Below are 144,179 nucleotides of genomic sequence, written 5' to 3' on the forward strand. Positions count from 1 at the left end.
TCCTTGTTCAGTTTCTGTTTTCATGATCTGTCCATTGATGAGAGTGGGGTGTTGACGTCTCCCACTGTTATTGTGTGGGGTACTATGTATTTTTTGAGCTTTAGTAGGGTTTCTTTTATGACTATAGGTGCTCCTGCATTTGTAGCATATATGTTAAGGATTGAGAGCTCCTCCTGACAAATTTTCCCAGTAATGAGTAAAAAATGTTCTTCCTTATCTTTTTTGATAACTTTTGGTTGAAAATCTACTTTACTCAATATTAAAATGGCCACTACAGCTTGTTTCTTGGGGCTGTTTGCTTGGAAGTTATGTTCCCAACCTTTTTCTCTGAGATAGTGTCTGTCTTTGTCTCTGAGATGAGTTTCTTTTAAGCAGCAAAATTCTGAATTCTGTTTATGTATCCAGTCTGATAGCCTTTATCTTTTTATTGGGGAATTGAGTCCATTTCTGTTTAAAAATATTAAGGAATAGTGGTTGCTGTTTCCTGCTATTTTTGCTTTTAGAGGTAGAATTGTGCCTGTGTCTTTCTTCTTTTGATTTTCTTGCTTAGGTATTTTCTAGCTTTTTCTAGGTTGTAGTTTCTCTCCTTGTGTTGGGTTTTCCACCTATAATTTGTTGTAGTGCTGGGTTTGTGGTCAGATATCGTGTAAATTTAGTTTTGTCTTGGAACATCTTGGTCTCTCCATTTATGGTGATTGAGAGTTTTGCTTGTATAGCAGCTTGGGCTGACACTTGTGTTCTCTTAGGGTCTGCATGATGTCTGTCCAGCCTCTTCTAGCTTTCATAGTCTCTGTTGAGAATTCGGGTGTGATTCTGATTGGTCTGTCTTTATATGTTATATGACCTTTTCCCCTTACTGCTTTTAGTATTCTTTCTTTGCTTTGGGCACTTGGTGTTTTGACTATTATATGTCTGGAGGAATTTCTTTTCTGGTCCACTCTATTTGGAGTTCGGTAGGCTTCCTTTATGCTCATGGTCATCTCGTTTTTAAGGGTAGGGAAGTTTTCTTCTGCGATTTTGCTAAAGATATTTACTGTGCCTCTTAGTTGATATTCTTCGCCCTCTTCTATGCCTAGTATCCTTAGGTTCGGTCTTCTCATAGTGTCCTGGATTTCGTGGACATTTTGGGTTAGGAGCTTTTTGTTTTATGCATCTTATCTGGCTGTTTTGTCTATGTTTACAATGTTGTCTTCTGCCCCCGAGATTCTCTCTTCCATCTCTTGTAGTCTATTGGAATTGCTTGTTTCTATGACTCCTGATTTCTTTTTTAGGTGTTCTACCTCTAGGGTTATCTCTTTTAGTGTTTTCTTTATTGTGTCAATTTCCGTTTTAAATTCCCTCTTCCATTCCTTCATCTCTTTGCTTCTGTTTTCCTCTAGTTCTTTGAGTTCTTTGAGTGTTTTTCTTGTTTCCTCTTTAAAAGCTTCTTTTCCTTTATTTAAGCTTTCCCTCCTGTTCTTGTTTAAGGATCTCTATCATCATCTTGAGGTATGATTTCAGGTCTGAGTTTTCTTATTCTGGAGTGTTTGGCATTCCACTGTTTGCTGTGATGGGAGAGCTGGGTTCTTGTGTTGCTAGGTTGCCTTGGTTTCCCTGGGGTAAGTTCTTTCACTTTCCTCTTGCCATCTTGTTGTCTGTGATTATACGTGGTCTTGTTGTCAGTGCTTGGTTCTCATCTCTCCCTTGTACTTGTCCTGTGTCCCTGGATCTCTGCTGCTCTTGGTGGCAGATGGCCTGAGTTCCTGTTGTGCATGCATGGGCCACTGGGTGGAAACATGGACCCTAAGGCAGGGTTCCATCTCTCCTGAACCAATGGGGCAAGGGGGCACTTACGGATTGCTGGGCACAGAGTTCTTTGTTCCCCCACTACTCACAGCACATTCTCACCAGGCCTGTGTCCCTGGATCTCTGCTGTTCCTCTGTTTATTGCTTTTACTATGTAAATATGAGCATTGAATTTCTGACATTTCCAAGACATTTGAAATGAAGGGGTGTTGAATTTTTTCAAATATTTTCTCAGCATCTAAAGTGATGATTGTATGTGTTTTTTTTTTTCCTTTTAGTTTGTTTATATAGTGGATGAAATTGGTAGATTTCCTTATATTGAACCATCCTTGCATCCCTGGGATGAAGCTTACTCGATCATGGTGAATAACCGTTTTGATGTGTTCCTGGATCCAGTTTGCAAGAATTTTATTATTTTTGCATCAGTGTTCATGAGGGAAATTGTTCTAAAGTTTTTCTTTGTAGGGTCTCTGTGTGGTTTAGGAATGAGTGATATTTTGACTTCAAAAATGAGTTGGGTAGTATTTCCTCTGTTTCTATTTTGTGGAATATTTTGGAGAGTATTGATATTATGTCTTCTATGAGGGTCTGATAGAATTCTGCAGTAAACCCATCCGGTCCTGGGCTTTATTGGTTGTGAGATTTTTGATGACTGCTTTTATTTCTTTAGGGCTGTTTAGATGTTTTATCTGATCCTGATTTAACTTTGGTGCCTGTATCTGTCTATAAAATTGTCTATTTCTTTTAGATTTCTAGTACTGTTGAGTATAGGCTTTTGTAGTAGGATCTGATGATTTTTTGAATTTCCTCAATTTCTGTTGTTATGTCTCCCCTTTCATTTCTGATGTTGTAAATTAGGATACTCTCTCTGTTCCCTCTATTTAGTCTGGCTAGGGGCTTTTCAATCTTGTTAATTTTTTCTAAGAACCGGCTCTTAGGTTTTTTTTTCTTTTTATTCTTTGTATAATATGTTTTGTTTCTATTTGGTTAATTTCACCTCTGATTTTGATTATTTCCTGGCTTCTACTCTTCTTGGGTGTATCTACTTCTTTTTCTTTCAGCTTTCATGTTTGTTGTCAAGCTGTTAGTGAATGCTCTCTTCAGTTTCTTTTTGGAGGCACTCAGAGCTTGATTTTTCCTCTCAGCACAAGTTTCATTGTATCCCATAATTTTGTGTATTTTGTGCCTTCATTTTTGCTAAATTCTAAAAAATCTTTGATTTCTTTCTTTATTTCTTCCTTGATCAAGTTAACATTGAGTAGAGCATTGTTTAGCTTCCATCTATTGGTAGGCTTTTTGTTTTTGCTGTTAAAGGCAAGCCTTAGTCCATGTTGATCTGATATAATGTATGGGAATATTTCAATTATCTTGTATCTGTTGAGGCCTGTTTTGTGACTGACTATATGGTCAATTTTGGAGAAGGTGACCAGAGGTGCTGAGAAAAAGTTATATTCTTTTGTTTTAGAATTAAATATTCTACAGGTGTCTTTTAAATCCATTTGGTTCATAGCTTCTGTTAGTTTTACTGTGTCTCTGTTCAGTTTATGATTCCATGATTTTATCCATTGATGAGAGTGGGGTGTTGAAGTATCCCACTATTATTGTGTGTGGTACAATATATGCTTTCAACTTTAGTAGGATTTCTTTTATGAATGTGGGTGCTCTTATATTTGGAGCACATATGTGCAGGATTGAGAGTTCCTCTTGATAGATTTTCCTTTGATGTGTAAAAAGTGTCCTTTCTTTCTTTTCTTTTCTTTCATTTTTTTTTTTTTTTTTTTGATGGCTCTGGTTGAAAATCTATTTTATTTGATATTAGGATGGCTACTCCAGCCTGTTTCTTGGTACCATTTGCTTGGAAAGATTTTCCCCAACCTTTGACTCTGAGATTCTACCTGTCTTTGTTTCTGAAATGAGTTTCCTGTATGCAGCAAAATGCTGGATCCTCTTTATTTGTATCGTTTGATAGCGTATGTCTTTTTATTGCATAATAGAGTCCAGTTTTAAGAGATATTATGCAATAGTGATTGTTGGTTCCTCCTATTTTTGTTGTTATAGGTAGAATTCTGTTTGTGTACTTTTCTTCTTTTGGGTTTATTGAAACAAGATTATTTTCTTGGGTGAAATTTTCCTCTTCATGGTAGAATTTTCTATTATCCTTTGTACACCTGGATTTGTTGAAAGATATTGTATAAATTTGATTTTGTCCTGGAATATCTTGGTTTCTCCATCTATGTTAATTTTGCTAGATATAGTAACCTGGACTGAAAGTTGTGTTCTTTTGGGGTCTGTATGACATCTGTCCAGCATCTTCAGAACTTTCATAGACTCTGTTGAAAAGTTTATTGGTCTGCCTTTATATGTTACCTGTCCTTTTTCTCTTACTGCTTTTAGTATCCTTTCTTTTCTTTGAACATTTGTTGTTTTAACTATTATATGTTGGCAAAGATTTCTTTTCTGGTCCAGTCTATTTGAGGTTCTGTGCCCTTCTTGTATGTTCATGGTCATCTCTTTCTTTAGGTTATGGAAGCTTTCTTCCATAATTTTGTTGAAGACACTTACTAGGCCTTTTAGTTGGGACTCTTTGCTCTTTTCTACTTCTATTATTCTTGGGTTTGATCTTCTCATTGTGTCCTGGATTTCCTGGATTTTTTTTTTTTTTTTTTTTTTTTTTTTTTTTTTTTTGCATTAGAAGCCTTTTGATTTTTGCATTTTCTTTCACTGTTGTGTCAATGTTTTCTATGGTATCTTCTACCCCTGAGATTCTCTCTTCCATTTCTTGTATTCTGTTGGTTTTCTATCATTTTTTTAGGTTTTCTATCTCCAGGGTTATCTCTTTTAGTGATTTATTCATTGTTTCTATTTCCATTTTCAATTCCTTCATGTTTGTTTGTATTTTTCTGAAGCCCTTTAAGTGATTTTTGTGTTTCCTCTTTAGGGGCTTATACTTGTATCTCTGTATTTTTTAAAGGGAGTTATCCAGGTGCTTCTTTCTGGTGTGTTAGGATATCCACTACATGTTATGGCAAAAGAACTGGTTCCTTATGTTGCCAGGTTGTCTCTGCTTCTGTTGCTTAGATTTTCACTTGCCATCTTTTTATATCTGTGATGCTAGTTGATCTTGTCTCTGACTGGAGCTTGTCTCTCCTGTGGGCCTCTTGGCCGGTGGGCTCAGGAGGGATATTGCCCCTGGGTGTTCTGCTTTCTGTGTGTAGGCTGTGAGTCCTGATGGCAGTTAGCTGTCACTGGCTCTGGACACAGATAAAGGCAGGAACAGTCCATTTTCGAGCAGCAATACAATACCTGCATCCCAAGAGCTCTGGATGGTTTTTCCAGGGATAGTCAATGGAGAAAAAGTGGGGATTCACCCAGGGGCTCAGGAGAGAGAGCACTCTTGAGGCTCCTCTGGGTGTTCAGCTTTCTGCAAGCAGGCCATCACTCCTCACTTCTGTTTTTCTTTAACAGCTGAACCAACTTCTCTACTGTTCCTTACTTCTGAAAAATATAGAATTCTACAACTCTATTGTTTTGTCATTTCAAATTATGTTTTATTAATATATTCATACAATGTAAAAACTTTTGTAATTGAATTTTGCTTTCAGCACAATTTTATGGAAATTAATTACAATTGTATATATCTTTTCACCTCTTTTCATTGCTATGTAGTATTCTATGATATGAATGCATACTGGTTTAACAGCTCACTTGCTGAATGACATCAAGTTTGTTTCTGACTATCCAACAACTGTTAAAGAGGGCACTGTAAGTTTTTCTGTACAGAAATGTTTCTATATGTTTTCAAGTCAGTGAATTAGATCCCCAGTAATATAATAATGAGATCAAGTAGTAGTTATTTTTTAGATTTATGAATCTACAAAGTACTTATGAGTGCCTTGCAATTTTACATTTCTACCAGCAATGTATTTGTAACAGTTTGTTTACACACCATCATTGTTATGGCTATACTTACAGGTATGTGCAGTGCTATGTCTTTGGGACTCCAACTTGCATTTCCCTGATGGTTAATGATGATGGATACTTTTTTTATCCTTTTTTCAGTTTCTTATTGGATATTTTATGTATTTACATTTCAAATGTTATACAATTTCCCCACATCCCAGCCCCCTCACTCCCCCTGCTTCTATGAAGATGATCCTACTCCCATTCTCCCACTTCCACTTCCCTGCCCTGATATTCCCCTACACCGGGGCATCAAGCCTTAACAGGACCAAGGTCCTCTCATTCCAATGGTGTCCAACACTGTCATCCTCTGCTACATGTGCAGCTGGAGCCAGAGGTCCCACATGTATACTCTTCATCCATCTCTATGTATCCACTTCAGTGAAATGTTTCCTCATTGCTTTTTCCTGTTTGTTGTTGTTTTAGAATAAATTGGTTGTATTTTGAAAATTCTTTACATATTTTGGGCATTAGATCTTGTCTAGATATGTGGCTTAATGACTTGATAAAACATGTAATTTTGATTTCCATCCTTTTGACAAAGTCTAGTGCAAAAATTATTTTAATATTTTTTCAAGTTAATTTTCTTCAATAATGTTATATACATGTGATCCTTTGCCATATTTATTTCTTTTTTGTTTTGTGACACACCAAATTGAACCAAGGCCATCTGTGTGACCATGGGTTTGGAACAATCCCTTAACACTTGGTGGCTTAAGCAGTGGGTTTCCACTGTTTACACTGATTCTAGATCTGTCTGAATTAATCAATAACCAATAATCCAGAATTGAGGGGTAGTATTCCCTAAACCTCTACCCTATATCTTCCATACTTAACTGCTGACAGATTCACTCTGTACATTTGCAGCACCAGCAAACATGACTGTCGTGAGTTCATGATTGTGTATCCATGTCTTTTTTTAAAGATCTATTTATTTATTTTATGTACAAGAGTACAGTTGCTGTCTTCAGACACACAAGAAGAAGGCATTAGATCTCATTACAGATGGTTGTGAGATGGAACTTGAACTCAGGACATCTGGAAGAACAGTCAGTTTTCTTAACCCCTGAGCTATCTCTCTAGCCCTCCATGTCATGTCTTACCCAGAGCACCATTTCCCAACCATTTTATATATTTTTTATCTCTTGCATTCCTTCAGTCTACTCTTTCACAGTGTTTCCTAAGCCATACAAGGTATTTCATAAATGTCTTGTTTAGAGATGAACACTCATTGTTTGTCACTTACTTACAGAACTTCTAGCATCCAAGTGTCTCTGTATTCACTGGAGTGGCTTCTCTGTTTAAGTATGACTATAGCATTTGTATATATACATATATGTGTGTATGTGTGTGTGTTTGTGTGTGTAGAAAGTAATTTCATTTTGATGTTATGTCAGTTTAGCTAAGCAACCATATTAATTGCCATCCCTCACCACCCAGAAGGTGTTTGACTTCCACAGCCATGGGTTTTTCACGTGGTTTTATAGGGTTTTTACCAAGTATTGATTTCTTCCTGTGGAGTGATCCTTGAATCCAATAACTGTTGTTATACTACTGAACAAGTGTACACATCTTGCATGATAGGTTGATATTGTAGTTTGTAGGATTTTACAGTTGTAGTATATTGTTGATGTGTTCCTCCCCTCCAAATTCTGGATATCACCTTCTGGCACTATGAAAGAGAGCCAACAGGGAGAAAGCTGCCAGTATTATATGGGTGCCTTTAGTTTTAACATAGGACTTACCAAACAAAGAAGGAAAAAAATATGCTTAGTACTGGAAACCTAGCCAACTACCTGGGCAAAGTGAAGTAATGGATCTTGGAAGAGAACCTACAATAAGAACATAAGGAGGGATCCCACACTTGGCATTGGAATTTTTGTTTTATTACCTACAGCTACCTAGTATATCATTATCCAGCCCTATAGGATATCTCCCTATAAACGGTTTTTAATTTGAGTATTTTATAATTAATTCAATCATAACATAGTAGATTATAAAGATATTTAACATCATTAAACATCTGATAAAATGCAAGTAGAAACTACTTTGATATTCCAACTTTCTCCAACCATTGTAGCTATTATAAATAAATCAAATGACAACAAATGCTGATGTAGAGGTGGGGAAAGAGGGACCTGTGTGCCTTGTCGGTATGAGTACAAAGTAGTTCATTCAGCCCATTTAGAGGTTTCCAAGAAAACTTGAAATACAGTTGCATTATGAAACAATTTTATCCTGCCTGGGAAAAAGCCCAAAGGACTCAATATCCTACTACTTGTTCAACAATGTTCATTGCTGCTTTATTCATAATAGATAAAGAATAGAAACAGCCTCTATGCTCAATAAGTGATGAATAAATAATGAAACATGGTCCATATGTGCAATGTGATTTACACAATTGAATATTATTTTGCTGCAAAGAGAAACAAAATTATGGGCGTGCAGACCAAAAGCTCAGGCCATCTGTCACCAGGAACAGCGGAGATCCAGGGACCCAGGCCTGGTGAGAATGTGCTGCGAGGAGTAGCACGGGAACAGAGGACTCTGTGCCGAGCAATCAGTAAGTGCCCCTTCGCCCCATTGGTTCAGGAGAGCAGGAACCCTGCCTTAGGGTCCCTGTTTCCACCCAGTGGACCATGCATGCACAACAGGCGCTCAGGCCATCTGCCACCAAGAACATCGGAGATCCAGGGACACAGGACAGGTACAAGGGAGAGACGAGAACCAATCACTGACAACAAGACCACGTATAATCACAGACAACAAGATGGCAAGAGGAAAGCAAAAGAACTTACCCCAGGGAAACCCAGACAACCTGGCAACACCAGAAAAGCATAAAGAAATAGAAGCTTTTAAAGACTCAGGGTGGCTGTGGCTACAGAAGTGATTCTAGATGAAACTCCTAGAATTGGGGGATATGATCCTGAACTGGCCATTTCCTGTAGCCAGGTAGGACTCCCAGTGGAGGGATAGGACAGCAATACATTCATAAAACCTTCCATGTAAAATGTGTCCTGCCTACAAGATGTGCAGGAACAAAGAGAGAGCAGAAACTGATGGAATAGGCAACCAATGACTGGTGCAAATTGAGACCCATCCAATGGGCAAGAACTAATTCCCGACACTATTAATGATATTCTGTAATGCTTGTAGACATGAGCCTAGCATAACTGTCCTCTGAGAGGCTCCACCTAGCAACTGACCAAAACAGATGCAGAGACCCACAGCCAAACACCAGGTGGAACTCAGGAGTCTCGTGGAAGTGTAGAAAAACAAAACTGAGGGCTTCAAAGAGGACAGAGATTTCACAGGAAAACCAACAGACTCAACTAATCTGGACCCTTGGGGGGGCTCTCAGATACTGAACCACTAACCACAGAGCAAGCATAGACTGGACCTAGGCCTCTATTGTAACTCTCTCTCTCTCTCTCTCTCTCTCTCTTCTCTCTCTCTCTCTCTCTCTCTCTCTCTCTCTCTCTCTCTCTCTCTCTCTCTCTCTAAATTAAAAGTACTGTTTAACTGGTATATAAAATTGTATGTATTTATGAGCTATCATTTATTGCTTCAATCATCCATGAATTATATAATACTCAAATCAAAATATATCAGTAACTTCCCTTATTTTTCTATTGTGAAAATGCCCAATATTTTCTTTTGAAAATACACAATACATACGTTTTACCAATAATAACCCCTTGTTGGCATAGGTAAGATAGAGGTCCCCCCATCTCACCCCTCACTGCCTGCAGAAGACAGGAGAGTTGGCCCCACTCTTCATTGGCTGCAGCATCTTGAGTGTCCCTGTGACTCTCCTGGGCAGCACAGCAGAGATAATGTGCAGATGATATGACCCTGAAGGACAGGCAGGAGAGCTGCTCCTGCTCCTTGCCAGCTGCAGCATTTAATGAACTAGAGACAGTGCTGGAGAGCACACCCTAGTGGTGAAGGCCCAGAAAAGCAGGCAGGCTGACCAACTCAGCTACCTCCCAGGCCTAGATCCTGGATTTTGAGTTAGCTCACCCCAACATCTATCCCATTTATGATCTGCTGAAGTTTGTGAAGGACCAGTCCCGAATATCCTAAGATGCAGGGTCTCCATGACACAGGGCAATAATGGTATATCCAAGAGGAGTCCAAAAGAAGATCCAGCATTTATGGTGTAGAAGAAGCCAGAGGCCTCAAACCAGACCAATGAATGACTCATTGCAATGAACATTTGCAAGTAAAGATATATGGACAAAAGGGTACACTGTGTAATATACTGTGACACACTACAGCCTCCAGAAAACAATTTTTTAAAAATCTATCTTATTTTATTCTCTGTTGAGGGAGGAGTTTCATAGGTTGAGGGTAGATATGAAGGAAAAGATGTGTGTGGGATTGGAGTGCACAATGTGAAATTTACAAAGAATCAATAAATTAAAATATGTCCTATATGTGTTCTGTTGTTTATCCAAACCTTCTTGTCAGATTTTCCTAAATAATTTCAAATGTTATTTCATTTGTGGTTGGCAGTTAACATATTTTCAATTATTTTAATGGTTTTGAATATTTTGAGGTTTGTTTTGTAAATGGAACAAATGATCTAATTTGGATATATACTCTGGGGATACTTGAAAGGAATGTGTACTCCAGTTTGAAAATGAAGTGCTTGTTATTAAAGGTACAGTAGATCTTGATGACTGATGACACTTTTGAGTTTGCCTATACCCTTGGTAATTTTGCCTTTACTTGTTCTTTTAAATTCTGTGAGATATGTTGGTATCTACAAATGTAATTGGGGGTTTTCTATAATTCTTTTATGTTTTACTAGTTTTTATTTCCCATATTTTACAATTTTACTATTTGATACATGCATATATGACTTGCATTTCTCCATGTATAGAATAGTATTTTTAATGTCATATATATATATGGTTGAGCGTTGTTTCTAAATCTACATTGACAGTCTTCTAATTAATTGGTACATTTAGTTTACCTTTAAGTTTCTTAAATTGTTAAACACTATTAAAAGATTATTCTATTTTTTGTACCTGTTTTCTTCTTCCAACATTCCTGGATTGTATATAGTTTTCATAATTCTACTTTATCTATAGTGTTCCTGAGTGTACCTCCTTGTATTTTAGTAATAGCTCTATGCATCATATTTATATAATTTAATATTATGCTAATGTCATTATAGCAGAAATCATGAAGTATAGAAAATTAACCTCATTTTATTCCAGTTTATGCTCTATAATTTCCCTCAGTATTTTTGCCTAATTTCATAATCACATCTGACAGTGTTATATTTACTGCAACCATAAAATATAATTTAGAAAATTTAAAGCTATTGTACTCAAGCCTTTTTTGTTAGAATTTTTTCTTTCTTCCTAATAATATTTCAAGGTTCTTCCAACTGTTTATCATTGTGTTGTGCATCATTTGACTCTAATCCTGGCTCTTTAGATATGTCAGGTTTCATAGCACTGCTCTCCTAATGTTACCGTCTAACTGTCTTCTTCCATGACTTTGTGGGGTTTTTTATATGAGTAATTTTTATTGAAACCTGAATGGTTTTATTGTTGTGCTGTGAGACTCTGGATTTCATTTAAACTATTTGTGGTAGCTGGAATTCTGACACCTCTTCAACAGAGGAAGTAAAATGTGCTACCTCTTCGGTGCTAGGTGAATGCAAACATCCTGTTTCCCTCTTAGCCTCTTATGAGATACAAAGAAAAGACAATCCTCATAGTGCTGGCTAGGAGCAACAAGTAATTTGCTTGAACTGGTGAGATGTCTTAAAAAAATAAAAGGCTCTTGCTTTCAAGCCTTACAACCTCCGTTCAACCCTTGGGATCCACATGGAGAAAGAAAAGAACCAACTCACACAAATACAATGATGCATGTGTACATCCATACATGCACATCCATAAGGACACACAGAGTAAAGTTCTGAATGTAAAAAAAGTTACAGATCTTCTTCCAGTCCATCATACTTATGTAGCACACTGGCTAGAATGGGTTATGAATAGTCTACATGTAGCATTCTCTAACACCAAAAAGGAAGGAAAGATTGCTTCATTACTGCTTGTAGAGGGTGGAAAGCCTGTCTCTCCACAATCTCTTCCCTAAAATTACTCATCCTTTGGGTGTGAAGTTGTCTCATCTATGCAAGATTTGAATGGTAGTATAAGATTCCATCTCCCTCAGTGGGCTGCACACATAGTTGTCATCACAAATTAGCAGGAAATGAACATCTAGTCTCTCCATTCCACCGGTACTGAAATCATCCTGACCAGGTTTTTTGTTTTTTCTTTTGTAGTGGCGTACAGAACAGGAGAAAATCTAGACTTTCTACAAGATTCTTCTCTTTTAAAATTTATTTATTTATTTATTTATTTATTTATTTATTTATTTATTTATTTATTTATTTATTTATTTATTTATTTTAAAAAATACGATCACACTGTCCTTGACACACCAGATGCCATTACAGATGGTTGTGAGCCCCCATGTGACTGTTGGGAATTAACTCAGGACCTCTAGGAAGAGGGTTCAATGCCCTTAACCTCTGAGCAATCGCTTCAGCTCCTTCTACAAGACTCTTGCTGGCAAATGTTTTGTGGTGATCACCTGTAGCATAGATCTATTATTTATTATTATTATTATTTTTAACTAATAATAATAATAATAATTTTACAGTCCAGTCATTATCCCCCGCCATGGTCCAAATGACTGTTCCACATGCTATACTCCCTCCATCCCTCTCTTGCCCCCGCAGTCTCCAAGAGGAATTCCCCACCCCCTCACCCCATCCTACACTGCCAGGACTCCCACTCTCTGGGGTTTCAAGTCTCTGGAGCTTTAGGTGTATCTTCTCTTATTGAGACCAGGCCAAGTAGTTCTCTGCTGTATATGTGCCAGGAGCCTCGCATCAGCTTGCGTATGCTGCCTGGTTGGTGGCTCAGTGTCTTGAGAAATCTCCGTGGTCCAGGTTTGTTGAGACTGCTGGTCTTTCAACGGGGTCACCCTCTTCCTCAGATTCTTACCAGCTTTTTCCTAATTCAACCGCAGGGGTCTCTGTTTTCTGCCCATTGGTTGGGTGTGTATCTGACACAGCTGCTTGTTTGGCCTCTTAGAAGGCAGACATACTAGGATCCTCTTTGTAAGCCAGCACAGCGTCAGCCCCAGTGGCCTAATGGATAAGGCACTGGCCTCCTAAGCCAGGGATTGTGGGTTCGAGTCCCACCTGGGGTAGGAGTATTTGTAATATTTTTTCTTTCCTGATACTTCAGAGATAAAAGAGCAGACTTTATCTGATACTTGTGGAGATAATTATGGAGCCTACCTACCGAAAGTTAAGACTTTTAATCAAAATTTTTGCAGTATCTGTTAGGATATGAATTTGAACGTTTCTGACTTTTTTCTAAGTTTACTTTGAAGAGCCGAGTAAACAAACTGAATGTCTTTGGTGGGGACGGTAAGTTTTTGGGGCATTGTCTTTTATACATTCTTCCAGTTAAAAAGGACCCTAAACTGTGTCACGTTGACATAAAACTAGCCGGCATAACTAAATGTATTGAAGGTTATCTACTTTTTTTTAAAATCTAAACTTAATTCCAGTTACTAACTCTACAATAACACATAAATTAAACATGGACTAAAAGCATTATGTAATCTTATGGGAAGAAGTTATTAGAACAAGATTCCTTTAAACTAAACTTGTAACAATATAAAAAAAACATGAAAAATAAAATAAAATAGAAGATACTGCAAATAAATTCTGCCATTTTAAGGAAAATACTATTAGTTTTAGAACAATATTTAGAGAGGTTTCAAAATTTAAATAATTTATGTTAGAGACTCTAATATACTTGTAAAGCACAATTTGTATTTATAGAACAGGATACCTCATATAGAACCAAACTCAATTTAATCAAATGTGATAGAAATACATTTGTGCTCAGCCTCATACAGCTTAGAAACACTCTCATGCATCATGCTGTGTGATGCTCTCTACAAAACTAAAAAGTAGCAATCAAGCTTTCCTTGAATATCAATAGTAACATAAAACTCATCTCATGAAAGAGCCTTCTCTGTACCTTGGCAGATGTATATACCTATATAATAACTAAAATATATGGTGCCAATCCTGATTAAATACGTGGGTGATAAAGCTAATTCCTAAAGAATGTTACAATATACGATAGAATAGTCAACCTAACTAAAGGCATCTGGGTTGGTTTCCTAAGACTTTTACACAGCGATATGAAGGCGTAGTGTAATCTTGACAGAGAATGTCACCTCTTATGAAGATGTCAAAAGTGAAGCCCCATTTCATTAAAAACTGTGCTCCCAAATACTCATTACTTGCTCAGGTGAAATTTCACCTTTCAGAAGACAGAAACACAAGAAATCTGACACTCGAAATTAAATTTTGATCATCGGGGGAAACTAGTCAGCCACATGAAAGTGGTACGAATGTTGAGAAACAGATGTCTTATCATGTTGATGGTTGTGATATTGAGTAAAGAAAATACTGGGAGACAGTCATGCACATAACTATGTGCTTGTATGTGGTCATCTTAGAAAAATTCATATTTAATTTTGTCAAAATATATAAACTATGGAAGAAAATGAAATGAATGCTAAAGTCATCAAAAGTAATCCAAATTAAAAAAAAAATTACTGAAAGGGAGATTTTGTTGAATATATGTATACATAACAAAAATCCAAAGGTTCCACTTCGAGCTGTAGATGGCTTGAGCTCCATACTTTTAATGAATTCAATTGTTTACTCCCCCACCAGTTCCTTCTTTCATCTTTCTTACGCTCCTACTGAAATGCAATATATAAAGATTTTGTTTAGCCAGGATACATTTTAAATATAATTTAAATTTCAAATAATTCTTGTTTTGAAAAAAAAATGTTACAATAGAAGGGCTAGATAAAGGGTGCTGTGAAAGGCTAGTCTCTGGACATGACATAGCTGTTACATACATGAACTCACAGCAGCTCTGGTTTCTCACACAAGACCTTGACAAGATCAAGAGCTAAACATTACAATATGGAGTAGAAGGGGTCTCCTGAAGCCCCACCCCTACTTAAAAGAGTTATTGACAGTTAATGGGTTCTGCGGGAGAGACATTTTTCTTTGGTGGGAATGGCCAATGGCAAGTTTCCCATGCCCCAGTGAGTAACCCCACACATATGCACGTATGGGCATCACTAATTAGATTCGGTGGGTTATTTAAAACAAAAACAAAAACAAAAACCCATGATGTTTGGAGAGAGATACTGGGATGGTGGTGGAAGGGAACTGGAGGAAGGTAGATTTGAGCAAGATATCTACATGTATTAATGTATACATGAATTAATGCTTACAAAATTCTTACAACGTAATTGGTGCACTTGTGTTTCTTAGCACTTTTTAAAATATGAATTGTACCTTCACAAACAGACATGCACCATCTTTAATAAATCTCTCATTTTAATTAAAAAGAACACCAAGTGAATCAAAGGGACAGCAAACTACAGTCTGGTTCTTTTATCTTTTCACAAGTGTTCAGCTTATTTAAAGAATACAAATAAGAAAATAACAAGGTTAGTTACTGTTACAGTTTGAATCTGAAATGGCCCCCATCGGTTCATGTTTTTAGTACCTTATCTCCAGCTTCTGGCTCCAATGAAGGCGGTGTAGACTTTGAGAGGCAGGGCCTGGCGGACAGATATAGGAGTTGGCCTATGGATGCCTGGTCAGTCCCTGGTTCCTTGTCTGCCAGGATGTGAATCTTTGGCTCAGATTCTCATTGGCACAAACTAAGATACTCAGTCATAGATTCAAATCCCTCTGAAACTGCTTCTTTCAAAGCTCTTTCTACCGGAGTTTTTGTTTATAAAATGCACAAATAAGTAAGTTACTTACAGGTGTGCATAAGAATACAATGTAGATGATACTGGCAATGTAGATGATACTGGCAGCGTGTTTAGTATTATCTATGCAGTGGTAGCTTCCAGAACTATGCCATTTTCTACATATCTGCATTCTACATCAAATAAACAATTATCTTTAATGAACAGGAAATTTAGTATAGAAATATCAGAAACAGAGATTAACTGAAAATGAAAAACTATAAACATACAAAAGACAGAATCAGAAAAGTTAACTAAGAGAACTTAAAACCACCTAGAGTTCTTGGTCCTGAAGTTACAGTATAGAAATAGATGAGAATGTAAGTATTTTTTAGGGAAGAGTGGGATCATATATGTATTTTATGAAAGCATATACATTTAAAATGGATATGGATATGTTTATTGTTTAATCTTCTCATTGATGTGATGAAATAACCATAATTAAAAACAACTTATGGAAGAGTTTATTTTGACTTACATTTCCAGAGGGATGAGACTGTCATGGTGGAGAAATATGAAAGCAGGTGGAAAGACATGCTTCCTTCTAACAAGGTTGTATCTCCCTACAACCTTCTCAAACAGTACTACTAACCTGGGGTTCAAGTCTTCAAATGCCTAAGCTTTGTGAGTTCTTTCTCACCCAAGCTACCATGATACAAAAAAAGATATTTAGGTATCCAAAAAGAAAATAGCTGCTATCTACCCTGTTCACCCTTGTTTATGTTTCACATTTCAGCAGAAGTACCCTAGCTTGTTCCAATTTCAGTTCAAGTATCACTTAGGCGTTTAACTCTAGCCCTAGGAACTATGCATGAGGAAAAAAAAGTGTTAGAGCTTTCATTTCCATCTTGGAATCACGTATAGTCTCAAAATTGATGTTTTGAAAGTTTGTTTGGAAAATGGGGATAAACAGTTCCATGACAGGGATCAAGAGTGAACAAAATGGTTTAAGACATTATTCTCTTCCAGGTGCCAAGACAAGGTCGCTACTACGTTTTTGTTTTTAAATCAGCTGAAGGTATCTCTTGAAATTTAGGATGCTTGTCAAATAACTGTTAAATTTTGTATTTTTTTTTTTTTGCCTTTCCTATCAGGAGCTCAGATCTAAATTTAATGCTCAAAATAAATGATCTCATAGTTGCAGATATTAGTAGCTATTGTTGTCATAGATGTTTTAGTTTCAATTTTAAAACACCTTATTTGTCATTAAGAAAAAAACCTGTAATTTCTGTTTAAAAAAGAAAATCAACAATAGTATCTGACACAAAAATACAGGACACATCTGTTCAGTAAAACTGCATCTACCAAGAAAACTGACTATTTCCAGGGTGCATCTTGTTTTACATGTACTTTATGCTCATTGTTACTAGTGAGATCTTTATCACACCATCAAACCTTTAAAAAAAAAACAAGTACTGACAAAAATGTATTGTATAATTTTATGCAAAAAATGCTTAAAATCTGTACATTTATCTTTGTTTTGTAAAATAAAGTTGTTAAAAATACATTTGTTCAAAAATTGAATAATCCAGTTTTAAATATGGTGGCTTATTTAAAACTTTATAAACAAAATAATCTAAAATATTTATGTTCAGAAAAATACATCAGATGTATCTTAAGAGTTTTGAAGCAGAAGAAAAAGTCTAGTGCCTAATCTACACATAAGCAAGATCTGGTAGATGGAGGAAGGAAGGATAAAAGGAGGAAGGGAGGAAGGGAGGGAGGGAGGGAGGGGCTTCACTGTCAAGTCGAAGTCGAAGGCTGCACTGTGATTGGGTAGATGAGGTTGTAGATCCACGAAAATTCTATAAAAATATGAGTTGTACCTTCAGAAACAGGCTGCAGCATCTTTAATAAATCTCTTGTTTTAATTAAAGAGAACACCAAGTGAGTCAAAGGGACTGCAAACTACAGTCTGGTTCTTTTATCCTTTTACAAAGATTAAAACATTTAGACTGGTAGGCCTAAAATGTTTGCAGGACCTACTGACTAAAAATGTACTCTTGTTATTCTACATAAGAGAAACAAAAGCAAAGGTTTTTTTGTTTGTTTGTTTGAAGATAGCCAGTGAGAAAACAATTCCTATGACTTCCTCAAATTGACCTGGGTATGCCATGCTTTCGTCTAAGAAGCTGAAATAAGAAGTATAGTTGCTATAATGTCACATGCCATGGATTCTTTTTCAGTTATTTTTTTTAACTTATTCTAAGCATAAAATTGGTCACTCTTGGAGACACATAGATTAATGATCCTACTGCAGAAGAGCCTGCCACTTAACCTTGAAAATAAATGCATTCTCTTGAGAAGGCCTCAAGGACTTTATATTTGTATACCTATTCTCTTGTACTATTTCACTTTATAAGGATGCTAGAAGAAGAATCTTAAGGGGAAATATGGTTCTGGAAATATCAAAGGGCATGTATAAACAAGCAATATTTTTAAACTCCTTCTACATTTGGCACCCAACCTTGTATACACACACATTCATATTCTCTATCTCCCTCTCCCCACTCAATGAATTGTATAATTTAGCTATGCATTTATTAAGACAGTTTTACATCCATAAATGATCAAGCAAGGTCAAGTATAAAATGTTAGAAAGTTATAGCCTTTTTATTCAGTACCCAGATAATGCCAATAATTTAACATAATTTCTTGTTAATTGTTGCTCACAGTTTTAACAGGAAAATAAATATAACTTTATGTCATCTTTGGCATGTTATAAATTCAAAAGGATAGTGACTTCTTCAGCAGCACTATGAAGTAAAACACTGTAGAATGCACTATTAAATATGATCTACATGAAAAATGTAGTACAATGAATGAAAACATCACGTCAAAAGGAACAGGATTTTAAAGAAAATATTTACAAAATAAATGATGGTATAAAAGTGTATAATAGTTAGGGGGAAATACCTTTTATAGAAACCTGAGGAACTTACTCCTTAAATTTCAGCTTTTAGAATTTTAAGTATCTGTGAAGTGAATCTATACACAATGTCTACTTAACAGCATTTATGTCCATATCAGGGCAACAGCTACAAGAATCCCAAAGTGTCAGAAAATGAATTTTTAAAGATATGGCAAGAGTAAACTATGTTCTTTGCATAATTTCTGGCCAACACATGACTAACAATATCACCTCCGTTTTGCCACATACTGTTTTTCCCATTTATATTATGGGATATGATACAAGATAGATTCTCATTCACCAGCCATGCTGGAGTTTGGATATTTAATTAAAAGTTTATATAACTTTTAAAAGTGACAGTTTCTTTCCAGTTTACTTTCCTGGTATTCAAAATAATTTTACTATACTAAGAGAAGCTTATACTTTCGCTGTGTTATGTATCAGTTTCATAAAAAAACAAATTTTAAGTGAGAAAATATAATCTAATCAGTATTAGTTGATAAAAAGAGGCAACAAATTGGTCAAATGTCAAATATTAATAAATAAATGCACATATTGATACTCTCTGGAACTGTCCCACATAAAACTTGATGTTTAACAACTATTTTTCAAGAATAACTAATAATTATATCTAGACAAACTACAAGCAAAAAAGTCATAAGACTGTTGTCTGTTGTTTAGAAATAGGAATATAGAACAAACCTTTACTTGGTATATGTACAGAGACATATACTTATGTAATTTAGCTCAGCTATTTTCTTGCTAATCAATAAATTAAAACATATATATTTTCTAATATAATGAAGGCAATCTTAAATTTCTTTGTTCCAAAGGTACTTTTCTTTTGTAATTTTCTTCGTAATTCAAGAAACATATGCTTGTAATATAGGATTTACTGTGTATCCATGTAAAAGGCTTCCACATATTAGCGATCACATTGAATTTTCAATGATCAAGCAATATTATTTTATACTAGATTTTTTTATATTGTAAGACTAATATAATAGTGTAATAGATGTGGTAAACGATCACTATTAATGGATTTATGTTCCTGTAGGTAACACAGTCCTTAATCATTCAAATCATCTCAGCAATCCTGATCTCAAGATAAACACTAAAAATTCCTTAATAAGCACTGAAAAGGAAAATAACCCAACCACTAAATAAATTTAATTATAATTGTTTAATCCAGATTTAATACAGCTTGCACTATTATTGTAAAATAATGCAATAAAATGATCTTGGGGGGGACTGGTGAGATGGCTCAGCACCGACTGCTCTTCCAGAGGTCCTGAGTTCAAATCCCAGCAACCACATGGTGACTCACAACTATTTGTAATCAATCTGAAGCCGTCCTTTGGTGTCTGAAGACAGCTACAGTGTACTTATATATAATAAATCTTTAACAAATGATTCCTGGGTTCTAAAATTTAGACAGAGAGTATAGATTCATGTATACATGGGTTACAGGTATAGTTTTCATGTGAATTTCTGTGCTTTTTTCTCTACTGATACAATTATGGTTTGAGTAAAAGTCCTTACGTTATTCACTATGTATTACGAGAAATAAAGATACAGATAAATGTGAGTTTAACAACATGTAAAGAAATAACCACCAATACTTTTCTCCCTCTACAACACTCTGTCATAGAGAGGTATATTTTCATTATATAAAAAGCTTAGAATATTTTATGATAAAATATATAATGCATGGAAAGTAAGGAACTCTACAACTAGGAGACATTTTATCGATTGGCTTGACTCTGGGAACTTCTGAGGATGTTCCTTAATCCGGAGAATTCAACAATAACTATATTTAAAATTATTCACATTTGATTTGATTGTGTGTAGCTCCTGTAACTAGAAACACATTTGCTTAATAGCGTTCTTCATTGGAAAGTGCTAATTCTCTACTATTTACTAATGAAAAAAATGTGCATTAATTTAGTGTTATAGCTTTTCTGTTGTTTTGTTAGCTGAACTCTGCTGTTCTGAAATGGAAATCTTGATCTGATAAAACAAAAAGGGTAAAGTCTTTTTGGAACACTGAATCCTTCTGGGGATTTAAGTCTTAATGGTGAAGAACTGCTGTGAGTTAATCAAGTAGGATAGTAGAAGGGTTTAGAAATCCAGATGAAGAGAATGAAGGAAATCAACAAACTGCCTAATTTAAAGTACGATTTTCCTGTGTGCCTTAAGGCCTTAAGCTGCTGTTTTCTTTTGTCTTCATATACATTAAGGGTCTCTTCTAGTTAGGATACTATTAGTCAAGCGATATAAATGAGTATTATTTTAACATGTTTCAGTGGGGAAACAAACACCAAGCATCTGTTAACTTTGTGGGTTGCCAAACAATTGAAATCACTCCAACCTACCTAGAGATGGTATTTAAGAGGATCAATACCAGGAAATCAGAAAACAAAAACAAATAATAAAAAATAGGCATCCCAAACAGAATAGGTTAAAAGTTTGATAACAGAAAATCAGGCATCAGCACTACATTCTAATTTTCTTACAAATGGTTTCCTAATATGTTAATATCCACTTCTGAACAATGGATTCTTAGTCTACCTTAGCAGACCTAATGTTTTCTCTTTGAGAAAAATAAGTTCAATATCCCCTCTACCCAACAGTAAAAGTACCTCAAAGTTTTACCCCGAAGCTGTGTTGCTGTTATGTACTACCAACGAGTACAGAGTAATTATGTTATCCATTAGGAACTATAGTATACTAAAGTCTTATTCAAAGTTTGTTTTAACTGGCCACTCATTTATAAAAGCCTTATTTTTGAAAGTATTTAAACCTTCATTCCTTCCATTCAAATTTATTCTAGAATAAAAAGATATGATGGGCATGCCACTTCTACAACACAAGGGTGTGGTCAGAGCTTTCTTCTACAGTAATGTTGTCTCTACTCCACAATCAGTCAAATGCACTATTATGCCCATATCTTTTGCACAGTCAATAAATACTCCCTGCAGGATGAGAAAGCATAATATTTATTGGTTAATTCTTAATGTTCCTTTCACATCAGGCTGTACAGCATAGCTCTCTGAGCGAGCTAACTGAAAATTATAATGTTTTTAACCCATTGTTTACACAAAGGCTGAAAGGTATTTTATGATCATTTTTCATTTTCCAGGCTCATTTTCTCTAATTTTATTACCTGGAAAGCACATATGAAAATAGTGTGTGTCCTAAAAATTCAAAAGCAAACTTGTGTCTTTGGTTTCAACAAATGAACTGGTAAGGATGTGTAACAACACAAAGAAGATCATGACAGGAGCATACTAATTTAGAATGTAGGGACACACTGTTTAAATGCAAGTACTTATTGCAATAAAACAAAAAGAAACGGGAAAAATTAACCAAATTGAAACACAAAAGTCACAAAATAGGACACCAAGACTAAATGATGCTGTTGTGTGGTATCAGATCAGCTGTTGTTTAATATTGTCCAATCATTTTTAAAAAAGACACCTCAAGTAAGAATACAGAATTTATGTATCACATGTAGGAAACAGATATTTGTGCATGGATAAAGATCACTTACATTTTAAAGAGAATACATACAGTTTGTTTTATTAAATTCCAACGTTACATTACATGTATCCTAGCCTAAATCACATACTCAGTAATCAGTTCTCTCTGATGTAAGCAAAGTAAAATGCACAGCAAATAGTACACCAAGCACACACGAGTAATACATTTTTCTACTCACTAAACAAAACTGATATCCTCCAGTTTACATTCATGAATTCTTTCTGTCAGTAGTAGTAATTAATGGTATTTTCCTTAACAATACAAAATGAAGTTTTAATTTTTCAGCATTTGAAGAAAATAATACACATTACACAACGCTTTTGAATCATAAATTTAATAATACCAATTTGGCCAGTTTATTATAAATAATTTTAAATGTATTCAAATTTCTGTGTCAATCCTTAATATTGTTTCCTATTTCAAATGTAAACTTATTTTCTTGAAGTATGTAGAACTGTCTGATGCTTACTGAAATACATTATACTGTATCATATGTGCTAAGTGCACAAGTCTACTATAATAAAACTTCAACTACATCACCATAGGAGTCAAGTTAGTTCAATATGCTACACTGTAGTTCAAACCACATGGAAATCAGGAATACAACCGTGTAGCTTCACTTCTAAAGGGGAAAGATGATGGTTAAATTCAATTGGTTAACTTCAAAGTCAGCTTAGGTAACACCTAGATCGCATCAACACCATGAAGTGTATTTTCAAAGGCTTAACTATGACATTTTTAGGAGATTATAACACCAACATGAAACCTTTGGATAAAAACATCTTCACTTTCACTACAATTTTATTAGCTGTACAGCCTTAGAAGCCTTATGGAAACTTTCTCTAGATGAAGCCATGTATGGATAATATACAAATCTGTCTGCACAAATTATTAGTGATTTAATTGTTCTATCAAAACTTTGGCACCGACCATATCAGGAATTCCTATATTAGCACGAATTTATTTTGCTCAGGCACCAAACCACTTTTACTACATTTAGTATCTAAACAGACTCAAATGAATAGAGTGCTTTGGCTATGCACAGTTATTAGAATACTTTTGTTGTCCCTTTAAGAACAAAAGTTACTTTTTAGGAAATGATGTTAAAATACTGATATTATTTAGCATTATAACATATGAAAAACATCTGAATTAGTTATTAATGAATTCCTAAAGCATTTTTGTGTAAAATAATAAAAAATAGGTAAACTTTTGTTTAAAAAGAATTTGGGAAGTTAATGTGCAGAGACATTAAGACCTTGTGGACATCAATTATAAAGTTAAACATTTCGATACTACTGCAATATGACATAGTATGAATATTATGGACCTATGTATGTTCCTTTAAAATTCCAACCTCTCCAAAAGAGGCTTAAACAGAATATTCAAGTAATGTGGCAGGAAACAAAATACCTTTGATATGATATTAGACAAAAAAGAAAAAAACAAAGCCAACCCACAACACACACTTAATTTTCTCTTCATCCAGTTAGCTGAGGAACAAAGACTCTTACAAGCCAGTTGATGTTCGCTTTTTCATGTGACGTCTCTGAGCTAAACGTGAAGCAGCAACAGGCTCCAGGATTGGATGTCTGTTCGGGTTCCGAGCCAAGACACAGTATGCTGCCGCCACTTCCTAAAATAATGACAAAACATTACAAGTTCAGTAATAATCTCTAGAATAAAAAGTATTTCATAATACAAAGCAGGACTTCTATCTATGAAATGTGCCCTTTTATATATATAAGCTCCTGTAGCAAGGACCCAAGATACACAACCATGTTGCCTGGATAAATGTGGATGGATGGATGGATGGATGGATGGATGGATGGATAAATGGATGGATGACAGACAGAGATTGAAATATTCACACAATAGTTTTACTTAATTAACAAAAAGAAAAAAAAGTGTCACTCACAATAAAACGCATAGGATTTGAACATAGTAACATTAAACAAAATAACCTAGACTCTAAAACTAAATCCTACACAGTATATCATATATGACATCATTGTTTTACCAGATACATATGTAGCAGAAGATGGCCTTGCCTGACAGTAATGGGAGGGGAGGCCCTTGGTCCTAGAGATTTGATGCCTCAGCATTGGAGGATGCTGGAGTGGAGGGGTGGGAGAGTATGGGTGCGTGGGTGAGGGAGCACCCTCATACAGGCAAAGGGGAAGGGGAGGGCAAATGTGGGATGAGGGATCGGTGGAGGGGTAACCAGGAAGTAGGATGTCATTTGAGATATAAACAAATTGAATGACTAATTAAAAAAAAAGAAAATTTAAAAAATAAAAACAAAAAGACAATGATACTAATACCATTACTGATATAGAGCAAGATAAGGGAGATAAGAGAAGGGGATATCAGGGGGCATAAGAGAGTATATATGATCAAAATACATCATATTTATAAAATAAAATGGTACCATAAAACCCATTATTTTGGAAAATTTATATAAGTTAAAAGATGATTTTATCTTATCAGAAGAGACATAGTAAAAACATTAAGAGTTCATGAATATTAAAAAGGAACTAAAAAAACTATCAAGAAATAAAGATACTTCACATAGTTATTTAAGAATCATCAGTGGGTAACAGGAGATTCACTACACATTAAGCATTTATTTGTCTTATCATAACAACCTGTGGTGGGCCATCTGAGTTTGGCTGATGATGCGGAAGTTCTTCTCTTTGGGTTATCCAAGGGTGCTTTAACACTTGTTCAGCAGTATAACGCTGATGTGGGTCCATGTGAAGCATATGAGAAAGCAAATCCTAAATGGATAAAGAAATTTATTTAAAAACATATAACTTAGATTTCCTCAAAATATGAAAGCATCAATAGTTTTATGTTTTGCTTTATCAACACTTAAGAAAAATAGTATTTATACTCTGTAGTTAACTAAATATATACAAAACAACAACATCCTTTTAAAAGACACAAATATGAAAGGCAGAAATGGAGGGGAAAATAGAGGAACGAGAGTGGCATAGATGCTCATGTATGAAATTCAAAACAGAAATAAAACGATAATCTTGAGACAGATTTTTCATTATATTTATTTTTGTAAAACACTGTGAACCAAATTTCTAGAACTGAGATTTTGTTAGTAATAAAAGAGGGGAAAAAACACTTAAGGTAGCAAGAGTTTGTCTGTAGTGTATGGCTAATTAAGGAGACAGAAGTGCCATTCACAGAGACCAACATAGAGTCAGAAGACAGAGTATGAAAGGGATGGTAGAAGGGAACAGAAAATTATAAAAATCTACAAATGACTTCCTACAAGTATTTAATATTTCCACAAATGAGGAAAACCTTTTGCTCTTCAGAAGAAATATTTTAAAAGACTGGATTAAACTCAGAACTAATACATGGTGGATTCCACAGATTTTCACAAGTATTACATTTCATTCATTCTCAATTCTGGACATTATATTTGAAGAATATTTTATATTGGTTATAATTTTTATAGTATAAATTTTAGACATAATTTTTGTACTTTTAAAAGAATTATTTTTAGATATAATTTATTTTCATGGTATACACACATAGTAACAAAATACAACTAGGAAAAAAACTTCAGAAGTATGCAAACAAGGAATGCTATGCTTCTATCAGCTTTACTGGAAACCACTGAAAGTTCTATAAGGTTTTTGATAGAAGCTCTGCCAAACTGGTGAGTAGGCTGAGATTAAGCACTGCTGTAGTATTCCCTAAGGAACTCTCTAAAATAAAGATGAACGGCTATTATTGCTCCTCCAAATTTAACTGATGCCTAGACCAAAAGTCAAGAATATTTATAAGGATAGAAAAGTAGCCAATACCCACCAATGTAAAAAATCACTATTTTTGCCATATTGTCCAAAATTAGCAAGCATACAAGAAAAGCAAGAAAGCACAATGAATAAAAGATTAAAACTGATTCCAGAACTGACAGGTTAGAATTTACAGACAAAAAATTTAAAAGAGCTATAACTGTACTACAAGTATTCAAAAGTTGAGACAGAAGATGTAAGACTCATATCAAATATCTAAAACTGAATACTGAAAATGAGGTTAAAATAAACTAAATATTACAGAATGTATATCAGAAAAGGTAATTGGTAAAGAAAGAGTAATAGACATTTCTCCAAATGAAAGAGACTATTAACAAAGATGCAAAAGAGAAGAGCATCAGTGAACTGTGGGACTATTCAAGTAGCCTAACATATATGGACAAATGGAATTCCAGAGGAGAAAGAATAGCTCCTTAATTTCAAATTTAATAAAAGTTACAAACATGCTATATATAGTGAAAGACAGGGAGACAGAGACAGAGAGAGCCAGAGAGAGGAGGGCAATATCAATTTCATTTCAGAAAATATTTCAAATTAGAAGACTGTGGAATAACACCTTTAATGTACTGAAAGGGAGAAACAAATTTAACCACTTTTAAAAATATAGCCATATCCTTCAAAACTGGTGAAAGAAAGATACCTGGACTTTTCCTCTTTCTCCATCAGCCTACAACAGAACATTAATTAATTTCCCTGTAGTGGCCACAGGGAAAAATGATGACATGAAAAAGTAAGGGAGGATAATAGAAAACATTAGACAGAGATAAGGCAGAATTCAGGAATGTGGAACTTTAGAAATCTGACCCTAATACAAGAGAGGAGCACATCTCTTACAGCAGAGTATTAAGCAAAAGTGGTAAAAGAAAGTCTGTGAGTTTCATAGGAACACAATATGGAACTCTGGGAGGGAAGGAAGGAAGGAAGGAAGGAAGGGAGGGAGGGAGGGAGGGGGGGGAGGGAGGGAGGAAGGGAGGGAAAATGAAAAAAAGAAAGTAAAAATGAGATCAGCAACTGGCATAGCAAGCAGGCATTGAATTACAGGCCTTCTTTGCAGTTTTACAGTCATCATTTGTTCAGAGAGATCAGAAAAATATGTATGTTTATTATCTTCAAACTCCTAAGTCTCCCTTTTCCAATAACTGGGCAAGTAAATATCCCAAGAATCAGTGTGGGCCTAGGAAATTGGTTGTAATCTAGATGCAATTAAAAAGTACATGTCTGCTTAGGTGGGAAATATGGGAATGACTACAGAAGACAGTCCAGGTTGATTATATCTGGAGGCCTCCAACTGGACTTCTTGGAAGAGACCAGCTGTGGGAGAATACTAGCAGAGACCAGTATATCTAGGTCATGCAGGAACAGTCAGTGTTCCATACTGGATCCTTAGGTACATACTATTTTAGTCTGACAGATTAACACAATCTCAAATTACTGGAAACATTTGGTGGAAACATAGCCTGTCTCAGGTATTTTTTTTTTCATGCTCACACACACTGGCAGAGCATATTTGGTGTAAAGGAGAATCCAACTATTAGGAGATCTGTGGGTTCATCTAGCAGAAGCAGGTTAAGGGCATGTCCAATACTCCTCCTGTCTTGCCTGAACTGGATGAGGAAAACCTTGTCTTGCCTGACCTGGATGAGGAAAACCTTTCCACGAATTCAGTTCAGCCAAAGTCAAAATACTTTACAGTCCATTTTGACCCAACCAGAGAGATAACGATTAAATACCTAAATGCCTCCTATACCAAGTAAATTGAAATACAAGAAGGTTGAGATCACTACACTATATATGTTCATGATGTGAGAAATACTGGCTTTTATTGCTTTTTCCTTGTACTATTATTTCTTATGCTTTCATCCAGAATATGCTTTTTCTTTCTTCTCTTCCTTCTTTGCCTCTCTATCTTTTTCACTCTTTTTACTACTTACTTATTCACACTTTTAACTTCAGTAACTTTTCAATTCCTAGATTTTGTTCTTTAAGATTCCTAGCTATCCTAACTCTTGTCTTATCTATCTAACCTATTATAGTGTAGTTGTTATTTCTAATTGTCTTTTCTTACATTCAAACAATGAGTTTGCCTTTTAATTATTGTCATCTGGTTTCTCTCTTCTGAGTGGTAATGGGAATCATGTTTTGAAGAAAAGGCAGTTTAGATTTAATTCCAGCACTTGGGAGAAAACCAGAAGTATCTCTATGAGTTTGAAGTCAGCTAGGGCTTTATTAACAACTAATAAGCTTTCAATTTTGATTTATTCTATTTATTCATTACTATGATTCTATTAAAGTTCATCTGGCATATATGATGTACAACAGAAGCATAACTCGTAATATCTCACCAACATGGCTCCCTAAATATGTCCTGAACAAGAATGACACCGACAGACATGTTAACATGGAAAGAGAAAAGGCTAAGAACTTAATCCTTCACCAAGAACTATAGGCACCAAAGAAATACTTAGAGCAAGAGAAATATTCTCCCCAGAGAACACCAAACCTATTGGGTTATTCAATACTAGTCAGCCCTGAAAAGATATACACACAGGTAAAACTATACACACAAGTAACACACAATACAGACTAAGTGGGTTGAATCACACAGACACACAGACACATACATACCCCCAAACCACCAACAACTAAAGAAAAAGGCCATGAATTTGAAAGAGAGGAAAGTGGGTTCTAAGGGAGGAGTTGGACAAGAAAGACAAGAAAAGATAAAGTAATTATAGTAAAATCTCAAATCCTGACATGACAACAGAAGATATACAACCAATATACACTGGGATATAACATCTAGATTTTAATAATTTGATACCAACACAGTAAATATAAACATATTTATGATTTATACCTTTGCTCCACGTGAAATATTGTCCCAGATTCCACCACTCAAAGAGAACCTCCCATTGCCTATGCGCAGAAGTATTTCCTCAGGAGTATCATTGGGTCCATTGGAAAATGGAGTGTAGCTGTTAATAAAATAAATTTAAAAATAAAATAATTTTAATAAACATAAGAAGCAAAGGTACATTTTATATATAATTAAAAGTGATCACTATAAGTCTATACAAGATATAAAAAGCTGCCAAGAGCATTAACTAATATTCCTCTCTACTATTAATATAAAATTATATATCACAAAACAGTGAGTTTAATCCTAACAAGTTATTTAGTGAAGTTAAAACTCTTACTATTTCTTTGGTTTTTTTTTTTTGATCAGTTAAAAAATGAAAATTAATGGTGGACTTATATATAAACATACAGTATTATAATGAGACCACAATAAAACATAAATATTCTATTCTGATAGGAATAAGTTAGTAAGAAAATATTAATATAGCTACTATTTCAATTCTTACATATTTTCAATGTATTAATTCAGCTTATTCATTAATATTTTATTTTTATGAATATGACTAATGGAAACAAATTACAACTTTTAGTTAATATACATAAAAAATACATGCATTTACTATTTATGTAAATATAAAAACTACAGCTACTGAATTAAACACATGAACTTATTTATGGGTTGAAAGTAAATTCATAAATTTAAAAGGTGAATTTTAAAAATTAACTAGACAAAAAGTGATCATTTCTGTAGCACTTTATCAGATGTAACTGACATTCCTTTATACTTGGCAATGGAAAGGCCGATTTATGGTTAAAGTATAAAGTGTAGTCGTGTTTTCATTCTTTTATCTAACACAAAATACATACTTATATAATAACTTCTTCAGTAGTCATAAACCAAATATTTGAAAACAGCAAGTAAGAAATTATATCCCATGGTCTAGAAACTATAATGTTGACTATAACTGATTAAGGTTACCAGTCTGTAAGAGCTTATAATGTTTAAATTCCTGACATATGCAATTATATACAAAGCTAATTAATGGTTTAAATCACCTTAAAAAATTGATATTTTTATGTAGCAGTTAAATTTAATATTTAAAATGCCATACCTAAATGTCTAATAATTACTAGTATATCAGTCCTTTTTTGTAACTGAATAATTTATACAGCACAAATATTCACTTTTAAATAAAATTACTACTCACTATTAAGAGTAAAATATTATTTTCATTAATTATAAATTACAAAAATATCTAATAAAAGAAAAAAATAATCTTGAGTAACTCAAAAAATACTATTAACAGCAGAATTTTGGTAAATTCTACAGCTTATTGTCTTCATTTTAAGTTTGTAAAATATATTCAGTGATTGAAGTAAAATATTTTTTATTTTATCTGTCATTTTAATGTATGTTATAATATGCTAAGAAAGCTGAATAAAGTTTCATAAAAATGGAAAAAAATTATGAATTACAAACATTAACATAGTCTATGTTACTGTCTCTATTTTGAGCTTATTTTCATCTTATTAATGGTAGACATGTATATGCTTCTCTAGTCTGACATTGTTTTAGAATTTTGTTTATATTTGTTACCAATCATCTTACTAAATCTGTTGCCGAAACAGACAGAATTAAAGTGCTGTTTTTAATAACTAACTTAATATTAATAAGTTCTGTGGACAAGTTCCTACTATAATATACAACTCTCCTATAAACTCTATTAAAAAAATAAACAAATTAAAAATAACATTTTTATTCTTAAACATTTATTCTTTATAAAAATCTTTATTTTGTATCTTTCTCACTTTAGAAATATGAATTATAGGTTTTAAAAAATGTCAATGGAGTGTTTTGTAACATAAATGAAGATATTCAGGTAAAGTTCAAATAACAAGAGTTTACAAATTATCTTACCCAGCCAACATTGTGTACAATAGGACTCCTAAGCTCCAAATATCACAGGCAGCATCATATCCCTGTTGAGTGAGAACCTATGAAAAAAATACTCGTGGTATAAAATATAACTAATATATACCTAACATTTTTCATACACTGGGATTATTGACTTTATTCTAATAATTTTATAAATATTAACAATATAAAAATAAATATACAGATACCTAAACTCAAGATCACTATGTGCAGGTGTTTAATGGAACTATAAATAGTACTGACGATTTTAATTCTGATATTGACTCTATGAAGTAGATATTAATTATTCCAATTAATTGTATATATAGTACATATAATACAACTATGAATTCCAATTATCATGAATTATGCAGTTGAAACAGGAAAATGTTAATCATAAAGCTTGCCAGCACTACATAACAACCATCCTTACTAAAAGCCTGTGCTTTTTATATCTATGAAATCACTTCATTTTTGACAGAGTGTTTTCTTCTATATCCCAGCATGCATAACAACTCATTCTTATAGTCCATGATGACCTTAAACTTGTGGCAATCATTTGGCTTCAAACTCCAAAGTACTGGGAATTCATCAGATATGAGTTTATCACATTGGACTTGATAACTTTGCTAGTGGTGTGTGCGTGTATTATTTTGTAAAAGGACTACATATTACACTACATATATATACTCCAGTTATGATTTGTTTCCATGTAATGTGGGTATAAATTTCTAATATAATTGGTAAAAAATAGAAAAAGCTGTGAGGTAATGAGATAGTTTGAGACATGAGACTGGTGTCTTAAAAAGAACAGTGAATTTATATACATATAATAATTTGTGTAACTACTTTTGTTTGAGGGTATTAAAAAAATAAACACTATTTTTACTATGAATTAATGTAAGATTTCTCTATGAACCTCAAGTGCATAGCAAAACAAAGGGATTGGGGGTCAGCAGGTACCTGTCTCAATAGGCTAGGTACTTGCTGCCAAGTCTTATGACCTGAGTTTGATGCTGATTCCCGTAACTTCCACATGTATGCCATGGCATGAATAGAATATTCTTTTCATGCACACAAACACATAGAATAATCAATGTAATTTTTTAATTAGTAAGGATACAATTATGACATGTTTTATTTTTAATTTAAATACACTGTTAAAGCCTATATGCACAGAAACAAAATTTTAAAAATGAATTCATTAATATTGGAGGCTATGCAATAATAAGCCCGGACTTTTCATTTACAAAGAGCTAAAATATATTACAGTTTTGGGTTTCATAATTATCAGACACATATGATAAATAACTTGCTTTAAATGTATTTATAGGAACAAGCATGTGGTTATGTATGATGGGTGCATGCTTGCAATCCTGACAATCAGGTAGAGGCAAAAAGATCAGGAGTTCAAGACCAGTCTTAGGTATATAAATATCAAGGACTAGGCTTGCATTGGCTATATGAGACATTGTTTTAGAAAAAATAAAGAACACATATATAAAACTGAGAATCTATGGAAGACTGAAGTATAAAAGTCCTAAAAAGTGCAACCTAAAGCTATACAACATTGTTTTTATTCTGGTATATCTTCATTTCTCGTCACCTACAGTTCTAAGCATCCTCTTGTTTCCCCAGATTGTTCTACTCATATTTGTACTTTCACAGCCTTACCAGGAGTGGTAGTTTTTCAGAACATGGTCCATGAATGAAGCTGCATGAGGAGAATTCTGAGAGCTTGTGCAGTAATTCCAAGGAAACAAGACAAAAGTCTTATAACCTAAGTTTCTCTATAACATTGGAATGTGCTTTAATGTCCCTCCCAGATGTAGTTAATAGGCATGGGTTTACCTTAGTTTAACTATCTTACCTATTATTATTCAGAATGATGTCTTCAAGCACAGGTTGACCTTGTGAATGGATATAGCCTAAACTCATGTGATCTTTTCTCATTTGAGCTTGTTTAACCCTTAGAAAATAAATTGTCTGATACTTGAATAAGGTTGACAATTGTAATAGACTATATCCTCATTTTCAGGCTCTGCTCTCCCAGATTTATGCCACCAACTTGAATAGCAACAGTGGTTTGCATCTATAGTCCTACCTACTTGGGAGGCCGAGGCAGGAAGACTGCTTAAATGCAGAAGACCAAGGCTTAAAAAAAACCCAAATGGTAGTTCACTATCTCCATAACATTTTTAAGTTATAAGAATAGCATAGCTGTACAGTAGGTGTCAAAATGTTATGGCTGATCGTGTAAAAAAAAGTTTTTTTTATTTCCTATATACATAAACACATTCTGTACCACCTTATACATTTCTATTATTCTTAAAATATTTGCATTGCTAATTCCATCTTTATGATTCTGTTTTAAAATAGACTATCTTGTATATAGTTCTATAGTACACTTTAAAAGAATCTGAAATTTTAAAAATAGACTAATGTATTTAATTCATAACAACTTAGAAATAGTTGCTAAATTTTGGCAGGGTATTTAGCACTTGATAAAATATTTCAAAGCACTCAAAACATACAAGTACAACCCAATGGTAGCTCAAATGGCAGTTATGAAGAAATGGTCTCCACATGCCTACCTAAAAAGTTTTGCTATTACAATAAACAAAACGTCTTACTGCAATGGAAGTCTGTTCGAATTAAAAAGCAGCAGTGTACTATATAGTACTGTGTAATACATTCATTTCAAATGACTGCCTAACCATTAATCTTAAATGTTTACCTAACCATTAATCTAAACATTCATACACTATGTTTATTCATTTAAATTTTTTTGGTGTTCTTTTGGGACACATTCATTCCTCAACTTTTCTAGTAAGTTTCCATAATATCAAAGAGTAGAGCTATACAAAATTAATCCAAGATTAAGAGTTTGACCAATCAAAACAAGCAGTTAATAGTTCACTATTATTTGTATTAAAGAAATTAATTTACAACATTCATGGTGACTATGTAGCTTATACTTAACAAAAGATACCACATTTCAAATATTCTGTTCTCCTATCTTATTAAGCCTAGTCTTAGTCTAAGCCAAATAGTGAAAGCCTCAGTCCTTTTTAGGAAAAAAAATAAGTGTATAGCACCCTCTCAGAGTATGGTACACCTAGACCTTAAATCATTAATAATCTAAGAGCTAAGAATATAGTCTTGTGGCAATTTTTGGTATTCAAAAATCATTATGTTTAATCTACACACACCAAGAAAACTCTTGACTGTTTCCATGTTACATTCTGTCCTACATGTACTTTATGCTTATAATAACTAGTAGGATTTCAATGCATGCTATCAAACCTCTAAAAGAATTGCAAAACTGCTTTTAAAAATCTGTACATGTATCTCTCTTCTTTAAATAAAGTTGTAAGAAAAAAAAAGCTAGAAATATTTATGGAGAAGGGATTATCTCACACACCCGAGAGTAGTCCAGATAAAATAACCTCTTCTGAGAATATGTATCCCAAATTCAATTATGAAAAGAACAGTTTTCTACCCAGTAAAATTCAGTAACAATTGTATATTTGTTATACTATGAGTTTCGTTCAAGTACAGAATAAACCATTCTGTAGATATATGTATAATTTTTAACAGGCCAAATCAGATCATAAAGAGCTTATGAAAACAAACATTGTCTGTATCCCCAATAATAGCATTTTAAAAGCAAAATTTAGAAAAATGATAAAAGTTTTTATTAATAAAGTTTAGTTTTCTATATTTTCATTTTCATTATTGGAAAATAATTTTCCTAACAACTAATTTAAAATATTGATTTATAGGGAATATATTATCTGCTTAAAATTATCAATTATTTAATAAAATATACATATGTAAGATAAAAATTCATGGTCAGATTATTTAGTACATTTTTTTGGTTTGGCAAATTCAAGTGTTCAAAATGAGAGTTGTAAATATCTGAATGAGTATGTAAAGATTCCCATTGGTTATCAATATCCATAACATATTAAGAACAATTCTTGACTTATAAACAAGTAGTATAAAGAAATTTATGTAGTCAATGCAATTCCTGATTGATTTTTCACAGATCTTGTCTTCACTGCTTCAGAAGGTACTAATATCAGAGAGCATCCCAAAAGTGTAATCTATATTCCTAAACTTTTCCAGGCTCATCATTCTTGACTCTTCCCCCAGGAAAAAGAAATGGTTTATCAGGAAAGGACAATGTTTCTATTTAAAAACAAAACAAAACCACTTTCTAAGGCAATCTAAAGCTGTATCTCAGTCCTAAATAAATGATTCTCAGCAAGGCATGACAATACATGCCTGTAATCCCAGCTATAAGGAGACAAATACAGGACTTGCAGAATGTTCCAGCTACAGTAACAACCAAAGCTATATGATGAAACCCTGTTTTGAAATAATATGATTTCTATATCAGTAAATAAATAGCCTAATAGAACAGATTACTCTGATTATAAGATACATTTATTTTAGATGCTAGTAACTAACTCTTTAAATCAAGAATTATTATAATTTAAAATTATAAAAAAAAAACTTTATGGTTGAGAAAAAAGGCAACTCTGCTTTTATCTGTCTTCACCAACATGCTTGATGCCATAAAGACTCAATCTAAGGAAAACAAGGAAAGGTCAACAGTAATAGTTAAAGAATACCTCAGGGGCTACAAAGTTTGCAGTATAGCACGGAGTTAACAGAAGTCCATTTTCTCCTCGAAGCTGTTTTGCAAAACCAAAATCACAGATCTTGATTGAATCTGGATGGGCTGATTCATCCATGTACAAAATATTACTGGGCTTAAGATCACGATGAACAACCTTGAACATAAAAGAAACGGCATTATATTTGTATAACTAAATATTTGTTAAAACAGTTCATATATTTATAGGAAAAAAATCTCATTCTTTCTGAACCCATGTCATCAAGAATAATTAGACAAGAACTCTGCTTTAATTTTATCAGTTTTGCTAAGCATTTCCAACTTTAAATCTTGGTTCTACTTTTAGATATAATAAATGTACTATAAGGTCTTACCTAGTGCCTCACCCCCACTCCAAGTATTTACTCAATATAAGAAAAGGTAAAAGCTTGTAGGTCCAAGATAATTTAGAAAATCAACCAAACACTGATAAGTAACACACATTGGTTGATGGGTAGGTTTCCCTATCTGTGTCTTTTACCCTAGAATTAAGAACAGTCTTTATAACAGGACAGAGGTGGCCACATGCCTTTAATCCCAGCACTTGGGAGGCAGAGGCAGGGGTATCTGAGTTAGAGGCCAGCCTGGTCTATAAAGTGAGTTCTATGGCAGCCAAGACTACATAGAGAAACCCTGTCTGGAAAAAACAAAACCAAACCAGCCACCTATCCCTCCCCCCCCCCAAAAAAAAACAAGCAGTCTCTATTATATAAAAGGGTGGTTCCTATTCACTTGAAAATAGTTTTTCTGTCTGGGAACAGCACAAATACAAAGTATTGAATAGTATAAAGAAAAGAACCAGAACTGATGCATAAGACAAAAAATGTTTGGAAAGGGTTTGAGCTTTTAGATGAAAATAAAGATATCAGACTTGTATAGCATAACAATTCATGCTCTTTACAGATAAGGACAAAATCTTCCTTAGTATTTGAATCTATAATGCCTTTTCCTTACAATGCCTGTCAAGTATAGTTGTCTGAAAACGAGATTTATGAAGAAACAAATCAAACAATAGAAGTTTATAATAGTGTATAAACAAAATTTCTGGTTTATCATGCCTTATGAAAAAACTCTGGTTATCCTTTTTGGTGCTTGCAAAGAGATTCCATGGATAAATTATACTAGAATGACTATTCTTTTAGTATTATACAATTTATTGACAACTACTCTAGTCTTATTCCTGGATTACTCCAACACTATTACTTTATTTTAAAGGCAGGGCTTATATACAATTTCTACTTGAAACCAGCCTAAGTTGTAAGAAAGAGATTAAAAAAAAATAATACTGCCATATTTAGGACAGTCGGTAAGTCAATATATAGTCTTTTGGTGCTAGAATTAACTATAATACAATAATTCTAATAATTTTTGATATGTTGTGAATAGTTCTTTTCTTGTTAGATTTTTGAAGTTTAGGCTCACCTGGAACTCACTATGTAACTTAAGCTGGTTTCAAGTTTTTGCCTTGGTCATCCATTTGCTGAAATTACAGGTGTAAAGCACCATGCCTGGCTTGGATTTTTCCAAAAAAGTTTGATTAGTCTTGATAATTTCAAGGCTAAGGTAAGATATACATAGCTCACACTACTTTCTATAAACTTCACTAGAATATTGTGTTTTATTAGGATTTCCTCTATGAAAATATATTACAAAATATAATGTAATTGAAGAAAGAATACAACTATAACTTACTCCTTGAGAATGAAGGTATTCAACTGTCTTGGTTATTACATACAGCACATTACTAGCTTCCTGCTCTGAGAAACATTTCTTTTTGAGAATACGATCCAGAAGTTCTCCTCCTTTCATTAAGTCCGTAACAAGGTAAACATATTTTCCATCATCAAAGACCTAAAAAGGAATGTGTTTTAAAGTTTTATTACTTATGATCAGTATCCTAATTTCTGTAAGTCAAATTTACTTTGCTTTCTTAGTAGAACTTCTAGGATCAAAGTGCACATATAACTTCCCTCTTGTTAATGTAGTACAGACTGTATAACAGGATGAAATAAATAAACGAACTGTTAGGCAGTTATGAAGTTTTGAGGTTGAAGTTTAGAGTTCTATCAAACCATATAAATAAAAGAGTAGAATTCTGTGCCTTTTAAATATAATGTATTTTGTATTTTCATTACATTACAAGTACTTCTTCAATAGTAATCATACTTGTGGTAGTAAATACAGCATTTATTAGTTCATTGATGAGTATGATATCATAAGCAAATGTTGACTTCAAATAATTTATTTTAAGAAATAAATAAAAGCATTTGTACTCGGTATAAAACACATATGTACACACGAAGATTTATTATATATACACACATAAACTTCTGTTTAAATATAATATATCAAATTATATCCTATTACCCAAAACAAATTGATCAAGATGATAGTTAATGTTTTGAATATTTACAAAAATGAGCCTATTTTCTAATGTAAATTTCTTCATTCACTGATACATATCAGTGTATGCGTTAACATGTTTATTTTACACAACTATAGGTTAATACTATTTTATTCAAGGAATGATCCATGGTTCTACAGCCTATTCTCTATAATCAAAAAAGCACTGTTAGATTAATATACTAAAAATGGCCAGATTGTCAAAAGCAACATAGAGATTCAATGCAACCCCCATCAAAATTCCAACTCAATTCTTCAGAGTTAGAAAGAATTGCAAATTCATTTGGAATAACAAAATGTCCAGGATAACAGAAATTATTCTGAACAAAAAAAGAACTTCTGAGGGAATCATTATCCCTGACCTCAAGCTGTATTACAGAGTAATCATGATAAAATCATGTATGGTATTAGTACAGAGACAGAAAGGTAGATCAATGGAATAGAATTGAAGACCCAGAAATGAGCCCACAAACCTATGGTCACTTGATCTTTGACAAAGGATCTAAAACAATCCAATGGAAAAAAGACAGCACTTTCAACAAATGGTGCTGGTCCAACCTGTGGTCAGCATTAAGAAGAATGCAAAGTGATACTCTCCTATGGCCCTGTACTAAGCTCAAGTTCCATATGGATCAAGGACCTCCACATAAAACCAGATACACTCAAACTAACAGAAGACAACATGGAGTAGAGCCTCGAACACATGGACACTGGGAAAAATTTCCAGAAAAGTATACCAATGGCTTCTACTGTAAGATCTCACACCAGTCAGAATGGCTAAGATCAAAAACTCAGGGGACATCTATTAATTCCAGTTGGTTCATAACCTCTGCTAGTTTTACAGTGTCCTTGTTCAGTTTTTGTTTCCACGATCTGTCCATTGGTGAGAGTGGGGTATTGAGGTCTCCCACTATTATTGTGTGGAGTAAAATGTATTTTTTGAGCTTTAGTAGGTTTTCTTTTATGCATATGGGTGCTTTTGTATTTGGAGCATATATATTAAGGATTGAGATTTCCTCCTGACAGATTTCCCCTGTAATGAGTAAAGTGTCCTTCCTTATCTTTTTTGATAACTTTTGGTTGAAAATCTACTTTATTCGATATTAGAATGGCCACTCCAGCTTGCTTCTTGGGGCCATTTGCTTGGAAGTTATTTTCCCAACCTTTTACTCTGAGATAGTGTCTGTCTTTGTCTCTAAGATGAGTTTCCTGTATGCACAAAATGCTGGGTTTTGTTTATGTATCCAGGCTGATAGCCTATATCTTATTATTGGGGAATTGAGTCCAGAAGTGTATATGTAGCAGAGGATAGCATTTTTCTGACATCAATGGGAGGAGAGGCCTTTGGTCCAGGGAAGGTTTCTTTTCCCAGTGTAGGGGAATGTCAAGTTGCTGAGGTGGGAGAGGGAGGTTGGGAGAAGGAGCACCTTTATGGAGGCAATGGAAGGTAGAAGGGGATGGAATCATTGTGCTCATTGTAACTAGTAAGATTTTAATGCATACTATCAAACCTTTAAAAAAATCAAGTACTGACAAAAATATATTCATATACTTTTATGCAAAAATGCTTTTTAAATCTGTAGATTTATCTTTGCTTTTTAAAATAAAGTTGTTCAATAAAAAAGAGCATAAAAAAGAAAAAAAAGGAAAGGGATAAGATCTGAAATGTAAATGCAAAAATGATTCAGGAAAAAAATTAAATTTTCCAGAATCAATTTCCTTTATATTTATAGGAATAAGAATGTTGCTAGTTGTAATATTGCTGAGTTAACTATTCAGAATATAGTCATATTAGTAGGATATTTCTTATAAACCACCATCGTTCCTTACTAAAATCCTTAAGAAGAGAATATTTATAGAATTACCAGAGAAGAAAAAAAAAAGAAAATTGAGGTTTGAGGGCACAGCTATAAAGGTCTAGTCCATAACTTCATTAACTTAGTTGACAGATTTTGAAATACTTACCTCCTTTAAAGAGATAATGTTGGGATGTTGTCCATAGCGCATCAGAATTTCAATTTCTTCTGAGGGGTCTCTCTTATTTTTATCAATTATCTAAAAAACAAGTGGACAAATTTTTCAAAAACAATCAATTGATATTCTTTAATTAAAAAGAAATATTTTCCTCTATATCTATTTCTAAAATTTTGCTGTTATTGTTTTGAGATAGATTGTACAATTTGTCCCAAGGTGTTGTAGAACTTATTACATAGTCCAGTCTGGACTCAAATACATGACAAGCCCTGTACTCAGATTACATGCATGTGCTACCATGTCAATTTTCAATCAGGTTAAACTATTAAGGAATACTTAAGAATTTAAAAACTTCATTCTCTAATTGTTTTAAAATTTTAAAATTCCCTACAATGGAAGTTTAACAGAAAAACTTTAATGAGACTATACTAAATGATAATATGCAATTTTTACAGTAGCTTAATCTTAACATACTACACTAAAGATTAGTCAGAAAACAAAAACTAACAAAATAATGCTGTTTTGTCAAAATGTAACCTTGCAAAGAAGTTAAAAATGAAAACATTAAATTACAAACATGTTTCTCATTGTTTTATATCTCCTTGTCTCAGTAAACCTGTATATGAACTAATTTATAATACAAATTATGTCCAACAAAAAACAAGGCTCAAAAACAATACCTTGACTGCAAATTCCATGTTGGAAGCTGAATGTATGCATCGCTTGCAAACAGAATAAGAACCAATACCAATATCCTCTTTCAATTCATAAGTTTCACTAAATTGAGCAGCATTTCCATTTATCTGTTTATTAAAAAATAAACACTAATGAAAATTAAGTCATTTTATACTTTCTCCATTTTTGTCCTGAATAATCACACATCTTAAAAGTTAATTTTTTAAAACTATCTACAAACTTTACCAATATTTAAAAATTGCCTAAATAAATTTTGAAACAACTCTATACTGCAGTTTCTAAAACATCAAAACATTACGATAAACTGACTAATTTACAAATCCCTTCATCAATTTTTTGCCAAAAATCATAAAAATATAAAGATCTTTAACTCAATTATACTGAGAAGTAAATGAAGTAATTAATAATTATCTTTTAACACCTACTAAACATCCATTATTAATAAGATGAATTTTTATCCGGAAACTGAACATTGTGATAATGCAAAACTTGCCTGAACGATCGGTAATACATTTGAACTTGTAACAGGAGTGATTTTATATTCTTCTGCAATCGAAGTCGCAACAAAACTGAATCCTTTGAAGAGTTGATGAGCATTTGCGCTGGCTGGTAAACCAGGAGAATCTAATATTTAAACAGTAATATTTTACTAGGATTACAGAGAATGTTTATGATTACAATATCAGCAGGGTTTTTTTTAATGTGTAGGAAACCATTAAATATCATAGCCTGGCACACTATAAATATAACTCATACTTTCTCTCCACTCTTTGTAGACTTGTGTGTTATATGGTAAATCGTTTTTATTTCTAAACTGCTAAATCCTCACTATCCGACACATAATAGGAATTAAATATTTCTTGAAGGAATATATGATGTCATTAAAGGTCAACTAGATCAAATTAGAAACCGAGCCAGTGTCTGTCTCATGTCTTACCTTGTAACACTATTCAGAAAATTATCAGTTTGTCAAAAAAATTGCAAAACAAAGCACCCTTCTGTCTTGTACCTTTCCCCATGCTTCTGTATTTCCCAATTATAGATTGTAGGAATCCTATACATAGAAACTACATTATCACAAAACCCAAACTAATTTTGTACAGTTTTTAAAATTTTACTAAAGAAGTTTAACTTATTTTGTAATTACTAGGAAAGCCTTAATTATAAACAAATATGTATTACCTTTAGGTGTTTTGGCAGTAAATTCAGGATCAAAACAAAAAGTATCATCTGGTTTTCCAGAAGCAGGTCTGAAAGGAGGCTGAACTTCTCTTTTATACAGTTTCTAGAGGTAATAGAGTAATTAAAAAGCATTTAACATTTTGAATATTATTAATACATGTTGGGCATTCCTAATACAAAATCTAAAATTCAAATGGTTTAACATCTAAAACATTGAGAAAGAAAACATGATAATATAAGTTGTAGGCAAAACACCAGCACACTAAAAATATTGTAGAAAATTATCTTCAGACTATATGAATAAGGTATATACTAAACACAAAGCATTTCATATTACTTGGGTTCTATTCTCAAATTTATTCATTTCCTACCATGTATATACATGCACACATATATACCCACAAAAATCTAAAACTCCTGTACTTGATAAGCAAAAGTGTCACATGAAATTGACAATCTATCAGCAGATTAGAAATATATATATATATATATATAGGTTTCAGAGAATTATTAACCAAATTCTACATTTCAGATGTAATGTCTAATGTCTTATGACTCCAGAGAACATATATGACACCATATAATGATGTCATAGCTTGAGATTTAAAGGAGTAAAGATGCTTATTTCTGAATATCAAAATAAATTTTCCCTAGAGCTATGAGCATTCATGTTTTTATGAATACTTCATCTAAAATAGTTTATTTCCATATAAGATACACTAAATATGTTCTTTGTACTTAATAATTTAAGTTCCTAAACTCTCTATGTTTAAAAAGAACAGAGAGGTAAGCAAAACTGCAGTTGAAGAAGATGCTCTGACAAATCTGTGTCCATAAACACACCAAGTGGAACAGACATTCACTTACCAAACTAGTTTCTACAGAGTTAAGGAAATAGAACTAGTACTCATAGTGCCTGATTTTAGTGTTACAAAAGAAAGACTCATTGGGGAGAAAGGCAGGAAGAAAAACTGCATGCTGTTTCTAACAAATCCATTTCACCATTAACAACTTGCACAGAATAACAGTCAAGTCCATACCAATTGAATATAAAATAAAGTGTGAGAGGCCATACATTAGATAAAATAGAGTTGAAGTCATTAGTATTAAAAACAAACAAGGTCATTATATAATGAGAAAGAGGTCAAGTCAGCAAGAGAAACGGACACATATAAATGTACATGATACCAAATATTAATCATTTATATAAATACTAGTTGATCTAAGGAGACAAAGACTCAACTGCAGTAAAAGGCAGGAAAGTTAGCCCTGTATTCAACTAACAAAGACAGGAAGGTTAAAATATTCCCTATTCTAAATGAACCAAATATATATCTATGAAAAATTCCACTTAATAGTTTCTCAGAAGACCTCTGAACATTCTCCAAGATAAACAACAAAACAATTCTCAATAGATTTAGACACACTAAAAACATATCAAGTATATTTTTGCTATAGTACAATAAACTAGAAACCAGTAAAAAGAAAAAAATGTAAAGTATGTAAATACAAGGCAATTAAACATCCTACATTTTAAAAAATAATGAATTGAGAGAGGGAGGAAAACAAGAATTTGGAAAATTTGAAACCAGTGGTTGAAACAAATAACAAAAATAATATTTTCCTTAAATTTAATTTGTTCTAATATACATAACAATGAACAATCTAAACTTTAATAATACCTAATTTTATTATTATTACCTAGAAGAATCTCTTACAGTCCCACCCATTTTCCTTTTTCCTCCTTTCCCCATCTAGAGTGGAAGTATAGCATTAATCTTATTTAACAGTTACAAGAACTAACAAGCAAAAATTACTATTTCGATACATCTAGTACTTCAAAGTATTGCCATGCTTTATGATACCTATCAGCATAAATGCCAGACTTAATATAAAATAAATGGATTACGCTCTACATCACCTTTGGTGCTAAAGATTTGTGCCTTTTTCGATACCATTTGTTTACTGACAAGCTAATGTAATTCAACTTACATTCCAGTCAATGGAAGCGAAAAAAGCATGTCTTTTGACTTCTTCAACTCCTTCTGATCCTATAATAGAAAATGAATGTTAATGGCTTAAATTTTAATTTTAATTTCTAATGTTGCTAGTTTACTTCTAAGATATTAGATATAAACATGACTGTACATTTCCTCTAGATTCTTTATAGTGAAATATCTATGATCTTTTGTCTGGTATAGTATTAACTTCTCCTTTATCTACTATTAAAAGAACTGATGCATAAACTGAACTGTATAAAACAAGGTTAATACCAAATACTAAAATGCCTCCTACAAAATACAATTTCTATTTAATATAACGTTAACTTAATATTTTTCACACTTCAACTCACACCTCATATTCATACACTAGGTTAAATATAAAAAAGGCAAACAGACTATAAGTTTAACACAAGGGCATAGACCATAAGATCACATCAGGATCTAGAAAGGGTTCCTGAAAATTGCCAAATATTGCGAAGTTGTGACAATATAACTTTCAAGTACATTAGGAGAACAAAATAATCACTCTTAAATATCTACAAAGATTATCAATACAGGCAAACTCTGCATGAATTTCAAAAGTGTACATAAACTATATGTTCAACAAAACCTATTCATTAATATGACTATTCCATGATTTAATCAAAAAAATATTTTATGTAGAATACTAAACATTCATAATACAAAGCATAAATAAGTAACAACCATAAATGAATTTAAACTGGAAGATATAAAGACACAGTTATTTAGCTAGTATATGTAATATATTATTATAAAGGTTATAAAGAAGATAATAAATACCCAATCTATTTGATGGATTCCTTTTGAATAACATCCTTAAAAGGCTTTGTGCTTCAGCGCTAAGGAATTGGGGCATTCCAAGTTTTGCTCTGAAAAAGAATGGAGTAATTTTCACTTAAATCTAGACAATATAAGCCAATAAATCTCAAAGTGAATTTAAAAGTTGTAGTCAGTTCTCTATATGTTAGAAGAGAAAAAAGATAGCAAAAATAGTTTAAGTCTTTATTGAAATCCATATTAAGATTTCAATACTAGAAGCAAGTTCTTTTTCCTAAATTGAACAATAGTGTTTCTACTTACTTCAGTATCATATTCATGGTCTCATTTCTGTCTTTCCCTTGAAATGGCAAAGTGCCAGTAAGCATTTCAAACTAGAAAAAATAAATAAAAAGCCATAACTTATTACAACTTAGAACATATAATTAAATCTGGTAAGACTTATTAAATCCTGCAGAATTCAGTTGACAGTGGTTCTAAAGACCATCAGAAATATGGTCACTTAAAGAAGATTACTATGTATATCTATGTAGAGTTCAACAGAGTTGAACTGCAGCAGATTAAAGCAACCAGTTTTACTTTCTTTATGACATGTCTAACTTCTCAAAGTAAATGTAATCTAAAAATAAGGAATCTGTCTTATAAACAAAGATATGCATTTAAGGTAAGATACAATAATGGGAAAAGAAAATATATATTAAAGTATCTGGGATTTACACATACCAAGAAACAATTAAAAGTAACCGTTCTAAATCCTTTCTAACAAGAAGACAAAAATAAAAAATAAAACTAAGAAACAGAAACCCAAAATTAGGAGTAAGGCTAGGGGTGGTGGTACATTCCTGTAATTTCATTTTTCTAGAATATGAAGCCAAAGAATTACATGTTCAATATTCGTCTGAGCTACAAAGTCAGTTTAAGAACTGTTGGATACCTGACCTCAAAGTATTGTTTACATAAGCTGTGAGACACAACTGAGTGGCAGAACAGGTTGTTAGCACATACAAGACCTTTAAAAATAATGGTATACATATATTCATGTCTGCAATGATACCTCTAAAAGAAAAATGAAAATGCTTGCACATAGAGTTAAGAAAACATCTGAGAATGACAAGATAAAATAATATGTACCGTTATTTTTAAAAGACTAGGTCTAAGTGTGAGAATTCTGCTGTATGGTAGAATACTTGTCTAGTTTGTCCTAAGTTAAATGCTTAGTAACTAAAACAAAAAAAAGAAAAAAAGGAAGGAAGAAGAAAAGAAAGGGATCAAAAAGGAAACGGTAGAAGAGAAGGGAAGGAGGGAGGAAGGGAAGGAGAAAGGGAAGAAGTCCTAAATTAAAGATTTTACTAGTTCAGAAAATCTTTATAGGAGGGCTGAGGAAGTGGTTTAGTGGGTAAGGTATTTGCCACAGTTTGGATAAAATCTGGGTATGACATGCATGCTTAACCACAGTACTACGGGAACAGAAACTAGTGGGTCTCCAATTGTGCCTCTGGAGCTTGCTAGTCAGTCAAGCAAAAGTGATTGAGCTCCAGGGGCAGTAAGAGGTCCTCTCTCAAAAATAAAGTGAAATTCAACTGCAAGTTGTCAACTTCAGGTCTGCTCTCCACCTCCCCACATACACACATGAACAAGCATGCGTACATGCACACAATAACTATACTAATAATAATTATATTTCAAAATAAGATTGACTACTGGCTTTGGCATCAGTCTAGTGTTCATTTAAACTGAACTCATAACATTAATTACCTTATGCACTAATCTCTTGTACCATGATAACATCAAATCTGCTGCTCCAACCTCATCCTCTCTTAAGCACTATTTTTCTCACCAAAACCTATAGCAATAGTTTATACGATCTTAGATACACAAAAAAAGAGGGATTGCATTTAGGAATCCTATCTCCTCGGTGAGAAACTATGGTGGGTGTTGCCCCCCGCCCCATGTCACATAATCTTTTTATAAAGTCTGCAAAGGATTCTAGCTCTTTTGTTGGTGTCCTTCTTTCCAGTACATTACTGCCTGTACCTGAGCTACATGTCAATGCATTATTTCCCTACCAGTTGAACTATCTCCTCCATTTTCTCTGTCACTTAATCAGCTACTAAGGTTAATCATATGTTATCTGAAATGCCTTCAAATTTTCCTCTTTTTTTTTAAACTCTAATCTTATGACAATCTGGAAAGATTTTTTCCTGTTTCTAGAGATTTTATTTCTTTAATTTCCATCCATTTATATAATGATTCAAAGGTTAATCTTCCTAAAATATAATCTTTCTTCACCATCCTGATTCAGACTATAATAGTTTAAAAATACCAAAAGAAATCACATGGAAAAGTTTATAGGTTTATAGCTGCATTTCCTCCATTTCTGCCCTTGTTCTTAACTTCTCTATTAAAACTGGTTTCCCAAAACGTTGCAAATATGATAGCCAATTTTCTTTACAAACTGAAATTTTATCGATCCTTTAAAGCTTAAGTTCTATCTCTCCAATCTACAGTGACTTTTAAATGAATCTTCTTCAAACTTTAAGGTACTTTTGAATAGTTTTCTTAGTTTCTCTAGCCTTAGTTTATGTGTTTGCGAATTAGAAAATGCTGTAATGTATTGGTAATTGTCAGTAACTACTGACTTTCCCAAATAACTCCTTTGAAAAGAAATTTAGTATACAGCAGTGTCATGTAATTTTCCATGACATATGGGAAAAATTAGACAATGAGATTTTAAAGGAAGACTGCTGTGATTCAATAACCACTCATCACCTGTATTTGGTATTTATATAAATGCTCCTACAGTAGTTACTGAGATAAAAAAATTACAAGATATAAAATGACTGGACAAATATGAAGGTGATAAATTCTGTGATACCTAATAATACAGTATATAAGTGATGGTTTAAATTTAGACTAACCTAAAACTTTTCTAAATTTCAAATATGAATACCTTTTATAAATGACTTGCCATTGACCTTTTTAGCAGCAACATTAATTAAAAGGACATTAAAACCCTAGCCCTTGTTTAGATGCTTGCTAATTACCACACTGCAAACAGTAGTTATGAATTATCAGAATAAACCTTTCCTGAGCTGATCCCAAGACTTAAAAAAAAAAATCCTTAACAGTATTAACCATGTATTAACATAATTAAGGAAAATACTACAACTTACCATAAGTACACCATATGACCACCAATCAGCACTCTGCGAATGGCCTCGTCTATTTACTACTTCAGGGGCCATATATTCTACAGTACCACAAAATGAGTAGGCCTTCTTTTCTTGATCCACTGACTCTTTGCTAAGTCCAAAATCTGTGTTACCAAAGAAAAGCAGCTGAAAATCTCAGGAAATAGGAAATATAAAGACCAACATAATGAATTAAAACAATTTACATTAGACTAAATTACTCGAGGTAACTAATTTGACAAAGTAGCAGAAATCAATCTATATTTCAAGATAAAGCTCTTTAAGAGCATTTTAAAAATGATCAGCCAATCCTCTCCCTCACAATACATTTTATCAGAGCTTTAACAATTTTGAGGGGTGAAAAATTTAACCAAATCTATCATATATATTAAATATAAAAAGATGTAGCAATTTATATTTTACAAAACATGACAAAAGTACAGTATGCACGGGCAAGCTTGTATTTGTGTCTACAACCTTCCAAAAACTAATGGTATCAATTTAAAATCAATCTTTTCCATCGTAGTAATAGGAAAATGAAAATCTGAATTTATAGCGTAGTACTTATAGTATCACTAAACACCCTGCAAAGACCTATCAGCACACATAAGACATATGCAAGATATGTATGTTGAAAGCTAGAGATACAGATGAAAGAAATGTCATTCTAAATAAATGGAGAGATAGTGTCTTTAGACACTGGGTGATTTGATGTTGTTAATTCTTCTAACACAGACCCACAGAATCAAAGAAATGTCAGTAACATTTCTAGTAAAATTTCTTTAGGAGAACTCAACAACCTGATTCTAAAATATATGAAAGGACATAAATACAATATTGAAAATAATTTTGAAAAAAATAACAAAATTTGAATTACCATATATTACCTTAAATATTTACCAGCTATAATAATAAATATAGTCAAATATAGAAAATGGCTGGACACATATATACATATTTAAATGGAACAATATATACAATTAATATATCAAAATATAGTTATGCTATGATCTTGTTTCTAAACACAAATCAAATCCAATGAAGTTTGTATATGAAAAAGCAATTTGAGCACAACATGGATTTCACCTTGGCTAACTATATAATAGATTAGTAGAAGACACAAAGTATAAGCATATGCCAACTACTTTAGCTCATGATGTTTACTATAAGTCACTTTTGTTTACCTGGTAAAGAATGTTTCCCACCATTCTTTACTATAACTTACAAACTGACATTTTTCTCACATCTATATATATATATCTACAAGCAAACTTTAGATCTTTCTCAAGGTAAGGAAGCATGTTTACTGCAGTTTTTATGTACTTGATTGCTGAAATATGTAAAACATGTTACATTTACTTTCTACTTTTTAGTATGTGCATCTGAATAAACATTTTGGTGGTGATTCCATTTTTTCTCTAAGTCCTACAGCTTTTTCTTAATATGTGATTTTGCAGAATGAAAGGGATTAACGAAGCAATTATCTATCATATAAAAGAAGTGGCCTGATTTCTAATGAAAATTAAAAGCAATTCCATTGAGGAAGGAGAGTCATTTCAACAAACAGAGTGCCAGAACAAATTTGGATATAAATAAAAACAACATATTATACTCAGATCATAACCAAATATTAACTGAAACTGCAGCACAAAGATATATACAAAATTTAAAACTGCAAAAAAAATGAATAAAATTTTTCTGACTCTGTGTAAGACTAAGATAATTTAAGAATTATCAAAAGAATAATTCACAGAAGAAAAATTTAATACACAGTATTACCAAAAAACAAAAACAAAACAAAATTTGTACTTAAACAATAACTGTAGACATATTTGCAATTGTTAATTGCTCAGAAAGGTAAAGATAGCCTTCTTCAAGAATGTAGCCCCTTGGATCTAGGCCTCCACACAAAAATATAGCAGATGTGCAGCTTGGTCTTCATGTGGGTCCTGACCAAATGGAGTTGGAGTTTTCAAAAGCCTCTGTGAATGTGTTCTAGCTGGGCTGCCTTGTCTGGCCTCAGTGGGAGGGGAAGCACCTAGCCTCTTAGAGAATTGATGTGTCAAGGTGAGAGATACCCAAAGGGACCCCTAACCTCTCAGAGGAGGAGAGGGGGTGAATAGGAAGGTGGGTAGTTAGCAGAATATACACTGATTAAGTAATAATATAAATTAAAATTTCAAAAAGTATAGCCCTTAGTAAGTCAACCACTCTCCAGTGGAAAATGACACATTCATGAATTTTATTTGCTCAGCACACATTAGTCTTGAAGGATATATTTTTAGAAAGGAAATAAAATTGATCCTATAGGGATGGATGCATAGACCCAGGAAAAGTTAGGGGAAGAGGGCGGATAGAATAAAAAATATGAAATTCTCAAAGAACTAATAGTTTTTAAAGATATATTAATACAATAAAAAATAAAACCAGAATATATTTATCATTATCTAATCTATATCATTATCTAATGATAGGTCTTATTTAGAGTATAAAATATTGAAGGTTGACAAGGAAACAATTCCGTTTTTGTAAATGTTCAAAAGATCTGGATAACATTTGAAATGTAAGTCAAGAAAATATCCAATAATATATGTATATATAAAGATCTGAAAAAACACTTTTGTAAAGACATAAATGTATGAAAAAATGACAGTATCATTAGTCATTAACAAAAGAAAAAAACATGTTTAGACATATGCCTATTAGAATAGCTAAGATGACTACTGCACACTTAGTAGGTTTGGAAAATGTGCAACCACTTTGAAAATTAATCTGGGAGATTCTTATTAAATATATATTTACCACATAAGTAAGTAATGATGTTCTTGGCAATTTACATAAGTAAATTAAATATTACATGCATTCTAAAACCTCTTCATTAATGTTTAATACAATTTTATTCATTATTACCCAAAACATCAAAATGTATCCCTTAAAAAGAGAAAGATACCGAGATACCACCATAAATTCCAATTTGAAAATACTAGTAAATAATTAAAATGAATAAATTGGTAATACATATAACAGTGTAGATGCATTTCAAATGCACTATCATAAGACAAACAAAGCTAGTCTTAAGAGGCTTTATACTGCGTGTGCACATTTACATTACATTGAGGAAAACAAAACTGCAGGAATAGGAATATGAAAGTGGTTGGCAGTTAGCCTAAAGTCTATGGAAGACTGACAATAGGAGAATTGGGAGATAATAGTAGTTTTAGTCGTATTATTCAAGAATTATGATATAAATTTCTTACTCTGTACTTTTTTATCCCTCCCTTTATATAAATTACCACTATATTTTCTCTCATGAATGTATCTGCATGCTAATATAACCAAGACAAATGATGACATCTAACTAGGAGAGGTGTATCACTCATAGCAATTTCATTATCCGGAAAATTCTATGCTCCACCTAGTCATCCCTCTCTACTCCCCACTCCCTCATTCCATGGACAAGAGGGATCTTTTCTGCTTCCCCAGAAGCTCTGCTTCCATAGTGTGCCATGTTGGAAACATTGTGTGTGACCTTTTTCGGGGCTCCTTTTAATTTAGCAACAGATGTTTAAGGTTCCTCAAAGCATTGTAATCACTTCATATTAAATTTCTTTTTAAAATTTTATTTCTTTAAATTTTTAATTGCCATAAAATATTTATTGATGACTTATAGTAGTAAATTTGATAGTATGTAATAAGCAATGATTAAATTACACTAATTAGCACTTTCATTTCCTCAAAAATTTTTCATGTTAAGAATTTTCAAGTTCTTTTGTAGCTATTTTTTGAAATTGAATGCTAAAGGATATTAAAATTACTTCCTCCCCTCTATAAAAAAGAAAAATAGAAATAAGCCTATCACCAAAAGGATTAGAATAATGAACTTTTACAGTATGGGAATTACTCCCGTTTTCCAAAAATGAAAAAAATATAAGCCCAACATTATTCTCTTTGGTTAATTAATTAAGATTCTTTCAAAACTGATTTTCAAACCATGTTCAATGTTTCCATTTAGAAAATAACATGCAGAATGCATGTGTTGTCTTTAATTATAATTTTTAATCTTAATATACTATATCCATTCTCTTAAAACATATAAAATATCACATTAAAAATAAAATTTAATAAGAGATAGTCTTGAATATTAGATCAGTAGAATATATGGTCTACAAAAGAGGAAAAAAGCCCAGGTATGCCTATAATCTATACTCACCAAAAAAACTGTTTCCATGTTACGTTCTGTCCTACATGTACTTTATGCTTATGGTAACTAGTGGGATTTCGATGCATGCTATCAAACCTCTAAAAGAATTAAGTACTGACAAAAAATATTCATATAGCGTTATGCCAAAATGCCTTTAAAAATCTGTATATGTATCCCTCTTTTTAAAAATAAATTTGTAAGAGAGAAAAAAAGAAGACAAAGGCAGGAATACTACAACTTCCTGTCTCCAAATCTATGTAAAAAAGCAATAGAAGATATATTTGCAGTATTTGAATGTATGCATGCTTTTGCTAATGCATTTACTTCAGTTTACAAGGTAACAGCTTCATTCTTTATTTTTACATTGATAAATCCCTTAATTTAGAGTGACTTACTTTAAACTATACTAGTCCAAACATTTCTGTAAAAAAACCCTTTTCAGTTCCTTGATTATAGCTTTCCAAAACTTAAATATAGAATTTACTATGTCCTTTACATAGCTTTTTGAGATTAAGCCGCTCAGTAAAATGTCCTTCTCATCTACCCAAATTACTGCTACTATCATTTAATTGCTCAATAGTCCATCACATGGAAATTATGCATAGCTTGTTTATTCATTAATTTCTTTAAAATAATAAGGTCATTTTCAGGCTTGAGCTATTATAATGAAATATGCTTAGAAGTGCAAATTTCGAATGGTTCCATAAAACTAGGTTATAGAACACTCTCAAGAGAAAAATATATTAGGCTGTAAATCAACAAGCAGCTGGAAAGTTAGAGGAAGGTAAAAAGAGGTTATTGATTTTTTTCCAGATGTAACACGTACTTCGTTAATTATTTTCGTCTAGAATAAAACTAAAATCTACTATTTTTACCTAAAATACTTTTAAATTAGGACAGTGCCTCCACTGTAGATTTTTTAAACTGCACCCAGAATACATTGAAACTATGCAACCTTTAAATTAATTGTGGTCCACTAACTACAAAACAAAAATGTAACACAAGTGAAGACTTAAAAATTGATAGCAGACAGAAAAATATGGACTAGATTGATAAGACATAATTACATACGGGCTTAGTAGTATATAAGAAAACTTACATACCTGTTAACTTGATATGTCCTATTTCATCAAGCAAGATGCTGAAAATCAAAATTCATATTCAATATTATGAAACATAAAAGCATAAATATAAAATTAGATACTATTTGACACATTGGAAATTTTTCAAATAAATTTAAAACTAAAGTGTATTATCAAGTTTATTTTGTACAAGTAAATTTTATATAACTGTATCATTCATATAACTGATTTTCATATAACTGCTTATAGCTTAATGATGTTTAAATATATTTCAGTTCAAGAAATGATATATAAACACACATATATAGACACACACATACAGATATAGTATATATGGGTAGGGCAGCAGGATGGCTTAACAGACAAAGGCACTTGCCATTGAGGTTGGCAAACTGCATTTCGTATCTGGGACCCACATAGTAGAAGGAGAGAACTGACTCCTACAAGTTGTCCTCTGACCTTCATATATATGCAATAGCATATGCATGCATATAATTACACATAGAAGCACACACAGCAAACCCACATATTAAAATCTTTAAAGTCAATATAGATAGCTTGGATATAAATGGAGAATAAAGCTTTACTTCTCTGGCTTCAGGTCTCTATACACAATTCCTAATCGATGGAGATGATCCAAAGCTAGGGCCAATTCTGCAAGGTAGAATTTCACATCTTCCTCTGTAAAAAGAACCTAAAATAAAATAATAGTTTATCATTTGATCTTTTTACTATATTATGTACTTTTAAATTTACTTATTTTTAAAAAATCAGTAGACAGACAAATCTGGGCAAATCTTAAGAAAATAAACAGTTAAATCTTGTGATTGATACAACTATTTATATAGCAGAGAAATTTTCTTTTTTGTCTTTATTTACTAATCATTTTATTTGTTTACATTTCAAATGTTATTCCTGATCCTGGTCTCTCCTTCACGAATGCCCCACCCCATCCCCTTTGCCTCTAGGGTGCTCTCCATTCCACCCACCCACCCACCCACTCCTGCCTCACCCCTCTAGCATCCCCAAAGAACTTTTCTAGATAAGTGATATTAGTGACTAAAGAAAATTCTCCTTTACAAATATTAGCAATTTAAATATTATTCTTCCAGAAACACATGCTGTTTGTGTATCACCTTAGATTAAATGTTCTTCAACAAATTAGGGTTTTTAATGAGTTTCATAACATCAATATTTATTTTGATACACAGCCCTGGCATAGTGACTACTCAACCAGGGTAACTGAAGAGTAGAAATATCTTGTTGCAACACTTGTACTTCCATTGCTTCTACTATTGTCTCCTTTATTACCTACTAGCACTCCTCGGGAATTTCACCTTTTAGTTTCACTAATTCAAAACTTCTAATCTACCACAAGTTGTGAAATTAATAACCCTTAAATCAGAATTGTAAGCATACATCTGAGCTAAACAGGATCCGGCTCTTCTCACCTGCAAATAAAGTTTACTGATTTAATAGCACTGGATTTCTCAGCCTTTGTGTGTTGGGGAATAAAGGTGTTAAAACAAAGTAAAAAGCATATGGAATTTAAAATCAGAATTAGAGGTTTAGCATCAGACATGTCATTTAACCCTCAGGACCTGAGTTTTTAAATCTTTAAAATACACCCGAAAGCTACTATACTTAACTAGGAACATTGTTCCAAGAATCACATTCATTTAAATGGATGTAATTATACAACTATATGGAAATATTAGTACAGGCTTATATCAATAGTCACTCATAGCTGAGTATTTATATACACATTTGCAACTACTCAACCAATACACATAAATTTTAGAGTTATCAAGGTTTTTCAGATTGACCAAAATAGCTTTTTCTAAAATCTTCTGCTTTCAATACTGAAATCTGGCCTATTTAAAAGGCTCAAATATGAATAATATACCATGTATTTAAATATGCCCATTTAGATTACAGTCACTGTATTTCACAATGCAGTTACATGCCACTAGTAAAACTGAAGAAAACAGACTTAATATTACTCATTAAGTTTCAGGGATATTTGTTTGAATATTCTAATAATCAAAGTATAAAAACATTATCTTCAACTTCTTATTAAGACTAGAAGTATTTTTTACTCCTTTAACTTCTGTGGAAAACAATCAAATGGTTGCTGAAATCCAATATATGACAAAACTAATCACTTAGGTGACTTACACATTATGTCCAACATACAATCTTATTCTGATATTGTCTTTGTAGAAAGCCTCACAAAAATAAAAAAGCCTACTAAAAAGTAATTATGTATCAGATGCAATTCTGTGCCAAGATTAGGTATTCTTTCCTTTGTTACAGTCTTCCAAGGACTATAATATGCCATTTTCAACATCTTACATACGCAAACAATGAGATTAAGAGCAACTATGAAACTTGCCCAAAATAAAAACTAGTTAAGTAGGAAACATAGGATATGAATTAAGAAATGCCTGTCCCTAAAATATGGCCTTTTTCCCAGAAGGCACTTATATCCACTTATAGTGTATTTCCCTCATATTTTATGTTCATAGCTAATAATTATTTCACATTTGCTTACTATCCTACTCACAGCCCACCTCAAAAAAAAAAAAAAGTCACCTAAGATTCTAGTAAAAGGAAAAACATTATTAACATGTGGCTTAATAATGTATGTATGGGATTGTATACATTAAGATACTCTAATCAATACTGCATATATTACATAGAAATCTCCTTTGTTTCCAGTTAATGTAATATCATAAGCATTCTCCCATACATTTCAAACTTGTTTATTATAATTATTAAATTAGTGCATATTAATCATATCAGCTCACTATGATTTACCAAATGTTCTCATTCTAAACAATTAGGTTATCACTAATATTTATGCCTATAAATATAATATGCTATATTATAAATATATAAATATTCTTATATAGGCATACATCTTTGTATTTCATGAGGATGCATTCCTAAGTTAAAAAAATAGTAAATACTGGGTCAAAAAACATAGTTTAGACTCCTGACATATACAATAAAATTACTTTCCAATAAGGTTACAATAGCTTGCGTACCCGTCAGCAATTTTTGAAAATATTAGACATGCTACATCTATAACAGAACCAAATATAATTTAATGATATTTTAATTTGATATTAAAAAAGAGTATTAAATTTGATTTAATTTATGAGCTTATCATACCTTGTGGCCTTTCCAGATTTCAAGAAGTACAATTTGTTGTCTATTTTACATTAACCTACTGTTTTGTTCAGAAGTACAAGCCCTTAAAGTATTAAGAAATCATGTCTTGCAGAGGTCTTGAGTTCAATTCCCAGCCACATGGTGGCTCACAACCATCTATGCTGAGATTTGAAGCTTCTTCTGGTATCAGGTATACATGCAGTTAAGAGCACTTATATATAAAATAAGTAAATAAATCTTAAAGATGTCTTTATTACATTAATTACAGTGCTCTTCAAATATGTGCTGGCTTTGATACATAGTTCTTGTTTTTCCCCTTATTACTTTAAAGTTTACCAAATAACCATTCAATGATAAAAAACTAAATACACAGCTACCCTTTATTTTAGGATATAGTGACTACTTCTAAGATACTGTTCTATTAATCGGTAAAATTCACTTGGTGTGTGGTGCAAATAGTGTTTATATTAATTTTGAAATATCTAACCAAATTCTCATAAATTTTCATTGAGCAATTTCTTTTCTAAAATATTTGATTCATATTTTATTTATGATCTTATTGCTAATATATGTGTATATATTTATATGCATATATATGTATATATATACATATTCACAGGTTACTCAATATGTTCCTGATTATTTGTTTAAACTATAGATTTTGCTTACAGAAACTTTGTAAAATTAAAAAGAAATAATTATTATGGAACACACCTATAATCCTAGCACTTAGGATGTTGAAGGAAAAAAGATTTTATGTTAAAGGCCAGCCTGGCTCTAATAGCTAAATTGTGTCTCCAAAAAAATTGACTAATAAGTAAATTTTAATAAAGTATATGTCATATAACATTTTTGGGTTGTTTTCTTATCTAGATAAATTGTGAAATTATACTGTCAATTTTAAACACACAGATTTCTATTGAGATTTTTATCTGAAATTTTATTAAACTAGTAAATAAAATTTTCAAAAATGTTAGCTTTACAATAATAAATTGAAGATATTTTCTTTATATTAGCAAAACAGAAAGTTCTGGATCAAAATTTTACGTATTTCCATAAAAATTTATTTGTGTGTATGTGTCTGGGTGCATTTTCAGAGAGATAATTTGTGGCAGGTACTTTTTTAAAATATAAGGAACAAACATACAATTTCTTAATACATACTAAAATGAATTTTAAAGTCTATTTCTAAGACACAAAGACTTTTTCAGTTTGGATTACTCAGCTTTTTATTCACAAGTGAATTATAACCAACAATCAACTGCTTACAAAAAGCTGCCTATATAATTAATCACTGAATCAGTTTTTAATGTCTATTCAATAGATAAACTAATTGTCTTTTGGGAAATGCATTTAAAATGCTTGCTCTTACCTAATATTCCAGACTTAGGAATGAAAACTTACTGACTGCATCTCTGTGCTAGTATGAATTAGATAGTCCCACATCGAGAATGGAGGTCTGAAGAGTTTAAAAGAAAATTAGAAATGACTAAAGGTAAGAATTTCTCATAAACATTTGTGACAGTTATAATCTAACATAAGAAATAATGAATGCTGGAGCCTTGATATACCATTGTCCCTCTATAAGTTTCTTTAAAGTTTTCCTTTGGATACTAAATTATGTCCTACAGTACAAAATATATGGTCATGCATGCCAAGTTCTATACTGGAGTTAGACTGATATAAGCCACAGACCTCAGCCACTTAAGCACTGACTAGCATGCCATAAATACACTGTTCCGTTATCACAAGTTCTAGAGCTCTGGGGATCAATGGTAGCTTTCCTACACTCAACACTGTAAATTTCTGAAAGTTAGATCCAATTAAATCTTTGCTGAGAGACTATCATTTCAAGACAAAATAAAATAGACAAGAACAGAAGCTATTCTCCTGCCTAAAACATTAAAACACAGGACAAAATATATGGAATGATATTTCTCAGGACAACAGACAGCAAAATACTGAGATATGAGTAACAAATGTGTTATGTCCTATGACTGTACTAGCTTACTACCTGGAAATTTTCCAAGTAGTAGTGCAGGGAGCTCTAACTCAGTTAGAGCTCACAGGTTTTCTGAAGTAATGAGTTAGAGCCAAGAGTCTTGAAAAAGAAAAGAATTCAGAGTACCCAAGCAAAGGAGACTGCAGAAAGACCTTTCAAAATGTGTAAATAGTTCCAAGTATATATAGAAGGAGATGGGGTGCATAGTACATGTGAATGAGGACACTATGCTGAGTGAGGAAAAGAATCAAGAAAAAATCCTTGTAACTCACATTGGGCAATGAAAAGCTGCTGTTATCTTCAAGTAGAGCAGAAAACATTACACATGTAGATCCAAATAACCAGAATGATTTTGCTTTAATAGCAGATCAAAATTAATCTTAATTAAATATTCAAGTCCACTCTAACAAATTTTAAAGACATGAAAAGATAAAACTATTTCTCTATTTTCAAGTAAGCATCAGTGTATTTCCAGAAGTACATAAATAGTCATCATCTAGTACATTAAATTTCACTAAGACTCCCCAGATATAAGAAATTCTCAATCATGAATCAGTAGAAACTACCTGAGCTCAACAAAAAATAGTCTTGAAGGATTAAAAGAACCCACTAAGCTCAAGAAGATAAAGGAAATGCCTCTTTGGAAAGCAAGATAATAAATCATAATTCCAAGGATGCCATTTAGAGTAATTAGGAAAGGTGGTCATTTGAACAAAGAGGAAAATTAATCTATACTAAATGGTGTCCTAGTCTTAAGTGAAAAAGTTTAAATCCAAGACCTAGAGTTGGGGAATACAGGTAGATAATTGGTCCCTACCATATGAGGGGCTCTTGATTCTTTGGCATTAAAGATATAAAGCGCCTATATGATCAAAATGACAAAACATGTATCATGCAAGAAAGTTATATTTACAGTATCTACCTACCATTCAATACAAAGTCATAACTATGTAGTAGTACACACCTTTAACCCCAACATGTTGAAGCTGAAATGGAAAGCCTTGGATTCACATCAGTCTGGAATACACAATAATATCGACCAGTTCTAGAAAAAGAAAGGAAAGAGGGAAAGAAGAAAGGAGGGAGAGAGAAAAGAAAAACCTTGCAAGTATGCTGCCACTGAGCTATAAAATAAATCATGGAAAACATATAATGAATGTGGCAACTGGTATTAAGACCTTACGTCCATGACCCCAAGTTTAAAAAATTAATAGAAATACAAAATAACAAAGTAAGATGCTAGTTAATTGTACCAAGTGAGCAGCAGAACCAAAAATTAAACTGTACTTATCATTGTAATTTATTATAATATAAGTGAAACGGTAGGCTTAAAGAATACAATATCAAAATACAAAATCATATATTAAATGTAATAAGTCTAATGCCTCACTTTTAAAAACCCACATTTTCAAATTAAAAAAAAAAAAACAAGTATGCCATTAAAACTTCTTAATTGCTACAAGTAAAACTACAATTAAGTGAAAACACAAAAAAGTAATACTGAGCTAATGCTGCTTTTAAAGAGCCATCAAACTACCAACGTAAATCATTTAATAATGACATCATCGCCTTAAAGAATACTACTCATAAAAGTTTCTGTAAAACATTTATAGACCCCAAAAAGCCAAAGATATCCAAGAAACAATTCACCGAACTTATGAAGCTCAAAGTGAAGGAAGGCAAGAAGGTGGATGCCTCACTCCTTAAAATGGAGAACAAAACACTCACAGAAGGAAATACATGGTCAAATAGAGGAGCAGAGATTGGAGAATAGGCACTGAGGTGGGAGAGGGAGGTTGGGAGAGGGAACACCTTCATGGACCAATGGGAGGGTGAGGGGGGATGGGACTGGGGGAAAGAGGATAATATCCGAAATGTAAATACAGAAAATATCCAATAAAAAAAGAAAAAAGAACTTTTGTAGAAATTGAATATACAGGTCTTCACTTGCTTAGTTACAGTCACGTCAAGGGATTTCATATTGTTTGTGACTATTATGAAGGGTATCTTTTCCCCAATTTCTTTCTCTGCATGTTTGTCCTTTGAGTAGAGGAAGGCTACTGATTTGTTTGAGTTAATTTTATATCCAGCCATTTTGCTGAACTTGTTTATCAGCTGTAAAAGATCCCTGATGGAATTTTTTGGGGTCACTTATGTACACTATCATGTCATCTGCAAACAGTGATGTTTTTACTTCTTCCTTTCCAATTTGTTTCCCTTCGATTTCCTTTTGCTGTCTAATTGGTCAGGCCAGGACTTCCAGTACTATGTTGAATAGGTAGGGGGAGAGTGGGCAGCCTTGTCTAGTCTCTGATTTTAGTGGGAATGCTTCAAGTTTCTCACCGTTAAGTTTGATGTTGACTATTGGTTTGCTGTAGACAAGAAATTCAAATCTCTAAAGAAGGAAATCAAGGAAGATCTCAAAAAATGAAAAGATCTCCAATGCTCATGGATTGGAAGAATCAACATTGTAAAAGTGGCCATCTTACCAAAAGCAATCTACAGATTCAATACAATCCCCATTCTTCATAGAGTTAGAAAGAGCAATATAAAATTTCATCTGGAATAACAAAAGACCTAGAATATCAAAATCCATCCTCAATAACAAGAAAACATCTGCAGGAATCACCATCCCTGACCTCAAGCTCTATTACAAGGCAATTGTGTTAAAAACTGCAAGGTACTGGTACAGAGATAGGCACGTGGACCAATGAAATAGAATAGAAGATCCAGAAATGAGCCCTCACATATATTGTCACTTGATTTTAGACAAAGGAGCTGTAAATATTCAATGGAAAAAGGACAGCCTATTCAACAAATGGTGTTGGTCCAACTGGCACTCAGCATGCAGAAGAATTAAAATAGACCCTTTCTTATCTCCTTGTTCTAAGCTCAAGTGAAAGTGGATCAAAGATCTCCACATTAAACCAGGTACACTGAAACTATTAGATGAGAAATTAGGGAAAACCTTAGAACACATAGGCACAGGAGAAATTTTTCTGAACAAAACACCAATGGCTCATGTTCTAAGGTCAAATATCAGCAAATGGGACTTAATGAGTTTGCAAAGTTTCTGTAAGGCTAAGGATACTGTCAAGAAAACAAAACGGCAGCCAACAGATTGGGAAAAGATCTTTACCAATCCCAAATCAGATAGAGGCCTAATCTCCAAGGTATACAAGGAACTCAAGAAGGTAAACACCAGAGAATCAAACAACCCTATTAAAAAATGGGGTACAGAGCTAAACAAAATGTTCTCAATTGAGGAATATCGAATGGCTAAGAAACATCTAAGGAAGTGCTTGACGTCCTTAGCCATCAGGGAAATGCAAATCAAAACAATTCTGAGATTCCACCTTACACCAGTCAGAATGGCTAACATCAAAAATTCAGATGACAGCAGATGCTGGCAAGAATGCAGAGAAAGAGCAACACTCCTCCACTGTTGGTGGGGTTATAAACTGGTACAACCACTCCAGAAATCAGTCTGGCAATTCCTCAGAAAATTGGACACAGTACTACCTGAAGACCCAGTTATTCCTCTTCTGGGCATATACCCTAGAGAAGCTCCAACATACAACAAAGACACATGCACCACAATGTTCATAGCAGCCCTATTTATAATAGCCAGAAGCTGGAAAGAACCCAGATATCTAGATGAATGGATACAAAAATTGTGGTATATTCACACAATAGAGTACTACTCAGCTATCAGAAACAATGACTTTATGAAATTCTTAAGAAAATGTATGCATCTAGAGATTATCATCCTGAGTGAGGTAATCCAGTCACAAAAGAACAGACATAATATGCAGTCATTGATAATTGGATACTAACCCCAGAAAGTTCTGAACACCCCAGAAACAACTTATAGACTATATGAAGTTCAAGAAAAACAAAGGCCAAAAAAAAAGAAAAATCATTATGCTTAATCTTTACACAACAAGAGAACTTTGACTAATTCCAGGTTACTTCTTGTTTTACATGTACTTTATGCTCATTGTAACTAGTAAGATTTTAATGCACACTATCAAACCTTTAAAAATATCAAGTACTGACAAAAATGTATTCATATACTGTTATACAAAAATGCTTAAAATCTATAATTTATCTTTGTTCTTTAAAATAAAGTTGTTCAATTAAAAAAGAAATTGAATATCCAAATCTGTAATTAGAGTATTTCATGTGTTTCTAAAATATAAAAACATGTATAGTTTTATTACATTATCAATCTCCTTTTTTTAAAAGAATCAACAGGTAACTTAATCACTGAACACAGCAACTAGCATTGCAATTGCAAGCCATTCTGAGTAAAATCCTGGCAGATCCACCATCTAACCTGGGGGCCTTAAGTTCATTATATCTTGTACCCCAAAATCTCCTTTCCAAAAAAATAAACTGCAAGTTATTTCTCCTCCTTTCTTCCCCCTTCTGACCTGGAAGTTTCCCGTTACTTGGCTTGATACCCTGAAATCTTTATTCATTAGGCAAAGGCCCTTGTCACATTTCACCCTTTTTGTCCAACTAAAAAAAGAACTTTTATCTCAAATGTAAACTGAGCACAACTATTACCATTCTGTAATTTACAAAGTACAAAATCTACCTAACACTCAGTCCATCATTTTTGTTAATTAAATAGAACACTCTGCAATCTCTCCTAACTTAAAAGGGGCTTAGAATCCACATGTTATGTCCTAGCTGGCTTGTATACTACATGGAAACTATCCAATAAAATATGTTTTCTCAATGTTAAATACCCTAAGAGACTATAATTATTCTTCAGCCCCATCAAAATCTGAGAGCAACTAATATTAACTGTGAATAAAAGAAGTCTAACACAGTTTCTTAAACTTAGACTGGTTGTAGAGATAGCCGCCTACCTATACAGTTTGGTTAACAACACATAGGAGCCCAGGATCATCTGACACACCTTTGAAACAGGAAAGATTAAGGACTACCCTGTTCTGTCTCTACAGAACTAAGCTGTCCTATTCTCTAAATTGTGTCCTTGCATAAACAGTACAGGTCTGTAGAAGAAATAGGCAATTTCTGCCCAGTGGCTACCCTGCCACTGTATAACCTCACCTAGAGGTAGTTGCTCAGTTTCTTCTTTGAATTTCAGTTAGGGGCAGATATGTCTCAACAAATGATAAATAACTTTAAATGTCAATTCTGTGGATTTGTGATGTTTTTGAAAACTATCTATGTAAAGTAATCTCGACTGTTTTCTGTTAAGTATTCTTAACTATTTCTAATTAAAATATGTTGAAAACACCCTAACAGTAAACTCAGTGCCATGCATTTGCTATCTGGCCCTTAACTCAAAGGTTTAAACATCTCAGATCAGTTTATAATGGCATTTATAGAAGTGCTGGGTTTTGATACAAATTTTAAACTTTTTATTGGTATGAATTTTGTTGACATAAAATTGGGATTAATATTTTCACTCTCATATAGGCATTGTACCTATAAAACACATTTCATAATACATTCTGAATCCTAAAGCAACCACTACTAATCAACCTGATCCAACAGTTTGGTTTATATTTAGTGAGCCTTCCACCACTCAAGAAAAGAATACACATTTTCGTCATATAGAAATGGAACATTTACCAGTGTATGTGGGTGTGTGTGTGCCTTCAAAGAACACAGTGAATATAAACAACTTTAGGAGGAGTCAGGTTATTAAAAGATATCCTTTATGACTACCGTAGTATTGGATTAGAAATTAGAAGTTAATTTTACACGAATGTCTGCAAAATAACCATCAATGAATAAATTAAATATCATCTTTTCAAATACCCAATGGGTCAAATTTAAAAAAAAAAATGAGAAACTACATTAAACAAAGCAAAAGTGCCAAAATATCAGGAATAAAATTAAAGCAATACTAAATTGCTCCATTAGAAATGAAGCAAGCCTTCAAATCAATAACAAAGTTAGAAACTACAAAGTAAGTAGTAATACAAATTAAAAAAATAGGAATATAACAAAAATCAATGAAGCCAAAAGCGTGTAAACTAGCAATGCCAAGAGGGCCAAAGAAGAGAAGACAAACTATCACCATAAGGAATGAAAGCCGTACATAAAAAGAGTCTACAAATATGAGAGGAGCTAATAAGGGAATATAATAAACAGCTGTGGTGGCTTGAATGCAAAATCTCATACCTGTTCATTTATTTGCAACATTCCCCGGCTGTTGGCACTGTTTGAAGAAGTTATGAACCATTTAGGACAGAAAATATCACTGGAGAAAGAATATCAGGGCAGGCTTTGCAGAATTCCACAGTGCAGTGAGACAAAATGTTCTGCTTCCTACCCCTGCCCCATGCCTCTAGTTATGTATTCTCTTTCTGTAACTGCTAGCGAAAATCAACTCTTTCTTCTAGAAGTTCCTCTCAGTCCTAACATTTTAATCCAGCAAAATATCTACTAAAAACCCTATAGCTATAAATATAATGTAGACACAAGTACTTACACAACTCACAAAAAGAAATAATAGTCTTAAATTATTATATAAAGTGACTTTTTGGTTAAACACCTTACCAAAAAGAAAGGTTTGGGCTAAAACAACTTATCAGTGAAATTGACTTAACATATAAATTCTATCAATCATGATTAGCAATTAATACTGAATCTAAATAAATTCTATTGTAAACTTGAAGAAAAAATTCTATTCAGAGGGAAAAAAAGTCTTATTCAACTTATGAAGCAGGTATTACTCTTGATACAAAAAACAAAAATATGTGAAAAACACTAAACAAATTAAACACTCTTTTCATAAAACAGTTAAAGATATGGAAAGAAATCAGCAGTTAAGAGCACTGGCTGGTTTTTCAGGAGTCAGATTTGAAACCCAGAATCCCCATGGCTGTACACAACCATCTCTAACTACAATTCCAGGGAATGTAATAATGCCCTTTGCCTGTCTCCACAAGCACTACCTCAACCTGATGCCCAATCGTACATTCAGGAAAAACACCCATACACATACAATAAAAACAGAAGAAAATTAAAAAGTAAATAAAGACAAAATGTACCAAACATTGCCACATATTTAATAATATTTTAAAATAGTTATACCTGATGTCAATGTGGCATTTCTTCAGAAATGCAAGGTTGGGTTAACATTTCACAATTCTCCATATCATAAATTAAGCAGGAAAAAAAATCTCAATTAAATGCATGTGACAATATGTAACATCTATTAAAACATCTCCCCACAATATCACGAGATGATAATTCAACCCAATAAAGAACACAAAAATATATAGCTTTATGTCTTATAGTGAAATTGAGCTTCCCTCTACTTTGAAGCAACAAGAAGACAAGAATGTCTGCTCCCATCAAAGTTATTCAACATCAGAATGAAAGTTCAAGCCAATCTTAACAAGGTCACAAGTAAAAAAAATAAACACATGATATCTAAAGATGAGAGAAGTAAAGCACCTTGTCAAAAGTAATTAACACAAAAGCTTTTGACATCTACATAAAAAGCAGCCAGAATATGTAATTCTACTGGATTATGAGATACAAATATAGAAACCCTATTGTTTTCCCCACTGAAAATGAAATTAAAAGAACTATTCTACTTACATCATTAAAACAGGAAGCACTGAAAGATAACTGTCAAAAGATGTGCCAGCCCTATATGCTGGAAAAATCACTGCTAAAATTAGGCAACTTCTAATGGAGTGGAAAGAGAAACCATGTTTATAGAAAATTCAATGTAGTTTAGATGTCTGTTTTGTGAAAAGTGATCTCCAGGTTGGATGAAATCCCAACCAAATTTCATGTAGGTATTATTTTAAAACGTGGAAAGTTAACTTTAAAATTAATAAATAAATGCAAATGACCAACAAGAGCCTAAAATTCTTCACAAGGAAAGCAAAGCTTATAGATTGTAATCACTGACCTCCAGATATAGAATCAGTAATTAAGACAGAGGGGTACTATCATAAAGATTGACAAATGATTCAGTGAACAGAACAGGATATCCAAAGATAGGCCTTTACATATATGATAATCAGATTTTCACTGAAAATATAAGGTGAAGGAAAGATAATTTTTCCCAACCATGATGCTAGAAATAGATAATTATATCAATTTTAAAAAGACTTTCCCACACAAATACATATAAAAATAACCCCAAGTGAACTAAGCCTATAAATATAAACTATGGAAACCTCTGGAATACACAGGGAAAATCTTCACCTGAATTAGGCAAAAAATTCTTAAATGAAATATTAAAAATGATTAATTTAATGGGAAAATTATAAAACAGACTGCACCAAAATTAAGAAATTCTGTTTTCAAAAGATACAAGACTAAAAATGCAAAGTATAAACCAGAAGAAAACCTTTATAAACAGCATATATGATTAAAGACTTACATCTAAACTATATGAGGAACACTGGAACCTCGAGAAGAAAACACGTAATTCAATTTAAAATGGGCAAATGTTTAAACATTTTATCAAAGAAGATAGAAAATAAACACAGGAAAAGATGCCCCAAATAATTAGTGTTTAGTGATGAAATTTAGAAATCAGGTAACACTATATATTTACCAGATGTTCAACAAAACTACACACAAAAAAGAAAGAAAAAGAAAAGAAAACTGATCATACCAGGTGTTGGCAAGGATGTGAAGCCAACTGAAATTCCTATATGCTGCTCTTTGAAGTGTAAAAATGATATAAGTACTTTGGAAAAACAACTCAGCTATGTATTCACAGTTAAAACTTACACCTACCATGTGACCCAGCCATTATATTCCTAGATATTTACTCATGAGAAATGAAAACATATGTCAATACAATCATTTGTACATGAATGTTTACAGCAGCTTAATTGGTACTACCCAATAACTGCAATAACTGAAACATTCATCAACAAGTAAATAAACAGAATACGGCATCCATACAATGGGTATTGCTCACCAATTACAGTGAATGAACTGGTATACAAACAACATGGAAAAATCAAAGTCATTATAATGATTTAAACCAGACAAAAATAAAATATATTATGATTTTGTTTCTATAATCTGTTAGAAAATATAAATCAAACAGCGACAGCAGAAAGAGCAGGGTTGGGATGAGAAGGATACATTACAATCTTTTGACAATAATATATTTTATTTTAATAATAATCTCACAGTTATATGAAAATGCAAAATATATCAAATTGTGTAATATATTATGCCATTTACTGTATGTCACTGATACCTCAATAAATCCACATTAAATGAATGAGTTAAACACTACACCAAGAGGCATTCAGGTAACTTGAGTAGCCAAAGTCTAGGCTTGTTCCTATCTACATCACTCTCAGTTCTTTATAATGATCTTTCATCTCAGAGAACATAACTAGGAGTCTGAGATGACGTGAAAGACACATAATAAAGCATCAACTGACATATCATGAAATACTATATATAGTGATAAAAAGCCTAATATTTCAAATTCCTACAGAAAACTTATATCACTATTTAGGTTTATTTGAATAAAATATACTAACATATTTAAAAGGAAATTCTCACCTCTTTGGATAATCTTGTGAAGACATCGCCTCCCCTGAGGAAATCCAATATTAAGTACAGCTTCCCTTCAGTCTGAAAAGCTAATTAGAAACCACAATGATGTAGCAATTAAACTCTGCCAAAACTTTGTATTAACATATTTAAAATTTTATTAGCAAACATCATAAAACAATTATATGTTAATACAGCCCATTGTTAAATAATATACAAAAATAAAACCCACTATTTAACCCAGTTTTAATAGGTATATATTTCTTTCTAGGATATATTCAGTCTTGCATGTAGCTTTACAAAAATGTTCTACCACAAAAATTTTTCTGATAATGAAGTATCTTGTTCTAGGGCAGCCGCCTAAAATTTGACTCCCAATCTTACCTATTGCATTCTACAAAGCTCAAAAATATGGTTACCTCCTCTACTGAGCCTCCCAAGTCGTCACATTCCCATATAGAATCTTAAATCTCCACTCCATCAAAATTATGACTACTTTGGAGGTTTAATTGTACTTCCTGCCTCTTTTGTGGTATTTATTTTACTTTCCTTTGCATATTTAATTAGTTTCATTCCTCATTCAATAGAAATTATGACTTTGTTTCACTTCTGCAGCCCTCTTCATTTACTACAGTATTTTTAATCTCATGGCATGTCAGAGACTCAAAGAGGTTCTAAAATACTGACACTTTTATTCCATTACATTATGAAAAAAATAAAAAATTAGGGAGCCATAATTTCTTGTAATTTATATAAATTAGATAAATATTTAAGACTTTTTGTAAAAAATTACAGTAAAAATAAATCAGTATGTTACATTTTAAATGTACAAAATTAAATGGTATAGTAAACTGCATTAATGCTTGATTTTGATCTATTTATTCCTCAGTAAAATTATATCTTTAAATATTTTTGCTATCTTACCAAGAGGCATAATTCAAATTCATAAATGCCTGACTCCAAACATCCCTCCCCCATTATTTCTGCTGCTTCTTACTGATCTCTCCTCTTAAGTATTACAACATAGTTCAACCTAACTAATATAACCACAGAGCTAGCTCTCTTGATTAGAGCCCAAAATACTATCATTGTAAATAAACATCTGAATGTTTTATATTATCATAGTAGCCTATGATCACTGGAGGTGCTCCTTCATCTCATCTAGAAATACTACATTTTTTACATTTTTATTCTTTTTAAATTTTACATATGAATATTTTCTTCCCTCCAATTCTTCTCATAGCCTCCCACCAATACTACCTCCCAAATGTTATGTGCCCATTTGAAGTTCAGAGTTCACAATTGGGTATAGCGACATCTACTGAAGCATGGATACTCTTAAGAGACTGCATTGCTGAAGACAACAGACTCTACCAACATCTGTCAATAGCCAAAAGTCCATCAGCCATGACATGAAACTTCAAAACCCTCTCCCTAATACTTGACAGAATTTTGGAAGACATTATCATGTTAACTTAATTAAATTAACCAACTGAAGATAATGAGTTCAATTAAAAGCTAGCTATTAATACATATTTCAGGTATGTGCTACACTGTTGAATATATTACATAATGTTTATAGCAGTATCTGAAAAACATTACAGTTCTTTAATTCCATGAATAAAAGGGTTGTTTACCATAGTGCAGTTTGACGATAAATGGATGATTCACTTCTACCAGTATATCCCTCTCCATCTTTGTGCGAACACGGTCTCGAACTAAAATCATAAGGACTGAAATGTTATACTTATTCATAATCTTAGTAAAGACCTGTCATTTACTAATTGAAATATAAATATATAAATAATTTCATAAGTAAACAATTGAATTAAGTATGTATATTCCTAGAAAATAATAATTATTTTCAAAATCCAACAGATTTAGTTTAAATCTAGAGATAAGCTAAAGTGGCACAGTTGGCTAATACATATTTCTTAAGTTTTCATGTGAAGTAAAACTGAACTTAATAGTATCCTCTGTGTTCTTTCTCTTAATCCCTCTTCTCTGTCTTTCTCTGTTTCTCTCTTTCTCCCTCCCCACTTCCTCCCTTTCTCCCTCCCACCTGTGTTTTATGAAGTCTATGCTGATCTTAAATATGGTATAAAGTGGAGGATGATCTTGATCTATAGAACTAGGATTATAGGTCTGTGATATTTCAGGGTCAGTACTAATTTTATAAGTCTAGAAGACCGTGTATATAGTTGTAGGGGTAGTTGTGCTTTCTAAATGTGCAACACCCAGTCAAAAAGTAAGAAATAAAGATTTTGGAAGAAATGAATAAAGATTGAAGGGGATAACATTTGAAATGTAAATACAGAGAATAGCCAATAAAAATGGTTAACTTCAGACTAAACTGAATGAAATGTTATACTTTCTGATATCAAATTTTTATTAAAGTACACATTCAAGAAATTGTTATATAATAGAGGACCCCAGAAGTATCATTGATAACTAAAAAAATTGTAATAATTAACAGTGCTGAAAGCAACTCCCCTTACAACTAATCCCCTTATAAGCAATATGCAGCATATTTCTTAAAACAAGTTTTGTTTGGCTGGAGTGATGGGTCAGCAGTTAAGAGCACTGACTGCTCTGCCAGAAGTCCTGAGTTCAAATCCCAGAAACCACATGTTGGCTCACAACCATCTGTAATGAAATTTGGCACTTTCTTCTGGTGTGTCTAAAGACATCCACAGTGCACTCACATAAATAAATAGATAGATAGATAGATAGATAGATAGATAGATAGATAGATAGATAGATAGATAGATAGATAGATATATAGATAAATGTATGCTTTGCTAAATTCTGTTCTAATAAACTTTCTAATTCCATACCTTTCAAAGAAGCTTTTCTTAACACCTTCATTGCATAGAGCTGCCCAGCATCAGGACCAGTCTTCTTTCTAACAAGAAAAACCTAATAGAGGAAATATTTTTAAGTGAATTTCACAGTTCAAGACACTACCACTTTAAACATATTTTCTTATTTATTCCTGTAAATTACATACAATATATTCTGATTATATATACTGCTATTCTCACCAATTTGTTCTAAGCCCATCATATTTCTCCCAATGCCATATTTTCTTTTAATAAATAACTTAACCATGCTTCTAGTATGTGTATGAGTTTGGGGCCTACTATGAGAATGCCAGCACCCTCCCAACCCCATCCCTGTGGAATTTTGACTGACTTTATCTGGAGCAAGTCTTATACTAAAGACCACAGTTCCTGTGAGTTCATGTATAGATCAATTTTGTCATATTCAGAAAATACAGTTTCATGGCAGTCTTCCCCATTCTCTGGCTCTTATATTGTTTGTTTGTTACGCTTGTTTAAGTTATTTAGAGGAAGAAGAAACTATTACAGCTGGCAAAGGATAACAAAGGAATGTACATCTCAAAAACCTAAAATACTGGATAAAATCATTCACTTTTTTTGAGATTATAATGTATTTGGATCAATCCTACCCCTCCACTAACTCCCCTCCAAATCCTTCTATATACCCCAACAAATATTCACTCCAAATTCTTTGCTTTCTGTGCACTAATTATACATTTTTGCCCTTACATTCTGTTATAAAATACATATAAGTGTAGTTATACTATAATTTATATTTAGGCACTTTATATTTGCTCACATTTTCCTTAATTCAGTAAATCAAACTGTGAATATAATACAAGTAGATAAGCTTTTTGAGGCATATAAAAACTTGTGATTCAAGAAACTAAATTAAACATAGATTTGAGGCCCTAATAAAGACCAAAAATATTGCCATGAATATTCATTTGTTTTAGAAGTTCTTGGGCATTTTATTTTATAACAAATAAAAATTGGAGGCAATGCTTACCTGCCAGGTAAAATTAATCATGATGGTAAAGTATCTCAATAAATATGTGAACAATAAGTCCTAATGTTACCAAGTGAGCTTCAGTATCTTATTTTTTTATTTTTTAATCTTCTCAATGAATCACATCTGCTTCCTATGTCTTTTTGATTTGAACTGTTCTTTTAATCTTCATTTCACTAAACCTTGTTTATTAATATGCAGTTTTGTATGACTTTAGCATTAGAATTTTGTTCCCATTAAATAGACTAAAACATTTAATGTTACAAAACTAAATGATGCAAAACTCCTTTTGCTTATACAAGTAAGCCTGTACAGCCCAAAGTTTCTTGGAATTGGGCCTACCCTTATCTGATTCACAGCTTGGCCAAATTCCTGAATTTGTTCAGCATATAACAAGCCACGCCCACATAATGCCCACACAAATGATGCAATACTGGCAAGCAAGTATGTTCACATCCTAAGAAGCAAAACAAAAGCTACCTTTTAAATATCTTTGGTTGATAAACTACATAAACCTCACTATTTTATATCTTACCACTATGAATTTAAAAGGGGTTTCAAAGATCTATTTATTAAACCAAAGTTCCTATACAAAGTGTTCTATGAATTTAAGAATTAAACATACAACTTTTAACGGAATAGTGTTACATTTGATATAAAAATATTTTTAAAAAAAATAAGAATTTTGTTATATATCATTTTCTTTATGAAGATCAATGATAAGTTTATATTTTTAATAAAAGATAATATGTTTATTATCTTTTAATAAATACATATACAACATATAGTAGTTGCCAATGCCATTTCTGGCCTGCTTAGATTTTCAGGGCCAATGTGATACATTTGTAAATAACGATGTGTATTCTAGGCTTTGTGTAATCATTTCTACTCTATGATTTCTATTTCTGTATATATTACCACTAGCTTTTAGTCTTGTTTCTGGTTTTGCAGTTTTATCCTCCCTCTGATGTTCGGATTTGTTTGAGAAAGGGTCTCATTATGCACCCAAGCCAGGCTCAAACCACTCTGTGGCCCCCAGGCTGAACTTAACCTCTAAAGCACCTTTCTTCCTCAAAAGCCAGTATGCTAGGGTTACAGGCAAACAACAGCATGTCTAACTTATGCTACTTATTTTCAATTTCGATTGTTATTTATCTATGAAATCTTTTATGAGACAAAGCAAGAAATAAATTCACAGGTGAAGATAGATGACAAAACTTTTAATAATGTTGATGCAGAATCATATTTGTGAACTATTTAAGCATTTATTTATTTAATATTAAAAATTCGTCTTTGTTCTTCTAAGTTAATATACTCTCAGAAATATTAAAATAAAATTGTATAATATATATATATATATATATATATATATATATATATATATATATAACTTTACAAGTTACTTTTATAACCTCATCTACAAACACCAGCAACTTCTTAATAGAGCCTCTTAATTTTGGTTTCCATCCCTGTCTGACTTTGTTTTCTGCTGCTGTAATAGATACCATGACAAAAACAACTTGAGGGTTAAAGGGTTTATTTGGCTTACACATTACAGTCCATCATGGAGAAAAGCCAGGGCATGAGCTCAAGGCAAGAAATAAAGCAGAGACCATGTAGGAATGCTGCTCACTGGCATGCTTTCTCCAGCTTGTTCAGCTACCTTCTTTATACAGACCAGACTCACCTACCCAGGTATGATACCACCCACAGTGTACTGGATGTTCCTACACCAACCATCAATTAAGATAATACCTTACAAACATGCCCACAGGCTAAACTGATGGATGCACTGCTTCAACTGAGGTTCTATTTTCCAGGTATATCAAGCTGACAACCAAGATCATCCATCATACTAACCTTACATTCATGGACAAAGACATCTCAGTTTGTCTTTTCTGTCCTATAAATATTTCTATGTTTATGATATATCTTATATCACATAGGTACCAGACTATATTCAAATTATTAATGTCTAGTTTATATTCATCAGTATATTTCATAATACTACTGATACACTCAGAATCTTTCCTTACAAATGTCTTCATCACTGTATTCACTGCCCGATTGCCATACTTTTCCTCTTTGTAACTAAATCTCAGCTACTGTGATATTTTCTTTCTTTCCCAGAAATAGTGATTATTTCTGTCTTTCTAACTGCTATTTATTGCATGAATTCAATAATTTTCATGTCCTGGATTATAGATACACAAGATTCAGGATTCATATTCATAGACTTCCTTTCCAAGAAACATATTACCAAATGCTTAATAAACAAATACAATAAGTGTTTGATTATGAATTTTCTCAAAGATTCTTCACAGCAAGACTCTCAGCTGATTTCTAAATCACCTATGCTAATTCTACTTTGCTGTAAGAGATAATGGGTTAGCTTATGAGTCCATACATGAATTACAGCATAAATTCTAAATTTTCATGCAGAGCTAAGTAACAGACAAAAATGACAAGAAAAAAAAATCACAAAAAAACATGAAAATATCTTCTTAAGAATTAAGTAAATGATTTAGACAACCAACAAATAACATGCCATGTTTTTTACATAGACTAATAATATAAGCTCAGGGGGTTAAAAAACCTTGACTGCTATAGAAAAGTATAAAGAAATATAAATAAAAACAGAAATAAGACACATAAAACTAAAGAGTCAGCTTTATGGGAGTCACCTTCATGGGCATCCTTTGAGACACATAGAAATGAGTTGTACATGTGTATACACAGTCTTGTTAAAATATCAAGAAAAATAAATGTAGAAAAAGTATTTATTACCTTTCCAAAAGATCCCTGACCAAGAACCTTGAGCAAGTCAAACTGTGCAGGATCTGCTTTCTCATATCCTTCTTTAACATGCTGGGTAATAGGTATCTCTTTAAGCAATTCTTCCCGCTAATGAAACAAAACAAAATCCAAATAATACTTGTGTGCAGTTCTAACATCAAGTGATTAGTTCCATTTCAAAACAACAACAAAAATCACGCTATAATTTATGCAATCATAAACTCTGTAAGTCAAGCGTTTTGTTTTATGGACTATTGATATGCTTGTCCCCTGACATAACAGAGATAGACTTTCATTTCTTGCGGGATGTTAGTTAGTTAGTTAGTTAGTTAGTTTGTTTGTTTGTTTGTTTGTTTGTTTGAGACAGAGTCTTGCTATATCTACCCAGATAGATTAGAACTTGCTATGTGGATCAGATGTTGACAATCCTCACTAAAGTATAGCTTATGATAAAGAGGCAGAGAAAGTAAAGATAAAACCTTAGAAATTGTGAGACTGCAAATATAAAAAATCACAAGTTTTTATTTTACTATTATTTTACTATTTTCATAAGTATTTTAATATTTAACTAGTCGGATCAATGCAAAGCAAATTCACAAAAATATGATTTATAAACTCAAAATGTTCCCAAGCCATGAACCTTAATTAATCTGAATATAATCTATATACAAATCTCCTACCCAATGTGTGAGAAAAGAAGGGATCCTCACAGGTAGTATTTTTACCCCATAATAGAAGACTCCTCTCAGCTTTAAAATTACACTCAAGTGAGTTGTAATTCCAGTCCCTATGGAAAACACAGTAACTGATTTTTTTTAAGTCTGTATGAACTCCATATCAAAGCTAAAAAAATAATCTCTGATCTAACCCTTGTACCATCTAGAAAACAAAAATCCATATACTCAACACTTCAATTCTATAATGTTTAAACTCAAGTATTCTTTATCTATTGGCCCATTGATTCTCTGGTTAATCAATCAATGTTGGCTATGGTTAACATGGACCAGAGAATGGCCCCAATGAGCTAGATACATTCACATTAAAATAACACCAATGACACAAAAAAAGTCAGATATTAATTCTCAAAAGTATAACAGTAGATGAATTCTAAGTATTTTGGGTCTCTACATAAATCAATTAGAAATGATTAATAATTCTAAGTGAATATTAATGTATGTCTTATACATCACAAAATAGAACAAATCCTCTTATATAGTCAGTGACTTAAAGCATGCTTCAAAAAAACAAAAATAAAAATGAATTATATATATATATAAATATACATACACACACACACACACACACACACACACACACACGCATATATGTGCAGTAATGGTGCTTGAACCAAAGATAACATACATAGGAGCAAGTTCTCTAATACTCAGCCTCAGCCCTCAAACTGCTGTATTTTTAAGTCTACATAAGTAGAATGTATATATATATCTATATTATGTATAATCAAAAATAATGCATTTTATACTGAATTATATTTATTATATAATAGAACTAGGAAGATAGCAGATCCATTTTGGTCAATGTAATTGTGTGAATGTGTACTAAAATTAACCTTGTAATAAATATATCAAAATTTCTCTACTCCAATAGAAATTGTGACATGTTATATCAGAATATTATCAAATACAATGATTTAATTATTCACTAATTCAGCACAGTATTTCCTAGCTAATATTCTGTATTACCACATCCTGGAGATACAAAGGTAAAGTTTATACTTGAAGGTAGCAATGTTTTTACAAACACAATATCCTCCCTTCAAAGAAAAAAAGAATAAAAAATGTATCTGAGAGGCTGAATTAACTCCTTTCAAACATGATATCTTGAACTGGGACATTTAAGAAGATAATTATGATAAAATCATAACTTATGGCTGTGCCCTAATCTAAAAAGCCCATGAAACCCCCCCCCACACACACACAAACACACACAGGAAGATGTGTGCAACATGAAACTATCTACAAACCCAAAAGAAAGCACTTAGAAAAATCAATCTTGCCAACACCTTGATGTCAGACTTAATAGAAGTTCATAACTGTGAGAAAATTAATTTCTGATGGTTAGGACACTCAGTCTGTGGTCCTTTGTTAGGGCAGTCCTAGAAAACATATACAGTACCTACTCTGTGTTCATGTGTGAAGGTGAAGTTGTTATTGAAAAAAAAACTTAATAACTTCCAGAGTTCACTACACTTTTCACTTTAAATGGCAAATCTGAAGCACAAGTGAGTACAGTATTAGATATTTTTCCAAATCTCTAAAATGTATTCAATATTAAGAAAAATTAAGAGGCTCAACCACAATTGCTAAATTCTGGTGATTTTGCTTTGAATATAGAAAGACAAAAATGCTATAATATTAGAAACATTGGTAAGCACAAACCAATTAGTCAAATACACTACTGCTTCATTCATTTGACAAGTGATTTGTTTATGAAGAGGAAATCAGCCTTTAGGATGAAAAGGAGATGAGGACAATCTAGTAGCAATCTATTACAACTTAAATACAGCAGTTGCACAAGACTATAGAACAAAAGGCTAACCAAAGACGGCTGTCTAACGCTGAGATATACTATGGTTTATGTAACAATGTAGCATCCACCTAGTCTACCATTTGTTTTATTTCAAGGCAGAAAGGCTATTTTGGTAAAACAACAGCAGCAAAGAAGAAGAAAGGGAGGAGGAGGAGGAAAATGAGGAGGAGGAAGAGGAGGAAGAACGGGGGAAGAAGAAGAAGAACACCAACAACAACAAAACCAAGACAAAAATAAACCTTAAAATTCAAAGAAACTATTTTGCTGAAGTTCATGTGGAAAACGTGTGGAGAACAAAGGTTCTGAAGGTCATGCCAGATATCAACATTGTTTGAACAAAGACTAACAATAATAATAAGGCAAATATCTACTTGCCACTAGCTTGAATTAAACACATCAAAATAATGAATACATTGGAAAATAAGCACAAAATACTTATTGCAAAATTCATACTGATGATTAAAACTAAAGGATGACAGCAAATTCATTCTTACTTAGGGTGATTTATTCTAATTACATCAGTCTTTGTTTCCTCATCTGTAAAAATGGAAATAAAACCTTTATCCATTTCAGATCTCAGTCACGTAGAGATCTTTTTAAAAGAGACAAAATTTCTATAAAATTAAGTTACTGAACTTATTTGTATCATCTTTGCAAGAAGTATAAACACCACCTAATAATAATTGTCTAAGAGGATTGAGTAGTGATTGTTTATCAAAGAAGTTTTTACACTTGTAGAACAAACATTTCTGAGAATTTTAAAGAAGAGACATTGAATAGAAGTAAAGTTGATTACACTGCAAGAAAAACAAAATACTAAAGCACAGCAAGGCTTAATGTCCATGAAAATAGAAAAGCAAGCAAGCTCACAGGCAATCCCACCTATATGCTATGGTAAACCAAGATCACTACAAGTAAATCAAAACCAGCCTGAGCTACAAAGTGAGTTCCAGGCCAACATGAATAATTTAGTGAGCTGGAATCTGAAAATAAAAAGTAAAGGCAGGGCTGGATCTATAGCTCCATATAGAATACTACCACCTTCCTAGCAGGAATAAGTCCCTAGATTCAATCTTCAATGTTCCCCAAAAGGAACAGAAATGAAAACAGAGAAGCAAAATCTACTATAAATGAAGCATGCATTTCAGGCTTGAAATACTCTTTATCTATCTAATGTTTATGTTAATTTAAATTAAACGTACATGACAAAGACTTTTTGAAAAAAATTGTATAACAGACATTTCAAACATGGTTTTTAAGTTTTGAAATTTAGAACTAAAATATTGAGGAACTAATTAGGAGTTTTAAAGGGTATTTTTAGTTAAACATGACATTTATATTTCTGATTAATAAAAATAAACTTAGAAACTAAATATGATACTTTGTAGGAGTGGAATCAACAGGGTATCTAACTGTTAAAAACCTTTAAAATCCCTAAGACATTGTTAGCAATTAAATAAGAAATATTTTATGAAGCTTTAACAAATAAATATAAACCACATATATCAGACTGGATAGATGGCTTAGTACTTAAGAGTACTTGTTCTTGAAAAGAACTTGGGTTCAATTCCCAGCACCCACATGGTATGTAACAGCCATCTGTAACTCCAGCTCCATAGGAATTGTTACCCTCTTCTAGCTTCCAAGGGCATGCACACAGTCCACATACATGCATAGAGGCAAAACACTAATGTACATAAAATGAATGAACCTAATATATATTTAAAATAAACATAAATCACAAACTATCAAAGATATATATAGCTACGCTTATTTTAACAGAATGTATGAAGTTAATTCATGTCAGCCATCTACTAATAGAGAAAAAATTCTTATCTATTTTTATTAGTTTTGATAATGTTAGAAGTAGAGGAATACATGGTAAAATGCTAGATCAGTTTCCTTTTATATACACCAGATATTTAGAGTCTGAAAAGCATTCTATTAAATGTTTCCTTCTTTTCACTGAATAAAATACATCAAGTTAATATGAAAGTGTAAGGTACCAATAAGTGAGACAGAGTAACTTAGATCTCCAAATGACACAAGCACAAAACAGTTTTGGGCCACATAGGCAATAACAATAATTCAGTTTTATGTGTGAGTGTATGGATGCCTGCACCTGTGCACAATGATTTAGAATAATGGCGTATATTTTACCACTGAGTTATAGTCTCAGCCCCTCAGGTTCATATTTAAATAACAACCTTTAAAAAATCAATACATCGAACACCAGCGTCTACAATCCCACACTATTTTAAAATGACAAAGTCAACCACAAAAATAGCTATGAACAATCCACTGAAATACACAAACATAGATCTTTATTCTACATTAAAACCACCATAAACAGTGATAAATTTATATGGCATCCTTATTATCTGTAGTTTTATTGATACAAACTGAGTGTTTATCAATCAACTACCAAATAACAGGGTTTTAAGTTTAGTTCATAAAGGAAATCAAATCTCTATACAATCTCTCTGAGACCGACAGTATACAAGTCATATCTGTATCTAGCACTATGTATATCAAATGCCTTCCTACTTAAAAGTATATTTTCATATTAGAAAGGCAAATATCAGCTAGGTGGTGGTAGCACACACCTTTAGTCTCAACACTCAGGAAGCAGAGGCCAATAGATCTCTGAACTTGAGGCTACCCTGGTGTACAGAGTTCCAGGACAGTTGATGCTACACAGTAAAACTTTCTTGAAAAACCAATAAAAGGGGGAGTAGGCAAATATATGATACCCTATAGGTTTATGTCTTCAACTTTATGTTAACTACTCATATGCATGATATACATGTGTCTCTGTATATATGAATCTATGTACTTTAATGTCCTGTAGCATGGAGCTTGCTGTGTTTCCTTGCTGATTATTGCTAAATTATTAGTAATTCTTCTCCAATGCCTTTTGTAGATACTCATAATCCTCATCTTTTAGAAAATAGCAAGATGAATATCACTATGTCCCCTTTAAGGTTCATATTATCTGCACATTTTTAGATATTCTTGATTTAGGATTACATTTTATTATTCTCAGAATTAAAATGTCACTGATACTAAAATGTTACTAAATTGCAAGTGCCAAAGTGACATCATACCTGTCTTGTCAACCCCAACTGAAAGGATGTTTCAAAGTCACTGTCTAGTGAATTAGTAACAAATAACATTTCAAAGGACAGTCTTAAAGTCAATTTAAATAACTCTGCTGGTTTCAATATGAGATAAATTTACTGATGGAGATGTTTATAAGGGATTTCCTGACATTATCTACCTCAACTAAATAAGAAAAGCATGGCACTTGTATCTATACAATGCAGTCACCTAACAGGAGACAGATTCTAATATTTACTGGTCTTACCTACCTGCTAAAAGCCACAACCTCTCTATAGCTCAATAAACAAATCCATATTGTGACTAGAAAATAACAGAATAATATATTTGAAGTTCCTTCTAAATAAAAAATAAGGTTATGAAAATATGTATAGAAATGGTAACTATGAAATCATAAGATTAATGGAAATGCTTATATTAGTCTGACCTTCCATAAAATCTTAAGAATACTGTTCCCCATATCTAGTTCTTATAAGTTAAGTCTTTTACATAGGCCTTAAATACACCTTATATTCAATCCTTTCTGATAGCTAGAAAATAGACTGTAAATATTTCAAGCTATTTTTATAGTCCAATTTTGTTAAAGATAGATTTCCTTTTTATTCTAAAGTTAAAGATAATCTCTTTAAGTTTAATCCAGAACACTGTATTTAAATACCCACATTTCTTCTATACTAACAAGTAAAAATACCATTTCTTCCAACTGCTGATTCCTATGGCCTGTAGATTTTAAAACTGCTGATTCTTATGCCTGTGTATTTTCAACAAAGCTCTTTTTTGAAAAAACACATACATGCCAGGCTTAATGATTAAGGCCCCCAATCCTAGTATTTGGGAAGCTGAAGCAGGAGAAATGTTACATGTTTGATGTGAGCCTGGACTCCAGAGTGAGATTCTCTCTCATTAAAAAAAGATCACAGACTAGGAATGGAGGTCTGTGATACAGTATGTCCCTGCATAAAGGGAAATATGAAATTTTTAAAACTTCAGATATGAGGTGTACTAGCACATGACTATAGAAATAAGGTGAAGATTAGAACATCAAGAACTCAAGGATTCCTCAGCTATACTGTGTTTAAGGCCAACTAGGATAAGAAACTATCCCAAAAATTTAATTTATCACCAACTAACTTAAATATAATTCTATAACTGATAAAAACCTTTTCTCCTTTCCAAATATTCACTTTCTTTATAAGCTACAAATGATGTTTACTAAATTAACGTGAGTGCTTACCCGGCAAGGAACTGGTTCTCCCTCTTCCATTGGTTCATCAACCATTTTAAGATCATTTACCTGAAAAATATTGTTCAAATATGAAGTTCAATAGTATTAAAACAAGAATAATAACAAAAAAGTAGCCCGAGGTATTTCCCTTACCATTCAAACAAGTTACTGAGAAACAAAAGGTCAACGGATCCAAAGAAAGCATTTAGAAAAGGAAAATTGTTAATATAGTTCACACATTGTCCTTGAAACCTTAATTTTTTAGAGCTTTATGTTTCATTACATATTTATTAAGGTTGTGCCATGACTGATGACGTTACACATATAGGGAATTCTCACAGACATTCATTGTGGTATATTCAAAGAAAGTTAGAATAGGAACAATTTCATATGAATGTGCAAAGGGAAATCTCATATGATTCAATTTTAAATTTATAATATAACATACAGAACAAAGGTTAAACTATAGGAGATTCAAGCGGCTAGGAAAACTTTTGTTTTACATGCAAAGCTTAATGGAAAATTACATGTATTCAAGCATTAATTTAAAAACATTAAATACAGAAAGGACTTTGATCAAGGTATGAGAAACTATGACCCCCAGGTCAAATAAGGATAGCTGCCTGTTCCTGAGTAAACATTAGTAAAATACAGAAAAATATATTCATACAGTTTTATGTAAAAATTATTTTAAAATCTGAAAATAAAGTACTGACAAAAATGTATTGTATAATTTTATGCAAAAATGCTTAAAATCTGTACATTTATCTTTGTTTTGTAAAATAAAGTTGTTAAAAAAAATAAAATAAAGGAGTTATTTCAACCAAAAAAAAAAAAAAAATACAGTCTCACCATTTGCTTCCTTGACGTCTGTCACGGATTTCACATTACAACAGCAAACTTAAGTACTTGTGACATAGACACTATGACAACGGGTTAATATTATTGCTGGCCTTTCCCTTATCTGAGGAGTCACGAAATAAATAATAGCAAGTTGGTCTAATCGAAAAGTAATTTAATCGATGTTCATTAGTAAGACAACACAGGAAAGTAAAAGGAGACGAATGGACAGACAGAAGGATGAATTAAAGCCCACCTCTCCCTGATTATCAACTAAAAATCCTATTTAGGAAACTAAAGAAACTATCCAGGAACTCTGAGTAAATAGTAACAATAAGGAGAATACCAAAATTTGAAAAACAACTGAGGAGATCTCAAGATTGCTTTTGGTAAGATGGCCAGTTTCACTTTGTTAATCCTGCCATGAGCATGGGAGATCTTTCCATCTTCTGAGACTCCTCCAATTTCTTTCTTTGGGGACTTGAAGTTCTTGTCATATAGACCTTTTACTTTATTGGTTAGAGTTACACCAAGATAGTTTATATTATTTGTGACTACTGTCAATTGTATTGGTTCCCTAATTTTGTTTCTCGCCCCATTTATCATTTGTATAAAGGAGGGCTACTGATTACTTAATTTTACATTCAACCACATTGCTGAATGTGTTGATTATCAATTCTCTGGTAGATTTTTTTGGGTTACTTATATATATTATCATATCACCTGCAAATAGTGATAACTTGACTTTTTCTTTGCCAATTTGTATCCCCTTGATCTCCTTTGTTGCCTTTTTGTTCTAGCTAGAACTTCCAGTACTATATTGAATAGATGTGGGGAGAGTAGGCAGCCTTGTTTTGTCCGATTTTAGTGTGATTGCTTCAAGTATGTCTCCATTTTACTTAGTATTGACTATTGGTTTGCTATATAATACTTTGATTATATTTAGGAATGTGTCTTGTATTCCTAATCTCTCTAATACTTTTAGCAAAGAGTGCTGGATTTTTTTCAAAGGCTTCTTCAGCATCTAATGATCATGTGATTTTTTTCTTTCAATTTATTTTTATGGTGGATTACATCTTGATTCTGTGTTTGAACTAATGCAAGTACTGGCTTCAACAACAATCTGTACAGGTAAGGACTACAACATCAAAATATAATAACTTCTTTGATAACTGAACTATAATATTAACCATACTCAAAACTCAGACTAACCATAAGTGAAAGTTTAGGTTGCAATAAACAGTAAAGAAGATTTATTTAAGACTTATGTTAGCTTAAATATGTTTACCATATGTGTAAAACACAGCAGCTTTATTAGTAACTGTCGTAAATTGGAAACAATCTGTGTGTCCTTCAAATAGTCCTGGATAAGCAATAAAAGATTACACATCATCAAAAAGGAACAACTACTAATACTTCTGACAGCTCAGATGACTGAGACATTTGTCAACTCTAAGAAGGCAATTTCTAAGTATTAAAAAGGCAAACTACAGAAAAAACAATTAAAAGATAATCAATATAAAAGTTAATTAGGGGGCTAGAGATACAGCACAGTGGCTAACACCACTGACTGCTATTCCAGAGGTCCTGAGTTCAATTCTCAGCAACCACATGGTGGCTCACAACCATCTGTAATAAGATCTGATGCCCTCTTCTGTACAGCTACAATGTACTCATACATAATAAATAAACAAACAAACAAACAAATCTTTTCTAAATCAGTTCTTCACCCAAGGTTCCCAATTTCTCTATGACACCACTGTCTAAACCTTATCTCCATACATTGGGCAATGTGGTATCTAAAAAACAAGCTACAGATCTGACATTAACAAGCAGCTTCCAACAAACAATCCAAATCTAGGAAGACAGCTTTCTGATTCTTAATTCTTATACTAGAGAAATTCTCAGATTTTTCTATACATAAAGTGTTATGTATAGAAAAAGGATTATCTATATGAAAAAAATATGACGTTCCTGTTACCTAGCTACTGGTTACATCCTAGTCATACCATCTTATGACTAATTTATCATGAAGCTGTTAGTCTGGAGGAACTAGAAATAAAATGAACTGGGATGAGTCAAAAAGCATCACTTCATCCTGGAAATTATCCCAGTCACAAAGAGAACACCTAATTTTTCCTACTTCATTGCCCTTCAAAGAGCAGGTTTTCAATATAAGAATAACCATTCTAATAAACACCACAGAAATCACTGGTGCTTACTAAAACCTAAGTCATTTTCACTCATGTAAAAAAATATTTTCACAATGGCATAAGAAAATAAAACTATTTTTTTAAAAAATCTTAATTTTTAAAAAATAATCTGGGGGTGTGGGGACATCCTCTTGGAAACAGGGGAGGAGGGATGGGATGAGGAATGTCAGAAGACAGACTGGGAGAGGGATAACAGCTAGACTGTAAAAAAAAAGATTAAAGATATTCTCTCAAATCCACAAAGGAATTAAATGGTTAAAATAAACAGGAGTGGGGAGTAGGATGGGGGAGGAGGTTGGGCTTCCCCTTCTAAGGGCAATGGGGAAAGGACTTAAGTGATGTGGTGCACAAAGGAGAGGAAGAGCTGATATTAGGTTGTCAAGTAAATAAATAAATTTAATATAAAAAACAAGTGAACCAAGCTCTCATTAGTCTGATAACAACTACTTTTAATTTAATTTACTCAGAAAATAATTTAAACAATTTTAATAGTCCAGAAACATCAAAAAATATACACAAATAAGAAAAATGCCAATGAGAAAGTAGTCTCTAGGATTCCCTAAAATACACCTAGGAAGCAAAATGACTGTATGCATATACTACCCAATATTAAAATTACACTAAGAACCTAATATAATAATGTTTGGTACTGATTCTGGAGGTCAATAATAAAAATAAAAATAATTATCATCATCATCATTCTTATTTCTCTTCCTCCTCTACCGCCCTCTTTCTCCACTAGAATAAATTAGATCTAAATTTAGAGGTATATTCACAATACCTAGAATAATTTTATATCTATTGACTCAACCTCTTTTCCAGAGAAATTTCCTAGTCATTCAGTGCAGCTGACAACCCGGAGACAACTCCCCATGAGCCTCACCTCTTTGCGTTCATGCTCTCGCATAGCCATCGCTGCAGTCTTCATGGTAAACACAACCTGTGGCTGGATTCCAAAAAAAGAAAAAAGAAAAAAGAAAAGAAAAGAATAATGACAAAGATGATGTGATTTCATTTACATGGTTACAACAACCTAGAGATTCTCCTTATTATCTTGATTGAAGTAAGTGGTCATGTTGAAACCCACATGCTGTAGGACTATAAACTTGCTGTTTGTAGCAGCTACTAAGCAAATTCTAGGACTTGAGGGAAGCCAATACTTGGCGAAATGGCCAGGCTTTCCACCTGACAGTTGCATGGAAAAGAACTGTGTTAAAAATCTTTGAGAGTTTAAAAGTAGACCTTCCCCAATGAAGCCTCCAGAGAAGAATGTAGAAGGCCTGAAACTTTGATTACAGGTTTGTATGACTAAGCAGAAGACTTATTGAGTCATGCCTAGATTCTCAGCCCATACAAACTGTGAGATAATAAATACATCTTTATTTCATCTGTAAATTCACATGACAATATCATGTAGCACCAAATATTTATTACAAACAATACTTTATGTCTAAAGTGTCTAGGATTTAAAGTTGTCATCTAAATGATTTCCTAGAGAATTTTTATAATCCTTTAGGAATTTCTTTACAAAACTCTTATCTTTGCTCTCATAAAGAAGAAATAGTATGTTGTAACCTAGGAAAAAGTCAGAACTAAAATTTCAAACTACTTGCCTCATAGTTAAGTCTAAGAAACTATGTTACTGCCCTTTAATGATGCTTTCTGAAAAATAAGTTTCCAGCTTAATAAACAACGTAGAACACATAAATTCCTATTCCTTTTACAGTCAGAGATGCTTGAGAAGCTGAAACAGGAGGAGTGCTATGGGTTTGAGGGCAGCCAGTGCTATACAGCAAGTTCTAGGCTAGACAGGTCTACAAAGCGACATATCAGCATACTGCTACTTCTATTAAGTTATTCATTGAAGTATGAATTGTGAAAACCACAAAAATACAAGTTCAATTTACAGCAGACTTCAGACCATATCCTAGAATGTGGTTTTTAAAGACAATTCCATCATCGCTGTAGATGAAAATAAACTGGAACCTTTGTATCATGGTGATAACTATATAAAATAGCATAGCTACTGTAAAATATGACTGTTACTCAAAACAATTAGAGTAGAATCAGCATATTATATGTAACTTTACTCCTATGTATAAAATCAAAAGAACTGAAAGCAGAGTCTTGAAGAAATCTTTATTTACCACATGATCACAGTAGTAGTAACCACAATGGGAAGAGAGAAGCAACCTACACATATATCAGCATTTATATAAATATCAATGTACTATAAGTATACAATGGAATACTATTCTGCCTTAAAAAGGAAACAATTCCGAAACATACTACAAATAAACAAACTGTCAAGAGATTATTTTAGGTGAAATAAGAGATTCACAAAAGACAACCACTTTATAATTCTACTTATATGAAGTGCCAACACAGGCCAAATTCATATAAACAGAAGATAAAATAGTGACAAAGGCAGATAGCTCTGTATTAGTTCAGAGCTAACCTGGTCTAAACAAGCAAAAAAAAAAATGAATTAGGGCACAGTAGAGGTTTTAAAAAGCTGATCCTACACACATAAAAAATAATGGCAATTACCAGAGGCTAGGGGATTCATGGTGGATAAATGGTTTATTATTGATAGTTATAATCACTTTTCCAGTAGATAGTTATCTTCTTGTAAGTTTTTATTAACATTGGGTTAACAAGGCTCATGTCATAACAGATAACATGAAGAAGTCTTAGGACAGTCCGCAGGAGGTTCTCTCCTTCCACTGCATGGGTCTCAGAGATCAAACTCAGGTCATTGGGCCTAGAGGCAAGCATCTTTATGCACTGCACCATCCTGCTAGCCCACAGTTATATTTTTAATCTTTTAGACTGAATTCCATAGTCAAGACTGTTGTAGGAAGCTAGACACTAACTTAAATAACTTGTCCATATTCTTTCCAGCTTTTTAATTAGACTATATTCCTATATAGTTTCTATTCCACATTTGTAGTCCTTTGAAACACACAGCACATCAAGTGTGGTCATTGCTTTGGGGTGAGTTTTAAAAGGACTTATTTTGTTTCAAATTAATATAAAAAAAGTTGTCTGAAAATCTGAAAAAAGAACCTAAAGGACACAACATGAATATATACCACCTCCAAAATGTTTCCTTAGCCAGATATCTAAAAGCAATTATGAAGTTTTGCTGTGAAATGAATTCACTGATAAAATATACTGAAGGCACAAAAACAAAATTAAAGATATAGATGGTCTTTAGAGTCGTTACCACTTTAGCTATCTGTGTTTTAAATGCCTGCTCATCTGTATCAAGTTGTAAAGTTACACGTTTTCCTTTTCCCTCTACACAAATTAATTCAGTCTCACAGTAACTGCCATATTTTCTATCAAGAAACACGTTAATTTAAGCAGATATGGTGGCCCATACCCTAGCACTCTTAAGGCTGAGGTAGGAGTACTGTAAATTCAATGCTACCTTGGGCTACATAATGAGTTCCAACAGCTCTGGGCTAGTATGAGACCCTAACTGAAAGGGGGGGCACAAACATAACCATGAATGGCCTGGTACTCACTATGTATCCCAGACCGGTCTTAAATTCACATAATTCCTCCTGCCTCTGTCACTCAGATATAACATGTGTGGCATCACAAACCAGATCCAGTTAACTTTCTTTTAAATTTTGTTTTACCAAGCATCTCACTATGTAACTCTGGGCAACCTAGAATTTTCTATGTACTCCATGTTGGTCTTGAATCCATGATCCTCCTGCATCTGTTTCCCAAGAGCTGAGATCATAGGCATGTACTTAGCTCAACCTGTATTTTCCATTTAAACTAATTTTTCTCTAGTGTTTCTTAAATGTTTACAGTTTTTCTAATAAATACTGAACAAGAGAGAAATATTGACTATACACTTTTAATCCCAGAATGTGGAAAACACAAAGTATCAAAAGTTCCAGACACCCCCCCCCCCAAAAAAAAGGCCACCAAAATGGATTCCTAAGTTTCAGTGCATTTTAAATGCTAGAGAACCAGATCTTTAATTGCAGAAACTTGCAAATGTACAACCCTAAAAGTAGAAAAAAAAAACAGCACATTAGATTGTGAAGCTGTTAATCACGTTAAAAGACTAATGGGTTAAGAATATTTAAATCAATTTATGGAAACAGCATAATTCAGCCAAATCATTTTCAATATTTAAGTTGTGGCATTATAAATTTGAAAAAAAATAATACCAAATATGTCAAGCATACTGATTTCAAACAATGTAGAACCAAAAATATAATAACTAAAAAGATGATTACATTTAAGGTTTTATCATTTGTCTATCAAGTTGCAATATTTATTATCTACTCTGGACACCTTGCCAAAACGCTATAGCAATTCACACTTCACTACCTTCAGAAATGCTGTAATTTATAGGGGGAAATGGCCACTGTAATCAATGACTTTACTGATCCAACAAGCCTATTAGTTGAAATAAAATGGTGAAAATAAAAAGAATCATCTTATCATTGCATAACCAAGGCGATATCTACCAAGGACTGCTTACAGATATCTCTCAAGGACTTGGGTTCAATACCTAGGACTTCTAAAAACATTTAAAACCCAATAAATAAATAATTGAAGCAAAGTGTCATACAACACTCTTTCAGCTACTTAGAATGAGATCACTCTGGCAACATAGTTAACTCCCCTCCCTTCAAAAAGTCATTGTTCATATTGTTAGCTTGTTTTGAACAACTTCATTTTAACAACTTTATTATAAAGTTAAAAACTCAGCATAAGTTTTAAAATCTACTGCAATTCCTACAACAGCTATTTATGTCTTCTGCCATAATTTCAGCATATACTTCTCCAATTAGATATAGTATATATAAAATCAAACATGAGTAAATGAAGAGCTAGCATTAATTCTAGAATAGCTTAGTAACTCAGAAATTTAACCTCTAGAACTCTTACTGTTTTAATACCCAATGCAAGAATACTAATGTACCTACAAAAGCTGTGATAATCAACTTCCATTGTTACCCTGACTGGCTCAGAATCACATAGGAGATTGTTAAGACATACCTATAGGTGTATCTGTGAGGGTGTTTTTAGACAGGATTAATTGAGAAGTGAGTGGCACCACAGGATAGTGGCCAGGTGAATTAAAAAAAGAGAAGAAGACCAGATCTATGACATATACTATCCTCTGCTTACTCGTTCACATAACTCAAACTTACATTTCTTTCCCATTATAATGGATCAATACTCTGAAACAGTAAGCTAAAAAGATCTTTTTTACCCCTTACATTATTAAGTAACTAATACAAGATCCAAATTCACAAGTAATTTATTAAATACTTAAAAGGCATTCATTAGTGAAAATAACTTTCTATATGGCAGAAATAATTCTAGAATACTGAAAAACAAATCAATATAGACATGTTTCTAAACTCTCTCAGGAATAATACAAATAGTAATAGTGCACAAACTGAACTGAGAGATGCTCATTGAGTATGTGTTTTCTGCTTTTAAAGCTCTACTTTCTGACAGCTTATTTAAGTAGGAAGAAATCAACTATTACTGCTACTTTTAAAAACAAAGGGGTAAATGCATCACTTACTTAGTCTGTAAATAATAGCATAGAAACTAAAACATTAACACCTCAGAAAGATATTTTTAAACCTTTCTCTAGACCTAAATTTGTTGGTGTTACTCCATATTATACTATTTAGACACTTTCTTGTGATTATAAATACACACACAAACACACACACACACACACACACACACATATACATATGTCATTGGTCTTCAGTTATAAAGGCATGAGTCTAGAACACTACCCAATGAAGCCTATCAAACAAATACCATACCTTATGTATCATACACAGATACTACTCATTTGATAAATGAATGAAAATCAAATAGCATTTCAAATCAATTAAAATCAATCGAAGAACAATTATCCTTTCAAAAATACTATTACTTACAGCAATACTATGTTTCTCCTGGGTTATACTAAGCATATCCATACTAAATATGTCCAAATATATTTGTGGATCTTCTGGTTTTGTTTTTTTAAATTAATTTAATGACAGAATAAATAAAAAAATCAATCTGCTTTCTATTGAGACAGGAATTTGTTTACTGTTCTTAGCTGATATCAGAGTTAATAACTTGAAAGTGTTTGAATGAAGTCATTGTATACTAAAAGCCAAGACATATGCCATCTTGCCAATTTCATAAGGGCTATGTCAAACACATTTTGAAAGTTTGCTTGCAAGGAACATGTACTATATATGGTATAAATGAATCTTAATTTATATAAAACCTTTCTACATACTTGATATTCTTTGTAAAACTTCTCACTGTAATAACCTCTTATAGATATAATGTACATATAATTACATTATAATGCCTTGAGAATAAGAAATGAATAATTGTCTATTGAGTTATTTTTCAAGGCTAACAAATTTGGTTTATGAGAAATATTTTTATTTTGTTCAAAAATTGTATTGTTCTTATCAAACCTATATAAAACACAACTGCTATATTTTCCTTTCAAAATAACCATAAATATGCTAATTTACATTTTACAAATGAAAAACATCAAATTAATTAACATTTAAGAACACACAGCAAATTAGTTACAAGATAAAACCAATCTGCACCCAACTCATAGCTTGTAAACACATTATACCATATTCTATTCATTTCAGAAAAAAAATAGAGAAAAATGATAAAAATGTTTTTTAAAATGAGTTTTTGAAGAAAGCTAGTACAAGCTATTAGCTTAAGATAAAATATTGCCAAAAATGTTTTTATTAGTAAACTTTGGTGTCAAATATTAACTAGAAGCAATCATGACTCGATAATGAAATAACACAGAAAAACAGATGTTCTAAAAAAGCAGCACCATCTTCTTGTAGAAGGGATAAGAAGAAGCCTTACTATAACTAATCTGAGAATAAACGGTTTCAAAATTCAAGCCATAAAGAAAATCAAGTATTAAAGAAATGCTCTTTGTGAATAAAATGCCTTTAAATAAAACTTATAATCACTTTATAGTTACACAGGATGCTTAAAAACTATCACATGCAAAAGTCATCTAATAGTTAATTTTTTAATTTGAAAAATCTATTAATTTTCAAGAACCTAGACTGCAAAAGGAAAACATGTAAAAGTAATAATTCTTACTAAATAGACACAATTAGAAAAGATACACTCTGAGTAGTCACAAGCACTGTTTTATCATCAATCCCATCTGTACAAATCAAGCAACTAAGTTAGCAACTTAGCAAAGGTCACAGCATAAATAAATGAAGGAGATGGAATCCATACTCAGATATTCTCCTTTCAGAACACTTACTAGAATATTTTGTGTTTCTGACTTTCTAGAGAATCTGAAAAGGCTGACTAATACTATTTTTTATTAAAAACTGACATGTGCATGACAAATTCTTTCTGAATAGTATATTCAGTGGAAAACAGTCTTTTAAGCAAGAATACTGGATATCAATATAGGAAAAAATGAACAATAATTCATACTACCTATCATTTATAAGAATCAATCAAAAGTTGATCAAAAGTCTAAAAATGGCATACACTTCATGTATCAATAAAATAAACAGGAAAATTTTGTGACCTTGGATTCAGGTAAATTTTTCTTATACAAAAGAAGAAATTCAGAAACTAGACTTCATTAAAACTAAAACCTCTACTCTTCATTAAGAGAATAAGATAAAAATACAGGCCACAGAATGAAAGGCAAAGACAAAAGTCATATGTCAATCAATTCCCGATAAAGGGCCTAATTCCAGAAATCTCAAAACTCTTAAGAAAACTGTAAGTTAATGTAAAAATTAAGAAATATTAAAAAGACAATTCACTAGAGAAAACATTTGCATGACAAGTGCTTCAACAAAATCCCCAACAATGCTTGTAATAAAGCAAATGGAAGCTCAAAAGTAATGTAATATCACTATATTCCTTTTTAACCCTAACAGACAATTTCAAGTACTAAGAAAAATTCAAAGAAACTGGAACTTTCACATGGCAACTTCATTTATAAGGATTTGCCTAAAGAAAATGAAGTTCTGTTCAAATCAGTATCTCTAAACAAAATTATGTTAGTAGTCATAATTACTACAAACTAATGGTTTTTAACTGAATAATGGATAAGCCAAACTTATTAAAACCACAAATCAGAACACTGTACAACAGTGAAAACAGATCTGACACAGGCACAAAAAAATGAAATCAAACTAATACTGTTTAAAGATCTGCTCTACTACATGAGCTGGTCTTTTCTGAAAATCCATGTATGCTTCCTCTAAACAATTCTCTGTTTAGTTATTCTTGCAGAGTCTTGATTTGCCACATTCTCACAGCAATGACCTGAGTGAGCTGCTCTAGTATGTCTTCCCTGCCATGGTGAATGGAAATCTTACAGTCTGAGTTAAAACAATTGATCCCTCTACTTGTTTAGGAGATAATACAAATGAATATTTGTTAATCAAATGGTCAACATTCCCTTCCTTAACTGATATTGCTGTGTTTGGGATCTGAAATGATCCCCAAAATCCATACAATAAAGATTTAGTTGCTTGGTAATAGTGTCCTTTGAAGGGGATAGAAGGTGAGATTTAGTAGGGGAAGAAGGAGGCTGACAGGATGTGCACCTGAAAGTAAGCCTTTTCTCCATTTCCCATTATTTTTTCCTTCCCTTCTCTCCCTCTCTTTCTTTGCCTCCTGGCAGCCACAAGAAAGTAGGCTTGATTACCATGACCTCCTCACTGTGATGTTATAGCTGGACACAGGCCCACAACAATGAGACCAAATGATTATGAACTGAACTCATGGAAACTGTGAAGCAAACTATCTTTCTTTTATTCAAGTTATTTTCTCACATGTTTTATTAAGTGACAGAGGAATGACTAATATGACATTCTAAATATATGGCTACACTATATCTAAATAAGCAAGAATATTAAAATTTTGGTTTTAATGTAATAAAAAATCAAATATTAAAAGTAAGCAGCACTAGTATCTAAAACAGCTCAAACACCTGCTTCAGTCCTTGTCACATATTTAAAACAACAGGGATAAAAACACTCAGAACCATATCACAATTCCCAGAAAATTTACTTTTCTAATTGCTATCTTGGGAATTAACCTTTTATTTTATTGGCCAATAAGAACTGGAGGACTATTTTTCTTTTTACTTTGGCCTAGAGTTATTTTCTTTACAATGTTTTGATATTATAATTGTCCAGAAAATGATGCTCAGGTGCTTTCCAATGCAGTAAAGTATCAACACATCTAAGAGTACAACACTGGCATGGACATCTTGAAAAACAAAGGCCCACATGAATCTAATAAACAACCAAAATTGAGAACAAAGAAACTGAAGGCTAAGTTTATAATTCTATTTTATTAAATGTGAAGTAGTCTAAAGTTTATTAACCTGTGTTTTGTCTCAGCCACTACTTCCACTTCCCTCTACCCTTTCTATATTTGCTACTTTCCATTTCAGGAGCTACCAAGAGTTTATGACTTATATTTCCTATAACCTGTCTCAAATACGCTGTAAAATAAACAGTAAGCAGCTAACTCGCTTTCTGTCTCACATACATAGGGGTTGGAGTTGGGGACTGACTTCAAATGTACAGGTTAAAACATGTCAGAAAAATCAGTTACACAAGATACCTGCATGAAAATTCAGAACAAATCTCTATGATCAGCAAATCATAGATAATGTAGTTTATCTCTCAGATCTCTCTTCTATGCAACTCTTTATCCATCTAAAGAAAAAAATTAAGAATGCACACATAAAATAATCATCAACAAGGACAGTAAATCATCCTCAGAGATAACATATGTCAAATTACTGACAAAGTACTGAATTTTGTGTGCTTACTAGTCTTTAGAATTGCCCCTAAATACAGTGATAAAACCAACCAAGAAAACAATCACAGGAAGAAAAAAATACCTTGACTTCTTTCTCAAGATCAGAAATGAAAGAAACTATGAGTAGGGTAGTTTGAAATAATGTGGTCTAAGAAAGCAGCTGTACCATTCAGGCCCTATTATGGAACATCAAGGTCATAATTACTTCTCTTGATGAATTAATCAAGGTATGGAAATGTAGAGGCCCCGCCCTAGAATGAATTGACCTGAATATTTCCAGACCAGACTAGCTTAAAAATAAACTTAGAAGAATCAGGAAAGAAATTACATGATAAAGGGTTATAATCAACAAAACATGGCAAAATCAAGTGAGAAATTCACATATTCTTGACTCCTTTTCCCTGATTCTAGAAAAGCATTCTGCATACATGACTATTTACCACATTAAAGAATCTTCATGATATAATAATAGTGTACATTAGGATAATTTTTAAAGCCTGAATAACTTTAGCCAATAATAAGTACATTAGTACTAAATACTTTAAACCATAACCAAGTGGCCAAATAAGAATAGTCTGCTATTGTTCAAGACAACACAAGAAAGGAAGGAGGTTCACCTTGCCTTTCTATCCTGTACTACTTCAAAGATATATTTCTCTATAATAGTCTACTGACTAGCATAGATTTATATTAGCTGGCACACATTACCTGTTAAACTGAATTTGTTTTTATCAGACTTCTAATGCAAGCTCTTCCGTCTACCCTCTTTTTTTCCAACATCTAATCAGTTACTATGTTCTACCTATTCTTTGCAAGATGTCTTTGATCAGCTCCCCCTTTGAGTCCTCCACAAAATCTTCTCAGACTATAACAGTCTCCTCACTGATATTTACCACCAACACTGCCACTGGTCATTTTTCAAAGCACAAATGTGATGCCACTAAACATTCTAAAAGATAGTTGATATTTACAAAATAAAATTATACCCATAAACTTGTTTTAAAAGAACCATGCAATCTGGACTCATGTAATTTCACACAATGGTCCGATGTAAATATACATCCCAGTGATACATATCTCTCCTTTCCAAAGTAAGTACAGTTTTGCTTACACTGTCTATCCATTTGAATTGCTTCTTTCACCACTATGAAAATATTATTGCTCTAGAATACCCTAATCAAATCCAGCCTCCTCCACAAGGCCTTATCAGATCTATATCCCTAAATAATGACTGCCATTATCACACCCCTTCTTTAATGGTCCTGTGCCATTTACAGTAACAATTTCTCAAATTCCTGTCTTGCTCATCTAATTTAAATCACTGAGGAAAAATATGATTCAGAAATGCATCTCCAGACATTTCACATTATTGTACTATATAGTGTGATATCAGTACTCCTATAAGAATTCTAAACACAATATCAAAGCAGAATGTAAACAAAATGCCTAATTAACCACTTTCCAGAATAAATTTTGTATTTTTTTAATCCCTCTAAGTATCCCTGAATATGATCTGTATCATCCTATCTGTGATTTAAAAGAGAACAATAACTTTGGAAGAAATGATCAGATTTAGGAAGTGTTTAAAAAACTCACTGGAGAAAGCCTGGGGGTATGGCTACTCCAAGGCTACACACACACACACACACACACACACACACACACACACACACACACAGGACAATAATTCAATTTTAATGAGAAAATAAAGGGAACTGCTATTTATTAGACACATTCTATACAAAGATCAACTTCCTAAGTATATTAAGCCCAGTGCTAAATTTATTTTATATAACAACTTTCAAAAATATTTTTCTTCCCACCTGCAGATGAAGTTGTCTAAAGAACTAAGATAATATGTATTATCACATATCTATTGGGGATGCTGGAGTACAGATTGATCTGCTTTCAATGTTCATGTTCTTTCTTTTATTACTACAGAGTGTCATAAAAATTAATTAAATCTTGCTAAGTTTTCTCAATTTATCCTGATTAAAATTTTCATGGCTATAGCTTTAACCTCAAATTCCTTTGATCAATGAATTAAATTACTCCCCAAACTAAGTTTCTTAAACAAAAACATATTGATAAGAATATAAAAGTACCAGAATTCTAGTAAAATATTCATTATATGATGTACAAATTCAAAACACTATAATCAATTCTTCCAAAAAGAACCAAATATTTTCCTTCACATACACATGCAAAAAAGAAAACTACTATGCAAACTGTAATATTCATGGAATTCATGAAGAATTCATGGTACTCAAACAGGCTGTTCTTTATGACCCTTGCCCAGGAACAACCAATATCATCTCAAGTAACACCTCTTTCTTGATCTTGACAGAATCCAGGCAAGAGCTTAAATTGCAGCTGCCAGAGGGGTGATGCCCTTTGAAGTTGTTATTCCCAGCAGACTTAATTGAAACAGTCCCTGCAAGCCTCTCACAACCAGAGCTTCTTGCTTAACTTACAGCCCTGTTTCCAGGAATTTTTCCCCAAGAGCCAATGGAGCCCATGTTTCCCCTTTGCAAGTCCATTTTCTACTATTCACTGGAACCAAACTAGTTTTTTATTGAAACCTTGACATATTTCCCCATAGGAAATTTTTTCAAACAGGAATTAGGCTCATCACCTCAATGGCTTACCATTGACCTAAAACTGTTGCTGCCTATGGTTTTCTTGTGTTAAAACATATTAAGACGTTTTCTCAATTTATATAGTGCTTAAAAATAATTCTAAAGTTCTCTACTGTTCATATAAGCAAGAAAGGTAAAATATATTGAAAAACACCTTAAACTACATAAATGACTATAATTTAATAATTAATGTTTAGTCTTACCAGTATTCAGCACATAGAAATTATTTGTTTTGACATCAAAATTAACAAATACATACCTACACTTTCTTTAAGCATTCCAGAAATTTTAGATTCCATTATATAATATATTCAGACATATAATAAAAAATGCCTTTGTTCTAAAACCCAACATAACTGAGGGTTGTAAAGTTTAAACTTAAAAGCCAGAATTTCTATAAACTCAATATCAAAGCATGTGATGAAAATAAATATAAATTCTATAAAATAAAACTGTTTTTTAACAGAATATAATAAGAAAAAAAAATTAGTCAGCCAATATGTAGTGCTAAAATTCCAACCAGAATATTTTAATAAAGTAATTTACAGGGCTAAATCTAACCAATCATAATGGTTTTAAACAAAGAACTCAGAAATACTATCTTCACCACACATATTACCTTCACCTTTTGTTTTACTTCGTAGGTTTTAGCAGTTTCCACTGGAGCATTTCTCCAAATTGGAGACTAAGAAAAATGTTATTAAATCTCTACAATATCTAAAACATACTGCAAATTTTTTTTAAAAAATCATGTGTATTAATTACAATTTAGAAGATACTGCATTCAAAATTAATTAAATCTAAAAATAAGATAGTAAATATCTGCAAGGTCCCTACTTCCTATATAAATTAAATACTTGTGCTTTATTAATAAAACAAAAATCCCCCACTTGGATAGTATGGTTAGACACTTTATACATGCAGCTAGAATGTCCACATTTTAAGAAGAATCTCACTTTTAACCAATTCTAAAGAGATGTAAAATATTAAAACATTCTGTAATCACTCAGTTTAATAATAATATATATCTTATCTGTATAAAGAACTTCACAATATTTGTCAATTTATTTCCAAAAAATCTCTTGTTCTGAGTTATTCTTATAGGTAATCTAACCCTAGTTTAAGTTAAAATAACATAAAGGGAAAATGACAAGTAATCATACAATAATCCAAGGTATTTTTTAAAGAGGGAATAATATTTGAAGACAAAGGCTCACCCTTGAGATTTCCAGGATTCTGAGTCTTCAAAACATTCTGTTGTGAATCAAACTGGCATTCAACTATTTTAGGAGGTGTATGGTGGCCTCTACTGGAATACTATGCTTATGATTAAGTGGCTAGGAAAGGATCCAACTTTCTATCACAATAGGTAGGTTTTTGTGTTCAAATAGTGCCCACTTTTTGTAACCAAACAATAAAATACCTGTGCACATCTAAGTTCATGTGGCCCAACTGCAAAGCACAGCTGGTACAGTTTCAGAAGTAAGAATGAACGGCGGGAAAAGGGGAGAACGGAAGTATTTTGGTTCAACTTGGCTAAGCTTTACTAAAATCGGGTCTCAAGCTCTGGGTATCACTTGGCCTGTGGTACCCACAATCTGCTCAGGTATGAAGACTGGAAAAAGGTAAAGAAAGGGTTGAAGTAAAAGTGAAGGAGAGTAAAAGAAACTGAGAACAAGCAACAGCCGTTCACCTGCACATGGATTAAAAGGCTGCCAGTTCTCCACTTCAGGTAAGAAGAAAGAAGAAAAGATAGCAGGCTGCAAAGAAATGAGAATGCTGTTACCACGGAATAATGGTCTCCTGGGATAAAAGTCCCCAGAGTTAGTCACCTTGGTGTGTTTTTGTTTCCCTGAGTTCATAAAGCACTGGAGTTCTACAGCAAGCTCAGGTCCTCAGCTCCAATTCTCAGAGAGCAGAGGCAGCGTGGCGCAAGAGGAATGCAGAGTCAGGCACGGCACCCCGCGTGTCCCCAAGTCCCGCTCCGGGTTGAAAGTGAAGAAACTTAGAACAAACTCCGGCGTGGCCGCACCTCCAGAGTTCCAGAGGCCAAGCTGCAGCTCTGCAGGCTGGAGCTCCTTGTCCTGACCCTTTTCCCGCCCTCATTCTGCCAGAGCTAGGTCTGGGCCCCCAGGAAGGGGGTGGGGGGCTAGCAGGCACCCCGCTCTCCCGCCCGCCGGACACGGAGCTGCAGACTTGCAGCCGGTCCCGCCCACCGCACTAACCTCGCTACTGCTCGTGCTGCCGAACACCTCCATGTCTTGGTCCCAGGGATCCTCCGCGGGAGCGAATGGTAGCATCGCCGCTTCAGGAGCACTCGAAAAGAAGCTGTTAGTCCCCAGCACCAGCATGCATCCCGTCTGATGAGCTGGCTCCTGGTGGTCTTCTTCGTAGGACCAGGACTCCCGCTGGGTGACCAGTGACCTCGCCAAGGGCGGGTACCTCAAAAGAGAGACCACGGGGGTCCCCGCCCGCTGCTGGGGTGCAGAAAGAGAAGACAAACTCAGTGCTGCCTCCTCTCGAGCAGCCGCACAGCTCTCGCCGCCCGCCCCGCCAAGCTCCGCGGGGCCGCCCCCCCTGCTGCCCGCGCCGCTCCCCCCCCCTCCTCTCCCCGGCCCCCTCCCCGCTCGCCGCCAATATGGCGGCTGCTGCCGCGTTACCTGTGCGGCGCCTGGAACCCCCCGCGGCAGCGGCGCCGCGGCGTCACCCCCACGTCAATGGAGGTTCCCCAGCCCCGAGTGGAGAGGGGGTTGGGGGGCGGGGTGGTTTGCAGGGAGCGCGTGCTGGGGGCGGGAAGACGAGGAGGGGGCGTGCTGCGCGGGGGAGGCGGGCGAACTGTAGTAAAGCCCACAGCTCGCGCCTGCTAAACCTGCCCACTCCACAGAGCATGCGCAATGCTCCCTACACATGCTCAGCAGGCCCTCCCAAGACTACCGAACTGCCTGGCTGGCGGGAGGATTCCCAAGCAGCATGCGGGAACTGATGGGCTCTGCAGAGAGCTTCAGGAGTCCCGACTCTGTCCAAGGACCAGCTTGCTGGGCCTAACAAAACACTGGTGTTTTATAGACTGCGCCACGCCCATTTCAGTACCTAGTAAATACTACCAGGGAGGGGATTTTTTAAGACTCAAGTTAACCACCTAGAAGCTAGAAGCAGCAGATAATTCATTTAAAGGGAATCAATAGAACTGTGCTTCCCACCTTTCCACTCTACCTGGTTTGTCTCACTTAAGATGCTCCTGAGGGTTGCCCTAACAGTACTGATGAACTCACAACGGTTCGATCTCTTGCATGTCCCCAAACAAGTGCACCCAACACACACACACACAAAACAAAACACACACACCACTAAGCAGACTCTAGCCATAACAACAAAGGCAGAGTGTCTAATGCTAAATGCCTCCCCAAGAATGTATGATCTGCAGTGACAATAATGCTTCAGTATTTTTCACTTTGTGCTTTACGCCTTTGCTGTTCTTTGGCTCTAGTAATGTAACATAAGTTCTATCTTACACACTGGGTGGTTCATCAAAACCCTCAGCAAAACATTTTAATACTTAAAGTAAAAAAAAAAAGTTATTCCACCTTTTGACACTTAGAGGCTTGAAAGAAGTTGCTACACTGGAAAATTAGCTCAGTACCTTGGAGAGGTTTCTAACATACTGCATATGACACACCACTTCCTCTCCCCTTCTACATCTAGAGCTGTTGTGCTGTGCTACTAAAGAACACTGAACAGTGCCTTCCATTTATGTCACCATCTGGTGTGGAGTGCTAAGAAACCAAAGAGGCCACAGAGGTTGGCAGTGAATTCAAATAAGAATTACCAATATTGTCCTCTAACTCTGCTTAAAATCCAAAGAAAAATAAGCTTTAGGAATATGGTTCCACAACAGTGATACCTTTGAATGAGAACATGAGGCTTTTAATCTTGAATGTGTGTGAGTGTGTGTGTGTGTGTGTGTGTGTGTGTGTGTGTGTGTGTGAGAGAGAGAGAGAGAGAGAGAGAGAGAGAGAGAGAGAGAGAGAGAGAGAGAGAGAGAGAGATTTAACTGGATAGATTTATGCTTGGCAAAACTGAGTGTTCTTAATTAATTCCACTCCGTTGAGTGCTAAGTCTCATTTTTCTATTGCTTACCATCTCAGTTCAGAACTCTTCTTCCTCTTTTCCACATCACCTAATTTTCTCCTACTGGATTATTCCCATCAGCAAAAACAAAGTTCCTAACTTCAACTTACTATCATTTGATGCATTTTATTTCTCCCTATTAATTTTTAAGTATTTTTATTCATTTGGCCTCCAAAATAAAACTATGTATATTTTCCTCCGGCATCATTGATTGACTCTTGCCTGGTTTGCTGTATTGTTCTTTATCTTTATAATATCCAACCATTGGTACTTCGGTACTCGGCCACTGACTTTTGTCTTTCCTAGGTTTCTAGTGCTTTCCTTATATCCAGATCCATGGTTTAAATCCTATTTGTATTCTAGGGATGTCCAAAATTACCTCTAGTCAGACTTTCTTGAGATCAAGAGTTGTACATCCACAATATGACCAATATACGTGCATAAATATCTAATATTTCATTCAAATTCAAATTACTCAAAATAAATGAATGTCATTCCAGTAAATCTGTCCCTTTGAGTTTTTCACAAGGTAATGAATGGTCTCTACTACTTGACAACTTTGCTGTTCATACCTCACTGTACTACATTCAATTTCCACCACCAAACCAATAAATAAATTAAATTTAACTTCCCTCTGTGTTTCATCATTCAACATTCTCTTTAGCACAGAGCTGTTTAAATATCTCAGATAGATGGATAGATATATAGATGGATAGATAGATATATGGATAGATAGATAGATAGATAGATGGATGGGTGGATGGATGGATGGATGGATGGATGGATGGATGGATGGACAGGTGGATGAATGGATGGACTGACAGACAGACAAATACATTTCTCAGTCCTATGCTTTTACTAGACTCAATTCTCAAATTCTGGGGTAATGAGTTTTTAGACTTTTATTTTTTATCTTATTTTTACATTCAAGATTTTATTCCCCTCCCAATCCACCCTCCTACTATCCACATCCCATACCTCTTCCCCCCTCCCCATCTCCACGAGGATGTCCCCACTCCATCTACCCTACCCCACCAGACCACTAAATTCCAGTCTCTTGTGGGTTAATTGCATCTTCTCTGACTGAACCCAGACTTGGCAGTCCTCTGCTGTATATGTGCTGGAGAACTCACATCAGCCGGTGTGTGCTGCCTGGTTGGTGATCCAGTATCTGAGAAATCTCAGGGGTTCAGGTTAATTGAGACTGCTGGTCCTCTTACAGGGTCTATTTTCAATATTATTAATTTTGCTCTGACCCCTTGGAATTGCTTCATATCAACTCATAATCTTTGATTAAATTGACCATATACCTCCTTAACTGAAATTTTTGGGATTTAAGTTCATATTAACTCTTGCATGTCACTCCAGTGATCAAAGTTCCTGAAAGATTCTTCATCACTCCATTAAAATGACCAAATCTCTTAGCTCTGAATGTAAATGTTTTGTCCTCTGCTTTGTGTTTTCTAGCTTCATCCTAACCTTTACCATTCATGGTGACATGTTCTAGTAAAATTGATGCACATGTTATTGCCTCTTTCCCTTCTCAGACATTCTTATGTGGTTTAGTATTTTTTTCTTCTCTCTTTTTAATTTTATTGTCTTTCTTTCCTCAATTCTACTAGCACAAAAGAACCTTGAAGTATTGGTAAAGATGGAATTGCATTGGATTTGAACTGCTCAGTCTTCTGAAAAGTGTATGGACAGGAGGCTTTTAATTTCTCTTTAGTCTTCAGGAAATTTTTCCTCTGAAATTGTCTACTTTTCCACATGCTTTTTCCAGGGTTTTAAATTATTTTAGCATGGCATTAAAATTTTTTAAACAATTAAAATTATTTTAGTGATTTGGGGATTATAACACACTATATCCTGTTCTTGATAAATTGTTCATCTAAAAAGTTACATTATAGTCTCCACCACCATTATAATGTATTTTCTGAGTAATTCCAGAACTAGAGAAAAGGTATGCTTAAACCTCCACACTGACTCTTCTACTCTGTGACAAATGACTCACATTGGATGACCTGGGTCAGAGGTGAAAGTGAGTGGTCACGTAATTTAAGTGAAATAAAAGTTGACTGACCCATCTTGGCCCCACTGCTGGGAAAGGGTGTGAAATATGAAGCAACAGTCTTTGATCACCAGATCACAGACCACCTACAGTTCACTGTGATTCTAATTTCTAAACTTTGATATATATATAAGGTAATATTTAGTGAATGATTATAGAAAGAGCCACATCATCTAACTGTATTCTCTGCCTGCTTCTACAAATATTATCATCTAACAAATTAGAAAAAAAATTGCATATATATACACATATATACATATATATGGATCATTAAGATGCTACTAAAATATTCAATATTCAAATATTGGAATGTATATTCATATATATTCAAATATATGCAGATCATTAAGATGCTACTAAAAATATTCAAATATTTTTGTTTCAAAGTATTCTGGTATAAACAAGAAGTTTATATTTAGAAAAATAGAAATTTAAGTGTTTAAGTGTAAATGAGTTATCTTTAAATCATACTTTAACAGTTGTAGAAAACTTTTACTATATATATGCTAATATTGGGCTACTACAAATCAAATTGCAAAAAAGAAAGGAACTCACACTAGTAAAGTATAAGTTTGCTATTGTCTGTATTATAAAATGGATGATATTAAACAATAAGTAAATTAAAAGATAATTTAATAAATTTTATCTTTAGACAGTTACTAAGGTATATATTATGTAGCACGGGAATTTTTTTACCTTATTAGAGACAGGGAGGAAGAGTAGAACCATTATTCTCATTTCTATTCTACTGAGATTTTTAAGAAAAATACTGATGTGATCTACTTAAAAATTCAGTCTTCATTCTAATTGTGGTATCTGTTACAAAACAATTCTTCTATAATATAAATATGTGCAAAATATGAAGACCAAATTTGTTTTTTCTTTATTTCTAAATATCTTTAAGACAGAACAAAATATATGTTTATATTGCTATTTTCTGTGTGGAAATATTAAGGGTATTTTTCCAAGACTTACTGGCAATAGGTTGGTCAAAATTTTAAAATGATTGATCTACTGAACAGGAAATGAATTTCTAGGATGATGTAAATAAAGATGATAGTGAGCCATATTTCAAAAAAGATACATTTTTATAAGTCAAAGCAATAACATCAGATATAAAGCTAATCTGGATGCAATATCCTTTACAACATTGTTCACTGAGGTTGAGTGAGGAAACTCAACAGACTATTCAGTCAGTGTCTATTTCCAAACTCACAGTTTCAATTTAAGTTCCTTCTAAATCCTGACCTTTATTGAGGAAAATCCTAAGCATTAACAACTCCTTGATTAAAATTATGGGAGTAACTATGTAATCTTGTACAAACTTTAAGCATACCTCCTAAGTCTATAATAATATAATGAAAATTATATACTTGTACTTAAACCAACTTACCCCATTTCTGATTGTCCTTTACAATTTACAAAAATAATTATCACCTAAATGAAAATATATGCTTAGAATTCTCACGACCTAACACTTGGGAGGCAGAGGAAGTCAAATCTCTGTAGATATGAGGCCAACCTGGTCTAAACAGAGAGTTTCAAGTACTCAGAACTAGAAAGACCCTATCTCAAAAAAAAAAAAAAAAAAAAAATCTAATCACCGAGACTCAGTGTTGAATCACTTATCTAAAGTCTGTGCACTCAACAAAGGCAGAAGGACTGTGAGATACAAGCCAAACTGGACTATACAATCTGTCTTGAATCTCCTCTCCCCTCCCCTCTCCTCCCTGCCTCTTCCTCCTCTCCTATTCTGTCTCCTCTCTTCTCCTCTCCCCTACCCTCTCTCCCCTTTACCTTCTCTCTTCTCCTCACCTCTCCTCTCTCTTCTCCTCTCCCCTCTTCTCCCTCCTCTCTTCTCTCCTCTCCCATCCCCTCACCTCCAACTGTCCTCTCATCTCCTCTCTTTTCCTCTCCCTTCCCCTATCTCTGTCACTGTCTCTGTCTCTGTCTCTCTCTGTCTCTCTCTGTCTCTCTCTGTCTCTCTCTCTCTCTCTCTCTCTCTCTCTCTCTCACACACACACACACACACACACACACCTGTGCACAACACGTATGGCATACATGCACACATGCACATGCCAGTGTGCACATACACACACCTGCATTTTTAATTGAAAAGAATTCTAACCACTACTCACTAAGTTTATAAATAAAACTTAAATTAAACTGAACCATATAATTTAAGACTTATTAAGATGTTACTCTAAGTAAATATGTGTCAGAATCATTTGCAAAGATCATCAAAACACAGATTGCTGAGTAGATCCCCAGTGTTTCTTGTTCATAAAATCTAGGTTGAGGATTGAGATTTTGCAATTCTACCAAGAGATATTGTGATTGTGATGAAACAAAGAGAATAAACTCTAGGAACTATTGTTCTATGTTACAATTAGTCAAAGTATAAAAGATACTCTAGAAAACTCTTTGATTCCAAAACCATAAATAATTTAGCCAAATTTCAGATATCAAAGCAAAAATAATAGGAATTTGTAAAATAACTACAAATTTCAACTACAAAGGAAATTTCAATTAAAATGCTTTATAAAAACACTACTTGTGCATTTTAAGACTTCATTGTATGAAGTATTGGCACTCGGTATTACTATACATGGCTGAACATAATAAAAGTGCCCTTTTCCCTTATGGCTAGTTAGCAGTTCAACTGAGAAATTGGGCAAAATTGGATATGTCTACAGAATAAGATGAATGCAAAGACGAGCACACACACACACACACACACACACACACACAAAACATATGTACGAGCACACACACACACACACACACACACACACACACACACACACACACATATATATATATATATATATATATATATATATATATATATATATATATATATATATACAGTCTGAGTAGGTGATAGATGGTTATTTCTCTCCAATGTGTCAGAGACAGCAGGTTGAAATTTTGCCCAGTATTAGGACCTCAGGGAGATGCAGCACCCTGGATAGCTCCTTTGAAAAGACCTCAGATTTGAGTCCAAGACTCACCTGAGTATCATACCACCACTACCCATTTTATTTTCTTTATTTAAAAATGTGTAATTTTTTTAAAAGGCCATGCTTTTATGTTGTGCCAAGTCCCTAGGAAATCAAAACTAGAAGTTATTTTCATTTCCAAGTATTTTACAGAGGTTTTCAACTTTCCTGATACTGTAAACCTTTAATACATTTACTCAGATTGTGCTAACTCCAACCATAACATTATTTTTGTTGCTACTTGATAATTGCAATTTTGCTACTGAGAGGTGCCTCAGTTACAATGCCATTGAAAATGTGTTTTTCCAATAGTCACCACTCACAGGTTGGAACCACTGATCTAGAATAACAAATGAAGGATAGATATATGTTAGAATAACGTGAGCAACACATAGATGTCTATAATCCCAACGAGTCCTATGAGACAAAACAAGACCTTTCAAAATAGGTACTGAATCTAGAAGAGTGGCATATACATATTATTCCATCATCTGGAAAGCCAAAAAAGAAGAACAATTGCAAGTTCAAGACAAACCAGGGTTATAGTGAGACCTTGGCTTAAAAGCATGGGGGTTGGAGTACCGTTGAACGTAACAATGCACACTTGTAATCTTGGTATTTAGTAAAATGAAACAAATGGATCCAAAGTTTGAAGTTAGCCTACACTATATAGCAAGACTTTGAGATAGATAGATGATGATAGATAGATAGATAGATAGATAGATAGATAGATAGATAGATAGACAGACAGACAGATAGATAGACAGACAGATAATAAAAGCTGAAAATTACAATAAAGGTCTCTTTATAAAACCAAACATATTTGTCTCATGGTATCTATCATGGTTTCAGTGCAGGACCTTCCATAAGTAAATATTTAAGTTCTTTATTTATATTGTATGAACTTTTCACAAAATGTGTATGTATGTATGTATGTATGTATGTATGTGTATACTTTCAATCATGTCTAAAATGTTTATAATACCTCATGAAATGTAAATGCTACATAAATACATATGCTGTGTTCCTTAGTGAGTAACTACAAATGGGAAAGTCTAGTTTATTCCGTACAATAACAATCCTATCAAAATTTTATACTGAATTTGTGGACAAAAATCTATGAAGAATATGTAGAAATTCAATGAAACACCCAAAGTAGTATTTCTTAGCTCATAAATTTTAATCCATTTGGTAAAATAATTTTGTTTATATAAAATTTCCAGAAGCTGGTATGTTAACACACAACTTTAATCTCAGCACATGGAGGCAGAGACAGGCATCTAAGTTCAAGGCTAGCCTGGTCTATGGAACAAGTTCCAGGACAGCCAGGGCACAAATCAGGTACATAGTCCAATATAATAGAATGGGAATTTAGAAATAAACCTATTCAGCTACAGTTAACTGATATTTTGACAGATCCCCCCCCCCAAAAAAAAAACATTCACTGGAGAGGAGACCTTTCAAAAAGTGGTTCTGGAAACTAAATATATACATCTCTCTGCACAAAAATCAATTTAAGTTGGATCAAAAAATCCTTAATATAAAACCAGAGATTTTGGAAATACTTAAAGAAAGCATAAAGATAATATTTCACACTACAAACATAGGAACTTTCTGAATGAGACAACAGATTCTTGGGAAATACTGAAAAGAATTGACAAATAAAATTACATTGAATTAAAGCCTTGGTCTTATAAAACACTATTAAGAGAAAGACAAAAGAGACCCAAGAGGAAAAAGTAAATTGAAACTACACACAACCTTTATGTTTAAGCAACTTGGCAATCTTTCTACAAAAAAAAATATACACTCATGAGGGGAAAACAAATGAGGAAATATTAAATATTATTAGCCATCAGAGAAATCTTCATTAAAATCACAGTAAGATACCACTACATACTTACTAGAGTAACTAAAAACCAAACCACAAACTCAAGCAATAAAATGTTCTGAATAGCATGAGCCTTAACAGAACACCATTACATTATTTCTAAAAGTGCAAATTGCACAGCCAATATAGAAATGTGTCTGCTTATTTCCTAAAGTACTAAATGTACACATATATGACTTAGTACCCCACTCCTACACATTTAGTAAGAACAATTAAAATGCATGTTCCCACAGTAAGCACTATGTGAATGTTTATAGGCTTTTACTTGTTTTGCTTTGCTTTGTTTTCTGGTACCAGAGATTGAACTCAGTGTCCCAGGCATGCTAGATCGGTACTTTATCATTAAGATGCATCTGTACCCCCACTGAATTTCTTAAATTGACTCAATAAATTTCCCAGGATGGCTTTGAATATGTCGTGTGGTCCTAACTGGCTTTGAATTTAGGATCCTCCTGCCTTAGCCTCCAGAGTAACTTCGGTTACAGCTTTAAACTATGACCTTTGGCTGTATGTGAAACTTTTCAGCAGTTTTACCAATAATTCTCCAAACTGGAAATCCCCAAACAGTCCAAGCTGAAAATAGATAAACAATGTGTGGATCAAATTATAAAAAAGGATGAAACTAAATGGTAACAAAAAATAGCAAATTACAAATTCATTCTTTTCAGGTGAAAAAAATCAAATGAAAAGTTTCTCTCAATAATTTATGTACAAGATCTTGGAACATAGCAAATTTAGAAAATGAAACATTCTAAGTAGTGGCTAGAGGCTAAAAGAAATGGATCTTACTCAAAGGCCTGAAGTTTGGTGGAATGATAAAAATAATCTGGTTCTATTTACATTACTCTATTAACATATAAAAAGTATTTCCTGATAAGCCTGTCTTATAACAATGTGCATTACATAAACAAAAGGAACACCCTGATACACAATGTATGACTAATAATTTAATAAAAAAAAGAGATGTAGTGGCACAAACCTGCTATTCTAGTAATTGGAAGGCTGAAGCAGGATTGTGAATTCAAGATTAGCCTGGACCACATTGTAGCCTCTGTCTCTGAAACCTAGCCTACGCAGTAGGCTTTGTCTCAAAAAATAATGAAAGGTAATGTTAAGAGTATTGGTAGTGGAGTAGGGAGAAAAACAGGGAGACTTGAAAAGATATTCTGAGCTACAAGCAAATTTTAATGGGTAGAGATGTTTACACCCATACTAGCCCTTGCAACCTTAGCTATGGGTGGAGATGTTTATGTGATGATTGTATAGACACATATACTCCTGTTTAGCAATAGCCTGTTCTGCCACCTGATTTTTCCCTCCCACTAACATATTGAGTCACTGTCCTTCCAGAGTTTCAGTGCAGCACAAGCAACATGCTCCCTGCAATTGTGCAGAGCACCCGAACATTAAAGACTAGAATGATTACCATGGCATGCTATCTCCTAGAGATATCCACTCCACCTGAAATATTTTAACAGATGCAACTTAAAAAATAATGAAATTTACATATTTTATTAGAATGCAGATACATATTCCTTCAATTGCTTTATTAAGTGTTAGAAAAATTACTTATATTTCTTAAACATATTTTATTGGCTTTCCTTTAATATACTATATAAGAGAAAAGGGAATGATTAAATTTGTTTTGAAATGAAAGAAAATTGGTTAAAATGTATATATACGAAAACAATTCCTTTGAACTGCAATATCACTATACATTTGTGTAAATACAACTAGTACTAATTCTGATAACATGTTCTCTAAAAGTACCAAATAATACTGCTTCCTTTGCACTGATTTTTATAATTTCATATGACAATTTCATTCAGTTATGGTCTTTTTGATGATCAAATAATTACACTGTAGCATTAAAAATAACTTGAGATGAAAATAATTCCCCCAAAGAAGTAATATCTTAAACATTTTAATAGAAAAGGTAGCCAAAAGACTAGTCTGTTCAGTAACTAGCACACCTCCCAAGCAGGTGGCTGCATGCCATTGCTAATTAACCAATTTCTTAATCTTAATTACACCTGGGTTTTTCTTTTTTTTTTTTTTTTTTGGAAAGCAAATGTGTAGTAGAAGAGGTAGTCATTTATTAACACATTCTCACACATGCATATACATATATAATTTACTTATGCTGCATATGCCCCAAAACAATTTAAGAAGCTACGTTGTTTATCTTCACTGAAGCAAAGAAATGGGAATTAAATAAATGACTCAATTTAATAAAAGTTAAATTATCCACAGATACCATCCATCCTCTCTATATGGAATATATCAAATTGTAATAACCAGATAAATGCCTCCATATTATGCCCACTCCCTCAACTTCTCTTTCTTCTTTTCCAAGCCCCTGTCACTTCTGCATCTCACTCCATCTTCATTACTTCTTGTACTCTCTTGTGACATACTGTTGGCCCTCAAGAGCTCCTAATTTATATTCCCTGCGTTCTGTTCTTACTGCTTCCCTGTATCCTTCCCAGGCCCTGTCTTTGACTCTTTCTGCCACCATTTATTACTTTGTCCACATTCCTGGTTCTTACTTCCTCCTCTGATTTAAGATCCACTTACCAATAATCATCACCTGGCACTACACCCTGTATACATTTCAACTTCCCTTTCAGGGTGTCTTTAATTTCTGCAGTTAAACTTATTCCAAAGTAGACATTCTAGTTTACTGGACTTATGAAACTCAAGCAACTCAACTCTCATGGCCTTTGGCTCACCAGGCTTTGACTGAGTTCCTATTCTGATTTTTGAAATGTAGTAAATATATTATTCTTTGTTATCTTCCTTACAATATATTATTATTAAATAGGGGTGCTAGAACAATTTATCATATGATAAATTCTGTTCATAAACTTGGCAGGAAGCATATATCTTTGTTGACCAAGATCATGGATTTAGTATAAGGAATGGGATTGAGGGTTTTAAATATAAGACCTTGATTCAAATAAACCAATTTTTCATCCAATATCTTATTACATCTCATAATTTTCTTATTCGTCTCAGGTTCTACAACAAGAATTTATATCATGTGGATGAGATATCTAAATATTTTCCTATGCTTATTAATGAGCAGTAGCAAAGCAGAAAGAAGAAAACTGATCAATATTTATAAAGATAGATAAACTTGGAGGATACATTGATGCAAGATTCTGAAAGCATGCAGGCCAGCATATTATCTCTAGTAAATCACTTAGTGTGGTGATACTAAGCTCCACTAGCCAAAAAAGTTAATACAACACATTTATCCAGTAAAAACATTAAGCCTATCAGCACATACGTAGGGAGCACCAGAGAATTAGGCCACATAAGCTCACCCCTGACTACCATCTGTTATAAACAATCGACAGCTTCATCCATTTACTCACCCACAGTTTTTCTTCATAGAATATTGATTCTTTCCCATTCTTTCCCAGCCAGATTCAAGCCCTTGCTACTTTATACACCATACACGAATGACTAGATAGGTGTTTGCATTCATGTCAACATCTCAAATAATGATACTTATCAGTCCTAATTGTCTTCCTCTAATATGGCTATTTACTCAGACTTGAATTACTGTCATACATTTATTTAGTGTGCAGTATAGGAAGGGAACAGTGCACTATTGATCTCAATTTGATTAGAACCAACACTCGAACATTTACTAGAGGCATTGGACTCTGTTTAGATTACAAGATTTCCATCTAGCATAGAAGATAATATGCGTCCAATTTTAAAAGCAGATTACTTTTGCTTTTCTGCCTGAACTTCTAAAAATAATCTGCATTTTTATTTCCATGTATATTAGGTAAAATAGAATTAGGTCTATTATATATGGTGCATCTTCTTTACTTGAATACGGATCTGCTTTAGAATTATTCAGTCATCATAATAAATAATCCTGTCTTATTTTCTGAGGTAAAAGTCAAAGTGCCAAAAAATATTTAATCAATCTGAATTTATGCCCATTATAGAAATGAGCTGTGTATCATCACCAATACAGGCTCTGGCAATTTTTCTTTTCCATTATTGGTAAGAAGATTTACTTCTGGATAAACTAGTTATGATTTTTGCTTTTTAGTCTGCCCAAGAACTAAACAAAATGAGCAAGTCTGGTTTACATAAAGAATATAAAACTCATCCTATATTTCTGGTATTTTCCTCCATTGAACCTGAGTTACCAATATAGTGCCCAAATACAGTGATGCAAAGAGATTGACTTGATCCAAAATGACAATTGACAACTTCCAGTACTTTAATTCTCTCTCTCTCTCTCTCTCTCTCTCTCTCTCTCTCTCTCTCTCTCTCTCTCTCTCTCTCTCTCTCTCTCTCCTCTCTCCCTCTCTCTCTCTGTCTGTCTCTCTCTCTCTGTCTCTCTCTCTCTCTCTCTCTGTCTCTCTCTCTGTCTGTCTGTCTCTCTCTCTGTCTCTCTCTCTCCTACTCTTCTAGAATCTTCAGAGTGTTTTTTTTCTCCTTATATGGTATTTTTGAGAAGGGGAGGTAGGAGAGGATTGTTTCCAAAGGCTGACAGTGTATTATAGAATACCTTAGATGCCTTCCTACCAGCAACATTTGACTACAAACTAAAGTCAGCATCATTTGTCTAGATGGGGAAATTATTCATGACAACATTTGATCTAATAACATCTGATCTTCCATAGAAAACATCAACAAAAGAAGATATGTTTGCCAAATCTTATCCTATATTCACTTACTTTTCCTTCTTGCCCATTTCTCTTTGCTGACCGAACCAAAGATCAAATGCACAGGAAAAATCCTAGCACATATTTTTTAACAAGCCCCTGTGTTGTTCATATATAGTGCATGTTTAAAAAAATAAGCATCTGGTGCAGGATACTTAGAACTCAGCATGTTCAGAGCCTAGAGTATGGGGGAGAGAGAAATACAGTGAGAAGGAAGAAGGTGGAGGATGCAAATGAGGAGGAGTAAGGAGGAAGAAATGGAGGGACTGAGGGAAAGCCTTGCAAAGAATGTCATCTGACAAATTCAAAAAGGTATTCTGCTGTTTAATTTTTTAATTTTTTGTTTCAATGGATCATTATTCCAGCTGACATTCACAGTCACTTTGAATATCTAATTTTATAATAGAATATTTAATCATAAATGTTAAAATGTGAAAAATAAAATTCTAAGTAGATAAGTTAAAAGTATGTTTTCTGCTTATATTGAGAAATAAAAGCTGTTTTAGCAAAAATCCCAAATCACTATATTTGATAATTTTGCATATTATCATTTAACAATATATGCATTTATTCTTCTATCCATTCAACCAGAATTTCATGAGCATCTGCAGGTACTGCCCTCCTCCTCGATCTTGATCCAGGCTCCTTTAGCCCTTTTTTACTCCTTCTTGTTACTTACTCCATTTTGTCAGGCACTGGTGCCTCAGGACAGAACACAAAGGAACAGGACAAACAAAGTATTAGCTGAATAAGGATGATACCAATGCATGTGCCAATGTGGACAGAGAAAACTCCAGGAAACCGTAACCCTACACAAAGTACAATAGGCAACTGAGAAAAGATATGATCTTGAAAGCACATATAATTATCTAAATAGTTAAATTATTAAAATTAAAAAAATATTAAAGCTGGACATGATAGCACATTCCTTTAATCTCAGCAATTGGGAGGCAGATCTCTAGGAAGTTAAAGCTAGTCTGGTCTTCATAGAGGGTTCCATTACAGACAGAACTACATAGAGAGACCCTGCCTCAAAAGATAAAAATTAGCAATATTTGTTACTCAGTTGTAGTATTCTATTTGATCCATACTGGTCAGGCAATTTTCCAAGCAAAATTAATGAAACATGAGTTTAGAGATAAACTGACTTTAGAAAAAGTTCAGAAGAGTGAGGATTACAGATTTCATTAGAAAAAATAACTATGAATGTTTGTGGTCAAAGTGTTCAGTGGTAATTTCAGGAGCTTGGTGAACTATCAAGGCATAAGAAATGAGTTCTAACTTTCTAGCTAGATAACATGTATGAGAGCCTAGGTTCAATCCCCAGCATCTCTTAAATAAATAATCAGAGCTTCTTAGAAATCTGAGACCAAAAAGTCATTTAAATCTATGAGTATGATGCCAGCCTGTGTACACAGTCAAAACTCATCTCAAAATATAAAATAAAACAAGACATGTAACATAATAATTAATTTCAAACTGGACACAAAATCTAAAATAATGTTTCCATCTTACAATATTTACTTTATTTTAGTCTCTAGCTCAGTAAATCTTTCATTCTCTCTGCTAACTTTCTGACCTAGCCTGTATCTAACATAAGCATTACTTTCCTTTCACACACACACACACACACACACACACACCGAGAGAGAGAGAGAGAGAGAGAGAGAGAGAGAGAGAGAGAGAGAGAGAGAGAGAGAGAGAGAGGCTTTCTCTGTATCTGTTAATATCTCTCTTGGGTTCTAAATATGCTCTCTGGATGTCTGCTAGACATCAAAGAAACTTCTTATTCACCTTAATTCAATGTGTCATAAACTAAATCAATCAATTTTCTCATCATAAAAATTCTACTACTGGCCTTTTGTGCTCTAGTTCTGTTAATGCCATATTGTATGCATAGTAATTTGCACTAGAAACATTGTTGCCTTTAATTCCTCCATACTCAGCTTTCAAACACACTTGTCAAATTGTCAGTTCTGTGCAAAGAAAGCTAACATACCTGTACTTTTCAAAAAACTCATTTGCTCTTTTAATGTTTCTCAAACAAAATCCAAAATCTTTAGTCTATGAGCTTTTGTAAATATAACTTTAGTCTTGATTTGCACTGTTTTATATTTAATGTTTTATTGCAGTTTTATATTTAATGTTTTTACCCATGCCAACTCTTTTCTGTGTTCTCAGAATTTGTTCAGCTAATTTCATCTCATATATGAATGTCTAAGATACTGCTTTCTTCTTTTCCTAACTCTTTTTCTTCAACCAGATTATCTGAGCACTTGGAAAGTACCCTGAGCTTTAAGTTTGTATCACTCATCAGTGACTAACACAAATAACAAATATTAGTTTTTGACTTAAAATTGCAGCAGATATATAATCATATATATATATATATATAAAACACAAACCCATAACAACTATTGCCAACTGCTTTGAGAAAGAAACACTATCTGTCTTGTTGAATTGCCTATTATCGCTATTTATATTGGCCTCTGCCACATAGGAAATAGTAATGATTATTGGAAAAAGAAAACTTCTCATATGACTGAATTTCTTGACTGTTTGCTCTCTATTCTTCTTTTGATCCTTCCAGCATAATCAAGTCTCACCTAGACTTTATTGAGAGCTTTCAAGTGGACTTCTTGAGTTTCTTCTCAGTCTAAATTGTGATGCTAGTTTACAAATTCTCCAAGATTTTTCTCTTTAAATATCTTTTGTTTCTCACAAATGTCTTACTCCTGATGTTTTTTACAAATAAAAATGAGATATTTCTTGCCAAAGTTCACCATTTCTTATATGTGAGTCTCATGTATCAGTAATACTGAAAGCAAACAGACTACATCCTGTCAGTATGGAAAATGAACTATACCTGACAGAATGCAGGAATATCAAAAATAGGACTTTAGAATTTAAAGTTTAGAAATAAATGTAAGATGACTTTTATAACATTTACATTTTATTGAATATAGATGTTCATATTAGCAACTAGCTTTTAAAAAATCAAATATAGATGATAATATTCGATATCGAATCTAAACTCAGAAGCATAATTTCTTCATAGGAACTATTGCCTGCATCTCATTCTAACCGCATCTACTGGTAATTTTCGTTTGTTCTTTGTAATATTCCAGCAACACCATCATTCTTTCCATTCTTTATCTTCCCCTAATGACTCCTTGGTTCAGTGGTCGGTTATTTCAACTTGCACTCCCTCTCTTTGGGCTTCATACTTGAAAAGCTAAATAGTTTCTCTTTCTTTTTGTTCCTTTAGTATCACATATATTTTTTATTATACTTCTAATCTGTTGATATATATACTATGAAATCATTTGACTATTATTCAATTCCCCACTAAAGTGTAAGGTGTATGATTGCCAGGCTCAGGGCTGGAGAGATGGCCCATCAGTTAAGAACAGTTGTTTCTCTTACAAACAACTCGAGTTCGTTTAGCAACATCCACATAGCGGCTCATAGCTTTCCATAATTTCAGTTTTGGTGGCTCTGATGTCTGCTTCTGAATACCCAAAATACCAGTCCCACATGTGGTGCATGCGTGTGCATGTGTGTGTGAGTATGCATGTGTGTGTGTGTGTGTGTGTGTGTGTGTGTGTGTGTGTGTGTGTGTGTACAAAGGTAAAAATAAATCTAAAAAGCAATGAAGCAATGATAAAACTGTATCTACTCTTTGTTGCCATTGTATGTATCTATCATGGAGAATAATAAAGTGTACTAATTCCTCCCCACACAACTTTAATTAATGAGATTTCTTTATTATCATGTATTTCCTTTTATTTATTTCCTAAGTCTTTATATATATTTTTTTTCTTAACTATCTTAAAAACAAAACAAGCAAACAAACAAAAAACACAGTGTGGTGGAGGTGCACACCTTTAATCCTGCCATTCAGGGGGCATAAGCAGGTGGATCTCTGAGTTCAAGGCCAGTCTGATCTACAGAGAGAGGTCCAGGACAGCCAGGGCTACACAGAAAAACCTTGTCTCAATAAAACCATAAACCAAAACAAAACAAAACAAAAAGGGAACTGATACAATACACCCATCAACAGATGAAAACATCAAAGACAGTATTTGTGGAGTTGCATATTTTTTCTTTAGCCATACAAAGTTGAAGCCAAAACCTTTAAAAATTTTGCCAGTGTCAATGAGCCAGATCATATCCCAAAGTAACCTGCTGTAAAAAATACATTTATTTTTTTAACTATAGCATCAATTAACAGTTCTATTGATGAAGTACCTCAAGACCCCTTTTATCATAAACAAGCAGCAGGGTAATGTACTGAGATACTTGTGTGCAAACTGTTTTCACCACGTGCTGTATGACTTTGGTCACTTTTGTTATCTTGCCTTTCAGTTTTTCCATTTATAAACTGATTTAATTATATGCATTCTGTAGAGTAATTTTGAGAGCCATAAAAGATAATGTTTACTATTACTTTGTAGGGAAGGAAACTGATCATGAAAGGTATTTTGTAAATGTGTAATATTCCAATGGATATCCATTTTGTCATTGGTTTTTCTGATCACATATGTACAAAATCCAAATTGTCATATTTTCTGTTTCTTATAGCCAAGATACATCCTCAACTCTAAAATTATAATTCAGTGAATCTGTGCCTTGTGCAATAGTCACATTATCAGGGTAGATTTGGTTTCCTGGATGCCTGCTTTCCTACAGAATGATAAAAAGTTAATAATGTTGCACTTTCTATTGCTTTAAAGCATTTTTGTCAATAAACAACTATTGTTGCTTTGTTTCTGTTCATAATTTAAACTAACTGATTTTAGAATAAAAGTGAGTGTTTAGTTCCTCATATAATCTCCTCATGTCGGTCTCTGCATCTGTGCCTATCAGTTTCTAGATGAAGCCTCTCTGATGACAATTATAGACACCACAAGAACACAGCCCACAGGATCAACTAAGCAAGGTTCACAGAGACTCAGAGAGACTATACTGACAGTCAGGGAACCTGCATAGGTCCAACTTATGTCCTCTGAATATATTTTATTGTTGAGTAGCTTGGTGTTCTGGTGGGATTCCTAAACATAGGAATAGATGTGCCTTGACTCCCTGATCTGCATATGGGACCCTTTTCCTTGTCCAGCCATGATATGAGGGTGTGTGTCTAGTCTTAGTATAATGTTATGTTATGTTTGGTTGATATCCCTGGGAGGCCTGCTATTTTCTAAAGAGAAATAGAGATACAGTGGTTCTGGGGGAGAGGAGAGGTAGGTAGGAGGGACTGGGAGAAAATTTGGTAATGTAACATATATGTATATATATATATGAGAATAAATAAATAAAAATGCATATTGCAATGTGCAAGGGATCATGTCACTATTCATCCACCCTTGTTTGCAGCTTCCTATTAGTATGTCTCATGTTGTTTATCTTGCTTCCACTTCAAATGTTAATTTTGGAGTCTCATTTTTTGTTATTGAAGACTTTTAAAACATTTTAAACTATAAATACAAGAGGCATCTTGAATCTATCATGTTTCCCTCTTTCTTAATAAACTTGTCATCATAAAAAATTCTTAAAATTCACACTTATTTTTAAAGAATATTTTTTCTTATGAAAATTCAGCAAATCACTTATTTAATTACTTATCACTAGTTCAGTTAATGTTTAGGCCCATAAATCAAAGTAAAAGTTGAAGGTTTAAGCAGTTTTCTGAACAAATGCTACATTTGTAAATATTTAACACCACATTTTTTCCAGTTTTCAAGCAAAACTCACAGTTTGCTTAAAATATCCAGGTACTATAATTGAGGTCAAAGAGGTCATCTTTCTGTTTGAATCATGTAGATAATTGCTTCAATTCTCCACTTCACTTTGTGTGAAGTAAGTAATTGAGTGAAATTTCAACTGAACATTTTACTGAAAAAAAAAAGTCAAAAATGAGTGTTGATTATCTTTAAGCCCAAACAAGTAGCTAATTGCCTGAAATTGCCAGTTGCTTGGTCATGCAACCTCGGTACATTTAGACATATCTATGTTGAAATTGGAGAAAGAAAAATAAACATCATTTCAGCATGCCTACCACAGTTTTCAATCGTATGCACTCGATGAGTTAATAGCACACTAAAAATGGCCACTTTCCTCCAATTTCTAGTTTCATCTCTTAAAATAAATGCTTAAAAGAACTTATGCCTATATAAAATAAAAAATGAGAACAGCTTAGCAGCCTAACTTATTTCAACCAATTGTCACAAGCATTTGGTTTGCATGCAGAGAAAAATTATTTAAGAACTAGTGTAATCTGATAAAACAAAAATGTGACGATTAACTAGAAGTATTTTCTTTTTTTTAAAGAAATATTTTCATATATATCATCTTCACTTTGCTAGATCACAGCCTTGGAAGTTAAGCTAAACAAATGAAAAATGTGTAGGCACATTAGAAACCAGGGGCAAGGAGGTGGGGTGTTGTTAAATATTTACAAATGTAAACGAGGTCTGGGAAATCTTAAAGTCTATGAAGTTGTTTAAAACCCCCCAAGGGCAAATGCTATCAAAATTATAATGAGAAACAAAATGGATGTTTAGGAATCCAATTTTCCCCCTTTGAACTGGTGAATGAACCTTATTTCACAGACCTATATTATTTAAACAGCTTTCTAAAAATCTACTAATAAACTGTCCACTTTGCTATATGACCAGTCAGTACTAAAATCATTTCGTAATGGTAGCCTTTAGTCTTATTCTAACAAAGCTCAGAGGGGAAATTTTCATCTATATTTCAAGTGATGCTAACTTTTGAGTATTTTAAAGTGAGTATTAAGTTATGCTACAACAACCTTGACTTACTGCATGGCATCAGTCACCTCATTAAGCAGATTACAGGGAAAATGTTTAGGAGTTGTCTGACCCATTTCTTCTACCCTCATATAATGCCTCTCCAACTTTTTGAGGACTTATAATACAGTTAACACTTAAGGGCTTTTTGTTGTCTTTTATAAAAACAATTTTCTAAGAATTTGAAAGGGATCACTTCAGTTTGCTTTCCATGGACCTTCCCTAAATACTCCATATTTTACATAGATAGGTTGTCGATGCTGAAACTGTACACATTACTTCCTCTAAAAAGCATGATAAAACCTTAAATGCATAATATGTCATGATTATATCTCAGCCCCTCTCTATTTTATTATTAATATATCTATATGTTAGAACATGTTCAATGTTTGTGGCCATAGGACATTCTGTTACTGGTATGTTTGACCTATAGTTCTCATGGGCCCTACACAATTATTTGTTATATTTATACATACCCAGTTCAGGACCATCTTGTATTCATTTCTATAATCTGGTATTCCTCTGGATTTGAGTTTGCCTTTAATAGACTTTGTCATGTTTATTTTTACCCACATCAGCTTGTCAAAGATGTTTGGAATCCAATCTCAACCCATTTCCCCAACCCCAACTCTGGAAAGACAGAATTGACTGAACATATATAAATTCTTTGGTAACAAACATCATACTGCGTCCACACAGTCATCCCACATTCTACATTACCCACTCCTCTGCTACTTAGTCAGAGCCTATTAAAGTTTAATGACATATTTCTAAATATTCTTACCCGACTCCTGGATCGTCGACGACATCCAAAAAATGGAAAGCAACAGAACAGGTTCAAGTTCGAGTTGGACCTATGGCCAGATGGTGTTTGTCGTGTCCTTCTAAAATTCAGCATGATTCAAAGTGGGTTTGTCTGGAAAAAAAATATTACTTGGGGTGAAACAGTGAAAGGTTTGTGAAACATAGCAAGCAATCTAATACTTGAGGAAGGAGAAGGCACATAGTAGGAAAGGTTCTCAAATTTTAAAACCTCACCTTAATCCCTGCTCTCCGGGGATTCTGTAGTATATATTCTAAAAAGCACAGCAACCCATAAGCTATCTCTTTTCGGGAAAAGATGGGCAGAATGGTGAAAGAGTCTAACCCCTACAAAACCTAGACTCACATGTCCCTCAGACTCAGAAAGAAAAAAAAAATAGGCCACATGCTTTTCCTCTATTTTCTCTTGGGACATTCATTTACCCTTTCTTATTTAAATTCCTGGCATTCCCATCTCAGAACTGTCTCTATCCTTGGGCAGTTCCTATCATAAATATACCCTTCCAAATCAGCTCAGACCTTCTTGGCTACCAGCCAGTTGGCCAGTTTCCTTCTACCAATAACTAAATTCCCCCTAATTATACAACATTTAGATGCTACAAATATCAATATAAGTAATCAGTTTGAATGATGGACCCAACTCACAACAAATAGCATATCAGTAGCTTTCTGTGTATACTGTCATAATAAGTCAGTCTTATTTTATCAACATACAAAAGTATTAAGGGCATGGGTAGATTCATGTTAAATATAAATATTAAATAATACCCAATTTAAAACATACTTAGAACCTGACATCATGATGCATCCCTGTAATTCTAGCACTCAGAAAGTTGAGGCAAGAGGATCATAAGTTTGAGTCCAATCTGGGCTACATAGTAAGATGTCTAAAAAAAAAAGCATAACGGCTAAGGATGTAGATTAAATGTAGAACATTTGTCTAGGATGCACAAGGTCCTGTCTTTTATCCTTAGCACTCTAAAAAGAAAAAAAAAGGGAAGAAAGCAAAAGGTATTTAATATTTTAGTTCCTCAGTTGGGATGTAGATAAATTAAACTGCAATTTAAAACAGTAGGACAATGCATATGCGATAGAAGAGAAGTTGAGTATGATACTGACATTTTTGCTTCCTCTTTCCTTGTGTTTCTTTTCCTTGCTTTTTTTTTAAAAACATGAAAGAGTCTCAGTGTGTAGTTTAGGTTGACCTCAAACTCTCAGTAGCCATCCTGTCAGCTTAAGTGCTGATATTAAAAAATGAACCACCACACCTAGTTTAAATAACACCAAATTCATAGTTTATTTATTTATAATTTACACTTTACTGATGTCTTCTTAAAAAAGTATTAAAGACAGATGAGATCGAATCAGAGATTGTTACAATCAAACATATATTAAATTTTCATTCAAATATTTTTAAATGAATAGTTTTATATATTTTCACTGATGATATTTTTTTATCCCTTTAAGAAACTGTTGCTACTGAAGGGATTGTGAAACAAATGTCTTAAAGGACAGACTTTCACTGTAAGGACTGTATAGATAAGAGAATAATTTCCTCAACCTAATGTTTTTCTATCTCCTTCCTTTACAACTATCTCCAAAATATAATGTAATAGAAAATAGATGCCTCCCCATTAAAGATAAATACTGTTACCACTATAAGAAGGTGTCTTTCCCCCTCATTCTTTGAGCACATATCTTTACATTGGCTGATAAAAATCAATTATGAAAGCTACTAAATTTGTCGTTGGTGATGACTTTGATGTAAGTTAATAGTTTGCTATAAGATTTGAGAACTATGGGAACAAAAGCAATGGAAAAATATATAGTTTTATAAATAAGGGTAGTTAGAGTAAAAAATGAAAATGCAAGAAGAAAAAAGGGTTAGACATTTATATACATAATCTCGTCGAATTCTCACAATTTTACAAAGCAGTCACCATCAGTTCTACTTCTCAAATAAAAAGCCTAAATACAAAGAAGTAAAGTGTTAATAGTTAATTTAATTGCATAGTTCAAACTACAATTCTAATTTGTTCACATTTAGTGAATTCCTCTCTCTGAAAACAGGTTCATGAAGAGAAAGAGTTTTTCTATACAGTAACTACACATTCCTTTCTCCTCAATTTTTCTACCTTTGTCCAAAAAGAAAACAAAATAAGTTTATCTTTCATTACAAAATATATATTCTTGATCTATACCTGTATAATTTATGTTCATAAGTTTGAATATGAAGTTTGTAATGTTTTTATTCAGAAATGAGGGCCAGACACCCACCACTGAAAATGATGAAGTGATTTTGACCATTATCTTTCAGATAAGACTTTATAACCTACCCAGTTGGTTATACTGAGCATTGAAATTTTACTAATGTTTATAAAATTCATACTTGACTAAAATGCCCTTTGAAATTCAGTCAAGGGAAGTGAGGAATAGACACTATCCCCGTCTCAACTTACTGACCAACCTAGATAACATTATCTATTATTTAAATTACTTCTTTTTCCAGTTTTCTGAGTTTTTTATCCATTGCCTTTAGATGGCATGAGTATATGATTAAATGCAAGCCAACTATTGCTCTAAATATCTCCTTCTCTGGCTGTACAATGTTGAGATAGTCAATGATGGTGGAGAAAATAGCAAATTAGTTTGATGCAAATTCTTGGTCTCTAGTCTCAACTTGAATTCAAGGTTACCTAGTAACATTTCTTTTTTCCTTTCCTTATAAAAGCTATTTTAAGCCTCCTCTGCTCTCTTATTATCACAACCCATCTGTTTCTTCATTTAACTTATTCACCTCACACTGTGTGTTTCTCATAAGAGAACCCCTCAAATTTTCTGGCATGTCACCTATAATCATACTTGCTCACCACTCTCCTCCTCCTTTCCTTTGTTTCTGCAGGAAGCAATAGAAGAAGTGACATAGCTCTGGTCTAAGGAGTTGTTAACACACATAATCTCTTAATCTTGACATCTCAGTTGCCACATGAGAATTGCCACTTGAGATGTTTCCAGCTCACCCTGAGTGCTCTCTCTTGATCACTTGATCACTCTGTTTATCTTGCCTTGTCTTGTAGCTTTATCCTTACTCACTCAACTACTTCTATTCACATTAATAGAAAATGCTGTTTTTATGTTAAAAACAAAAACAGAAAACATGATTTTATGTTGATATATATTTCTACAAACAGACACATTTACTTAAAGAGAGTTTTTTTTTATTCTCATTTTATCCAGTGTCCATCACTCTCGTTCACTCTTCAATTTACGATACCTTTCTTTCCACCTCACTGATCCTTGAAATTACTATATTAAGTGATGGCCATGCGGTTGATACATTCAATGGTCACACTAATATCTGTTACTTTCTAAAATATCCCTTCTCAGTCTTTTGGTCCTTATGACAATACAATGATGGCATTACATGTGTTTTCTCCTAGCTATATTCTATGGTTCATCTCTGTTTGTTTGCTTTTGTTGGTGGAGGGAGGGGAGCAATTTCATTAAAAAGTTTTTTAGGTGTTGCTAGTTGATAGCATTTTCCCCCCAGTCTTCCAAAAGCTCATATTTTACATTCAGTTCTCTGAGTAATCTTATTCATATATGCTAATACATTACAAATTTCATCTCCAAACCAGATCACCTTTCTAAACAAATAAGTCTCTCGCTTTAACACCCCCTAAGCTATTTCATTCAATATGCTCCATGGGATTCAGTCAATAAATTTACATTTCCAAACTTAAATTGCTAGAATCTCTTGTTTTTAATTAAAGTAAATGATATCACTACATACCTTAATATTCTAACTCAGAATAGTATTTCCTATGCTTCATATGCACTTTTGTTTCCCTGTTTACCTAGGATATTTCCTGTTCATCTCACCCAGGTTATTATTATATGTTTTATGCTAAAAATGCTTCCAGGGCTTCACTTTTCTGAGCTCTTATAACAAACTATTCATAACTCAGTTTCATTCAGTGTGCTATACTTTCCAAAAGACTGTAAGTACAAATGACCCTCAACTTACCATGGTTAATGACTAGATAAAGCCCCTGGGAACTGGAAATATATTTAGTACACTTTCCCTAGTAAGCACCATAATTTGTCATAGTTCACATGGCTGACTCAGATATCTTAGCATTGCGAGAGAGGATCAGATCACATAGCGGTAGTCAAAGGAAAAAGCAAAGTTCAAATTTTGAAGTATAGTTTCCTGTGAATGACATTGCTTTTGTGTCATACTACAGCTGGAAAATCATTAGGCTAAATTGTTGTAAGCCATGTGCCATCTATAATTTGAAGGCTGGGTTTTGCTCTTTTATCTTCCCACTTACTTTAGTATTATCATTGACACTTAAAAGTGGTTACTGGATATTTTAAAAGACAATCAGAATTCTTTACAAAAAATGAGGCAAAAGTAAAAGCTAGACGAAATCATCATAACAGTTTTAGTATAAAAGAAAAAATATAGAACTGTTCGATCTATAGACACTGGACTTCTTCCTGTACTCAGTAGTAACTGTTTTAATAACCTTTTACATTAATCACCTTTTACATCATTTTAAGACATAAGCTGTTGACTACAAGATTACTAGAAAACATAGATAATTTTTTAAAAGAAAACAACATCCCAAAATGTTATCATTATTCTTTTTGTTATCAAATATTTTATTAAAAATCTTATAAAAAGTATAGCAAATTCTGTACATATTAATGGTTATCTTTTCTCAAAAATTCTAAGAGACTCTATTTTTTCAAAATAATGCCTTAAATAGTTGTTTTGGATAACAAGTAGAGAAATTAGTAAATTAACTTAAAAGAACGTGTCCGTGTGTGTGTGTGTGTGTGTGTGTGTGTGTGTGTGTGTGTGTAAAATAAATTTAAAATAAGATGTTTGGGGAAGACTAGGGTTTATCCTGTTTTGAAATTAGGTTGTAGAACTTTTTCTCCTCTCCAAAAACATTTTTGATCATACAAGACTATGTATACATGACCCATATCTCCTTTTCCTCTATATAAACTTCATCCATTTTCTTGCAAACAGCAATTATGTTATCCTTATCAGCCTTTCCTTCAGACAGAATAGGCTTAATTATGTTATGGCCTAGTCTCCATTTTGTTTATTATTTGGGTCTGGTTCTTGCAGACTTCTTCCTGTTTTTCCAAGCCTTAAACCAAACAGAATGATATTTGGTATTTCCACAAAACAGAGAAGCCAAATAGTTATTTGATAATAATGAAAAGACATCCAATGGATAAGCTGAGAATTTGCATCTTAACAAGGAGGTTTGAATGTTTTCATGTTTTTTGTATTCTCTATTAAGTACCACACAGAGGCAGTTTCCCTTTTCCTCTTGTTAAGCCATGACTGAAAATAAGAGTGTTTGGGGGTTATAAACATTAATGAATTGTTCCTAGTATACAATTTACAGCTCTTTATCACTGTCACTTTTCTTGTTCACAATAGAGTCTATGCAAAAGCATTTGAAGATGAATAATAAAGTATCTCTGCAAAGCTGATTGATTTCTCACTGACTCACTCTATTGGGTTAAGGTTGGTGTTTTTTCTTCCACTTCTATTTCCACCTACACCATAGAGACTAACCGGTTTCTCATCATTTCACCTCTAACACTTGACTTTTCATAGAATCAGTTCACCCTCCACCCCAAACCAATGCAATTGTTTTCTATCAATTGGCATTCTGTTCCATTCTTTCTTAATTTTTTTTTCTCTTTAACTTTATAGTCAGTTTCCTCAGGGGAACACAATACCCTGGCCTTCTGTGAACCAGACTCATTTATCTTTTTTTTCTTGTCTATGAAACAAAAAAAAGGAAGGAATCAGAAAGGCAGAAGACATGGCCAGTAGTTACTAAATGCCATGTAGCACGATCATGGCCATCCTCTGGTCAACAAGAGCCTGAAGAAAACAGATACTATAGACATGAACACACTGCACTTGACTAGTGTATTCAAATAACCAAGAAAATAGGAATGTAGATGTTTATCCTTGTCCTTGTGTTTTCTTTTTCTCTTCTTTTCTTCTAATTCAGGCCCTATTTTTTCCACTGCTTTTGTAGCATCAGTCCAGATGCTCAGGTTCCTATTGAAACCTATTTAACTAAAGCAACAATTTATATTTTGGACAGTTCTCCACCTATTACTTTCTTTATCTATGGTACTTTTACTTCCTGCCCAATGCCTTGAAATCAATCCCAGAATATAGCTCATACTTAGATAACTTAATTAGAAGACAAAGACTATCAGGCACTCTGCTTACTGAGTATGGCGAAAAGAGATTTCCCATCTTCTTCACTACAAAATATGACACTTTGATACACTGTGGAGGGGAAATTTTTAGAGATAGATTTGAGGCCTTCTCCACTACTTGTTAAATCATATCCCGTATATGGAAGCCAGAATTTCTAGAGCTTTTGATATGCTCCTTTTTCTTTCTTTTTTATTTACATATACCGGATTCCCCCTGTCAGTGACAGAAAAAGAACTCTATCATTTATGAAATATTGCCTGGGGACATCTCTCTTCTTCCCCTTCACTAATAATGTAATTTTCTATGTTTGGCACATGCTTAAGTGTTTGGACAAAGAGGCTCGTGTTATTAATTATGTATACATACTCAAGAGCCTCTGCACTAGGCTCCTTTTCCCAAAAGAACAAGTAAACCAGTAAAAGGATCATGTTGGTTAGCACTTAGGGGCAAATGGACATTTTGGGTTCTGCTCCACTTTCAATACCACCCTCACAACGATACCCAATTAGTGTGCAGAGCAAGGAGAGGCCAAATGCAGCAGTGCCTCTTCAGACCTCTGCACCGCCCTCGTAGAGATCCACTCACCACCACACTAATCAAATCATTAGGCTGCACTCTGCAAGTTACATACATGCTAGGGCTGGCACTTTCAAATGTTAATGCCACAGATAAATCCAAACCCATTTGAAAACTGTTTGGATGAGCAATTGAAAGCACTAAAGTTCAGAGCACGTTTAATTATTCCCCATAAACATAATTCTGAAAGCCTTGTTTATTTAAAAATGAAGAAAATCTATTTTCTCTCTACAGTTATTAACTCAAATAATGGATGGGGGAAAATTTTTAATTTGCTATTTTATTATCTCTCCTTGGATTTTCTAGCTCAAGATGTGGTTTATTTAGCACCAGTCACAGAAATTTAAAAATGTAAAAGTCATACAAATCATCAAACAGGGGATTTGAAGGAAAAAAATGATAACAATATACACAACAATTTTTCTTTAGTGATGAGTTTAATAGACTTATTTTATAGACTGTCACCCATTGCTTTTAAAATTACTTCTATTTTTATACTTGCCATGAATCACTATTACCTCTCCATCTCCCTTTCTGTCTTCTAGGTCTCTTTTCTCCCTCTGGCTCACACCTACACATTCATTCACAGTCCACAATGTGGGAAACTAAATGATCAATCTGTGCTGTTGCTGTGACCAAGGCTTCTGATTCTTCTGTGTCATAAGGAAGCAGCTAGAGGTGCTACAACCCTTTCTGCCCATCTGTCTAATTACTGACCAAGCACTACACCAGAAAATGCAATAAATAATCACACAAAAGAGGCAGGAACTATCAATTATCTTCTGAGAGAGCAAGCAAGTATACAAGGATTGTGGAGCAGGTTTCCTTTGGATTTTAACTGATATTTGTAATTAAATGATTTTTTTAAGCCAGCCAATGGTTTGTACCGGAGATGTGCAGTACATTTTGCAGCAGCATTTCCTAGCACCCAGAAAAATGGAATGATATAGTGCCGCAGTAAAAATGAAAATGCTAATGCACATATGAGTAATGTTTTTCTCCTCTGAACAGTATATACTAACTCCAGCTCTGTGGAATCATTTACTGATGCATGCACTGATTTAACTCTGAATATCCTTTAAAATTAACAACCTATCTAACATTCCTGCAAAGATTATGGTCAGGAAAGCAAATGTTATTGTCTCTCTTGAAGAACTATCCCGGTAACCAGTCCAATATCTTTGATTTGTAATCAAAATTAGAAATCGAGTCTAAGCTCTTATTTGACAATAATTGACAAAACACACAAACTCTGTGGCTCAATTTTTATCCCAATAAGCTCAGCATGTATACAAACACATATCCCCTGAGCTTCACTATTTGTTTAATGGATGAGATTCAAGCTTTTGGTTTAGTTGGAGGCTTTTCGTATTCAGCTTGGCATAAATTGCTATAGTTTTAGAAAGAACAGTTGTTTGGGGGGCAGATATAATCTTTAATTGGTTTCTAGATTTTTACTTATTGTTTCCATAACTGTAATTCCTGGGATAATTAAAAAGTTGACTTTGAAGTGAGACACGAAGAGACCCCAGAGGAAAACAGTAGATTGAGAATACTGGATTGCAGATAGTGATACCAAATTCCCTTATAAGCTCTTAATCCTATCTTCTACTTGCAGAGTAATAGAAATCACATAGCTGTACTGTGACTACTACTACACACCATAGAAAGCTGGTCAAAGTAAAAGTGGTCCACATCTTAACTATAGTTTAAAAAAATTAACCTGCATTATGTGATCAATAAATAGTTGTTGACAAGAGTCTCAATTTTCAAAAGAAAACACAAGCTCTAAAGTGAACTCTCACACTGCCTTTTGCCCTTATAGCTTTGTCTTCTCAGATTACAAATACAGTCTACTCCCTGGAGCTGGAAAAAAAAAAAAAAAAACGGTTTATACTAGTGAAGCAGTAACACAAAGGGACCTATGGATAAAGCAATCCACAAACCATAATCTTTTGGTTTTTTTTAATGTACCTAAAAGCTCAGTTTACTGTAACTAGATGTGAAAGTATAAAGAGGTAGATAAAGCAGTTTATTATTTATCACTTAAGGCAGTCACAAAAAGGACACATTTTCATTAACAGTGGGTTGAATTATTAGAAAACCTGAGCCACTCAATCCATATTCAGTGCTTGCTCTGTTCTGCTCTGCTAGGTGAATACTTCAGAGGTAGGGAGATTGCTGTTAAATAAGGTTCCAACTGAGAGCTTATTTTTCTGAGCCCAAACCAAGAACTCAAAACTTCACTGGCAGTTAATTTTGATCATCTTTTTAGAAATATTAAGTTTTGAGTTTATCCCAAAGTTTCCAGATATCTTTAAGCTGTCAACAATAGCTTTTGATGATTTTGAACTAGTAAGTCATTTCCTTATATTTTTACAGAATGTATTGCCCCTTAGTATGGTATTTGTAATATTTAATATTTATTATCAACTTGATAGAATGTGAGGCCACTTATGAAATAAGTCTTTGGGTGTATTCATGAGGGATTTTTGTATATTGTATTTATCGATTATAAGAAGACCCACATTAAATGTGAAAGACACCATACCATGACTGCAGTCCCTAAACTAAATAAATAAAAGGCAGTGAATTGTACATGAATATTTGTCTTGATCTGATTCTTGATTGTGAACCAAATGGGTTCAGCTATTCATTTGCCTGTGACCATGAACTATCTGCCACGGTGGAATACACCTTCATTTGTGAGCCAACAACTTTCACTGTGTCAGAAAAGTGTACTACACAAACTGATAGTGGGGAAGACATTATTTGTCTTTTCATCTGTAAACACTATGAACTATAATACCTACCTGCAAGGAAGATATGTTCACCTGCACAGTAGTGGCATGAGTGTAAAAGGGATAACCAACCACTCTGTGACTGGATTTGCAGCTTGTTCCTCATTAGAAAACCCGTACATTTTATTGTACAATTGGTCCAATTCTCATGCCTAGGGAGGTCTCCTGAGTAGGAAGCTCTATCTATGTTGTTTAGCTAAATTGACATAGCATCAAACTGGCTTCTTGAAATGTATACCACTAAATAAATGGTACTCTCAGACCTAATCAGAGAAGCCTCTCTTTGCTGTGAATAGCAGTTAAAGAAGAGATCAAGGACTACCAAAGATGCTCAAAATAAGTGATGGTTGAGGGTTACACCATAAATAAGACAATTATACTATTCTCTCTAAGGCTCAGGGAATTTTGCAGAAATAATGGGAAGGCCAAAAGAAATGGAGAAAGGCTGCGAAAGGCCATCCATTAAAAATGACACAGCCATTGTAATCATGAACTCAGAACAACTGAGGTTACTGGCACCAGACCTTCATGCGACTAGCCTTGCCCACACAGTCAGTCATGGATTGAGGGGTTCACTGGCCCCTATCACTCCCTGATGAACTATTGGACACCGATAAATTCTGGGAGAGGGGAGCAATTTTCTTCTGTTGTGTACTTACAGGTGAGCCGATCATGGATAGTTGCAAACTCATAGCCATGCATATGACACTGGTCAAATTCGGTAACTCATTAACAAAACATAAGTAAATGAATGCATAAAAGAGATTAATAAGAAAGAAGGTGAATGGAAAGAGAAGGGATGGAAATGAAAAAGGGAGGAATGAGTGCAATCAGAATGCATTATACCCATGTGAAAAATTATAAAAGAATAAAATTCAAATAATAAAATAAAATACAGACCTAGAGAAATGGCTCAGTAATTAACTACCCTTGTAAAGTGTGTCTTGATAGCATCTAACTAATACTTGGACCAAATGGTACAATATGTCTAGTACCATCTTCTGGCCTCCAAAGGCATACACACAGATCTCTGTCTCTCTCTCTCTCTGTCTCTCTCTCTCTCTCTCTCTGTCTCTCTCTCTCTCTCTCTCTCTCTCTCTCTCTCTCTTTCTCTCTCTCTCTCTCTCTCTGTGTGTGTGTGTGTGTGTGTGTGTGTGTGTGTGTCTCATGCAAGTACTCGCACATGCATGCATGCACACAAAAGAGAGACAAAAATAATAATAAAAATAAATCTAAAAGAATAAAAAACATAAGCCAAAATACATCTTTTCCTCATTTTCACAGTATTTTAACCTTAATACCTTCTCAATATATTCTCATTGAAATCTCTCTGGAATCTATTTTATAAGGTGTAACAGTTTACAGTGCATCATTTCCTGTTTTGAATAATTATTCTAATTTCTTCTAGACCTTTGGCAGCACCAGTTCCATGTAGGCAAGGTAACCTTATCATTTTGAATTCAGAACTTACCTCAGTTCTTACTATTATGAGAAGGAATAATAGTTGTGAAGTAAAAATAATGCTCCTTATGCTTTATTCTTGGTAATTAAAGTATTAACTCATCAGTCAATAAACTCTTACCTCTATTTCCTACAGATCATAATTATAGGAATGTTATAGTTATCCAACCACTTCCAAAATAGCACCTATCTCTTATTGTAGTTTTCTCCCTACTCTTAAAATCATACTACTATCTTAATCTAGTTTATTATGTGTAATTTAAAGCTATTATGGTTTACAACTTTCGAGTTTTGTAACACATTTACTTTCTTGCTCAATCTTCACAAATAACTATGAAATAAAATTAATTTAAAATAAAACAAATATAAAATGTGCTAGTACTTACTAAATATTTCTTTGAACAAGTTTTGACTGAACCCCTCATTATGAATAAGTTGATATATATTGAATATTATTTTAGTCTCCTTTATGAAAGTGTAATATACTACATTCCCTTATCATAACTCATAATATTTTATTTAGAACAGGACATAAGATCAAATGAATTGCCTATATGCTTTTGTGATTTCCCTATGCTTTTCTTCATGTTTTTTTTTCTTTCTTGGTATGACTCTCAATCACTAACAATACTAGTAATAACCATCCCCTAAATATACAGTATCCTACGGTTCAACTAATTTGGGTCAGCTGTCCTCAACAGTAAGGAAATTATACACTATTATACCCTTTCCTGTGTGGTCTTCATTTCATGTAGTTTAAAGGTTGAAGGTTTAGCAGTATCCTAAAACACACAATCCTCTCTAAGGTTTATATAAAGACCTAGAAGAGGGAGACTTAAGCAATAATCTGGTTCAAGAGGCAGATATTTCCTTAATCTGATGACATTTACTCCCTTGCAATGATAATAAGACGAGTTCTTCATCATGGGATAGTTGCAATTTTGTTACTTTTATAATGCTTTGACAACTGAAAGAATCTGTTGAGAACTAAAAGCATTCTAAATAAATGTAAAATAGTTACTCTGGCTTAAGCTCTAGTTTCTCTAAGTAATTTAAAGATTGTGTCTAAAAATGAGATGTAACTGTCTAGCCTGAAACCTACTAAGAAGGTTGTTCATCGTACTAGTTGACATGATGGATATCATAGTATTATCTACAAGACATGAAAATGAATTGACCTTAAAGACTTTCTGAAATTAACACAATAATTTAAGCGGAGCACTGTAGTACATGTAATGTCAGCCTTAATTATAAGACACTGTCTAAAAGAATCAAAGCAACAACACAAAAATGAATTTAACACAAACTCCAGTCTCAAAAATGTACTAATAATAATGTCATCTTTGTCAATATATGCTCACTAGTACAACAAATAATATAGGAGCAACCAAACACTTTCTGATTGGATTTAAAGTCTGATCCACCAAATGAAAGCACTAATATCAGGTCCAAGAAATTGTGGGTAGTTAGACAAAAGTCTCTAAGGGAGATCATATAACTATTATTCTACTAAACAGATGTAGTACAAAACCAACTCTTAGTGACTTATTCTTATATCCACAAATTAGTGCATCCCTCAACACTCATCCGCAAAACTTCATCTTGAAGTAGATGTCAATTAATGCAGAGACACACTAATTTTCAATGTTCAGAAAATAGAGATGGCAAAATGTTCAATCTGAAATAGAACATGTGTATCATATATGATGAATATGATCAAAATGCATTGTAGAAAATCCTCAAAAAATTGACTTTATGTACTTATGGTAACTAGTAGATTTCAATGCATACTATCAAACTTCTAAAAGAATTAAATACTGACAAAAATATATTCATATAGTGTTTTGCCAAAATGCCTTTAAAACTCTGTACATTTATCTCTCTTTTTTAAAAAATAAAATTGAAAGAGAAAAACAAAAAACAAAAAAAATGAACAAGTACACTAGAAAGTTCTACCAGGTAGACATTTAACATTTAACAAAAAAAAATTCTAGAAATACTCAAGCGGTGTCAAATTTACACATGATGAAATGAGCCAATTTTAAATTAGTTGAAATAGACATCTGTCTATTTGGTGTAGTTTCAAGAGGAACTGAGAAAGGCTACGTGTCATATAAACTGCCTCCTTCACTAATGGTTGAAATTAATTTTATGGACTTATTTTTTAATATTTTATGTGATTGCATGTTTTGTTTTCAGATTTGTATGTATAGCATGTTTATGTCTAATCCCTGAGAAGGCCTGAAAAGATCATTAGATACCATGGGATGGAGTTACTGACAGCTAGGAGTCACCATATTATAGTGATGGGAACTGAACCTTGGTCCTCTGAAAAGGTAGCAAGTGTTCTTAACTTCTGTGTCATCTCTTCAGCCCTTTTGTAGACTTATTAATCCAAGGATTTCTAAGTTTGTGTGTTTAGCACTTTTCTCTTTTCCAAATTAAAATATAAGCATTTCTTAGGAGGTTTAATGACTAATCCTTATGCAATCATCAGTTATTTATCCTGTAGTAAGGTATTTGCTATATTTGCAAATATGATCTTAGTTAAAAGGGCTACAATCCATATTCCAAAGGGCCCATATGGCAAAACTGCCACATAAGAGGATATTAAAATAAAAGAGGCAGGAAGAGAATGTTCCTTACTTCACATATACGAAGTTAAGCTTACCGGTAAATATGATGAGATATGAAGCAAAATTCTTGTAAAAGCAGATTAAAGTAGAAGTAAGAACATGGATGTAATAGATGAAGAACTCTGGTACTGCAGATAAAAGAGGATGTGGAGATAGAGCAGAGTGGAAAGACAGATTTCACATGGCAACATTGGGCCCTTTATTTACCAATTTCAACTTAAAGATTTTTAAGAGGGAACATGAGGAGGCTAAGGTTAAACTAATGTATTCATCCTTTTAATTTATGTAAGGTTTTTTGAACTCAATTCTTTAAGAAATGACAGATTTTTGTTTTCTACTGTTCAGTGAGAACATTAGGCCCCAGCAAAACGTCATTGTGTAAAGAACATAAAAGTGCTGCAGTAACTGAAAAAAAGAGAATACTAGAGAGAATTTGGAAATTTGTCAAATTTTTCAATTTTCTTCAGTTGAATATCTAGATATAAGAAAAGAAAAACAGCAGAAGCATCAGATTGCCAATAACAAAACACCATGTGAGTCATATAAATGCTGGAGTTCAAACAATGTTTTTTCACATGAAGACAGAGAGGTCATTCAGATTAAGAATTAAAATTGCTTCCAAACTGTCACACTTGAAGCAAACCTTTTAGAGCAAGTATGATTATAATCTATGTAATAGTGTTGGGAAAATAACTACCTCTATACCTCCAAAATGGAGAGTAGGAAATGGCCTGTGGTTTCCTTGATTATACTGTAACAACCTAATAGCAAAATCGGCCTTGAAAGTTGTGTTTCACTGTTATGAGTTATACTGGTTTAGCAAAGGTTTTAAATGTAATGCTACAGTGAATTCTTTTAAGGCTAAAAATGAACTTGCTAAGAGGCACTGAAGAATTTGATGACAATTTCGGATAGTGATGGTCATTAAATATGGTCTTTAAAAACAGCATTAAGAGTGAACTTCTAGGTAAGTTAAGGCCTGGGAGCTACCTCCATGTGACCCACTTAAGAAGAGCTAGTACAAGAACAAATAAGAGAGAGAAAGAGAACTGAAATTCGCAATGGTGGGCAATAGAACAACAGAAAAGGGTCCAGAAAATAGCAGCTTATATATTAAAAGAAGCTAAGCTGCACACAGCTCCAGCAGTCCAGTTTCCTAATAGAGGAAGGGGCGGTCTAAGAACTTCAAAATGACGAGCCTCCTGAGAAAAGATTTGTAGCCCTAACCTCAGCACAAGCCCATACAAGCCTGAAATCCAGGGGCAGGTTTTGGTGAAGCTGATTCCCCCAGTGAATGCAGCAGTGGAGAAGAATCTCCTATGCATTTGACTCTGAGTGCAGCTGCCAGGCAGCATCTTGAGAGTGATCTTTTTGTTTAAAACTAAGCTCCTCTGGGGGTCAGAGAACAAGGAGTAACCTGAAGTCAGAAACCTTGAATTTAAATTAACATGCCCCCTAACAGTTTTCATATTCCAAGACACTAGAAAAAAGATGCTACAACACTTGCTGTTTTTAACCCTTGCACACCCTATGTTTTTCTTTTTGCTAGGATTTTTAACAGCATTTTTATTTTTAAAAAATTGACAATATAATTTAATTACATAATGTAATCCTTTTCTTTCTCCTCCAAAAATATGTGTCCTTCCTTGTCTTGTTCCCTTTCAGATTTATGGCCTCTTGTTTCATATATATGTATATATATGTGTGTGTGTCTGTCTGTCTGTCTGTCTGTCTGTCTGTGTGTTTGTGTATGTTTATGTGTGTACATGCCTATACATATAAATATATAAAGATAACCTGATATTCAATTTTTGTAGTTTTAAAAATTATATTTTTGGCTTTTAATTATTGAGCAATAATTTTCTTTCTTCTTTCCCATTTTCCTATTTGCTATGTATGTTCCATTTCCCATCTCACTACTACATTTTCAGTGGCACTTTGGCTATGTTTCTTTAAAAAATATATGTGTGAATTTTCTATTCATTTCATTTGCCTTAAAATTTTTAATAGTGATAATTAAATAATTATAAACAGTATTACATTATTATTGTTTAAAAATATTTTAGCAGAGTAGTCAATTTAATTATAAAAGACCTATGCTTTTTTTACTTCTCTGAAATATATACTGAAGAACAGAAAGATAATCTCTTCTTTACATAACCATTCTTTTCATAACTATGTTGTCTTATATTTATAAGAACATGGCCAGGGTAGTCATCTGCATTACAACACTAGTAGAGCCTATTCTTTTGCACTCCATAATTTTGTGTGTATATTTCCCCCCCAAAAAATTGTTCTTTAATAATTCCATACACATATTTAATGTTTTGTGATTATTCTCCCCAGTCACCCTCATATCTCTCTCCAACACATGTCAGTCCTATATAAACTAGGAGAAAGCCAGCAGAGAGCAAGTATGCACTCATTCATTCTCACTCTTATCCTATTGGTATGGCTTACTGCTCTCCCCGGTACAAACACACACTTAAATCTAGAATGCACATATAATCAGACACATTCAGTATTTGTAGGAAAAAGGCTATGAAATAGGAAGAAGAGTCTTTAAGGGAGAGGTGTAGATGGAAAGTTAAAACAATATAATCCATGTGAAATAAATTCTTTCTAAAAATAGGCTTATTTGGGAAAGATAGGTTACTAGAAAAAAGGACTCAGTGGAAGAACAATGAGTAAGAATAAGTATTGACAAATGTATGAAAATGCTGTCATGGTGCAGAACAAACGCTCAGGCCATCTGCTACCAGGAACAGTGGAGATGCAGGGACAGAGGCCTGGTGAGACTGTGCTGTGAGTAGCCAGGGCTCAGAAAAGTCTGGGCCAACCACCAGGAAAGAGCACCCCTCCGACTGGTTCAGGGGAACAAGAACTCTGCCAAAGGGACTCGGTTTCCAACCTGAGGGCACATGCTTATAGAACAAATGCTCAGAACATCGGCCACCAGAACAGCGGAAATCCAGGGACACAGGCCAGGTACACAGGAGAGATAGGAACCATTCACGGACAACAAGATCACGTATACTCAAAGATAACAAGATGGCAAGAAGAAAGCGAAAGAACATACCCCAGAGAAACCAAGACAACCTGGCAACACCAGAACCCAGCTCGCCCATCACAGCAAACATCAGAATTCCAAACAGTCCAGAAAAAGAAGACTCAGATCCAAAATCATACCACAAGATGATGATAGAGATACTTAAACAAGAAAGGGAGGCAAAGCATAAAGAAATAGGAGATTTTAAAGAGGAAACAAGAAAAACAGTCAAAGAAATCAAAGAACTAGAGGAAAACAGAGCCAAAGAGATGAAGGAATTGAAGAAAGAATTTAAAATAAAAAAGAAAACAATAAAGAAAACACTAAAAGAGACAACCCTGGAGGTAGAAAACCTAAAAAAGAAATAAGTAGTCACAGATGCAAGCATCTCCAACAGACTACAAGAGATGGAAGAGAGAATCTCAGGGGTTGAAGACAACATGGAAAACATAGACAAAACAGTCAGAGAAGATGCAAAAGCCAAAAAGCTCCTAACCCGAAATGTCCAGGAGATCCAGGACACAATGAGAAGATGAAACCTAAGGATAATAGGAATAAAAGAGTGCAAGTATTATCAACTAAGAGGCACAGTAAATATCTTCAACAAAATCGTAGAAAACTTCCCTACTCTTAAGAATGAGATAACCATGACAATAAAAGAAGCCTACAGAACTTCAAATAGATTGGACCAGAAAAGAAATTCCTCCTGACACAAAATAGTCAAAACACCCAACTTCTCAACAGAGACTATGAAAGCTAGAAGATCATGGACAGACATCATGCAGACCCTAAGAGAACACAAATGTCAGCCCAAGCTGCTATACTCAGCGAAACTCTCAATCCCAATAGATAGAGAGACCAAGATATTCAAGGACAAAACAAAATTTATACAATATCTGAACACAAACCCAGCACTACAAAGAATTATAGGTGGAAAACCCAATACAAGGAGGGAAACTACATCCTAGTAAAAACAAGAAAATACCTAAGCAAGAAAACCAAAAGAAGAAGGACAAACAGGCACAATTCTACCTCTAAAAGCGAAAATAGCAGGAAACAACAACCACGATTCCTTAATATCTGTTAACATAAATGGACTCAATTCCCCAATAAAAAGACATAGGCTATCAGACTGGGTACATAAACAGGATCCAGCATTTTGCTGCATACAGGAAACTCATCTCAGAGACAAAGACAGACACTATCTCAGAGTAAAAGGTTAGAAAAAAACCTTCCAAGCAACCAGCCACAAGAAGCAAGCTGGAGTGGCCATTCTAATATTGAATAAAGTAGATTTTTCAACCAAAAGTTATCAAAAAGACAAGGAAGGACCCTTTTTACTCATTACGGTGAAAATTTGTTAGGAGGAACTCTCAATACTTAACATATATGCTCCAAATACAAGAGCACCCATATTCATAAAAGAAACCCTACTAAAGCTCAAAATATGCTAAGCACCCCACATAATAATAGTGGGAGACCTCAACACCTCACTCTCATCAATGAACAGATCATGGAAACATAAACTGAACAAGGACACAGTGAAACTAGCAGAGGTTATGAACCAATTGGAATTAATAGACATCTACAGAACATTCATTTTAAAACAAGAGCATACATCTTCTTCTCAGTACCTCACAGCATCTTATCCAAAATTGACCATATAATCTGTCACAAAACAAGCCTAAATAGATATAAGAAGATTGAAATACTCCAATGCATCCTATCAGATCACCATGATCTAAGGCTGGTCTTTAATAACAACAAAGACAAGAAATAGCCCATATACACATGGAAACTAAACAAAGCTCTATTAAAAGATAGAGGGTCAAAGAAGAAAGAAAGAAAGAAAGAAAGAAAGAAAGAAAAAAAGAAAGAAATTAAGGATTTTCTAGAATTTAATACCCAAACCTATGGGATGCAATGAAAGCAGTACTGAGAGGAAAACTCATAGCTCTGAGTGCTTTCAAAAAGGAACTGGAGAAAGCATACACTAGCAACTTGACAGCACAGTTGAAAGCTCTAGAACAAAAGGAAGCAGATACACACAAGAGGAGTAGATGGCAAGAAATAATCAAACTCAGAGCAGAAATTGACAAAATAGAACCAAAAAGAACCATTCAAAGAATCAACAAAACTAAGAGCTGGTTCTTTGAGAAAATTAACAAGATTGATAAACCCCTAGCCAAACTAACTAGAGGTCAAAGAGAGAGTATCCAAATTAGCAAAATCAAAAATGAAAGTGGAGACATAATAAATGAAACTGAGGAAATTAAAGAAATCATCATATCCTGCTGCAAAAGCCTATACTCAACAAAGCTGGAAAATCTGGAGGAAATGGATGAATTTCTAGACAGATACCAGATACTAAAGTTAAGCCAGGACCAGGTAACCCATCTAAATGAATCTCATAACACCTAAAGAAATAGAAGCAGTCATCAAAACCCCCCCAACCAAAAAAAGCCCAGGTCCAGACGGGTTCAGTGCAGAATTTTATCAGACATTTATTGCAGACATAACACCAATACTCTCCAAACTATTCCACAAGATAGAATCAGATGGAATACTAACTAACTAATTTTTCGAGGCCACAATAACCCTCGTTTCTAAACCACACAAAGACCCTACAAGGAAAAAGTACTTCAGACCAATCTCACTTATGAACATCGATACAAAATTACTCAGCAAAATCCTTGCAAACCGAATCCAAGAACACATCAAAACGATCATTCATCATGACCAGGTAGGCTTCATCCCTGGGATGCAGGGATGGTTTAATATAGGGAAATCCATCAACGTAATCCACCGTATAAACAAACTCAAAGAAAAAAATCACATGGTCATCTCACTAGATGCTGAGAAAGCATTTGACAAAATTCAACACCCCTTCAAGTTAAAAGTCTTGGAAAGAACAGGAATCCAAGGCCCATACCAAAACATATTAAAAGCAATATACAGCAAATCAATAGCCAACATCAAACTTAATGGTGGGAAACCTGAAGCAATCCCACTAAAATTAGGGACTAGACAAGGCTTCCCACTCTCCCCCTACCTATTCAACATAGTATTAGAAGTCCTGGCCAGAGCAATTAGACAGCAAAAGGAAATCAAAGGGATACAAATTGGAAAGGAAGAAGTAAAAACATCACTGTTTGCAGAAGTCATGATAGTGTATGTCAGTGACCCCAAAAGTTTCACCAGAGAACTTATACAGCTGATAAACAAGTTCAGCAAAGTGGCTGAATATAAAATTAACTCAAACAAATCAGTAGCCTTCCTCTACACAAAGGACAAACATGCAGAGAAAGAAATTAGGGAAAATATACCCTTCACAATAGTCACAATCAATATGAAATACTTTGTTGTGACTCTAACTAAGCAAGTGAAGGAGCTGTATGACAAGAACTTCAAACCTCTAAAGAAGGAAATCGAGGAAGATCTCAGAAAATGGAAAGATCTCCCATGCTCATGGATTGGAAGGATCATTATAAAAACAGCCATCTTACCAAAGGCAATCTACAGATTCAATGTAATCCCCATCAAAATTACAACTCAATTCTTTACAGAGTTGGAAAGAGCGATGTGCAATTTCATTTGGAATAAACAAAAGACCTAGAATAGCAAAATCCATCCTCAACAATAAGAAAACATCTGCGGGAATCACCATGCCTGACCTCAAGCTATATTACAAGGCACTTGTGCTAAAAACTGTGTGGTACTGGTACTGAGATAGGCCCGTGGATGAATAGAATAGAATAGAATAGAATAGAATAGAATAGAATAGAATAGAATAGAATAGAATAGAATAGAATAGAATAGAGTAGAATAGAATATCCAGAAATGAGCCCTCACATATATGGTCACTTGATTTTTGACAAAGGAACTGTAACATTCAATGGAAAATGGACAGTCTATTCAACAAATGGTGTTGGTTCATCTGGCACTCAGCATGCAGAAGAATGAAAATAGACCCCTACTTATCTTTTTGTACAAATCTCAAGTGTAAGTAGATCAAAGATCTCCACATTAAACCAGGTACACTGAAACTATTAAAAGAGAAATTAGGAATAACCTTAGAACTCATAGGCAGAGGAGAAAATTTTCTGAACAAAACACCAATGGCTCATGCTCTAAGGTCAAAGATTAACAAATGGGACTTAATGAGATTGCAAAGTTTCTGTAAAGCTAAGGACACTGTCAAGAAAACAAAACAGCAAGCCAACAGATTGGGAAAAGATCTTTACCAACACCACATCTGATAGATGCCTAATATCCAAGGCCTAATACAAAGGACTCAAGAAGTTAGACACCAGAGAATCAAACAACCCTATTAAAAATGGGGTACAGAGCTAAACAAACAGTTCTCAATTGAGGAATATCAAATGGCTGAGAAGCATCTAAGGAAGTGCTTGACATCCTTAGCCATCAGGGAAATGTAAATCAAAACAACCCTGAGATTCCACCTTACACCAGTCAGATTGGCCAAGATCCAAAACTCAGATGACAGCAGATGCTGTTGAGGATGTAGAGAAAGAGGAACACTCCTTCACTGTTGATGGGGTTGTAAACTGGTACAACCACTCTGGAAATCAGTCTGGCAATTCCTCAGAAAATTGGACATAGTACTACCTGAAGACCCAGTTATTATACTTCTGGGCATATACCTCAGAGAAGCTCCAACATACAACAAAGATACATGCACCACAATGTTCATAGCAGCCCTATTTTTAATAGCCAGCTGCTGGGAAGAACCCAGATGTCCTTCAGTAAATGAATGGATACAAAAATTGTGGTATATTTACACAATGGAGTACTACTCAACTATCAGAAACAATGACTTTATGAAATTCTTAAGAAAATGGCTGCATCTAGAGAATATCATCCTGAGTGAGGTAACCCAATCACAAAAGAACAGACATAATATGCAATCACTGATAATTTTATACTAAGCCCAGAAAGCTCTGAACACCCCAGGAACAACTCACAGACTATATGAAGTTCAAGAAAAACAAAGACCAAAAAAAAAAAAAAAAAAAAAAAAAATGGAAAACCATTATTCTTAATCTTTACACACCAAGAAAAATTTGACTATTTCCAGGTTACATCTTTTTTTACATGTACTTTATGCTCATTGTAACTAGTAAGATTTCAAGGCATACTATCAAACCTTTACAAAAATCAAGTACTGACAAAAATGTATTCATATACTTTAATTCGAAAATGCTTAAAATCTGTAAATTTATCTTTGTTTTTTAAAATAAAGTTGTTTAATTTCAAAAAAAAAGAATAAAAGAAAATGCTATCATAAAGGCCGTCATTTGTTGTGCTAAGTTGAAAAGTTAATTAAAAAATAGACTAAACTACTATTATTTTGATTTGATAATATCCTATATGCCATTATAAAAGCTAAAGATGCTTTATTTTCCAGATGTAGAATAATTAATGTGTATATTTTAAACATAAATGTGGTATTTCTTACAAAATACTTTACTAAAATAAATAGTACCAAGATTTAAGCAGCCAATTAAGAGAAAATGGCGTATGACTACAAAGGGTTGATATAAAATAAAAGACAAGAATTCACTCTATTTGCTTCCTCAAGAATCAGCTTCAAATAGAGCCTATAATTCTATGAATATGCTTGATTAAAATTATAATTAGAACTGAGAAAGGACTGTAAGAACAAATCAATAAAGTCTGGTCAAGTTACAAAGAATTTGTTCATTAAGTAAAACCTTTACACAATAAATACTCAGATGTGACTATTAAATGGAGTAAGTCAATTTCAAATAACACTTTCACAGGCTGTAAAGTATGTTTAAAAAATCATCTCTGCTAGTCACCACAACTACCCATGTATTATTGGTTTCCCATAGACTAAGAAGTATGCCTAAGGTCATAGGGACAGAGCCAGCACATGAAATCTGAACCTGACCATCTGTCTCCCAGTCTCTTTCACTTTGTAGTTCTACAGTTTTCTTGTAATAAATATACTTTCAAAGGTTTCCCATAAAACAATCAGTATATACCTTTGGCAAAAGAGAAAGAAAATTATCAAGCATCAGTTTGAAAACTATAAAGTATTCAGAAATCTGGATATCAATTATGTTCTAGAAACAATAGGTGGTATTTAAAGATGCCATTTCATATTATCAGGAGCTTTCTAATAAAGAAAAAAATCACTGTAATTATATTAGACAAGTAATTCCACATTTTAAAGAATTTATACCACATCAATATGAAGGGTTTTGATTGTTTTATGTTTTAATTTCTCTACAAAGAGCACAAACTAAATATTGATTTAAAAAAGTAGTGCACCTTTTTAGGAAATAATGTATAATGTATCCTTAGTACTTATTGTTGAGTCCTAGTAGAGGTAAAGTCTTCCATTCTTATCAAAATTCAGAAAAAGCCAGGACTCAGTAACAAATCTATTCCCCAGGGCTGAAGACATGGCTCAGATGTTAACAGCATTGACCTGTTAAGAGCAGAGGACCTGGGTTCAATTCCCAGCACCTACATGGCAGCTAGTAACAATCTGTAACTCCAGTTTCAGGGATTCTATGTCCTCTTCTGATGTTTATGGGCACCAGGAACTTATATATGCATGGAAAACACTTATACACATAAGAAAATTTTAAACACCTATTCTTCACTGAAATTTATGACTTCAAACGAGTAAGTTCACATCTGTAAGTTTTGTTTCTGCTTGTTAAAAACATGAATCATAATGGTAAACAATAGCTATAGGTTACATGAAAATATATTGCATGTAATATATCATTTTTCCTAAGTGCATATATTATTTATAAAAGGCAAAATATTTTATTGTGATGTTTTAATATCTGCAAACAATTAGTTAATACTCATTATCATTTCTTACCCTCTTACTCATTTTATCACTTTCCCAATTCTTAATAGTCTCTGTTTGATTTTAGAATTTAGTGTGTGTGTGTGTGTGTGTGTGTGTGTGTGTGTGTTGGTGTCTGTGTGTGTCTCTGTGAGTGTGTTTATGTATTAGGTATATATGTATATAGGGCATATATACATATATATACACATATATATGCATGTATATATACCTGACATATATGTGAGTGTGTATATAAAAATATGTGTGTATATATATGTATATATATCCAATACATATATGTATGTATGTATGTATATACATATGCTAGGTCCATTTGAGAGAAAATATTATTTAATTATGAGATTTCTCTACTT

At 33.4% G+C, this 144,179-nt stretch overlaps 1 protein-coding gene across 2 annotated transcripts; it reads right to left on the reverse strand.

Moving 5' to 3' along the window:
• Positions 1-23,606: 23,606 nt before the first annotated feature.
• RPS6KA6 (ribosomal protein S6 kinase A6) lies at positions 23,607-120,234 on the reverse strand (the record flags this gene model as incomplete). 2 transcript variants are annotated; one of them, XM_080909986.1, is made up of 24 exons in its annotated part: positions 23,607-23,732; positions 24,742-24,876; positions 28,796-28,913; positions 30,716-30,792; positions 35,353-35,514; positions 37,089-37,247; positions 39,765-39,854; positions 40,454-40,576; positions 40,963-41,093; positions 41,652-41,754; positions 43,644-43,702; positions 44,456-44,544; positions 44,756-44,826; positions 47,626-47,768; positions 52,948-52,985; positions 53,514-53,620; positions 67,649-67,728; positions 69,277-69,357; positions 70,477-70,558; positions 74,279-74,395; positions 81,192-81,251; positions 85,119-85,181; positions 98,961-99,212; positions 120,121-120,234. In XM_080909986.1, 24 exons carry the CDS (start codon positions 120,232-120,234, stop codon positions 23,607-23,609), a joined length of 2,580 nt encoding a protein of 859 aa, XP_080766112.1. The 2 variants fall into 2 exon arrangements, with proteins under 2 accessions (XP_080766112.1, XP_080766113.1); XM_080909987.1 differs by lacking the exon at positions 120,121-120,234 and having other exon boundaries at positions 30,716-30,777; positions 98,961-99,035.
• Between the last annotated feature and the right edge of the window lie 23,945 nt (positions 120,235-144,179).

The sequence above is a fragment of the Micromys minutus genome (genome assembly GCF_963924665.1).
Source record: "Micromys minutus genome assembly, chromosome: X".
Classification (NCBI taxonomy): domain Eukaryota; kingdom Metazoa; phylum Chordata; class Mammalia; order Rodentia; family Muridae; genus Micromys; species Micromys minutus.